Consider the following 140,043-nt stretch of genomic DNA (forward strand, 5'->3'; position numbering starts at 1 on the left):
CATTGGGGCCCAGCAGTACCTCCACTGCCTCATTGCCGACACCTGCCATGTTCCACATGGCCCCTTGGTGGTCAGCGCACATCATAGCGAGCGGTCGAACTCCCGGTTGGACTCCCAGGCGAATGACCACCTGAGGGGTCAATTTGCATATTAGGCTTTTATTATATAGGATGGTGGGACGGATCTTCATTTTGAAATCAAGTTTGTCCTTCTGTAATGAGGTTTGTTTTTTTTTGTTATTTTATTTTGAAAGGAAATGATATCTGCTAAAATGTTACCCATTTGGAAAATATAGACAATATGCCACAGATATCATCTATATAAACACCAGCAAGAGGGATTAATGCAACAACTTTTCCTATTCCGTGTCATTTAGGAGAAGTGTACAATGCAACCATCACCAGTTTTGAATCGGCAAAGTCATCATGTGACAAAATAAGCAAACTTATCCAGGCAGCTTAGATCATTAGGGACTCTTTACGCGCTGTCTTTAAGAACGCATCGATTTTGCCTGCGCACGTGCCAAAGAGTACTTCTTACTCCCTAGAGCACTGGCTCTCAACCTCGGCTGCACATTCGAATCACCTGGGAATCTTCTTAAAATCCTGATGTCTGGGCCTCATCCTCCGGAAATTCTGTTTCTTTGTGATGGGGTGGGGCCACAACATTAGTAACAAAGAAACAGCATTTCCGGAGGATGAGGCCCAGAAATCAGGATTTTAAAAAGATTCCCAGGTGATTCTAAATGTGCAGCCAAGGTTGAGAACCACTGCACTAGAGGAAAGAAATGGGATGAAAGAGAGAGAAAAAAGAGCAGCGAGGAAAACCTGTGGTTGGTGGGAGTGTGAGGAGGAAGCCTGGAGGGGGGCCTGTAGGGAGGGGCCTGTAGGGTGGGAGGGGCCTGGAGGGGGGCCCTGTGGGGAATGCTCAGATCCCTGATAGAGCGGAGTCTGAGTAAAAGACGTCCCCAAACACCGCGGCCACAGGGCGGGTACCAGGGCGCATTTGTGGCGCTTAATTGAGTTGCGTCTGCTACGCTGGAATAGCTGGCTCCTGATGAAAAAAGAGAAAAGCCAGTTAGAAACTGCAGCTGCTGCTGTCCGTCCCCAAGGTGCTGCCATGGAAACCACACTCCACTTTTTCCCTAAATATATATATTTTTTATTATTGATTCCAGAGAGGAAGGGAGAGGGAGAGAGAGAGAGAAACATCCATGATGAGAGAGAATCTTGGATCGGCTGCCTCCTGCACAAACCACACTGGGGATGGAGCCCGCAACCCGGGCCTGTGCCCTGACCGGGGATCGAACCGTGACTTCCTGGTTCATAGGTTGAGGCTCAACCCCTGAGCCACCCTGGCTGGGCCACACTGCTTTTCAGCCAGAAGGAGTGTTCCACGTGCTTGGCCGTTTCAGGTGAAGGTGGGCTCCTCGTCCCCAGACACTACCGCCCGCGCGCTGACCCGGGAAGTCCCTGCTGGATGGTGAGAGCTCACGGAACGCGGAATTCTGCACAGGGAAGGGTCTGGAGCTACAGTGAGAGTCTGCTGGGCAGCGGTGTGTGTGTGTGTGTGTGTGTGTGTGTGTGTGTGTGTGTGTGCACGTGCAGGCGCCCTGCGTGGCTGCGGGAAGCTGGGGTCCAGCCGGAAGCTGGCAAGAGGGGTGGCGCGGAGGTCGGTCCCCCAGGGAGCTTTCCGTCACCCCTAATTTCCAGAAGACGCTGCGTTTCAGAGGATGCGTTCTCGCTCCCTCCTTGCCTGCGGCAGAAGCCTTCATCAGGGGCTCGGACCCTTTGGTGAAACAGAACGTGCTGAAGCAGACGAACACCGTGATCATGGCAATGACACTGACAGTCACTGTTGTGATGCGCTACGTCCTCCTCGAATTCCACCTTTGGGAGCCCTCCCCCCTCTCCCCCCGCACCCCAGAATGTGACTCTTTGGGGATAGGGCCTAGAAAGGGGGAGTAAGTTCACATGAGGCCATTGGGGGACCCATTTAATCTGAGAGAGGACATTGGGGCACAGCAGAGAGACACCAAGCAAGCTCCTGCCCCGAGGGAGACCAGGTGGGGACAGCGGGAGCAGGTGGCCACCTGCTGGCCAGGGAGAGGGGCCTCAGGGTGAGCCCACCTGCCCGCACGGGACCGCAGCCTCCAGCCTGCAGAGGGCAAAACACGCACATCGGTTGTTTAGGTCCTGGTCTGTGGTGCTTTTTAAATATAAATATTTTTATGGATGTCAGAGAGGAAGGGAGAGGGAGCGAGAGATAGACACATCAATGATGAGAGGGGATCATGGACCAGCTGCCTCCTGCACGCCCCACACGGGGGATGGAGCCCACAACCCGGGCCTGTGCCCTGACCGGGTATCTAACTGTGACCTCCTGGCTCCTAGGTCGATGCTCAACCCCTGAGCCGTGCTGGCCGGGCAGATTTCTAAATTCTTTGCCTCAGTTTAGACACGAGCCACCAGCATATGAGGATCCCAGCTGCCCCATGTCCTTGCCGTCTTCTGGTACCGAGAGCCACAGCACAAAGTGTATTGTGCGCTTCATTTGAGCATCGCTCCACTAGATACCAAACACACAAAGACGAGAGGCGAGCACAACCGACAACCGTCTGGGCTGACAGCGTGGGAGACAGACGCGTGGGAAGCTCGGACGTCCGATGAGAATGTTTTTGTGCTGGAAGAGCTGGCTGTTGCCTGCATGGCTCCCTTCCTGACTGGCGCTCACTCCCATTCCTGAATTCAGAGCTAGATGCCTGGCGTGGCTTAGTGGGTAAGCATTGACCTAGGAACCAGGAGGTGACACATGCCTGGGTTGTCGGCTTGATCCCCAGTGTGGGGCATGCGGGAGGTTGATCAGTGATCCTCTCTCATCATTGATGTTTCTATCTCCCTCTCCCTCTCCCTTCCTCCCTTAAATCAACAGACATCCCTGGCTGGTTTGGCTCAGTGGATGGAGCATCGGCCTGTGGACTGAAGGGTCCCGGGTTTGATTCTGGTCAGGGCACATGCTCGGGTTGCAGGCTCAATCCCCAGTAGGGGGCGTGTAGGAGGCAGCCGATCCATGATTCTCTCTCATTGTTCATGTCTCTCTCTGTCCCCTCCTCTCCTTTCCTCTCTGAAATCAATCCTATATAATAAAACCCTAATATGCAAATTGACCGAACGGTAGAATGACTGGTCACTATGAACTGACCACCAGGGGGCAGATGCTCAACATAGGAGCTGCCCCCTGGTGGTCAGTGTGCTCCCACAGGGGGAGCACTGCTCAGCCAGAAGCCAGGCTCACAACTGGAGAGTGCAGCAGCGATGGTGGGAGCCTCCACGGCAGCACTAAGGAGCAGCGAGCCGAGCGGTAAGGAGCAGCAAGCAGGCGGGTGGTAAGGAGTGAGGGGTCCCAAACTGTGAGAGGGCACAGGCCGGGCTGAGGGACCACTCCCCCACCCCCAGTGCACAAATTTTGTGCACCAGGCCTCTAGTAAATATATATTAAAAAATCAGAAATAATAAAGAGCTCATATGCTAATTAGATTGGACGGCAGAACAACCGTCCAGATGACCTTCCAGATGATCTTCTGGAGAAGCCGGGGCTGCGAGGGCCGAGTCCTTTGCACAAATTTGATGCATTGGGCCTCTAGTGTGTGTGTGTGTGTGTGTGTATGTGTGTGTGTGTGTGTGTGTATATAGACAAATATGTCTATAATAATAAAAGCATAATATGCTAATTAGACCGGACATCCTTCCAGATATCTTTCTGGATGACTTTTGAACGAAGCCAGGACTGCGAGGGAAGCCCAGGTCCCAGGTGCCAGAGGGAAGCTGGTGCCAGCAGTTGGGGAAGGAAGGCCTACTCTTGCACAAATTCGTGCATCGGGCCTCTAGTATCCTGTACAATAAAAGCCCAGCAACCAAAACGGTGGAACAACCAGAATGACCAGAGACAAGAATGACCACGGCCCCTCGCCCTGGCTGGCCCTGCCCCTCAGGGAGCAGTTAGGGGTGATCAGGCAGGCAGGCAGGCAGAGTGGTTAGGGATGATAAGGAAGGCAGGCAGAGTGGTTAGGGGCGATCAGGCAGGCAGGTTAGTGGTTAGGGTCGATCAGGAAGGCAGGCAGAATGGTTAGGGCAGGGGTGGGCAAACTTTTTGACTCGAGGGCCACAATGGGTTCTTAAACTGGACCGCAGGGCCAGAACAAAAGCATGGATGGTTTGTGTGAACTAATATAAATTCAAAGTAAACATCTCTACACTAATAAAAGAGAAACATGGTAATTGGCGTACGACCGCTACCCTTCCCATTGGCTAATCAGGGCAATATGCAAATTAACTGTCAGCCAAGATGGCGGCCGGCAGCCAGGCAGCTTGAAACTAACATGAGGCTTGCTTGCTTCAGTGACGGAGGAAACCAACGTTCCCACCTGCCACTGCAGGCCTCTGAGCCTGCAGTTTCAAACATTGTAACAATATAGACGCTAAAAAAAACCCCAAGAAACCAGCTTTCAGCCGGCTGGGATCTCAGAGCTGGAGTTGATACAGAGTTTCAAGAACCGAAACAAACCAGATACCTACTTTCAGGAGCGGAGGCCTCAGAGCTGGAGTCAGAGCTAAAGCTGGCCCAGAATAAAAAAAAAAAAAAAAAAGGAGCAGCTGGGAGCTTCAGTCCCAGCCTGAAAACAGCCCTCAGCCCCTCATCCAGACTGGCCAGGCACCCCAGTGGGGACCCCCACCCTGATCCAGGACACCCTTCAGGGCAAACCAGCCGGCCCCCACCCGTGCACCAGGCCTCTATTCTATATAGTAAAAGGGTAATATGCCTCCCAGCACTGGGATCAGCGGAGCCATGAGGCCTCCTGGCACCGGGATCAGCATGACAGGGGGCAGCGCCCAAACCCCCTGATCGCCCTGCGGCTCTGTGTGTGACAGGGGGTGGGGCCACAACCTCCCTATCTGCCCTGCTCTGTTCGTGACAGGGGAAGGCGCCCCAACCCCCTGATCGGCCCTGCTCTGTGGGTGATAGAGGGCGGTGCCCCAACCCCCCAGCACCCCCCCATGGGCCCTGCTCTGTGTGTGATGGGGTAGAGCCATAACCTCCCCATTGGCCCTGCCCTGAGTGTTACAGTGGCAGCGCCCCAACCCCCTGATCCGCCCTGCTCTGTGTGTGACAGGGGGCGGTGTGCCAACTCCCCTATCAGCCCTACTCTGTGAGTGACAGGGGGGAGCTCCTCAACCCCCTGATGGGCCCTGCTCTATGCGTGACAGGGGGCAGCGCACCAACCCCCTGATTGGCCCTGCTCTGTGCATGACAGGGGGTGGCACCACAACCTCCCCATTGACTCTGCCTTGAGTTTGACAGGGGGCGGTGCCCCAACCCCCCAATCGGCCCTACCCTGAGCGTGACTGAGGGTGGCATCCCAACCTCCCAATCCACCCTGCTCTGTGCATGACAGGGGGCGGCGCCCCAACTCCCCAATTGGCCCTGCTCTGAGCCCAACCAGGGGCTGCACCTAGGGATTGGGCCTGCCCTCTGCCACCCGGGAGCAGGCCTAAGCCAGCAGGTCGTTATCTCCCAAGGGGTCCCAGACTGCGAAAGGGCACAGGCCGGACTGAGGGATGCCCCCCCCCCCAGTGCACAAATTTTTGTGCACCGGGCCTCTAGTCATTACATAAAAGGGTACGGTCTTTTTTTTCAATAGTTTTATTCATTTCAAATGGGCCGGATCCAGCCTGCGGGCCGTAGTTTGCCCATGGCTGGGTTAGGGGCAATCAGGCAGGCAGGCGAGTGGTTAGGAGCCTGTGGTCCCGTATGGCAAGAGGGGATGTCTGACTGCCAGTTTAGGCCCGATCCGCAGGGATTCCTAAGGGATCAGGTCTAAACTGGCAGTCGGACATTTCCTGAAAGGTCCCGGATTGTGAGAGGGTGCAGGCCGGGCTGAGGGACCCCTCCCCCCCCATACCAGTGAATGAATTTCATGCACATGGCCTCTAGTTTGTAAATAAACAAATAAGTAAGGACATAAATAAGGTTTATGCTCATTGCTGCCCCCGAGCTGCTGGGGCCCGTCCGGCATTCCCTCCTTAACCACCAACCTGCTCTGTTGACACACCGTCCCAGGCCCCATCAGGCTCAGGCACCAGCCAATGGACTATGTAGGGGCCATGTGGTGGGAATCAGTTTCTCTGCTTTGAAACTCTTTGGTTATGGAATTAGCGTTTTCAGTTCACCCAGACAGGCGGTATCCCTCTGGGATGGCTGTGTGCTGAGGCGGGTGATGGAGAGGGAGTCACAGGAGGGGACTCCCCCCTGAACGCAGAGGGAGCAGCTGTGTGCAGGGACACCCGACAGCAGCTGCCCCTTTCCAGTTACCTGGAGCCTCCAGCATCCAGCAGGGTGGGACCTGGGAGGTCCCACGTGCCCTGAACACAGCCTCTCCTCCCTCCCGGAGGCCTGGTGCCCCGTGGGCCAGACCAGCCAGAAGCGGAGGGGAGGCAGCCGGACACATGCCACGGAGATCAGCCCCTGCAGAGCAAGATGAGGAATAAGGCCCTGGCTGGCTTGGCTCAGTGGATAGAGCGTCAGCCTGTGGACCGAAGGGTCCCGGGTTCGATTCCAGTCAAGGGCAGGTACCTCGGTTGCAGGCTTCTCCCAGTCCAGGCTCTGGTCAGGGCGTGTGCAGGAGCCAACCAATCGATGTGTTTCTCGCACGTAGATATTTCTCTCAGTCTCTCCCTCTCTCTTCCACTCTCTCTAAAAGTCAATGAAAAGTGTCCTCATGTGAGAATTAAAAAGAAAAAAAGATAAGAAATAAGGATGGAGGGTGAGGGGTGGGGACTCATGAAAGGGGCCCGGATGCAGGCCTTGCACAGGGTGAGCAGCTGCTGCCGGTGCGAGAGGGACGTGAACAAGGGCTGGAGACTCTGAGTGACCATCCGGCCAGTTTCTCTCAGACACTGACCTGCCCACACGTCACTGACTGCCCAGCCCCCGCAGCCCATGCGCTCCGTCCCGTGTCGAATCCATGCATGGGGGTCGCCCCTCCCTCCTCCCAGCTCCTCGCTCAGAGCTGGTTGTCTGAACCCCTTCCCACGGAATCTGGGTCTCAAGATGCAAAAAGAATAAATAAATAAAATCAAAATGCTCTGCTCGGCCGGCATGGCTCAGGGTTGAGTGTCGACCTAGGAACCAGGAGGTCATGGTTGGATTCCCCGTCAGGGCACAGGCCCGGGTTGGGGGCTCGATCCCCAGTGTGGGGCGTGCAGGAGGCAGCAGATCCATGATTCTCTCTCATCATTGATGTTTCTCTCTCTCCCTCTCCCTTCCTCTCTGAAATCAATACAATATATTTTAAAATATGCTCTGACTCCCAAGGTCCCACGGGCTGGTCAACACCCCCACGCAAACTCTTCTAAAGAGCAGCCCTTTCTCTCCGTTGGTGACGGGATCATGTCTGTTCTCTCCCTGAGGCACTGAGCCCGCCTGTTCGTTTTTCCCGGGTTGTGTCATCCAACGTCTACCCTCCCTCGGCGGCCGATACAGCTGTTCTCACAGTAGAACATTCCTGACTGCTTCTTCATGTCCAAGGTCCTGGTTTCCGTCCACAGCTGGAGGGAGCGGTGCCACCCACGTGGCTGTGGGAGGACCAGCTCCTTCCTCTCTCTGTGGCGTTTCTGGGCGGGGTTTGAGCTGAGAGGTGTTGAAACGCCAAGTCCATTTGTGTGGGCACAATCTCACGCACAGATTTCCGAGTTAGACGTGGGCTGTGGATAGGACCTTGGTTTGAGATTCTAAACATGCTGCTGACACTAGAAAACAGTCCCTGAAGTTTTCAGTTTCAGAGAAAGACCCTCCCGGCGGACGCTCTGTGCCCCACTGGGGTTCCCAGCCCGGAAGCAGGACCGCTCGGCGCCGGCAAGAACCCCCTTTTTTTTCTGAATTTGTGTAGGAGAGAATTTAAGGGCTTAACAACTAAATGAGAATTTAAAGAGAACATTTTAAAACTCAGGCCATTCATTTCCTCCTACTTTGGGTCGCGGGGACTTGAGCCTACGAAGAAATAATGGTATTACCCCCGATAAACATCTGGTGGAGTTTGTTTTTTAACATATTTTTATTGATTTCAGAGGTAAAGGGAGAGGGAGACAGAAACACCAATGATGAGAGAGAATCATGGATCGGCTGCCTCCTGCCTGCCCCACACTGGGGATCGAGCCAGCAACCAGGGCACGTGCCCTGACTGGGAATCGAACCCTGACCTCCTGGTTCCTAGGCCGACGCTCAACCACTGAGCCACACCGGCCAAGCTGGTTGAGCTTTGCTATTCTTCCCATGTAAGCATCTCAGCTTTCCTTCCTTGATTAAATGACATTGAAGGGGGATCATTGTCAGTGTCCATACGCCCGTCTCTCACACACGGGCCCTGCATTGCTTGTGGAACCCCAGTATCGTGGGAGCTGGTGATTGTCCTTCAGCTAACTTGCTCTGACACTTTGGGGAGCACCGAGCACCCACAGAAACGGGGTGACTGACATTTGGATGCCTCACCCTCCGTGACTCACTTCTTCACTGGGACGTGTCTGTGGGAGCAGGACCTTCCTCCTGTCGGGTGGGGCACCCCGGGAGGCGGAATGCCAGCGAGCCCAGGGGGAGTCCCAGCAGGAGGGATCCCCCCACCCCCTCAAAGGCTGCGGCTCTGACCCCCGGGGGTGGGGGTGCAGGTGAGGAAGACACTGGGTCTGAGGCTGTGTCACCTGACGAAGGCTCCTCTTGCTTGATTTTGTTACACAAGGATTTGGCTTTTCCGAAGTGGAAACGATGGGAAAAGCCAATGACCCCCGTAGCTGTTTTTACAGGTCTGTTCCCTGCGGAAGATGACTGTGAAATGACGAAGACCCTTTCCTAACGGGCGTCAATGTTCGTGTTCCAGCGAAGGGCCGCTGGAATATTGTTCCTCGGGTAATAGAGCGATGACAGAGACCACTCTGATGATGCCAGTGTTAACTGTAGGAAGAAAGCAGAGAGAACAGTGTAATGAAACCCCATTAGTCACCAAGAAGACACGGAGATTCTGGAAACTTCCTCCTCACGTCCGTAGCAGATGCTCTGAAACCTCTGCAGAGGTCACCTGACTCTCAGGGTTAACCTTTGAGGCTGCAGGGGGGCCGGTGGTTACCCCCTCTTCTCAGAGGCCCTTTCGCCTCTTTCCTACGGGCCCTGGCCCCGAGCCCTACCCCCCACCCCCTGCCCCACCCCACCCAGCACCAGGTCTCTGCGGCCGCTCAGTGGCTTCATAAAGGAATGGGCAGGGAGGGTGTGCAGTATTTTACTCCTACAACCCCCGGGGGCCACGTAGGGCTCCTGCTTTCTCTTTTCATTTAGGCAAATTCTCCTGGTTTTTCTTTTTCTTTTGTGTCTGGGGCTCTGCGGACATTTTCACGTTTCCCTGGTGGTTAATTTCAGGGTGTGATGAGAAGGAATTCCCATGAGGAAGCAGGCGATCGCCGCCTCCTCCGCTCAGCCCTCAGGGAAGAGCGTGGGAGATGCTGGGTGCTGAGCGGGTGGCACTGAAATCCCCGGGAACGTCCCCAGGCCGATGGCGGGGACTCGGCGTTAGTGTGGCCTCCGCGTGGGCCATTCCAACCCGCCTGCCCATGTGTGGTAGGTGCTGTAGAGATAACCCCACTGAGAGGCAAGCCTTTCATCTCTGGGTTCTTTTTTTAAAAAATAAGTCTTTATTGTTCAGATTATTACAGTTGTTCCTCTTTTTCCCCGTATAGCTCCCCTCCACCGGGTTCCCACCCCACCCCATGCCCTTACCTCCCCCCACTGTCCTCATCCATAGGTGTTCGGTTTTTGTCCAGTCTCTTCCCGCACCCCCCACACTCCCTTCCCCCCCCCGAGAATTGTCAGTCCACTCCCTTTCTATGCCCCTGATTCTATTATAATCACCAGTTCATTCTGTTCATATTTTTTATTCACTTGATTTTTAGATTCACTTGTTGACAGATGTGTATTTGTTGTTCATAATTTTTATCTTTACCTTTTTCTTCTTCTTCCTCTTCTTAAAGGATACCTTTCAGCATTTCATATAATCCTGGTTTGGTGGTGATGAACTCCTTTAGCTTTTCCTTATCTGTGAAGCTCTTTATCTGACCTTCAATTCTTAATGATAGCTTTGCTGGATAAAGTAATCTTGGTTGTAGGTTCTTGGTATTCATCACTTTGAGTATTTCTTGCCACTCCCTTCTGGCCTGCAAAGTTTCTGTTGAGAAATCAGCTGACAGTCGTATGGGTACTCCCTTGTAGGTAACTCGGTTTCTTTCTCTTGCTGCTTTTAAGATTCTCTCTTTGTCTTTAGCCCTTGGCATTTTAATTATGATGTGTCTTGGTGTGGGCCTCTTTGGATTCTTTTGTTTGGGGTTCTCTGCATTTCCTGGACTTGTAAGTCTATTTCTTTCACCAGGCAGGGGAAGTTTTCTGTCATTATTTCTTCAAATAGGTTTTCAATATCTTGCTCTCTCTCTTCTTCTGGCACCCCTATAATTCGGATGTTGGTATGCTTGAAGTTGTCTCAGAGGCTCCTTACACTATTTTAATATTTTTGGATTCTTTTTTCTTATTGCTTTTCTGGTTGGGTGTTTTTTGCTTCTTCATATTTCAAATCTTTGACTTGATTCTTGGAGTCCTCTTGTCTGCTGTTGGATCTCTGTATATTCTTTATTTCAGTCAGCGTGTTTGCTTAATTTTTAATTGGTCCTTTTTCATATCCTTGAGGGTCTCACTAAATTTCTCAGAGGTTTCTAGAAGATTCTTGAGTAACCTTATAACTGTGGTTTTGAACTCTATATCCAGTAGTTTGCTTTCCTCCATTTCTTTCATTTGTGACATGTTTCTTTATCTCCACATTTTAACTGCTTCCCTGTGTTGATAGAGTGGCTTTGTGTGCTAGGTGTCCTGTAGGGCCCAGTGGCTCAGCCTCCCCAGTCACCTGCGGTGGACACTCTTGGTGCACCCCTTTGTGGGCTGTGTGCACAGTCTTGTTGTAGTTAAGCCTTGATTGCTGTTGGTATCACTGGGAGGAATTGACCTCCAGACCAATTGGCTGTGAGGACCAGTTGTGCCTACAATGGGAGAACTTCTGTGCTGGAAACACCCTTGTGGCCAGGACTTGCTTCAGTGGGGCTTTGGTGCTCACTGAGTGTGTCTCTTATGGATGTGAAGAGTTGTAATCTGGTGTGGTCTCACTCTGACCACTGGGTACACTGACTGCCTCTTGGATCTCCAAGGAGGTGCAAAGTCAGCCACTTCCTGAGGCCCCCCAGCAGGAGCTACAGAGAGATCTACAGATTCCTCCTCTTTGTTTGGGGTTTGGAGGTGCCCAGATGAGGCGCAGCTGTGAAGCAATGCAGCCTGCTGATGAGCCTTAGGCCTTCTTTTGGAAGCTCTGGGGCTCTCTGACCCAGCTGCAGTTTGTTAGGTTTTAGATTGCAAAAGGCCAGGCCATTCATATGCAAAAGCCTCTGAGCACAGCTTGGGTGGGGTTGTAAATTGGGTGGGGCAGGGTCTCAGGGAATCACCAGGGTGGAGCAAACAGCAATGGCTGCCTGTCAGCCCTGCCTCATAGAGGTCCCTGGGTCTCTGTGTCCCACAGCCCGTGCAGGAACAATGACTGCTGTGAGCACCTCTGAGAGAAAGCCACCCTCGTGTTCCAGCCCGATGCCAGACGGTCCAGTTTCTCCCCGTATGAGTCTGGGTCCCTAGAGTCTCGCCCGGAACTGGAGTTCAGAGCAGTCAGGATTTTGTATCTCCCTACAGATTGAAAAAGATCACAGCGCACCCAGTTGCCAGCCTGTTTTTCGCACCTCTGTACGTCCGCTCTTCCGCGCCTCTGCACCTCCTCCCAGTCTAGATGCGCTTTTCTCTTCCCCTCTGGTTGTCGGACATCCACCCAGCCAGCCTTCCCGTGGTTCTGGGTGATATCCGTTTTGTCTTGTAGTTTTGATGTGGTTGTGCGAGGCAGCAAGTTCAGGTGTTTACCTACGCCACCATCTTGGTTCCTCCGCAACTCTGGGTTCTTTAAAAGTAAAAACATGTTGTTTTGGGTTCTTTCTCTCTTTTTTAAAAAATATATTTTTATTGATTTCAGAGGTAAAGGGAGAGGGAGAGAGAGAGAGAGAGAAACATCAATGATGAGAGAGAATCATCGATTGGCTGCCTCCTGCACGCTCCACACTGGGGATGGAGCCTGCAACCCGGGCCTGTGCCCTGACCGACCGGGAATCAACTGTGACCTCCTGGTTCCTAGGTTGACGCTCAATCACTGAGCCACACTGGCTGGGATCACAGCCTTTTAAGTAAGCACACTCGATGGTGGGCATGAAAGGCACAGGGACGTTCTGCCCGGAAGGGAGAGGAAGGCGATGTTTCTACAGAAGGGAAAGCCATGGCTTAGAACCCGTGCATTGGGCCATTCTGCACCGCCCCCCCCCGCCCCGTGCCCGGCATCACCCACACGCTCTGACTGAGAACCGACACAGGACACGGGCCCCTCACAGCTGCAGCCACGTGTTTGATTCGCTCCTCTCTGAAGAGTGGCCGGGAAGTAAGCTTTATGGAAGGGAATCTGGGCCAAGCAGACATATGGCCGTGGGGTTCCTTTCGGATGAAGTCATTTGAAACTGGGATTCCTCGGAGAATCTTTTCTCCACGGAGTCTGAGAGCGGCGCCCCTAAAATCTGGTCGTGACAAAGGGAAGCAAGTGATCCTTTCCAATCCGAGAGAATCCCAATGGGGTCTCTGAGGGTGGTTCTGGGAAGGGCTCCGTGACATCCGGAGCAGCAGCTGATGGGTCTGCGGGCTTTGCCAGGAGAGAAGCAGTGAGGCCTGTTGTGTAAACACGAAGATCCGCTGTGTCAGCGACTGGCAGACAGGAACACAGGCAGCCTTGCAACCGCCCCCCGTCCCCCGCAACCCCTGTTGCCGGGATGTCCTGCTGTTTATGTCACCACACACATGTCCGCGCTGGTGCAAATGTGTTGTCATTGTGTCTTATTAACTCGTTGGTTAGACCCCGTTTAAAATAAACAGCAGCAACAATAAAACCACACACACCATTACACTGGCTTGGTCGCCCCTAACTGCTCCCCCCACCGGCCTCGTCGCCCCTAACTGCTCCCCCCACCGGCCTGGTTGCCCCTAACTGCTCCCCCCACCGGCCTCGTCGCCCCTAACTGCTCCCCCCACTGGTCTGGTCGCCCCTAACTGCTCCCCCCACTGGTCTGGTCGCCCCATACTGCCCCCCTAAAATGCAGCACTAAGCATTTTAACGCAAACCACACGGCACCGGTGCGCCTGCCCATGCATCACAACTTCCTTTAGGAATTGCATGCACCAATCACATGTGACTTAACCATATAATTATCGCACGTGTCGCACGTGTCTGATGTCAGAAATGCCTCCAGGGGTGCAGCGTGGCACCCCACCCTGCACTGCCGTGTTACCTGCGTGTCTTCCCGCCATTGATCCACGTGTGTGACCGATGTGTCCACAGGGCTGACTGTCCCCAAAGACCAGAAGGAAATGGAATTGAAATGAAGAACCAGCCTCGGGAAGGACGCAGGCTGGCCGGGCTCCGGCCTCGGTAGTGTACACCCCAGAGCATCACTCGCGAATGTTTACGGGTTTTCAGCTGTGACACTGCCGCTCAGGCCCATGTCTAAGAGAATCATAAAAGTGTACAAACACGTGCAAAACAAGGAGGATAAGTGTCAAGTAGAGGCATGACATACAGCTATGTCCATGTGTAGAGACTGGTTCACATCAGGTTGAGAAAGACACCCTGTGCAGAGGAAAGAAGAGAGAAAATCACCAGAAGCTGTGAGTCCTTCCCAGGTTTGGTGTGTCTATACTGATCATCACCCATTTCACTGTCATTTTCTACATTTTTAAAATCTATAATATGTATTACAGGTTGTACAAAATATATCGAGCCCTAGCTGACTCGGTGCAGTGGATAGAGCGTCGGCCTGCGGACTGAAGGTCCCGGGTTTGATTCCCGGGTGGAGTGTGCAGGAGGCAGCCGATCCATGATTCTTTCTCATCATTGATGGCTCTCTTTCTCTCTCTCCCTCTCCCTTCCTCTGTGAAATCAATAAAAGTATATTAAAACAAAACGAAAAACAAACAAAATATACTGAAATACATAGCTATTATAGTATTTATAGTTTATACTGCAGTAAATGTGTATAATCATATTCCTATATTTATCCCTTTATAAACTCAAATGTAAGTATTTGTTTAATCTAACAAAGTATTCCTGAAATATCCTAACTTATTAATATAAGTTTTCTGTGTTATTATTATTCATAACAGTATTATTATTAACCATTAAATGTGAATGAAAGTTATTGCACGAACATCCTTTAGAATGCTTAGGGGTGCACAAAGGCGATAACTTTGAGTCTGGTATGAAGTGAAACCGTTACTCATACTTAGAAAATATTCAGTATCAATTGAGATATTGGTCAAAAATTTATGAAAATGTTCAAAATATCCCAAACTTTCAAGTAAAATAAAATGATTTAATTGTCCTTATGAGGCATTACACTGAAACACGCAACTGTTAATGCAGAACTGGGGCTGAGGTTCCTTAGGTAAATTGAGCAAGACATTTTGAAATATTCAAAAACATGCAAACACCAGTGCATATGCACAGATCTCTAAGGGTGAAACGTGCGATGGAGAAAATGTTATATATTTTTCCAAGACAAGTTTTTAACGACTGTGTTGGGCAATGAAACATCAGATGGACCTGTGTTTACGAAACAGCTTTAGTTATGTGACCTGGAGCCCGACCAGAGCGAGGCCTCCGGGAGGGACTGGGTTAGGAGGGGTGAGTGGAGCTGGATTCAGTACAGAAGGGGTGTGTCCGAGGGCTGCACTGGGGTTTCCGTGGGAGCCGTGGGGCGGGGGGCAGTGCTCTATGCTCTGTCCAGTGGGGGGCCCGTGGAGAGAGGAGTGGGCAGCGGTCAGGCACGTAGGCCCGGGGAGCCCACAGTTCGGGAGACACCCAGCATCACTGAGCGCTTACAGACCGACAGGCAACACTCGGGACAGTGACAACTCAGAGAAAGGTGCCTGTTGGGGAGCCTGATCCTCCTTGAAGACCTGTCGCCTCCATGGTGACGACAGCGATGGTGGGAGGGCGGTGGGGAGCGCGCAGGCCTGGAGGTGCGGGAGTGACCTGTTCTCCATTCTTGTTGTTTGTTCTTGGTTAATCCTCACCCGAGGATATTTTTCCATCGATCTGGAGACCGTGGAAGGGTGAGGGAGAGAAAAGAGACACATGGATTGGCTGCCTCCACACGCGCCCGACCAGGGCCGGGGAGCGAGCCTGCACCCAGGTACAGGCCTTGATCGGAACTGAACCCTGGACCCTTCAGTCTGTAGGCCGACCATGAGCCAAGCCGGCGAGGGCCGAGTCCTCTGGTCTTGCATGACTGACTGGCACAGACAGACGGACAGGTGGCCCGATTGAGTTGGTTCTGAACATCCCCGAGGGCACGAGTGGTTCCATGGGGCCCTCAGACGGCACGCGTTTCTCCAGAGACCAGGGACGCAGGAAGAGCTGTGAGAGGTCGTAGCCCCGTGAATTCCTGTCGTGGGGGGAGCGTGGGGGGAGGGTGGGCTTCCCGGGGCTGCCCACTCGCATCCGGCAGGCTTAGCTGTCAACGTGGCTGTTGGAGGGGGGTGAGGAGAAAGGGCCGGCTCACAGCAGTCATCCCCAGATTCAATTAGGCTCTAGTCATTCAAAGAGCTCACACGTGGTGTGTGCACCGGGCATGGGCACGGGCAATCTCATCCCACAAACACCCCCTGCTGGGTGGAGACAGCGGGCGCTCTGCCTCCGTGGGCCGCCCCGCCGGACACCTACGTCCCAGCTCTCCATGGGCTGTGGCTGTGGTGGGAGCACATCTACCCCCAGGAGGCGCAGCAGGAGCCTACGTCTGTGACCGGATTGGCCTGTCACGGGTTCTGGCTTCTAACCTGCTTGATCTTCCCGTGAACTTGACTCTTGAAATCACAGCGAAGCCTCCTCCTTCTGATGAAAATGCGGCAGCAGGCGAGTCGCTCCGCTTCCGTTTGGTTTCACAGGATGGTGCTTACGGGAGAGCCGGGCTGCTCTGAGCGCGCTGGCCCCACGCGGCTGCTGCTGCTGACCGCGAGGGGAGCAAGTTTGGAACGTACAGCCTGGCGGTGTGGCTCAGTGGGTGAGCATCGACCTATGAACCAGGGTTCGGTTCCTGGTCAGGGCACAGGCCCGGGGTGTGGGCTCCATCCCCAGTCTGGAGCCTGCAGGAGGCAGCCGATCCATGATTCTCTCTCATCACTGATGTTTCTCTCTCTCTCTCCCTCTCCTTTCCTTTCTGAAATCAATAAATATATTGAAAACCAAAACCAAAACAACAACAACAACAAAACAACAAAGTGGTCCCCCACGTCCCGGCCCCCATCTGGTGATCACCACCCACTCCCGCTCCCGTGAAGGGAATTCCCCGGGACCAGGGCTGGGAGTCGGCGAGGGAGTGACACAGGGTCCTGCACGGGTAGAAGCAGGTCGTGTCTTCATCTAAAATGTCGAGATTTTGTTCATGTTTTAAAAAGTAATTTTGATTTTTAGAAAGATTGTAATGTGAAGCTGTTTATCTTGATTGCCAAGCGTCTGCCTTCTCTCCCCTTCGCACCCCTGACATCCGGCAAGCAGGGGGCACAAGGCCAGGAGAGCCGGGCGCCTGGGGGAGGCCTGCCCGGAGCCCAGAGCCCGGAGCCCAGAGCCCGGAGCCCAGAGCCCGGAGCCGGGGAAGGCGCCTGTGTGCGGGGCGAGCCTCCCCGGGGACGCATCCGCTCGCCCTGGAAGACCTCGCCTCGTCTTCGACGTGTTGGAAGGCGTGGTGGTTTCACCCTCCGACCGATGTTTGTTCGACGGACTCAGGCAGGAAACATCCTGGACTTTGTACAAAACCCAGCGTGGCCAAAGCACTAGTTAGAACCGCACTTGGGAGTTTTGTAAAGTGTTCCTTTCAAAACACGTTTGTGCCACAAGCACAAAACCAGCTAAGTGAGGCCCCGCCGCGGCGTCAGGAAAACGCCGATTTGAGTTGCGTGTGCAAACAGACATGGAGACGTGTCAAAGCCACCCACAGGCCTACAGGGACCTGACTCACCTCAGAGTCATGAAGAATCGTGTTGCTGAGATTCCTGGGCTGTTACTCATTGCCCACAGGGCGTGCTGGGGAGGAAGGGAGGTTAAGTTTGAGCTACAGTTTTACAATAAAGGACATATTTGCCGTGAGAGTGAAACGTTGGTCAGAGCAGCGTGGCACCACGGGGTCTTCTGCTCCCAGTGAGAGAAGAACATGCTAGAAGAACGCGCGGCGGGACTATCCCATGAGCGCCTCGTTTACTGGCATCAACACGTCACCTCTGCTTTATATCTAGAAACAGGGCCCTTGGTCATCCATCCAGGGGCTTGAGTGTGGGAGCCCCACGGGGGGCTCTTTATCCCCAATGGCCGCCCCGCTCCGGCCCAGGCCTGGCCCTCTCCCTGCGTCCACTGCCCACCGCCACCCTCCCGGCCACCTGGGCTCCCTCCCTCCTCTTCCTCCTCTCCTGCTGCTCACAGTTCATGATCTCGAACTTTATGTCTGTGAGCCTCAGTTTCCCGTGTGTGCAACTCAAGGGGTGATACTAGAATGCCCTCCGGGGTTTTTATTAAAATGAACCCTGGCCCGGCAGCGTGGATCAGTGGTTGAGCGTCAAACTATGAACCAGGAGGTCACGGTTTGATTCCCGGTCAAGGGCACATGCACGGGTTGCGGGCTCCATCCCCAGTGTGGGGCGTGCAGGAGGCAGCCGATCTCTGATTCTCTCATTATTGGTGTTTCTATCTCTCTCCCTCTCCCTTCCTCTCTGAAATCAATAAAGTATATTTTAAAAGATAAAGTATAGTGAACCCCGACCATGTGTGTGAGGCACCTGGCCCCGTCAAGAGCACCCGTGTCTCAGAGGCGTGCCCTGCATTCGGAGGGTGGGGTGCAAAGGGGGTTCCCCTAAGAGCGTCTATCTGTGCTTCTCCCGCTCGGCGCGCATCCGAGGAGACTGGGCAGGTCGCCGGAGGGCGCAGCCTCGTGTCTGTGTCTGCCCTGAGGGCGCCCCGTCTCCAGCGGCAGCTGATCTTACACCCGTGACGAGGACAGGGACCCGAGGAACCACACATGTGCTGGTGGCTGCTGCGTGTGCAGTGGCGTGGAAGCGGGGAAGCCGTTAGTTACAGGTGTGGTTTCAAACCGAAGCCCCTCCCGCCCACGAGCTGCCTGTGTGTTTTCCCTGCGACCGCGGGGACGTGACGTGTGTCGATTCCCAGTTTCAATGGCAATGCTGGGCTTGCTCTTGGCTGTACCCTCGTTACAAATGCATCTCGCAACGTTTCCCAAATGTCGAACACTGGTTATTGATCATAACTCGTACTCCAAACAAAGAGACAGAGTGTATGTGACCCCCAGGCCGAGGCTCCCGGCGGCTGGCCCCCGCCTTCGTGTCCAGCGAGGGGCTCTGAGTCCCCGGCTGTGGACCCGGGAGGAGAAAACGGGGCAGAATTCACGGGGCTCGTACTGACCTCGAGCCTCTGTGTGCAGCCTGTGCGAGGCGGGTGGCAGCCAAGACCCCCATGTGGCCCTGGCTCCCTGACCCTGGCCCCTCCTCGCAGGCCCTCCCCACACCGCCCCCTCCGGGCCACCCTCACAGCAAGCCCTGGCCCCAAACACCGAGAGGAACCTTCCCATTCCGTCAAAACCGCACCCCCATCCCAGGCCCTGCCTCCTCCGTGTCAAGGGTGGAGCCATGCGGAGGCCTCGGCTGGGGGCAGACCCTCCAGGAGAAGAGAGGGGACTTGGGGGACGCGTCTGCAGGGAGCGTGGGTCTCAGGCCGCGGGGGGATGATCAGGGATGGAGGGCAGGCGAGGCCACGCGGGCAGAAGAGTGTGAGTGTATCTTCCTGTTCCCAGGGCCCCCAGGCAGGAGGGGAAGGCGCTGCTGGCCACGGGGTAACTCGCTTTAAAACACGGCGTTTAAGACGCTTTTCCTCAAGCTCGGCCGCCAGGCCCGAGAGGCCTGACTGACAGGAGGTGGGAGGTCTGGCACTGGGCGCTCCCTCCCTGGCGCTGGGGGGACTCTGGGGGGGGGGGTCTCAGCTGCAGCTCTTTGCTGTGCTCAGTGCTTATGGGGGGCTTCCTTTTCTTGCCCCCCCTCCCCCCCACCGATTTCATGAGGCAGGAAAACAATCTGACTCCTTGTTGGAGGCCAGGCCTCACTACAGCTGGAGATCAGGGGCAGCAGGCCTGTCTGGGGGGCTGGGGGCAGCCCCGGGGCAGGGGAGGGGGCAGAGCTGGGGGAGGGGAGGGGGTGGTGCCGGGGGAACCACAGAACAGGAGGCTGGGCCTCACTCTGGCTTCTCCCCCGTGGGAGGCAGAGAAGCGCTGACAGCTGAGCACAGGGCGTGCGCTCCCACAGGCCTGGGAGCAAAGCCCAGGGCAGAGGCCATGGGGGCCATGAGGGCCACGTCCAGGGGGAAGGCACAGGCCCTCAGGGCGCGGCGGGAGCACAGACATTAACAGACTCTCCCCTGAGTTTGCCCTGAATCCCGACAACTGTCAGGTGGGGCTGCCCGGGGCCCTGGGGGCCAAGGCGATGTTCTCTGTGACCTTCCCCCCGTTTTCCTGGACAAGGTCACAGCCCTGCCCTGGTCTCTGGGGAGCGAGCGGTGCCAGCAGATGAGGCGACATTGGAAGGCTTTTAAGACGCGTCGGGTCATCAGAACCCTTTCTGCCGGAAGCGCTGCTGAGGATGCTGTGAACTTGGGGCCGCCACGTCGGGGGGCTGCCTGGGGAGCCTGGGGGTGGGAGGGGAGAGGCGGTCCCACTCTGAGTCCTTGTCCCCGCCTGAGGCCGCCCCGCTGTGTGGACAGCACAGCTGAGCTCGGAGGCAGCCAGGAGGTGGGATTCCTGGCTGATCCCGTCATCCTGTCCACGGAGTTTCCCGTGAGAACTGGCCGAGGTTACCCCGCCTCGGACAGTGCAGGTGCTGGTTGCCGACCAGGGAAAAGTGCTGGAACCAAACTAAGAATCGAGCGAGTCCCTGAGCTGCCACCCGTTCCCTGGGAGTGAGAAAACGTCGGGGGAGGACACTTTCAGGTTTTAATTTCTTTTTGTGATGATCTGAAAGGAGAGTCCATTTTACATTTATTTTTCCTGTAAAATCATAAGGAAAAGAGGGTCTTCTTCGTGGCGTCTTCCTGTGCCTGGCGTAGTGTCCGAGTGTCCCCAGGGGCGGGGGTTGGCCCCCCGGGAGTGCTGAGCGGTGTGGCCAGGCCACTCGGCCACCCCTGACCGACCGGGCACGCACGGTGCCTCCATCTGGCACGTGTGGGAACCGAAAACAACTGCAGTCACGTCTGTTCTCACATGTTTCTGGGGCAAAAGCGAAACTGCCCCTCTCTTGTCCCAGGAGCATCACAGCCGTAGACTCCAGGGTGTGGGCCTGAGGGGATGAGGACAGGGTTCCACTTCGGAGCTCATCCCCGTGGGGGTCTCGAGCTGGGTCCCGCCCCCCCGCCCCCCCACCCATGGGTGTGGGACACATGACAATCTTCTTCCACGCCAGGGATGATGGGAAATGCAGGCTCCCTTCCAGGTGGGAAAAGAAATCCCAGGATGTTCATTTAACAGCCCGTTCCTCCGGGAATGGGATCCCCCAGCTCTGTGCAGCCCCCTGACGGGCACCCTCTCTCCTGCTTCCACCGGCAGTGTCCGGGAGCAGACAGACCCCTGTCTTAGGGGAAAGGCTGCAAGAGGTCTCCTGGGAAACGCGGCCTGCCCATCGCATTAGGCACTGTGGGCTCGGCAGTGTGGTATGCCAATGTTCCCCAATCGTAGGGCAACCCTTTCTTTTCTTAAAAAATAAAATAAAATAAAATACATACATACATATATATATATAAATCCTATATAATACAAGCCTAATATGCTAACTGTCCAGTTGTCTGGTCATCCATTCAACCAATCCAAGTGTAATATGCTAATGATATGTTAAGGCCACTCAACCAACCGCTCTCTATGATGTGCACTGACCACCAGGGGGCAGAAGCTCCAACTGGTAGGTGAGCTTGCTGCTGGGGTCCGGCTGATCAGGACTGAACAAGATAGTCTGGACCTGCCCTGGAGCCCTCCTGTGGTCCCTCCCCAGCTGGCCAACTTCCTGCGTTCCTCCCCGCCCCCGATTGTGCACTTGTGGGGTCTCTCGGCCTGGCCTGCGCCCTCTCGAAATCCGGGACCCCTCAGGGGGGCACGTGACTGTCAGGTAGTTCCATCTATATCATAAAAGCCTAACTGACCGTTACAGCGGAACGACCAAAACTGCTGGTCACTATGAGCCTCTCCCGCCTCCGTGGCAGCGCTAAGGAGCAGCGAGCTGAGTGGTAAGGAGCGAGCAGGCTGGAGGTAAGGAATGAGGGGTCCCGGACTGCGAGAGGGAGGTCCATCTGCCAGCTTAGGCCCAATCCCCCCGAGGGGTCCCAGACTGTGAGAGGGCAAAGGCCGGGCTGAGTGACTCCCCACACCAGTGCACACATTTCATACACCGGGCCTCTAATATATATATATATATATATATATATATATATATATTATATATATAATTTTTAAAAATCCTCACCCAAGGATATTTTTCCATTAATATTTAGAGAGATGCTCTATCCCAGTGGTCGGCAAACTGCGGCTAGCGAGCCACATGCGGCTCTTTGGTCCCTTGAGTGTGGCTCTTTCACATAAATACTGACTTCTGCACATGGGCCACAAAGTTTCAATCACACTGTACATGCGTGCCCGCACGTGGTATTTTGTGGAAGAGCCATACTCAAGGGCCAAAGAGCCGCATGTGGCTTGCAAGCTGCAATTTGCCGACCACTGCTCTATCCACTGAACAAAACTGGCTAGGGCGCACATATATTTGTATTGATTTCAGAGAGGAAGGGAGAGGGAGAGAGAGAAACATCAATGATGAGAGAGAATCATCGATCGGCTGCTTCCTGCATGCTCCCTACTGGGGATCGAGCCCACAACCCGGGGAATGTGCCCTGACCAGGAATCGAATCGTGACCCCCTGGTTCATAGGTCGGCGCTGAACCACTGAGCTACGCTGGCCGGGCTGGAACTTTTTCTTGTAGTTTGTTTCCTAAATCTCTAACTTTTCCACTGACGCAGGGGAAATTGGAAAAACTCAGTAGTGAAGCCCGTTTCATCATCACAGTGTGACTTACGGCCCGTCTGCTCTTTGCCTTAGTTGAAGACAAGCTCATGAATCAACGTAGATCAAGGCTTTAGGAAGCGGACGGACCAGGTTGGCTTTCTTTCCTGTCAAAATTCCATTTATCAGCCTGGTATTTGGAAGGTGTTCTAAGTACATTTATTTCCGTTTCTTAAATCTTTAGCTAAAATTCAAGAAAAACAAAAATAATAAAATAGTGCCTTCCTGTGTTTGGTGGAGCTGAATACTGGGTGTTCTTTGTTACTAGGGGCTGATTTTTAAGATTTCCTCCCCCACAGGCCCTTGGTTTTCACAGATTTCAGCTGAGGTCACACGCCAGTTGCTCATCTTCGTCTACGAGACCAGAATAGATTGTTCTTCCGCTATTTTTTTACAAATCCATCTGGGATTTTAGTCTTTCAATATGAAAAATAGTTCATGTGCGTGAATATTCTTTGCCATCTCTCTATATAAAAGCCTTAGTGACTGAACGCCCGAATGACTGGTTGACCTGTCGCTATGACACACATTGACCACCAGGGGGCAGACGCTCAATGCAGGAGCTGCCCCTTGGTGGTCAGTGCCCTCCCACAGGGGGAGCGCCGCTCAGCGAGCTTACGGAGTGGTGGTGGTGGCAGGCGAGCGGGGCTGGGATGAGCGGGAGCCGGGTGGCGCCCATCCTGGGCTCGGGCTCCTCCCCGCCGCCTGCCGCTTCGCACACTACCGCACCCCTCGGGGGTGTGGGACTGCCGGGTTCAGGCCTCCTTAGACAGTTGTCTGTTCAGTCACAGGGTGTGGGAAAACTGCTGCCAGCATGGACTCGTGTCACCGTGCTCAAGTCTTTCCTTCTGATTCCAGTGCACCTCTTTCTGTGAGTGCCGGCAAGTGACTCTCTGGTTCATGGTGAGCTGCTGGGCCCAGAGTCGTCCGGGGCAGAAAAATAAACGATTCTACAAGGAAAGCGAGCCCCTCGGGTGCCCCGAGCGTCCGGGATTCTGTCTACGATTCATTGTTTTGTGTTTGGTGCGACTTTTTACTTGGTCTTTCCTCCGATAGCAGTTCTAAATTCTCCGTGAACTGTTCAGCTGACGTGGGCTGAGGGGGAGTTTGCATCTAGTACCTGCTGTTTGCTAGCGGCCCAAGGACAGAACCGTTCATGGAAAGAAATGCTCAGGATGCGTTCTTGGTTTACTCAGACGTTGTCTGGGCTACTGTTCAAATTCCAATTCTCCTCCCTCCCTCCCTCCCTCCCTCCCTCCCTCCCTCCCTCCCTCCCTCCCTCCCTCCCTCCCTTCTTTCTTTCTTTCTTTCTTTCTTTCTTTCTTTCTTTCTTTCTTTCTTTCTTTCTTTCTTTCTTTCTTCCTTCCTTCCTTCCTTCCTTCCTTCCTTCCTTCCTTCCTTCCTTCCTTTCTTTCTTTCTTTCTTTCTTTCTTTCTTTCTTTCTTTCTTTCTTTCTTTCTTTCTTCCTCCCTCCCTCCCTCCCTCCCTCCCTCCCTCCCTCCCTCCTTTCTTTCTTTCTTTCTTTCTTTCTTTCTTTCTTTCTTTCTTTCTTTCTTTCTTTCTTTCTTTCTTTCTTTCTTTCTTTCTTTCTTTCTTTCTTTCTTTCTTTCTTTCTTTCTTCGTTCTTTCTTTCTTCTTTCTTTCTTTCTTTCTTTCTTTCTTTCTTTCTTTCTTTCTTTCTTTCTCTCTGTGAATCCTCATCCAAGAATATTTTTCCATTGATTTTCAGAGAGAGTGGAGGAGAGAGGAAAGGCAGAGAGAAACATCAATGTGAGAGAGACACATCGATTGGCTGCCTCCTGCAGGAGCCCAGGGCAGGGAGAAGCCTGCAACCGAGGTTCATGCCCTTGACCAGAATTGAACCCAGGACCCTTTGGTCTGCAGGCCAACTATCCAGTGAGCCAAACCAGCCAGGGCTCAAATTCCATTTCTACACTCACATTCAACAAATTCAGACAAGTGTACAAGCTTCTGCCTTATTGGACCTTAAACATTTTCCCAACGTGGGAATCGTTTTATCGCCTCATTCTACTCATGATTAATGGAGAAAGTTGAAGTTTGGATGCTGGCCTGCTCTTCCTAAGGACCCCAGTAGAGGGCTAGGTCTGGTTATGGGTGGCTGCAATTCTGAAGATGCGCTGAGCTACCAGGACCGCAGACAACACCAGGCATTTAAGAACCCCCAAGTCATCATGATTTACAGGCAAAGCAGAGAGGGTAAGCCTTTTCTGTAAGTTTTAGCATAAGGTCTAGCGTGTGCTCTACTGTCCCAGGTAAGTCCGGTAGTTCATTGATAGAATGCTCTAGAACGCTCCTCATTACTGTTGGCCCATTCCCCTCGAATATGCAAATAGCACGGTCTTGAAGGGTTGCTTTACATAACCCAGGCGCGTGCACTGCTGAGGAAGATCCCGCCGGAACATAACATCGCAGTTTTGAGGATGAGAAGACTGTATTGCGGGAACCTAGTTTCTCCTAAGTCCTATCGCTGGAGCCACAGTGACGGGGAAGCAGAGATGTGCGGACCGTTACATAATGCAAGGGACTTACATGTCAACACACAGACTGTTCTTTTTTTTTTTTTTTTTTTTAAAGAGATAGATCAGAGAGAGAGAGGAAGAGAGAGCTTTTTTAAAATATATATGTACTAGAGGCCCAATGCATGAAATTCATGCAAGGGGCTCAGTTCTCACAGCCCCAGCTGCCTCGGCCAGCCCTCGAAACCCCAGCTTTGTCCAGAAGGTGGTCCAGAATGTCATCTAGACAGTTGTTCTGCTGTTTGGCCTAATTAGCATATTAGCTCTTTATTATATAGGATATATTTTATTGATTTTTCACAAAGAGGAAGGGAGAGGGATAGAGAATTAGAAACATCCATGAGAGAGAAACATCGATCAGCTGCCTCCTGCACACTCCCTACTGGGGATGTGCCCGCAACCAAGGTACATGCTCTTGGCCGGAATCAAACCCGGGACCCTTGAGTCCACAGGCTGATGCTCTATCCACTGAGCCAAACCGGTCAGGGCCACACAGACTGTTCTGATGACAAACCAGGAGTACCAGGTATGCGGCATGGCTGCGGGCGGGACTGCAGGGGCCCACGTCCAGCACCTGCGAGCAGGCAGGGGAGGCACGGGGCCTGCAGGTGAGCTGGCAGCCAGTGCAGGACAGATGGTGACTTCTGTCGTCCATGTTGCTGCATAATGTGTGGTTTGCTTTGTATTCTTGTGTTGGGAGTTATGCAAGGGGTGCTGCCTTCCATCTCTCCTCTCTCCTCTCTCATCCTCATCCCTGTTTCCCCCAGCACCCGGTGGGCAGTCAGCCCATGCCCAGATCTCCCGGGGCCTCCACCTGCTGCTGGTGCACATCCTCCACTCCCCCCACTCCCCGGGGATGGAACAGAGCGTGGCAGCTCTGCGCCTGCGCGAATGGGACCACCCAGCACCCCTCTGACGTCACCTACCACCCACGTTGAGACTTTCCCTAGGAAAGCAAATACAGAGAAAACTTCTGTTTTCCCTCAAAAACCTCTACTGGGATTTCAGACTTTAAAACATTAAGTACATACAATTTACTGCTAAACTTGTTATTTTTATATTAACTCATCCAAGAGCGTAACATTAAAAAATGTTTCTCTGAATTAAAATTTTCCTCTGTCGGTGTCTTATGTATGTATGTATGTTTCATTTCGATCATGTTTAGGACATGTTTTTCTTACTATTTTATCTTATTTTTACACATAGTATTTTATTTTTTAAAAATTTTTAATGGTTATTGCTGGTGCAGAAAAATGCTAATTGATTTATATCAAGAAAATTTGTTAAATTCTTATTTATTCAAGTAATCGACACATTTTGTTGTTGTGTTTTTCCTGGTAGATAATTATATAATCTGTAAGTGAGAAATTCTCTCTTCCATTCTAGTACTTATACCTTTTTCTTTTCTTTTTTTTTTTCCATTATGGCGTGGACATAGACTTCCAGTGTTGTTAAATATATCAGCAATAATGGGCTACTTTCTCTAGCTCCTGAACTTAAAAGGAGTATGCCACTCTATATTCTCCATAATGTTTATCATTTGCCATGGTTTTTTAAAAAATTGTTTCAGTTTTGAAACCAATCTTTAAAAAAAATACATTTTTTTGATTTTACAGAGAGGAAGGGAGAGGGATAGAGAGTTAGAAACATTGATGAGAGAGAAACATCAATTAGCTGCTTCTTGCACGCCCCCTAGTGGGGATGGAACACGCAACCAAGGTACATGACGTTGACCAGAATCAAACCCAGGACCCTTCAGTTTGTGGGCAGACGCCCTATCCACTGAGCCAAACCCGATGGGGCATCTGTTGGGTTTCTTTTATTTTTAAATGTATTTTTATTGATTTCAGAGAGGAAGGGAGAGGGAAATAGAGATAGAAACATCAATGATGAGAGGGAATCATTGATCAGCTGCTTCCTGCATGCCCCACACTGGGGATTGAGCCAGCAACCCAGGCATGTGTCCTTGGCTGGAGTTGAACCCGGGACCCTTCAGTCCACAGTCCGATGCTCTATCCACTGAGCCTAACCAGCTAGGGCCATCTGCTGGTTTTTTAATATAAACATTTACCAAGTCAAAACTTCCCTTTCTCTCTGGGTTGCCAAGAATTTTCATCACGAATATCAATGTGTTTTCTACGTTGGGTGAGATATTCCTTTGTTTCGGTATTTAGTCTCCGACCGTTGGCTGAGGGGAGTGTTGCCTCTAGCACCTGCTGGTTTGCTAGTCCAAGAACAGAGCTTGCTCTGCGAAGGGCTGGACAGGAACTATCTTAGACTGCAGACCACGGAGCCTCTACCTCACACTCTGTTTTGTCTCGCTGGTTTGTTTACCTTTCATCGTGTAAACACCAGCCTGGGCTCAGGGCTTTCCGTGGATTCTGTTTCTGAACCCAGTCTGGAAGCCTCGGATACTGTATTTTATTTTTGCTCAACATCAGGCAAATCTTCTGGCCATGGTTTCTCCTGTAAAGCCTCAGGCAGGAACAGGCGCTGTGCGGTCTGATCTGGGAGGGAGAAGGCGCGGAGCCTGACAATCGCACAGGCCCCGCCTCCTCGAGGGCACCGTCGCCCGGTTATTATTCCGTAGCATCAGCCTCAGGGGTTGGGGTGTTGCTGCCAACTTCCAGCCAGAAAGAGCAAAGTACATTTTATAAGGATTTTGCTTAATCTCTCTTCTCACTGCCACCTCCATGGCCACCTGTGCCACCTTTTAGCTGCTCCCCATCCCAACTCTGCATCCCAACTCAGGAACTATGCTTTCACCCTTGAATCTAAAAAAATAAATCAGCCCGGCCGGCGTGGCTCAGTGGTTGAGCGTCGACCTATGAACCAGGAGGTCACCGTTCAATTTCCCCGTCAGGGCACAGGCCCCGGTGGTGGGCTCCATCCCCAGTGGGGTGCGTGCTGGAAGCAGCCGATCCATGATTCTCTCTCATCATTGATGTTTCTGTCTCTCCCTCCCTCCCCCTTCCTCTCTGAAATCAATAAAAAAATAAAATAAAGTAAAAAAAATAATAAATAGTTTAGCCCAAGGTAAAAATATTCTTCCTGTTTTCTCCTAGAAACAAAACTTGCATTTGGATCAGTGATTCCCCTTGAGCGAATTTCTGTGTTAGTGAGAAGGTGCGGGTCAAAGTTCATGTTTGCGGGGCGCTGACCGATTGTCCAGCACCATGGCCGAAGGGCTCCCCTCTCCCCATCAAGTCGGCTTCTCACCCGGTCAGACCACGGACCATAGGCGCCTGGTCTGCTCCTGGAATTTTCCGTCTCATTGATGGATTTCTCTCCCGCCTTGCCAGCAGCACGCTGGCTCACTGTTTCCTTACAGTGCATTGTGAAATTAGGTTTTACGTCTTCAAAGTTGTTCCCTTTAAAAATAATTATGGATTTGTAAAAATATATATATTTTTTATTGATTTCAGAGAGGAAGGGAGAGGGAGAGAGAGAGAGAGAGACACATCAATGATGAGAGAGAATCATTGATCAGCTGCCTCCTGCACACCCCCAACTGGGGATCAAGCCTGCAACCCGTGACCTCCGGTTCATAGGTCGTCGCTCAACCACTGAGCCACGCCGACCAGGCACCATGCTTGGCTCTTGCTATGAGCCATGGGATGGGTCCTGTTTTGTGACGTGGGGGGTCCATGGTTTTCTTGTCCTGGGTGGTCTGGGATATCAAAGAAAGACTGACTAACTGGGGTAAGTTTGAAGTACTCTCTCTTCCTACACTTTCTGAAAGAATTTGTGTTCAAAGTGTATTATTTCTTCCTTAAACATGTGACAGAATTCATCCATGAAATCATTTGGGCCCCAAGGTTTCTTTGTGGGAAAGTTTTAATGAGAAATCCGATATCGTTAGTAAACGGGGGGCCGTTCAGTCTAACCACGTCCTCCTGATGAGCTTGGGTCCCTCGTGTCAATGAACTTCACCCAGTTTGTCAAGTGGGTGGCGCTGAGTGGTTGCTGATATTTCTCTGTGGCGCAGCGTCTGGAAGGCCTGGGAGTGGAGGTCTGTCTGCGTCCTCTTGTTCTGATCCGTCTGGCTACACATTGACCCATTTGCTCATCTTGTCAAAGAACCGGCTCTTTTTTTCTCATTGGTTTCCTCTATTGTCTGTCTGTGTCCTATTTCATTGATTTCTGCTAACCTTTTATTTACTGTCCTGTTTACTTTGGATTGAATTTGCTCCTCTTTTTCTAATATTTCATTTTATTATTTTTTTTTATTGATTTCAGAGAGGAAGGAAGAGGGAGATAGAGATAGAAACATCAATGATGAGAGAGAATCATGGATCAGCTGCCTCCTGCACGCCCCACACTGGGGATCGAGCCAGCAACCCGGGCATGTGCCCTGACCGGGAATCAAACCGTGACCTCCTGGTTCATAGGTCGAAGCTCACCCACGGAGCCACACCGGCCGGGCTTTTTCTAATATTTTAAGAAGGAAGCTGAAGTCGTTGGTGTCATACGTCCCTTCCTTCCCGATGCGGCATTGAGTCCTGCAGACCTTCCCTCACCTTTTTGCGTGCCGTGTTCTCATTTTCATGGAAAGACTTTCTAGCTCCCATTTCAGTTTCTTCTATGACCAGCGGGTTGTTTAAAAGTGTGTCCTTTAGTTTCAAATGTTGGAGACTTTCTGGGTCTCTCTCTTTAATTGATAGGTAGGTGGGTCCCATTGCTGTTGCTTTAAGCCACGGAGGGTCTGGGTGCAGACGTGGGAACAGGGTGGGGGGGGTGAGGGAAGGTGGAGACGCAGAGTATGGCACAGCTGCTGGGGAGACACCGTGGGCGCCCGGTGTGGCTGGAGGCCCTGTGTGAGGGCGGGAGGAAGGGGAGCTCAGAGCAGGGGGGGCATTGGGGGCCGGGGGGCTGGGCAGGTCCGGAGGAATCGGGGGCCTTTGCAGGGAGCCCGGCTCTCCCTGTGTGCAGGAGAGGGGGGGCTCCGCCACTTCTGAGAGGGTCCCTCCAGTTGCGGAGTGAGGATGAGCAGGGCTGCAGGAGATGACCATGAGGGAAGGTGGGGAGCACGTGACTACTCAGGGGCGCTGTGCATGGAGGCGGCAAGCAGTGTGTTAGTGTATCTGATAGAGTAAACATGGGCTGCGAGCCCTAGACGGTTTGGCTCAGTGGGTAGAGCATCACCCGAGAACTGAAGGGTCCCGGGTTGGATTCCGGTCAAGGGCTGGCGACCCCTGGCCCTGGTCGGGGTGCATGTGGGAGGCAGCCGATCGATGTGTCTCTCTCACAAGGAAGTTTCTCTCTCTGTGTCTGCCCTTCTCTCTTCCATTCGCTCTACAAACCAAAGGAAAAATATCCGCGGATGAGGATTAAAAGAAAGAAAGAAAGAAAGAAAAAGCAATGTGGGATGCGAGGCAGAGCCAAGCACGAGACTAAGACTTTCTGCCCTGAAGTGGAGGAGAGCGGCAGCTTTGCCCTGAGCTAGGAAGGGGTGTAGGGCTTTAGAGGAGGGGTTGGGGGTCACAGAGCTCAGATCGGCGCCTGCCAGGCCTACATGCTGCTTAAGCGCCGAGAGGAAATGAGGAGCACGCGGCGGCGACGGGGCGGAATTAAGTGGCAACCACGCAGAAGGCATCAGCTATCCCGTGTCCGTGGGGAGCTCTGAGGATGGCAGTGCAATTAAAGTGCATAATAAGCCGAAACCGGTTTGGCTCAGTGGATAGAGCGTCGGCCTGCGGACTGAAAGTTCCCAGGTTCGACTCCGGTCAAGGGCATGTACCTTGGTTGTGGGCACATCCCCAGTGGGGGGTGTGCAGGAGGCAGCTGATCGATGTTTCTCTCTCATCGATGTTTCTAACTCTCTATCGCTCTCCTTTCCTCTCTGTAAAAAATCAATAAAATATATTAAAAAAAATAAAGTGCCTAATAAAATTAGATGTATTCACGGTATTACTCCCTTCATTCCAGAGAGCTTCCAAACGCCCACATAAAAAATGAACGTTGATGTTTTCTCTATGAAAAGGGCTGCGTGGCTTGTGAGAGAAACTTGTATCAGAAATGTGCGAATCAACCCCCGCCAATCATGGCAGTTGAAACTCTCCATTTAAGAAAATAAAACGTGGAAAGTCTTACGTCCCGCCTTGAAACCGTCAGCTCACAGGTTCCTCCAACTCCGTGTTTAAAAACAACACCCCTCGCATAAATGCATGTGCGGCTTTGTGAGTGCCCGCCCCGTGCGCCGGCCAAAGGGAGCCGCCGCCTCAGCAAGGGCTGCCCCGCTTTGGAACGCGTGTAGGATTTTACCTGCAAATTTCCAGAAAGTCCGAGTGCGCTTTGCACAAACCACGGAGGGCAATTCAGGGGAAACACTTTCCTTTTAAACTTGAAAGGACCTTGTGTTGGAACCACCGCTACGTCTGTTCCAAGCGCCGTTCGTGTTTGTAGAAGAGGGAGATCATTTTTTTTCCCCTGAAAAGAAACATGGTAGGATAATTACGGTGATCTGGCTGAGACGTCTTTGCTACTGAAAAGGAGATTTCAGAAAGAAATATCCAGTTGGTGGTCCCTGCACAACTCACTAATAGAGCAGGTCGGAAAGGGTCAGAAGGGCTGGGTGTGAGGGAACAGGGTCTCTCTCTCTCTCTTTTTTTAATATATTGTATTGACTTCAGAGAGGAAGGGAGAGAGAGAGAGAGGGAAACATCAATGATGAGAGAGAATCATGGACCCGCTGCCTCCTGCAGGCCCCACACTGGGGATCGAGCCTGCAACCCGGGCATGTGCCCCGACCAGGAATCAAACCGTGACCTCCCGGTTCCTAGGTTGATGCTCAACCACTCAGCCACGCCGGCCGGGCCATCAACTGCCTGTGAACTGACCTGTGGGGTGTGTGTCATGGTGCGGGAAGGCCCCGGGCTCTTCAGGGCACAGACTGGGCCCCTGGGATCCCCGACGCCCTGGAGGTCTGTCAGAGGTTTCCCGTGAGGCCGAGCACTGGGGTGTCGTCTGGAAGAAGGAGCGTGAACGAAAAGAAGTAGTTTTGTTTCATAATAAAGGGGATTTGGGTAACTGTCCAAAAGCTGCTGAGTGAAACAGCTGCAGGGACAGCAAGGGGTCTGGGTAGAGAACGAGGAGCAGGCCATGATGGTGGGAACACAGCACCTCACGCAGCAGACGGCGCACGGGCGGTGGCCACGCGGGGTGGCTGTGCCGGGGCCACTGGAGGCTGCGAGGAGGCTGGCGTGCGCTGTTGGATGCTCTTGGTGCCGCCTGGTTTGACCTGCCCTGTGCCCCAGAGGACCGCGCACGTGATGCTGCACAAGTGAAGGAGAAACTCAAGCAGCATCTCTGGGAGGAAGAGCTGCAGAGAGAAGATCAGAAGGTACGAGAAGCAACAGCGCTGTTGAGAGTTGAGGTCTGAGAGCAAGAACTTGGGATAGCCCGGCCGGCGTGGCTCAGTGGTGAGCATCGACCTAGGAACCAGGAGGTCCCGGTTCGATTCCCGGTCAGGGCGGGCACAGGCCCGGGTTGCAGGCTCCATCCCCAGTGTGGGGCGTGCAGGAGACAGCCGATCACGATTCTCTCTCATCACTGATGTTTCTCTCTCTCCCTCTCCCTTCCCCTATGACAGAGGTCGGCAAACCGCGGCTCGAGAGCCACATGCGGCTCTTGGGCCCCTTGACTGTGGCTCTTCCACAAAATACCACGTGCTGTTTTCCTTTTTTTAAAATATTCGTATGGTGCGAAGTTGACTTAAAGCTTTACGTAAAGTTTATTAAGTTAATTTTAGGGAACGTTGTGGAGTGAAAGAAGATGTAGTGTTGAGGACTGAGAAAAGTATGTGGAGATGGTTTGGACATATAGAGAGGATGAACGAAAGGAGATGGACGAAACAAGTATACAAGACCAGTGTGGGTGGGAGAGTTGGAAGGAGTCGACCTCAGAGAACATACTCAGTCAGATGGAGGAGGTTTTTAGCAAAGGCCAGCTTAGGAGTCCCCTAATTAAGTTAATAACAATGTACCTACCGATATAGTTTAAGTTTAAAAAATTCGGCTCTCAAAAGAAATTTCAATCGTTGTCCTGTTGATATTTGGCTCTGTTGACGAATGAGTTTGCCGACCACTGGCCTATGAAATCAACAAAAATATATTTAAAAAATGTTTTTAAAGTGATGTTTTCACAGACGAACCTTCTAAAGTTAGTCTCAGGGCTGGATTCCAGGCGGAGGCTTGCTCCGCGGAGGGGATGCGCCCCCTCCCGCCCCTGTGCCCTTCCAGCCACGGGTGGCGGTTGCGAGCATATGCCTAGGAGACAGCGGTGCAGGCCAGGGAGGCCAGGGTCGGGGAGCCTACAGCTTATTGCATCACGAGGACCCCTCACGGGAAACACGGCACACGGCCCGCACCGCACTCCGAGCGGGATCGGAGGGACTCAGTCCAACAGCCTCTGATTTTTCGGTTTGATACGATTTCCATCGTCCTCTTCCGTTTCGCTTCACTAACGCCTGTCATTTTATCCTCAAGCATCATCATTTATTTCAGGGTTTTGGGGGTGGGATTTTTTTTCTCCCAACAGAGGAACAAAACGAAAGGGTCCTCTCAAACTAAAAGTCAGAACAGAGAGGGGCGTTTTGGATAAAATGGATTAATTGCATTTTCAGGGGAAGTGCGTGGCCACGTTTTCACAGACGCCCTCTCTGCGTGGAGCTGGCTCCCTCTGCCGACCACACGGGGGCAGCACAGCCCCGTGGATTTAACTGTCTCCAGACCCCAGGGCAGTTCATGGTCATCAGAGCGAATGGCCATTCTCTCCGCTACCAGGGCCCACCTGTCCAGCGACTGGCCGGCATTTTGCCGAAGGGGATTTAATCTCCTGTTCACGTCACTATAGCTTACAACAGACAGAAGTTTTGAAAGTTTAATTATTTGTTTTCCTACTTATTCATTTATTTATTATTTACTTTTGTTAATCCTCACCCGAGGATATTTTTCCTTGATTTCTAGGGAGAGTGGAAGAGAGAGGGAGAGACAGAGAGAAACATCGATGTGAGAGAAACACATCGATGGGTTGCCTCCTGCACGAGCCCAGACCAGGGCCCAGGGTGGGGAGGAGCCTGCAACCGAGGTACGTGCCCGTGACCGGAATCGAACCCGGGACCCTTTGGTCCGCAGGCCCACGCTCTATCCACTGAGCCACACCGGCTGGGCTGTTTTCTTTTTTTAAATATTGTGTTGTCTTTACGTCCTGGCTCAGGGAAAGCCAGTCGATTAGCACAAAGGCGCTCATTGTACCGGGAACTACGGAGACACACACACACACACACACACACACACACACACACACACACGAATCTTCCTGCCCGGCCCCGCTGCCCGCACTCCGCAGAGCGCCTCCTCACCCAGGGTTGTCTGACCTTCTTCTCAACGGTTCGGAGGAGGAACAGCCTGGGGCTGCTGGGCGGGCGGGAGAGACGCGAACCACACGCAGGAAGATGCTTTCCCGTGTGACTGCCGGCCGCCCCACCCTCGAGTGTCTGGGGTCGGCAGAGATTCCTAGTTTATCAGCGGGATTTGGGTCCCCGCCGCCCGGCGCTCCTTCCCAGAATCCCCTCGTGTTCCCGCACCCCTGGCCGCTCTGGGCTCTGGGCTGTGCCCACCGCACAGACGGAGGGAGGCTGTGCCCACCCCACAGACGGAGGGAGGCTGTGCCCACCGCACAGACGGAGGGAGGCTGTGCCCACCCCACAGACGGAGGGAGGCTGTGCCCACCGCACAGACGGAGGGAGGCTGTGCCCACCGCACAGACGGAGGGAGGCTGTGCCCACCCCACAGACGGAGGGAGGCTGTGCCCACCGCACAGACGGAGGGAGGCTGTGCCCACCCCACAGACGGAGGGAGGCTGTGCCCACCGCACAGACGGAGGGAGGTTGTGCCCACCCCACAGACGGAGGGAGGCTGGTTCCCACCCCACAGACGGAGGGAGGCTGTGCCCACCGCACAGACGGAGGGAGGCTGTGCCCACCCCACAGACGGAGGGAGGCTGTGCCCACCCCACAGACGGAGGGAGGCTGTGCCCACCCCACAGACGGAGGGAGGCTGTGCCCACCCCACAGACGGAGGGAGGCTGTGCCCACCGCACAGATGGAGGGAAGCTGTGCCCACCGCACAGACGGAGGGAGGCTGTGCCCACCCCACAGACGGAGGGAGGCTGTGCCCACCGCACAGATGGAGGGAGGCTGTGCCCAAGTCTCCATTGCCCCCTGCACTGCGCTGTCCCGGGCGTGGCCTCAGCTGAAAGCCACAGGCTGAGCGGAGCCTCAGGGGGAGGTGGGGAGGGAGGGAGGGTGGGAAGTGATCAAACAAAGACCTTGTGTGCACATATGCATGGCCCCTGAATGCAGACAATGGGGTGGTGAGGGCCTGGGGGGGTGGAGGTGGGCTGGAGGGGCTAATGGGGGGGAAGGGGACATAGGTAATACTTTCAACAATAAAGATTAAAAATAAAGTTTAAAAAGCCACAGAGCGGGGCCTGGCGCATACTGGCTCCTTGGTACAAGCATCGTCTCCTCTCCAGAATCTGCTAGTGTCGCCTCATCCCAGCGGATGTCACCTCAGGGCCCAGGGCCCCCCATACTCCGGGGGAGGGGCTGACAGGAGGGGGATGCTGGGGAAGCCCTAGAATTATACCCCCCACTGATTGTGCAAGGGCACCTGCCCCTCCATCGTCCAGAGCGAGTGGCAGCTCCGTCTCGCTCTCTCCTGCCATCAAGCGCTAAGATAAGGCGGCACCCAGGTGCCCCCCTGTCAGGAAGTGCTGTGGTCGCTGCTCAGGGAGCTCCCGTGAGGGGGTCGTGGCATTTTCCTTTTATTTTCTGCTCTTTGTGTTTCATCTCTCCTGCCTCAGCCCCAACCTGTCACCACCTCCTTTCTGCGTCTTATTACTTTCCCTCTGTCTGCTTCTCTGGTGAACATGCTTAATGCTCCTTATTCCCGGAAGGGGAACCAGCGCTCAGTGGTTCGCGAAACCGAGCGGCGTTCATTCTTGTAAAGTCACAGCTTGGCGCTCATGCCACGGATTCCTGTGGATTCGGAAAGAATCGCTGTGGTTTCCAAACGCCTTCGCCGCCGTTTGCATAACGACGCCGGAGGTCTGAGGAAGCTGCACACAGGGACCCTGTTGTCCCCGGAATGTCCTCGCCAGCACTGCCCGGCTGTGGCCGTCACGTGGCCCTGGGGGAGTTCGCAGCCGCATTGCTGCCAGGCCTGCCTGGCGGTGCCCACGGCACGGGTGCAGCTCCCGGGAGACCACGCGCGTGGCCACGGGAAGCCTTTAAAGCTGCTGCTTCAAGGTCATTCCAGCCCGGCCGGCGGGGCTCAGTGGTTCGGCATCGACCTATGAACCGGGAGGTCACGGTTCGATTCCCGGTCGGGGCACATGCCCTGGTTTCGGGCTCCATCCCCTCATGATTCTCTCTCATCGTTGACATTTCTATCTCCCTCTCCCTCTCCCTTCCCCTCTGAAATCAATAAAAATATATTTTTTAAAAAGTTAAAAAACAAAAACAAAGGAATCCCAGATGAAAAGCCCCGATGAGCCATCGGGCCTGAGCCAGTTCCCGGCTCCGTGTCTGGGCAGGAAGGTCAGAGCGGAAGCCTCATTGGTTCTATGTGGACACCCAAACTGCCAGCAGCTGCGTCCACGGGGGAGGCGGGGCGCCAGGACTCCCCCGGCTCATGGGGATTTGATGAGTGAGGCTGACGCAGGTGTGGACGTGGGACGGAGGTGGGCCAGGGCGAGGCCTGGTTCTGTGGATCACGGGTGACCCCGATCACTTCCTGTCATAGACGCGTAGACTTGTCTCCTTGGAGCGACACAAATGACTTAGATTTTCAGATGAAGAGACTTGGGCTGTACCTCGGTCCGACTAGAGGATGCAGAGCCTGAGGTCACCTGCCTCCAGGGACCTTCCCCCTGCTCGGCCGCTCCATCACCCCTGGAAATAGGTTATAGGGTTGCACGTGAACATAGGGTTACACACAAACAGGGATACATGCGAACGTAGGGTTACTGGCGAACATAGGGCTGCATGTGGACATAGGGTTGCACATGAACATAGGGTTACTCACGAACATAGGGCTGCATGTGAACATAAGGCTACACATGAACACAGGGTTACATGTGAACACAGGGTTACATGTGAACACAGGGTTACATGTGAACATAGGGTTGCAAGTGAACATAAGGTTACACGTGAACATAGGGTTGCACGTGAACACAGGGTTACATGTGAACATAGGACACACACGAACATAGGGTCACACGTGAACACAGGGTTACACGTGAACATAGGGTTACATGTGAACATAGGATACACACGAACATAGGGTTGCATTTGAACATAGGGTTTGCTCCTTGGGGCGAAGGCAGCATTTCCAGGGCCTCACGTGACCAGGCTGAGGCTGGCCTGACGCGACCTCCCTCACGATGGCCCGGAGGTCAGTGCCTGGCGGAGGGAGGAGGCGGCGGGGACACTGGGACACAGACCTGTCGCGGCTCCGCTCACTCACTCACTCACTCACCAGACTGAGTAAATCCTCCGTCTGCACGATCCCCCGTACGCCGTGTATCAGGGTCAGGAGAGGATTAAGAACCGCGTAGAGACGGGCAGAGCTATAGCTTTGAAAAGTGGCTTCTCTGTGAATAATTCTAATCGAGAAAGCATTTCTTCTGATCTGGGCATCGGTTCCTTTGAGAGAACGGGGTGTCTGTGAGGCGGCGGCGTCTGTTCTTGGCCGGAATTTGACGTGCCGGGCAGCGCCCTCGCACTCTCCGGGGGAAAATATGGAAACGGGCGCTTCCGCCTTTAGACTCTGAACTTGACAAATGCACTGGGTGTTTGTCTGTTTGTTTGTTTGATTGAACTAAACGTTCCTAGAGTGTGGGGAACATGAGCGTGTGCTAGATGGCGGGTTTGGAGAGGTGCTGTCTGTTCTGTGGTGATACGCAGCATCAGCCTCGGCTACGGAGGCCGGCCTCTCTAGGAATGCACACGCCGTGGGCGTCTGGAGAATGCGCCACTCGCTGCCAGACACCCTCACTGGGATCCCGTTTAAACCATTCTCCAGATTAGCCCGAAGCAGCAGGAGAACAAAGAATTGTAAAGGCGACCCTAGAAATATTTAAGGACAGTGATTGGACCCGGCCGGTGTGGCTCAGTGGGTGAGCATCGACCTAGGAACCAGGAGGTCACGGTTTGATTCCCGGTCAGGGCACAGGCCTGGGTTGCAGGCTCCATCCCCAGTGTGGGGCATGCAGGAGGCCGCCGATCCATGATTCTTTTTCATCATTTATGTTTCTCTCCCTCTCTCCCTCTCCCTTCCTCTCTGAAATCAATTAAAATATATTTTAAAAAAGGAAAAAAAATATGACATGAAAATGAAGCAGTCAGCCTCAGAGTTAAAATCACATCAATTAAATATAGGAGAATATCCTTTAAAATAAAGATTCAAATGATAGCCATTCCCAACCAAAATGCAGCGTGGCTTAAGAGGTACCGTTAAGCCCGACAGGTGTGGCTCAGGGTTGGGCGCCCTCCTGGCACCAAGAGGTTGCAGTTCGATTCCCACCAGGGCACAGGCCCAGGTTGCAGGCTCAATCCCCAGGGTGGGACGTGCAGGAGGCAGCCGACTGATGTTTCTCCCTCTCCCTTGGTCTCTCTCTAACATCAATAAAAACGTGTTTTAAAGAAGAAGACACTGTTAATATCGGGCCCAGCTTTCTCTCCGATGAAGGGAGAGCCGGGCAGCAGGTGGTCGGGGACGAGGGGCGCAATGGCCTCTGGAACACGGTCCCTGAAGCAGCAGCTGCTTAGAGCATCTTCTGAAACCAGGACAAGCCGTTGCCACAGGAGCCAGGAACCCGGGGTGGGGAGAAGGCGCATTGGCTGGGGGGTAGGGGGGAGGCGTGGGGGGATCAGGCGGGGGGAGGGGCTCCCACTCGCCCCCACGCACTTGAACTCCCTCCTGCAGACTGCAGGAGGCCCCGCCTGCTTCCTCTCACTGCCTGTGCCCCTGGGGACTGGCTGCCCGGGGCGCCCCGCTGACCCCTGAGAAATGTCTGCCAGGTGTTGGAGGTCTCACGACACAGCTCACACTTCACACCTGGGAACTGTCACCAGCCACCTCTGCCGCCTAAAGCAGGGAAACCCTTTCTGATGTCTCACGGTATCAAACACCGTTCGCAATGACCTTGACAAAGGACGTTTCCATGTCAATGTTTGCTTTATGAAATCATGCCTCCTTCGCAGCACGAGGTGAGCCGGGAGCCAATTCCAGCAGGTCAGCTGGCTGAATCATCGGGAGGTGGTTGAGGGCATTTCCCCCAACCTGAAAGGGATGCATAAAATGATTGCCGGCTGCCAGACAGCTGAGGGCGTCTCAATCTACATGTTATTGCCTTATTCTGGCCAAACATCTGATCAGCCGTAAGCAATTCTTCCAATCTGACAATGGATTCTGTATACTAAACTCTGGCCTTTGATGTATCTCTACCTCGCCTTAGGACAATTTGTGTTAATAAAAAGCAAGGGGTCCTGAGACAAGGGAGAACTTAGTTCCTTTAGCTAAGTCTTCTCTGACTCCTCAAAATGCCTTTCAAAATTATGTTTCGTCTCTGGACTCTTGATTAATTTACACACAGCCTTTCTCCAGATTCCTGACCCTTCTAGATGCTGGATCAAGACCCCCTGGCAGAGGTGTCCCCCATTTCCCAGACACCCCCCGTGGATACTTGCAGAGTGACACCTGCACCCATCGCAGTCTCCCTGTGGACCACGGGGGCCGGATGGCGGGGGGGCAGCCAGGAGCCCGTGGGCCCCTGTGCACGGTCCTGCTCTCCCTCAGAGGCAGCTTCTGCTGGCCCAGGGGTCCGACACATCCCGCCAAATTAAAGCTCTGGCTGCCAGACTGAAGGGACCACCCGTTGGCCTGTGCTCATAACAGGCCAATCAATGTGAACAGGGGTTTGCAGACAATAAAGTCGGGTTTATTAGTTGAGGACATGGCACCGAGCCCAGAGTCCCAGGTGAGCTGGTGCTCAGGGGCCTGGCCCCCGAGGGGGTGGGGACAGGGAGAAAACTCACTCCTCGCGGGACTAAGGGGGCTGGTGTGGGCTCTACTGACGGGTGGCCAGGGGAGGGGTGGGTGGTCATCGCACAGCCCTGACGTCAGCCGGGCGTCCTTCCGTCTGGTTTCGTGAGCGTGTGGTCCGTAGGGCCCTCCATGTCCCTGGGCCTGGGTCTGAGACACCTGAAGCCACGATGCCTTTCGCTTCACGGGAACTCTGCTTCTGCGTCAGCAGCCCCGGCGTGTCCTGGAGTCGGCGCGGTGCTGACCAATGGAGGTCCGCGGCTCGATGGTTGAGGAGGGACGTGGGTGACAGAGAGGAGAGGGCCGCTCTGCAGACTTGGAGTTCTGTGTGGCTACGCTCCCGCCCAGGTGGGATTCGGAGGAGCCAGAAATCGTCAGAGTTCCCTCAACAGCTTTTGTCCAGAGGACGTGACCTGCGGGCTCCATGTCCAGGACAGCAGGCCTCCTTGGTGACCCGGCTCAGGGCTTTAGCCCGAAGCATCAGCGGGGTGTCTGCCGGGTGGTGGAGGGGCCCCTTGGCCTCCTCCTCCTGAGAACTCGGGGCGCTGAGCGTCTGTCCTTAGTCAGACCCGGTGACGGAAGCAGAGTGCCCCGCGCGGCTTCCCTGGCAAGTCCTAGGGCAAGTCCAAACGCTTCCAATGAACTTGAAATAGACATTTCTATTGAATAGACTCTACGAAATGGCTGGTTACTTATGAATGGCGTCTGGTTGGATGAGAGCTATGAAGTACATTCTACGCTAAAAGGCAGCTTCCGTGTTGAGAAATGGGAGCTATGGACCCTGCATTTTCGTAGGTAACATAAGTACGATTTGGGGGGAAGCTTATAAGTTGCAATGAATGAATCTCCAACATTTCCCTTTGACGGTGCCCCCTCCGCCCCCATGACATTTGTCACAGGACCTGCGGTGTGCCCGTGGGCATGTCAGGTGCTTGCAAGTCATCATCCTACAGCAGGGCACAGAGCCGGGCACGCTGACACCAACAGCTTCCCTTGGGTCTGCTCGAGAACTGAGGTCGCAGGACAGCCGTCACCCCGGGACCGTAAAGACAGGCAGATGTGCTTTCCTGAGCAGAAGGTTCTGGAGCCAGTCACTGGTCGGACCCTCACCCCATAATCTCTACGCGGTCTCTCTCCAATGCTTTGTGAAGTCTGAGGTCCTCATGCCACCTTCAGGGCACCGGGCTTCCTTCCAGTCACTGCAACGTGAGTGTCGGGTGGTGATGCTGCTGTAGGCAGGGATTTCTGCCAGAAGAGGAGGTTGGCACCATTCCCACTGCCAGAGACTTTTGTGCTTTCTCGGGAAGTTGAAGTTCTGCAGCCAAAGACTCGATTTCAAGTGCAGGGAAGACAGATAAGAGGAAGGGCAAATATTCTGCCGACAAGCATTTCATCGGCATCTGCCTTGGCCATGCCCGCCCCCCCTCCCCCTGCCCGAGAAGCCTGCTGGGCCTGCTCCCTCCCGGGGGTGAGGACCCCAGAGCCTCTTCCCTTTTATAAGAAGCTCCGGGTTCTTTTTCTGCAGCCGCAAATGCAGGCACAAGTGGTATTTAGACAATCCTGAGAGGCGGTCCCTCTGCTGCTCAAACCCATGGGAACCACAAGGAATAGCTGTCCGGTGGAGGAGACCCGAGGGAAGTGAACTATCAGGAAGGCTGTGCGGTGATTGGCCTTAGGTCTGTGCTGTCCTACAGGAGTGACAGCGTCACCGAGACGGCTGAGGCGATGGCCCCCACACTGTCTCACCTGCTGGGATGTTAGCATCTCTCGGTGCCAGGAAAGACCCCTTCCTGTCTCTCTAAGGTTTCCCTGCTCTCAGGCATCTCATCATGGGCCAACACACATGCTATTTCCCCCTCTGAAAACGAAGAGCAGAAAGATGCCCAGGCCTCCCTGACCCACTGTCTCCAGCTCCCGCACCACATCTCTGCCAACAGCTGGAGCACGACTCCACCGCCTCTCCATCATCCCCCTGTTGTCTTAAACCACTTCACGGAATTCTTTACTCCTTCACAGAACCCTTCTTACTGAGGTGACAGGAACCCGGCAGGGGAGGAAATATTTTCCTCTACCTGCTTAGGTTCTCAGCTGGGACTCTGTAGTAGAAGACAGATTAACAAGAGAAAAAACACGTTTATGAGGATGTATCATACACGTATCACCTTGGAGTACTCAGAAATGAAGAACTCAAAGAGGCGGCTGAGAACTCAGGCTGACCCGGCCGCTTCAACAGAGACAGTGCATTCGTAGAGAAATGACGGGACACAGGGAAGGCGTTTAAGGCCTCCAGGGCCGGCAAACTGTGGGACGGCAAATGTATGGGACGCTGATGGTGGGAAGAAAAAGGCTGTCAGTCAGGTTTGTTACGAAGACTCCTCTGCACCCTCCCCAGGCTTGGGGTCTGAGGTTGTTTCAGGGCATTAACCTTTGTCCTTCTGGATGGAGAGGAGAGGAAGCCATCTCTGAAAGCGTGTGGCTTGCTTTTAGGTAAATTCGGGGAGGGCTTCTTCTCCCTTGCCTTCAGCTCAAGACAATCCTTATGTCAAGGGGACGTCTCGTGGGTGTCACCTGGTTGCCTCCACCTTCAGTCGCTGAGTTCGAGGTCATCCTCAGGGCTCGGCTCTCCTGCCTGCCAGCACTGGCACCATCTGCTCTTTCCTGTAACGCTTGCTTCGCTGGGCCTCCAGGACACCACGTCCCCCTGGTCTGCCTCCCGGTCCTGTGCCTGGTTTCTCCTTTTTCTTGGCAGCTCAGTGTCGAGGGCGCCTTTCCTCAGTCTTCACTGAGTCATATGCTAATGACACCCAAGTTAACGTCTCCACCGCACCCTGGGCCTCAGGTCACCGCGTGCTCGCCGTCTCCGTCTGAACGCTCCGTAGGCACCTCAGATGTACCAGGTCCACGCTTGGTCCTAATGTTTCCCCACTCTCTCCCTCCTGCGCTCCCCAATCGCAGTGTATGGGAAAACCAGACTTTCAGTCGCAAAGGCTGAAACGCTTGGCGTTATCTTTGCCTCCTCTTTGGCCCTTTCACCCCAAATTGGAGGCAGATTCTGTTGCTTCTTCCATCAGAATAAACCCACAAATCCCCCGCTTTTCCCTGCTTCCCCCCCCCCCCCGCCTCCCCTGCCACGTCTCACGTCCCATTTCTCACCTGCTTCATTCCAGCGGCCTCCTAGCTCACCCGGCCTCCGCCTTTGACCTCACCCACCTTAAAGCCTGTCGTTCATCCTCAAGAAAGCAGCCCGGGAGCCTGGGAAAAGTAAGTTCAATCGTGTCCTTGCAAAGCTGAAGAGTCAGTACCAGCTTGTCCTTTGGCTGGAGTGGAAGCTGACATCTTTGGCATGACCTTCAGGCCCCCAGACACCCCTCCTCCCCCCTGACGCCTCCACTGCTCCCCACTTCTCCTGCTCAGCCTCGCTCTCCTCAACTGAGGCCCATCGCACGCTCCCGGCCCCGTGGAGCCCAGCACAGTGGCCTGGACTCCGTTTGGTTTCGTGTAGCACAGGGATCTGGGCGTCCCCTCTCCATCTTTACGGAGCGAGAATGGGTGCAGCCTCCAGTCACACTGGTTTCCCCGGGAACCTCCACGAAGCTGCATCAGTCAGAAGCCTGAGGCCGACGGGCCTGAGCCGGAAGCGGGAGAACCATCGTGAAGATGCGCCAAGCAGCTCCAGCAGGTGGACTGTCCGAGCAGAATAGTCTACACCAGGCACGTCAGGCTCGCCAGCCTTGCTATGCGGCCCGCCGGCCGCGAGGCTGACACGCTTGGTCTACATTCTGATTCATAACCCTGGTCTGTGAGGAGAAATGGAAGCGTCCCCACAGCCCTGCCTTCTCGGCTTCAGAGAATCCTAGGGGCCAGCGTTCCATCACTTCTTCTCGCGGCTGCAACAAACGGCGAAATCACCCTGACCAGCGACACGCAATCGTCATCTACCAGCTCCGTCGGACAAACTCGGCCCCCCCTCCCGGGCTCAGCCAGGGCATGCAGGGCTGTGCCCCGTCGGAGGCTCAGGGGAGCACCTGGGCCCTGCGCCCAGGGTGGCCGTCAAGGCCAGGAGGGCCAGTTCCTTCTCACACCCCACGCTCCACCTCACGGCCATTGTCAGCTGCTTCCCAACTTGCCTCTTCGGCCGCCTCCTCCCGCTGTTCAGGACCCTGATGGACAGTGGACCTTCCTGGGGAGCCATGGTCACCCCCCTCACAGGCGGCTGCGGCAGCCTTCATCTGTGAGGCAGCACGTCCGTAAGTTAGCACAGGTCCCCGGTTAGGACGTGGTCATCGCCGGCCGACGGTGTTCTGACGATTGCAAACAGCACCTGAGCGAGTCCACTCTGAGTTAATGGACACGCAGATCACACGCAGGAGAGAGAGGAGGCGGCATCCGCGATAAACGAGGTGACATTCTCTGTATTGTTCGGAGGAGGCCGTGCCCAGCTGTGGGAGCCCGTCTGGACTCTGTCCCGTCCGCGGCCTGCCGGCAGCCGTGTGGCTCATGCTCGGTGACTGGACTGTCCCTGGGCGCACATGGCTTATGTCAGCGGCATAAATGCTCTCTGTGGCTGATCTCTGAGAAGCTGTGTGCTGCCTGGCCGGCCTGGCTCAGGGGTTGAGCGTCGACCTATGACCCAGGAAGTCAGGGCTTGATTCGCAGTCAAGGGCACATGCCTGGGTTGCAGGCTCGATCCCCAGTGTGGGGTGTGCAGGAGGCCGCCGATCCATGGTTCTCTCTCATCATTGATGTTTCTCTCTCCCCATCTCCCTTCCTCTCTGAAATCAATAAAAATATATTTTTAAAAAAAAGCTGTGTGCAAGCTGTGTGCTGGCAAACATAGTCACAGCTCCCAGCGCGCTGACGTGGCCGCTGTACACTTCAGTGTGTCGGGTATAATGGGAGCTCTGGGGAGGGAGCACAGTGCATCGGGCCGGTTGTCTGCAGTGAGCGCTCCTGAGGGCCGGGTTCCCTGTGATCGCAGCTCGCGCAGGCGGTGGGGACCTCGCTGGCTGACCTGGAGGAGGCAGGCGCTATGGCATGGTGCCTCCTGCCATGTGCAAGCGAACACAACAGCGTGATGGAGCACAGTTCAGTGAAGAGAATGAAGAACCCCAAAGAACAGGCCGTCAGACCCCAAAGAAATGGTGCTTCTCCGTGGAGCGCCCGGCCCTGCTGGTGGTGATGAGGACATGCGCATCACTGAGGGGAAGTCTGAACAAATGCCAGCCTATTCCCAGCGTCCCAGCGAGCTCTGGCGCTGTGTGTGCGCGCAGGCAGCCTGCACACATGGTGTCTGAACATCGATACCTGGGCGCCGTGCCTGGCGGGGACAGGACTCGCTCAGAGGCGCTGAGGGCCGCCCGCGGAGCAGCCACACCCCGGAGTTCATGCCCCGGGGGCATCAGCACAGGGGGCTCCAGGCTTGTGAGGGGAGTGTGGGCGCCACTGGGGCGGGGCGGGGGGTGGTGGTGGGCAGCTGTGGGCGGGACTTGGAGAACAGTGACAGCTCTGGCGGGATTTACCGCCACCGAAGGCAAAGTCCACGGTTCCTCCAGGAGGCGAGAGGAAACGCAGAGCTCTCTGAAGGGGGAAGGGCCTGTTCCCCAGGGATGGTCAGGGGGGGTCACAGCCAGTCCCTGGATCAGGAGCTGGGGGGGCTGCCCTTCGGCCTCCCTGCCTCGCCCCCAGATCCCTCCCAGGAGACAAGCATCACACTGGGTCCGAGACGGCATAGGCACCGTGTCCACGTGGGTCTCCACCAGCCCAGGACGGCACCGACTCAGAGCCTGCTCTGTCCACTGTGTCCTGGGTGCTCCAGTCCCTCCGACCAGGGGCTCCGTGTGCGGTGCCAGGCCTGGAGAGGAGGGGAGACAGCAGGCCAGTCCCCCTGCCCCCCAGCAGGCTTCTCCCCGCCATGTTCTCCCCCCCTCAGCAGGCTTCTCTCCCCCAGGTTCTCCCCCCCAGCAGGCTTCTCTCCCCTAGGTCTCCCCCCCCCCACCCCAGCAGGCTTCTCTCCCCCAGGTCCCCCGAGGGGCTCAGGGGACTGGAGGGGAAGCCATAGCCCCTGGCTGTGGTACTGAAGTCACCCCCTATCTCACTGCCGTTGGACACAAGGGGGAACGGCGGCCTGTCCGGCTGCTCCATTCTTCCCTCGTCTCCCTGTCCCAGCCTCACAGGCCCCAGGCCCCAGACAGCCCCCCCTTCTCCCACTCCGCACCTTGCTCCTGGCCGGCAGCACGCTCTGTGCGTGGCGTCGGGCGTCCGCTCCGGCCCATTCCCTCTTTCCTCCTCCAGAGAACGTACCAGGAGTCTGGGCCGAGGGGTGTCCGGCCCCAAAGGCATTTCGCTCCACGAGGTGCCTCTCCTGTGTGGGTTCTGTCCTGTAGGTTATAGATGTGCTCCCCCTTCCGCTGGGGAGCCCCCCTGGGCACCCGTCACCACCACACAAGTCCTCATTTCCTGTCTGTGTGCGTTTGCATAATCAAATTCCTTGGAAGCAGAATTTACATACAGCCACTGTAGTCCATCACACATCACTCACTCCCCATTTTCCGAGAAGGTGACTCTGAACCCCAAATACCCCAATGTCCGGGGGCCTTTGCTGCGCCTTCAACCTCTGTTCCTGCGAGGCCCTCCATGGGGGCGTTCCCCTCACGGCCTGTCCTTCCTGCCGTCTGCTCCCCCGACAGGACGGTCGAAGGACTGTGTGTGCTTCTGGCTGCTTTTCCCCCGAGCGGAGCTCCTTGTACTCCACTGGCTGGTTCCGTGTCCTGTCACTCCTCGGGCTGCTAAGGTGACTTGGAGCTGGGAGCCTCGCCAACTACCCACGGAATGAGACTTGCACGTGGACGGAGCCAAGTGCATCACAAGAACCCAGAACGGGAGCGTCATTTCTGCCTGGTAGACCCGGGCAGGCTTCCTGGAGGAGGAGCACTTTGGCCAGAAGGGGTAGGGTTTCTCCGGCCACAGAACCCTGGGCGGCAACACGGCCGTGAGAACGGGCAGGTCCACGGAGGAGCGGGAGTGCCGGGCGCTCAGAGGACACCGACGTCTGTCCGTTTCATATGTGAAAAAGGAGGTTGGAATGGCGGGTGATGGATATTTTATTGTCAGAAGCACAAATATGCCGTTGCATTTTCCCCAGTGCTCGCCTCCAGGAAGAGAATCCGTGCCTGGTTAATGTTGTGAGAGATCCCAGGAGGACTGTGCTCCTTCGCGATGAGTCCCGGCTACTGGCGCCGGGACACACATTGACGCCCGCCTTCCAGAGGGCGCGGGAGCAGAGAACTCCTCGGGGACACCACCGCTCAGCCACTCGGCACCGCTGGGCGGGCCTGGGCGCTCACAGCATCCGCGTCTCCCGCCCTCAGCTGGGGTATCTGGTTTAAGCATCGGAAGACGATTAACAATGAATGACCAGCTCGAGTAGCTCCCCGATCTCGCTGTGATAGCAGCTGCTTGTTTCAGCCGCGTTGCACCAATACGGCCAAATCAAAACAAAGGTTTCTGACCAAGTGGGCGCTTTCAAAAACCTGCCTGCCCAGCGGGCCGCCACGCTCGGGGGGAGGGCGCAGGGCGCAGGGGGAGGAAGTGTTGACCGAGGGGCCAAGTCCAGGTGATCGAGAGGCCGAGTCCAGGTACCGAGAGCAGCGCGGGGACAGCAGACAGGCGTCATGCCAGCTGCGGTGGGAGGTGAGGGTCACGGACCACCTGGCCTAGGGGCCCGCGTCCCGTGTTAGGTGCCCTGCTGAGCTCCCCGACGGTCAGCCCTCCGTCCGGCAGATGCTGGGTGATCGTCTATCACGCGCGTCCTCGTTACTTCTTTTATTACCGAAGGCTCTTAGTGGTGTCTCGTACCTTTGCCGTTTCTGCTCCAATCTCACCACGCGAAGTGGCTACGATGTCAGGAACTTGGACGTTCCTACGTGTCGGCCGTGTGACCTGGGCACGTCGCGTACCCCGAGCCTGAGCCCTCAGGGCAGTAAAATGGGGTGAGTGCCGCAGTCCGGGCAGGTGGTTCCGAGGACCCGTGCGATGCTCCCTGGGAAGGGGTCAGCACAGGAAGTGGCCGGGGCGATGGCTAACTGCGTTGGTTTTTACGGGCTGTTGTGACTAAAGCCCGAGGCCCTCCAGGTGGGCCCCTCAGCCGGCTGGCGGGGTCGCGGCTGCTGTGCCCGCTCTCCGCCCCTCGATGTCACAATCAGTGAGGAGAGAGAAGGAACTAGGTGGTTAGGGATGGGAACACGGGACGGAAGGAAAACAGGGAAGTCCAGAATATCAGGATACAGCTTTCTGGCTAGTTGCTAAGGCAACCGGCTGGGTGAAAACACAGCTAGGAGGAAGCTGCCGGAGCAACCCAACTGGGAAGGGAAGAACCAGCACCCTTAGACAGAGAGCTCCCTCCACCCTATAGACAGAGAGGTCCCTCCACCCTATAGACAGCCAGCTCCCTCTACCCTATAGACAGCCAGCTCCCTCCACCCTATAGACAGAGGCTCCCCCTACCCTATAGACAGCCAGCTCCCTCCACCCTATAGACAGCCAGCTCCCTTCACCCTATAGACAGCCAGCTCCCTCCACCCTATAGACAGAGAGCTCCCTCCACACTATAGACAGAGGCTCCCCCTACCCTATAGACAGCCAACTCCTTCTACCCTATAGACAGAGAGCTCCCTCCACCCTATAGACAGAGAGCTCCCTCCACCCTATAGACAGAGAGCTCCCTCCACCCTATAGACAGCCAGCTCCCTCTACCCTATAGAGAACTTTTAGGGAAGAACCAATCAGAAGCCAGCAGGGCATATATATATCCCTCGACAGAGTGCTTTGGCAGCTACCCACTTGGGTCCCCTCCCTGCTAGCGGGCGTCTGTCTCTCTCTCTCTCAATAAACTTTGCTTTTGCTTACCTCCTTGTCGGTGAACTCAGTCTTTGATTTTGTGAGACAACGGACTTGGACCCGAACACAGCACTTTGGAGTCAGCAGGCCACAGCCCTTACTCAGCGTTATCGTCTCTTTCTCCTGCTCCAGCTCCCGGGACAGTACTGACACCTCCGGCCGGAATCCCCGAACCCCATCTGTATTTCCAGGGGGTTCGGCCGGGAAGAGCGAGGTCCCAGGTCGGTGTGGCGGCTCCTCACACCTAGTCCTGGGCACCTATCTCATCTGGCTGCTGCTGTGACGGCCTCTCACAACCAAGTGGCGACCAGTGAGTCGCCTGTTTCTTTGAGTCCTTTGAGCCCGTCCAGCAAAGTATTCGAACCCAAGGAGAGGGTTGTGGGAACCTCTGGTTATGGCCAGTCGGTCAGAAGTCCAGCTGGCACTGAGCGGGAGGGGCACGGGAACCTCCGTCTGCACCCAGTGGGTCAGCAGCCCAGGCCTGGCCCTGGCGTCGGAAGTGGGTCTTGCAGGACAGCCCTCCCCTGCGGCTCTGACACTGCCTGCGGGTGAGCATGTCAGGACTGAGGGGGTGTTTTGTCCCCCAACTGGTGTCAGAGGGCTGCTTCCAAGCAGCTAGCGGAGGAAGGATGATGCAGAAGGAGACAGGGACTCAGAAGGCTAGACTTGCCTGGCCTGCGACCAGATATCTAAGTGAAATACTGCGCTGGCTTGAACTGAAGCAGGAGTAAAACTGGGAACATTTAGGGAGGAGTTGAGATGACGACAGACAGGCATGCAGGCGTGTGTGTGTGTGTGTGTGTGTGTGTGTGTGTGTGTGTGTGAGAGAGAGAGAGACAGAGAGAGAGAGAGAGAGCGCGAGCGCAGTCATTACGCCCAGAGCTGCACAGTGAGTGTGGAGGACCTGAGGCGGCCTAGATGGGCGAGGACGTAGGAGCAGGAGCGTGCACATGGGAGGGGCAAGATCACACCTCCTCAGTGAGCTTCCACACGCCTGGCCTCCCCGCGCTGCGACGTCACCTGCTGAAGAAATAAGTGACGTGACCAGAAGCAGTGTGGCAAGCGCCAGCTGGCACCCCGAACAAGGACTCCTGCACATGGCGACAGCAGGCAAGAAAAAACAATGATGTTGAAACGGCAAACACCGAAGCCGACACTGCCCGCGTGCCCCGGCTGTGAGGGCGGGGACTCCTGCTCCCACGGTCTGGGCAGGGCTGGGTGCTGTCTCCTTCGCAGGCCGGCTGGTTCAGTAGATGCAGGAGGGTGGCCGGGGGTGGGGCTCGCCTCACTCCTGCGGGCGGCGGCTTCATTTTCCCATCCCGCCGCCAGGTGACGAGGGCATTCTGGAAACACGTCTTGCTTTGGCCCCTGACCTGCTGAGCTGAGCTCCCGTCACGACGACATGACGGCAACCAAGGTGACAGGGAAACCCCTATGAGGACCGGAGAGGGGGCGTCTGCAGTTATAAGTAAGTAGGATTTAACCAAGTGCCGATTCAATGACGAGTCATAAACATGAAATCCACTCCCTCTTCACTCAATAGATGCGCTCAGATGTGTGATGAGATGAATTAGATGTCGTTAAGAAAAATAAATACAATTTCGCAAGGGAAAAATTGCTGACAATAGGTGTGTCTGAACGTAGGGATTCTTTTGATGGTCTCTTCTAAGCATTCGCCCTGGGGGAAACATCACCTGCTGGATAACAACAGGTCCTGCGCTCAGTAGGGTTATTTCTTTTCCATCTTAGAACCGTACTGGTGAGATTTAGGGACATGGCTCACTCGTCAGCCGCATCTGGATTTCAGATGTTTGGGGCTCCACGATGGGAAAGTCGGCCAAGGCACACCTGCTCTGACCACCTGGGCAGGAGCCATCACAGGTGCCAAGCCACCGCTGCTCCTGGAAGCCTATTAGTAAGCTAAGTTACAGTCTGTACTGACATCCCATCCTCCCCTGTGGTTTGTGTTGCGGCGATGCCAGCACCCCTTGAATTCTTGCTTCTCTATAGCAGCATTGGTTATGACTCTATTGCCCTAGAATTCCTGTTTCTCTATTGCCATGTTGGTTATCATGTGGAACTAGAGGCCCGGTGCACGAAATTTGTGCACAGGTAGGGTCCCTAGGCCTGGCCAGCGATCAGGGCCAATCGGGGCTGCCAGCCAGGGCCTTCCTTTGTTCCACACCACCCCCTGGTGGTCAGCGCATGTCATAGTGAGTGATCAGTCTCCCGGTTGTACTCTGGCGGGGACAATTTGCATATTAGGATTTTATATATATAGATTCCTGCTTCTCTATAGTAGCATTGGTTATGACGCCACTGCCCTGGCGTTCTCGCTTCTCTGTAGCAATGTTGGTTAAGTCTGGCCAACAGGCAAAGACTCGCATTCCTCATTCTCAGTGTTCCTCTTCCGCCCTGTAGGAAGACCTGCCCCAGGTATGCATGATTCCCATGATATTTGATGGGAAACGTGTCACGTGAGAGGGGGCGGGTGATGACGCTCCAGTCCGGATGCAGCCCTAGGTGGATGCACACAGCGTGGGTGGCAGCCTCCTCACTGTGGGGAGGGGGAGTGGTCTGTGGTTGTGCTTGCCGTCTCTCTGTCCCATTCTCGTGACAGGGTCATGCCATCTACGGAAAACCCGTTGGAATACGCGATCTGCACCTTTGTCTGCTGAAGAGGTTGCGTGGACGGCTCTTCCTTAGCGGTTTATGGTTCCGGCAGGGACACGGTCCTCGGAGCGCCCTCTTTGTGGGGCCGAGTTTTGGAGAAGGCACAGAGCTGTTCAGACTTGCCGTTTCCTCTTCTGTCAGGTTTGTAACCGGTGCCGTCCAGGCACCTCTTCACTCCACCGAGGTCCCCACACCCATCGGCAAAGCTCTTCACAGGGCCCTGACCTTCCGGGTCTGTGACTGCGGTCTCCACCCACCAGCTCCCATCGGCCCCTCCTTTCCATCCCACTTCCTGACCCGCCCGCCCGGAGACTGCCGGCTTCATTAATCGTTCTCTCTGCTCTCGGGGCCTTCTGCTTCTCTAGCCTCGTCCGATAAAAACGCACCGCATCGCTGTTCCCTGTCTATTGAGGTAAACTCTCTAGAGCATGAAATGGACCACTTTGAAGTGTGCACTTCCGTGGCATTGAGCCCGTCCTGGCTGATGTGTGACCTGCACACCCGCCAAGTTAAACACACTCCCTTCCCTCCCACAGGAATGGGCGCCTACAGGGCGTCACCCCGCTTCCCGGGCTCTGAGGCCTGGCACCAGCCACCTGCTCTGTCCCCGTAGGCCTCCCTCGTCTGGGTGTCCCACGTGAAGAGGATCATACTACCCGCGTGTCCTGTGTGTGTGTCCGGTGTCTTTCACTTAGCCTCACATTTCCCGCACCCACATTCCAGCAGGTGGCACGCGCTGCTTCTTTACGGCTGAGTAATGCTGCATCGTGCGGGCGGCCCGCGTTCCCTTTGCCCGCTCACCGGTGGCTGGACACCTGGCTAGCCTCCACCTTTGAGCTGCTGTGGCGAATGCCGCTGTGGATGGTCAAGTACAGGTGTGTGTGCGTGTGCGTGTGTGTGTGAGTGTGTGTGTGTGTGTGTGTGCGTGTGTGTGTGTGTGTGTGTGTGTGTGTGTGTGTGTGAGTCCTTTTTCAGTCCTTTGTGGTGTTAGCCCGGGCGTGACATTGCCGGGTGGTAGGTCATTCAATGTTTAACTTTTGGAGGAGCCGCCAGGCTGTTTCCTGCAGAGGCGCCCGCTTGCGTTCCCGCTGCCGACGTGCGGGTCCCGCTTCTCCCCGTCCTCACTTGCCTGCTTTCCGGTTTCGCAGTGGCCGTTCCGGGGGTGCGGAGCGCTATCCCACCGAGCTTTAGCTCTGCATCTCCCTGACGACCGAGGACTTGGCTGCTTGGCCACTTGGGTATTTTGGGAGAAATGGCTTTCAGATCCTTCGTCCGCTTTCTACGGGGCTGGCTTTTTGTTGTCGAGTGCCCAGAGTTCTTTATTCTGGGTTCTAGAACAAATCGGGTATGTGGTTGGCAAACATTCTCTTGCACTTGGCAGGCTGCCTTTTCACTTTATTGATAAGATTCTTGGGTCCACAAGTTTCTAATTTTAGTGAAACGCCATTTATCTTAATTTTTTTCTTTTGTTGTTTTTGGTGTCTTATTCGAGATGCCATTGCCAAATCCGAGGTCATAAAGGTTTGCCCTTGTGTTTTTGCCCGGCTGGTGTGGCTCAGGGGTTGAACGTCCACCTATGAACCAGGAGGTCAGGGTTGGATTCCTGGTCAGGGCACATGCCCAGGTTGTGGGCTTGATCCCCAGTGTGGGGCGTGCAAGAGGCAGCCGATCCATGATTCTCTCTCATCATTGATGTTTCTCTCCCTCCCTCCCTCTCCCTTCCTCTCTGAAATCAATAAAAACATGTTTAAAAAACACACAGGCGTATGACTGTGCATAAGGCTTTCACGTGGGGAAGAAAGAATTCAAGTTCATTTCCAAACTCCTTCCCAGTCCTGAAATGACTGTGAATTACACACTGGACAGTAGAAGGGTCAAGGGTCCGAGGCCACATTATCCACCGACCAGGACGCTGGGGCCGTTGCTGTGCAGCACAGCGAGGGGAGAGGAGACCGGGCTGTGGACGGTCCTGGGCGAGAGGCTCAGCTCTCCGGCCGCGCCTGCAGTCACACTGCGCGCAGCGCCCCGGCAGCGGCGGCCCCAGCGGCCGCCTCGTCATCCTCCCTGCGAAGGGAACCACAGGTGCGCCGGCTCAGGCCACTGTCAGGGTAACAAGATGCAAATAAATGCTGACCTCGAATGGCCTGGGATTGCCGTTCTGATTTGAATGAATCTGAGTCAGTATAACCAGGAAGTGTTGTCTGAGAGAGGGGACCTCCTGTGTGTGGATGGAAACAGCAACAGGTGGGAAGCCATACTGAGAACGGCAGGCGGCTAATCCATCTGGGTGTCAGACAATTGACAACAGACGCGTGGGCCCCCATCCACGGTCAAGCGCGGACCCATGAACCAGGGGGTCACAGTTCTATTCCCGGTCAGGGCACAGGCCCAGCATGAGGACTCCATCCCCAGTGTGGGGCATGCAGGAGGCAGCCAATCCATGATTCTCTCTCATCATTGATGTTTCTCTCTCTCTCTCCCTCTCCCTTCCTCTCTGAAATCAATACAAACATATTTAAAATAAATAAACAAGTGGGTCGAAATGTTGAGAGGCCCACGGGATGAGCACGCTGACCAGCGCAGGAGCAGGTCTTCCGGGCCCGGGTGTGGGATGTTGGTGTCACGTCGCACGCCTGCCAGGCCGCCAGGAGAGGCATTGTGACCGCATGCATCACCGAGGCCGGTTTGGGGATCATTGGAGAAGCTGGTTTAAAGGGATGGAAGGTGTTGGCTAACGTCACGGGAAACCCAGAGGGAGCGGCTGTGAGCGGCTGACCTGGCGTCGGAGAAGGTCGCCAGACCCCGGGCCTCTCGTCTCCGCTGTGGCCCCTGCCCTGCCCCCTCTGATGGCCGCCGCTTCCCCGGGCTGGGTGGCTGACAGTGGTGCCTGAAGACGCCGGCGTAGGGTTCGCAGCAAAGGTGAGGGCGAGTGGCTTCCAGCGTGTCCTCCAGCACAGGGAGGAGGAAGCTTCTGGAAGCTCTGCGCACATCACTGCTGCATCTCTGGGCCTCAGGCTGAGGGTGAGGCGGGGCAGCGTCGGAGGGGCTGGTTTCCCTGCAGCGTGTGGGAGGCCCAGACGGTGACTTAGCCCCCTGGACACCCTGTGGGGGAGGAGGGAGGGGCGCGGGCAGGAGCAGGCAGCCGGCGGCAGGAACGCCGAGGCGCGATGCTCATGGGTCCGAGTCTGTGTCCGTGCGTGAGGGGAGGACGGCACCTCCTAGGGCGGCTCCTTGCCATGGTGGACAGGACCCACCAGGTCCCGAGACTGCCTGTCCCTGGCCTTCCTTCCAGGTCACCGCAGGGGGACCGTCAGGCTCACGCGGCCCCCCAGCCGCGCCCCTGCCCCTGCCCCCCTTTCCGTTCTGTTGGACCGTCCGCGGCTGTTCGCTGGGCAGAGCTCTCCCTGAGGCCCAGTGCTCCCACAGGTGACGTGACCGGGTCGTTTGCCCAGGAGGATGCTCTGTCCCCTGCCCTCAAGGCCCCCCGACCCACCCCGGCCACGAAGGACGGGCTTTGCGCTCGGCTGCCACACGGACCTCGTGGCCACAGACGAGCCGCCCGGCCTCCTGTGACCCTGGCCGTTGCTCCGCTGGGCTTCCAGACTCTCAGTAACGTGTACGACGGCGTTTCCATTTTCTCCTCCGTCGGTTCTGCTAAAACGCGGTAGTTCAAGAGCTACGAACCCTCATGTTCTCAAACATGGACTTAAAAACAATGGTTTCCACGGGCAGCACGAAGCCCGTGTCCAGAGCACCTAGGAGTGAGTAACATGGAGGTATTTGCCCTGCGGACATGTCCACCGTAAAGGCGTTCATTGCTCTGAGAGCGTGGCTGGGAGGCTCACCCGTCGCTGGTCCAGTCCCGTCCCGCTGCAGGGCCTTGCCTACGACTCACAACCGAGTTCACATTCGAGGGGGCAGAGAGCCCCGCAGGTGAGCGCACGCGTCCCGACCGCTGCGGGCTCTGGGCCCTGCTCGCTCCCGACGGCAGCGCTGGGTAAGGCGGTAAAGTGCCGCGTAAATGTCCCTCTGGGAGGAGGTGCCCTGAGCGGGTCCATATGAGGCCATTGGGGTGAGTTCACGTGAAAACTACGGCAGAGAGGCCGGGATTGCAGGGCTCCACCAGCACAGCGACGTCCTCTCGTGTGGCCGGTCCCGGGTGGGCGTGGGCAGCTCCCACCGCAGGGGCGTGTCCTCTGCGCGGGCCAGGTGGTCACCGCATGCCCGGAGGAGGAGCAGGAGCCGCAGCTGAGCCCGGCCAGGAGAATGCTGTCCCCTGTGCTCAGTCCCCTGTGCTCAGTCCCCTATGCTTGGTCCCAGCTGAGCCCGGCCAGGAGGGTGCTGTCCCCTGTGCTCAGTCCCCTGTGCTCGGTCCCAGCTGAGCCCGGCCAGGAGGGCGCCGTCCCGTGCTTGGTGCCCAGTGGGAACTGTCCGCGTGCTCACGGTGGCTGCAGGGGCGGCGGGAAGAGCCGTCGGCGGAGTGGCCAGTGGTTTAATCTGTGTTCCTGTGACAGGGGGACGCCGCGTCCGGGGCCCGGGTCTCGGGCACTGTTGCACGCGCGGACATCGGGCATTGGCTGCGTCCGCATCCCAGTGTGGGAAATCCGGGCACCGTGAGCGCGTCCGTCCGAGACAAACGTGAACGAGTGTCGGATTCTTGCCTGTTCACGTGTGGCCGTTCTTGGCTGAGCTGCGATGGATGTGAGTTCTGAGGAAGGCACTACAGTGTTTATCAAGGAGCCATTCACACGTTCCTTTCGGCCGGAGATGGACCCCGCCGGGCGTGGCTGCGGAGTGGGGCGAGCCGTGTTCCAGGCTCGGGGCCCAGCAGCGCCGGTGAGTGTGGGCCGCTCGGCTGTGGGGACAGCCTCTGGGCGAAACCATTCCAGTTTCCGTGTCCCCAGCTCACTGCCGTATGGCTCCCTGCTCCTCCCATATCAGTGAGTTTAGATGTTCAAATTGTTACACCCGTGAACACACGTTTGCTTGAATTTGTGCCTCAAAAGTAAACAGGCGTGTGCTTTTCCGCCACAGGAAAGAGGAAATAAAGGGATGGAATAGGATGAAATAATAAGGAACGTGCTCTGAGTGGAAAACTGAAGTTTTGCTATGATTCACGTGTGACGGGGAGCAGGGACACGTGGGGGTGTCCCGGGTAGAACGCAGTCTCTTTCCGTGGCAGCCGTGGCGGCTGCGGCGCTGGTAGGCGCTCGGCTTCCTCGGGCCGGTCCCCTCCTCCCTGAGCGAGGCTCTGCCCCCCGTCACCGCGTCCCCCTGTGGCCACGCCCACGTCCAAGGTGGCGCGAGGGCCAGAGAACCTAACCTGCCCGGAGGAGCCGCGATTCTCCAGGTGATGTGCTTAGAGGACAGACGCGTTACGACTTTGGACGGGGCCCTGGCGACGGGCTGGGGGCCGGGGGTTGTGCCTGGCCTGGCACGGCTTCTGGAAAGGGAGGACCCGCTGGAGGGCCACCGGGTGCCCAAGGACACGGCCACTGGCCCCCTTGGCACCAAGCCCCTGGTCCCGTGTGCTCCCCCTGAGCAGGAGCCCAGGAAGCCCAGTCCTGAGCCGGTTCCCGGTAGGAACTGCCTGTGGCGTGTTCATGCCCACGGGCCCCACGTCTCCTGCTCAGAGTTAAACCCCGGGCCCCAGGCTCTCAGCTCAGTGCACCCGTCCCGACGGCAGGCGCCTGCCAGGCTCCTGGGTCAGACTGAGAGGAGTGGCCAGCCGGACGGACGGCCAGTGCTAACGCCATTCCTGCTCCGCCCGCTGTGGCTCCTGCGGCCACGGGGCCCTGCTGGGCTCAGCCATCAGCGAGAAACCGGCTTTAGCGCAGGTCCACGGGGAAGACCCACCCAGAGGAGGCCTCGCCACGGCCCTTAGACCCACCCGACGGGCTCTGGTTCCACGGGGGCTGCCTTGACCCTGGTGGGGGAGCCCCGACTTACCGAGGGGTGTCTATCATCGCCCTGTTACATAACTTAAGTACAGGGACACGGGGCCTCCATTCGTCTCTGAAACCTCCTCCTGAAGCTCTGTCCGGAGAGGATGCAGTGGCAAGAGAGAGAGAGAGAGAGAGCGAGAGCCAGCTCACTTGGTAAGTCTGCAGGAAGATCTATGTGGGGCAGGCAGAGGTGAGCTGGGCAGGGCACTGGCTGTGTGATGTCATAACCCAGGTGGGCGGGGCACTGGCTGTGTGACATCATAACCCAGGTGGGCGGGGCACTGGCTGTGTGACATCATAATCCAGTCACCAGAGAAGTGACTGTGTGACGGCACGCTCCAGGTGTGCGCCCGGCCGGGGCCTGCGTGGAGGATGCCCACCTGGCGCCAGGGGAGGGCCCGGGGGCTGCTCGTGAAGGAGGCAGTGGGTGCTTCACCGATTCGACTCGGAGGCAGAAGAAAGCTGCGGGACACGGCCTGTCCGAGGAGGAGGCTGGGGGCAGTGTGCAGCCGGGACGCCACACCACTCCGGGGCAGGTCAGGGGGACGGTGGAGGCAACCACTCTCTGCAGGCAGACGCGGGGGCCAGGGCCCTGGGCATTCCCCACGTCACAGAAGCCACCCTCGGTGAGCCGTGACCTGATGGCTACGGGCGATGTGACCGCCTGTTTCCTGATGCCCCGCGGCCTCTCACAGCCGAGGGAGGGCTCCTCCCAGCGCTCAGGGTGACTCCCGTCGCTGCTGCCGTGCTGCGCGCTGCATAGAGCCGAGGGCATGGGAGCTGGAGGGCGAGGCATCGGGCGATCGGAGGCCAGCGTGCACCTCTGAGCCAGGCCAGCCTCCACCCCCCACTGTGCACAGGACACACGCGAAAGCACCCAAACTCCAGCGTGAAACTGTAGGATTTTAAATGCCTAAAGTTTACATGTCTTGTGAGTTTTATTCTCACCGAGTTTCTAATAACAATCAGGTATTTCTCCTGATACTTCCATTCTCTTCGTCTAAAGCAGTGGTTCTCAACCTTCTGGCCCTTTAAATACAGTTCCTCATGCTGTGACCCAACCATAAAATTACTTTCGTTGCTGCTTCATCACTGTCATGTTGCTACTGTGATGAATCGTCATGTAAACATCTGATATGCAGGATGGTCTTAGGCGACCCCTGTGAAAGGGTCGTTCGACCGCCAAAGGGGTCGCGGCCCACAGGTTGAGAACCGCTGGTCTAAAGAAAGCCAAATACGTGTAGTTTCAAAGCTGAGACGGTGAAGGGATCCTGGAGGCGGTCTGAGTCTGGGGCCCAGTCCCTGCCGGCAGGGAGGGGCATCCCTCGGGGTGAGCCGCGTCCTGCGTCAGGGCCTGGGGGCGTGGAGGAGTGGGGGTCCCGCTCTCTCCTCTCTGCAGAGACGCCCCCTTCCTAGGGGCAGGGAGGGCTTGGGGGCGGGGCAGCTCGGGGTCAGGAGCGCTGGGCCCTGAGGAGGACGTGGGGGACAGCGCCCTCCCCAGGCCAAACCCTGCCCCGTGATGGGGGGGGTGGTGACCGCAGGGGCCAGGGGAGGCGCAGGGATGAATGAGCTGCACATGTTTCACATCACTCGTTCCAAGAGCATCGCTTTCAAAAACACCGTTGAGCCCGGCCAGCGTGGCTCAGTGGTTAGAGCGTCGACCTGTGAACCAGGAGGTCACGGTTGGATTCCCGGGTTGTGCAGGCTCGATCCCCAGTGGGGATCATCACTGATGTTTCTATCTCTCTTTCTCTCCTTCTCCCTTCCTCTCTGAAATCAATAATATATATATTTTAAAAGCTTCCTTTAAAAAAAAAATCACGAACAGAAGCTATTTCCAGGAGAACAGGTGCCATTTGGAACCACTGCACAGTTTCCGCTGGAATTCCTCACCAACAGCCCAGGAGGGGGCCGGTGTGCTGGGCCCCGGCCCCCGGCAGACGCCTCCCTCCCTGGCGGGCCCTGCAGGCCTTCCTCTGTGATGCTGGGAGCCGCGGCCTCTCTGAAGGTCCTGTCAGGTGCGGCGGGCGCGCACTTGGCCCCGGACAAAGGGCCAGCGCTTCCGCCCGCCCAGCTGCTCTGAAGGCCCTTGTGCCGGCGCGTTCCGGGGGACAAAGGCGGGCTCAGGGACGTCGCCTCACAAAGGGGCATTGAGGGCCCGGCCGGGGCCGGACAAACGCACATTTCATCCCAACACAGCCCGATTGTGGCCGCCCTTCTGGGGGCACAGAAGGAGAATGTCACGAGTGGTCACAGCGCTGGCCGGCCCCCCGCCCCCCACCCCGCGGGGCTCGGAGCTCGCCACCCACCTCCTGGGGCCCGGCCCTGCCTCCCTTCAGCCCAGGGCTGAGCCACAGTCATGGAGGGACTGGACGGGGATTTTACGCGTGACTCTCTCCACGGAGTGGTGACCGACACACGTGGCAGGGACGACAGGCAAACGGACGCAGCTCAAGTGAAGAGCCCCGGGAGGGTCCAACCCACTTCTGTGGGGTCGTCGAGGGCTCCGGGTCCTGAGGCCGGAATCAGATCAAGACAGGGGTGTTTCCCCCGGCCGGCAGGCGTGGCTCAGGGGTGGAGCATCGATCTATGAACCAGGAGGTCCTGGGTTCGATTCCTGGTCAGGGCCCAGGCTCGGGTTGCAAGCTGGATCCCCAGTGTGGGGCGTGCAGGAGGCAGCTGATCGATGTGTCCCTCTTATCCATGGTTCTCTCTCTCCGTATCCCCTCCTCTCTGAAATCAAGAAAAGTATCTATTAAAAAAGAAAAAAAGAAAAAGACAGGGGTGCTGTTGGGCTGCAGGGCAGGCGGCGGGAGGACTCTCATTCTCACCAGCGTTGATTTCGGGGTCCCTCCGCGTCTCCGGGAAAGAGGTGTAAGAACTGACACCGAGTATGACACCCGAGTGTGACCACTGAGCTGCAGGGCCGGCGGCTCCTCGGACACCCCCGTCCTGCCACCAACCAGCCCCTAATGTCCTGGAGTCGGGCACCTGGGAGGCCGGGTGCCCGAGGGCTGAGGGCCACACAGGCCGGGCACCCAGAGCCTCGCACGGGCCGCTGTCCTCGGCCCTCGAAGCGTTCTGCCCGTCTCAGTCGCCAGTGCTCGCGGCCCCCCAGTTAAAGCGGCTCTGAGGGCACCCCAGGCTGCCGGCTGTGGCCGGAGACCCTCTTCCCGGGACCCTCCTCCCGGGACGGGCTGGCCTCTGTGGACAGTGACTTCGCCCGCTCAGGCCTCAGCTCCCCACGCAGAGGAATCCGCCCCTTTCTCGCCTCTCCCACCTCCTGCCTCTGCCCTGCCCTCACCTGTACTCCCCTGCCCTTCCCTACCCTTCCCCTCCCCCCCACCCTCCCCTCCCCTCCCCTGCCCTTCCCTACCCTCCCCCTCCCCCCCACCCTCCCCTCCCCTCCCCTGCCCTTCCCTACCCTCCCCCTCCCCCCCACCCTCCCCTCCCTTCCCCTCCTCTCCCCTGCCCTCCCCTGACCTCCCCCACGCTCCCCTGCCCTCCCCTGCCTTCTCCTGCCCTCCCCGCCCCTCCCCTGCCTTGCCCTGCCCTCCCCTGCCCGCACACTGGGCTCCTGTGGCTCCTCCACGCGCCGGGCGTAGCTCGCCTCAGGAACCTTGCGGTGACCTTCCTCCTTCCCAGAATGCTCTGCTGCAGGTCTCCCCCTGCGCACCCCTTATCTCTTCGCGTCCTTGCTGGTCTCTGCTTTCCACTGTCCACACAGCAGCCGGCAAACCACAGCCATGGCCGACCTGGTCCAAGCACAAAGCCTGGCAGAGCGGCCGCGGGCGAGCCCCATGCACCCCCCGTGCCAGGCCAGGGTCCCGGGCAGACGGGGCCCAGCGGCTCCGCACCCTGAGGCGGTGAGTGGGTGGCATTTAGGCCGCGAGGTGCGGGGAGGTCGGGCACAGGAGGGCGGGGCAGGAACTGGCAGGGGGGAGCAGGGAGACCAGCTGCTTAGGGGACGGAGGCTGTTGCCTGCAGTTCTTACTCCAAAACACCTTCCCTGGTTGAGCTCAGCAGACCCTGTCGACCCTGAACTTGACCTTGGCAAGGAGCTCATAGCGGTTTCCAGGCCTTCCTCGGACACTGAGCTGGGGCGATGGGGCAATGGGGTGATGGGGGGATAGGGGGGCAGGGGGACGGGGCGATGGGGCGATCGGGGGACAAGAGGGACAGGGGGGACGGGGCGCCCACCCCTCCTCAGCCCCCACCCTGCCCGCGGGCCTCCTGCAGAGCAGTGACCTGCAGGAGGACACAGACTCCACCAGGGCCCAGGGGGTGGCCAAGCCCAGGTCACGGGCCGCCCGGGCCCACAGGCAGTTAACCAGGCGGTGACGAGGGCATGGGAACTGGCCCATCGCGTGCAAGTGTTGACTCCGTCCCCCGGGTCCAGAGATGAGCCAGGGAGTCCCTTCCTGGAGGGGGTCTGCCCACAGCCTGGGAGCTGGGCCGCCTTCCCAGCTCTCCCCGCTCCACGTGCCTCCTCGCGGAGCCCGAACGTCCTTCCACAGCGTCCCCGGGGTTTCTCCTCAAACACGCCCGTCCGCAGGGTTCGACGGCAGCATTTAGGTGGATTCGGGGCGACCACAGGACAGGGCCGTGCGTGCTGGTCCCCGCGGGAGCCGGAGCCAGAGACGAGGGTGTGTGGGGACGGAGGCGTGGCCCCGGTTCCCCAGCAAGGGCTCTGTCCGGGCTCTGTCCCTTCACAGCCGGACCTCGTCCCCTTGCCACTGCCCTTAGGGCAGAGAGCGTTGGCGCCTGCAAACGGGGCGAGAGAAGGACTTGCAGGTGTAACTCGGGGGCGGCGAAGGGCAGGCTTTCAGGAACGTTAGTTCCCCAGGGTGTCCTCTGCTTCCGTGGGCGGCACCGTCCCCCCACGTGCTGATCCAGGGCTGCTGCTGGGCTGCTCTCCAGCAGCCGTGTGCAGGGCGCGGGGACCCAGGGTGACACGTGACACGGCAGAGCCCTGCGTCCTGAGCCCACGAGACAGGTGACAGGGAGACACGTGTCTGTCTTCCGCCGCCTGCTGAGTTCAGCCCACTTTTGGGCGCACAGGAGGCCACAGTGTCCGTGGAGGGAGGGAGGGGGCGAGGCAGGAGGGGTGCGAGAGGAAGCCAGGGGTCAGGCAGGTCTTCTTGGCCGCGGCGGGAGTTCCTAGCCGTGGAGTGGCGGCCACAGAGAAGGGGCTTCAGGAAAGAGACCAGACAGGAAGTTACCAAGCGACGGGGCGCGTGCCCCGGGGGTGACTGGGGATGGGAAGGGCATGGGGCCACTCAGGGCAGGGCAGGCTCACGGAGATGCTGTCCAGAGCAGCAGCGTCCATCCGGGGGAGGTGGGGGCAGGGAGTGAGCGGAGGACAGCAGGGCAACCTTGGTTGCTGGTGACGAGGGAGGAAGGATGGGTTCGGTTCTGCGCACGTCGCCTGAAAGGCTGAGGTCACGGAAGACATGGGGCTGGCATGTGTGTCTGGGACGCTTGTTGGGATTCTCAGAGCAGAGGGCTCCCCGTTACAGCGGGGGCCCCCAGCCCCCCGGGCTGTAGGGTCCGCTGTGCATCCTGAGGACCCCGAGGGAGACTCGCTGGGATGGTGGCTGAGCAGGAGGCAGACGGGAAGGAAAGGCTTCGGAGCAGCTGCCTCCAGTCGGTCTGAGTCGGTCCGGTCCCCGCGCCCAGCCACGGCCGGGGGGCGGCCTCAGCATTGGGGGAGTCGCGTGGTCCGCTCAGCTCGGTGTTGGCCGGGGTGACGGGAGCCAGCCGCGTGGCAGCAGGCCCTGGGTCCCGGCAGCCGGTCGCTCCCCTCTCGCTGGCTGTCCCGTCTGCGGCCCCCACACCGACCGCGTCCCTGGGCTGCGCCCCGCGCAGGGGGGACTCTGCCTGGAGGTCCGTCCCCTTGTCCCCTTCACCACAGAGCGGGGCAGGCGGTGAGCCGTCGTCCCACCCTCGGTGCCAGCAGCGGCACCTCCCCGGGCCTCCCTCGTCCACAGACCTCCGGCCCCTGAGCACCCCACACCCGGCAGGGATGTGGGTGACCCCCATCCCACCCCACTCCACAGGGTCAGGAACAACAACTAAAGCACAAATACTATGTAACGTGGAGGAGAGGAGAAACAGGGACCAGCCTGTGAGCAGACGAAGGACATTCCCCCAAAACCTTCCTGAGAAGCTTACAAACAAAAGTGGGGGTTCGGCCGGCGTGGCTCAGGGGTTGAGCATCGACCTATGAACTGGGAGGTCACGGTTCCATTCCTGGTCAAGGGCACAAGCCCGGGTTGTGGGCTCGATCCCCCATGTGGGGCGTGCAGGAGGCCGCCGATCCACATTTCTCTCTTATCATCAATGTTTCTCTCTCCCTTCCTCTCTGAAACAAATAAAAGTATATATTTTTAAAATGGGTTTGACATTTTTCCCAGGAAGATCAGGCAGAAGGAGGGGCAGATGGAGGGAGGAAGAGGGAGGAGGAGGGAGGGCAAGAAGGGAGGGCTGGGAGGAGGGAGGGGCAGGGGAGGGAGGGGTAGGAGAGGTTAGGAGGAAGAGGAAGAGGAAGGGACTGGGGAGGGAGAGGGAGGGGAAGGGAGAGGGAGGAACCACAGAGTCATGGGGACCCAGGCGTGGTTTCAGGGAGGTAGAGGTGGGTGGGGGTGGGCGCGGGCAGAGGCTATGGGAGGGCCGGTGCCACCACGGGGAGGGTTTGGAATGACCCAGGCAGTGGCTCTAGGTCAGTGATGGCGAACCTATGACACTCGTGTCAGAGGTGACACGCGAACTCATTTTTTTGGTTGATTTTTCTTTGTTAAATGGCATTTAAAGCACATCCCCGTCACTGGGCCCAGACAGGGGCCCCAGCTGCGCCCAGCGCGCTCGGCGGGTCTCCAGCACGTCATCTGGTGACGCTGCTGCGCTGAGGGTATTTTCCCAGCAGATGCGTCCGCTTGTGTGTTGGCCTGCCCTCGCCGATGAAGCCGGCAACTACTTCTTCAACGGCAACTTCAAGGTGGACAGCCCCAAGAACTTCAACATCGCCGGCACCGTGGTCAAGTACGGGCGGCCCATGGACATCTATGAGACTGGCATCGAGTACATCGTGGCCCAGGGGCCCACCAACCAGGGCCTGAACGTCATGGTGTGGAACCAGAACGGCAAAAGCCTCTCCATCACCTTCGAGTACACGCTGCAGCACCCGCCGCACGCCAGCCTGCGGCCCCTCTACTACAGCTTCCCCGGCTCCGAGAGCGCCGAGAGCCAGGAGCTGGACGGCCCGGGGCTGCTGGGCTTCCTGCAGCACAACGGCTCGCTCTACGGCCAGACCTCCTCCGAGCGCCTGGGCACGGGCCCGGAGCTGGGGCTGAGCCAGGGCCAGGAGACCAGCGAGGTGTGCGAGCAGGCCAGCGGCGGCCGGGCCTGCGAGGGGTCCCTCCGGGGCAAGGGCTCCCGAGATGGCAACGCCACGAAGGCAGCTCCCCCGGCGGACAAGGATGACCAAGAGGCCGACGCCCACCTTCCCTCCCCGGAGTTCATCCCGGCCTTCATCATCCTGGCCCCAGGCTCCGACTCCAAGGATCTCAACTTCACCGAGATGGTCCACAGACTCTTCGGGCAGGGCCTGCCCCGGAGAGCCCCGGCCGAGGGCCTCTATGTGGACTACGACGAGAGCGAGGGGCCCGGCGCTTATCTGCTCAACGGGTCCTACCTGGAGCTGAGCAATGACCGAGTGACCAACAGCTCCTCCGAGGTCCCCTTCCCCAACGGGAGCGCCAGCCTCCCCGCTTCGGCTGGGAACAGGACGCACAAGGCCAGGACCAGGCCCAAGGCCTGCAAGCAAGGCGTGAGCCCGGCGGACATGTACCGGTGGAAGCTCTCATCGTACGAGCCCTGCAGCGCCACCTGCACCACAGGGGTCATGTCCACCTACGCCACGTGCCTGCGCTAGGACGGCATCCAGGTGGAGGACAACTACTGCGACGCCCTGACCCGCCCGGAGCCGGTCCAGGAGTTCTGTGCTGGGAGGGAGTGCCAGCCCAGGTGGGAGACCAGCAGCTGGAGCGAGTGCTCGCGCACCTGCGGCTGCGGTGAGGGCTACCAGTTCCACATCATGCGCTGCTGGAAGATGCTGTCGCCGGGCTTCGACAGCTCCGTGTACAGTGACCTGTGCGAGGCAGCCGACGCTGCCGGGCCGCCGTGGGGCCCGAGGAGCGCAAGATCTGCAAGAACTGGGCCTGCTGGCCGCAGTGGGAGATGTCCGAGTGGTCCGAGTGCCCGGCCAAGTGTGGGGAGCGCGGCGTGGTGACCAGGGACACCCGCTGCTCCGAGGACGAGAAGCTGTGCGACCCCAACACCAGGCCCAAGCGGGAGAAGGAGTGCATGGGACCACCCTGCGACCGCCAGTGGACCGTCTCCGACTGGGGGCCGTGCAGCGGGAGCTGCGGCCCCGGCCGCATGATCAGACACGTGTACTGCAAGACCAGCGACGGGAGGGTGGTGCCCGAGTCGCAGTGCCAGATGGAGACCAAACTGCTGGCCATCCACCCCTGCGGGGACAAGAACTGCCCTGCGCACTGGCTGGCCCAGGACTGGGAGCGGTGCAACACCACCTGTGGCCGAGGCGTGAAGAAGAGGCTGGTCCTGTGCATGGAGCTGACCAATGGGAAGCTGCAGACGCGCAGTGACCCCGAGTGCGGGCTGGCCACGAAGCCGCCCGAGGAGAGCTTTAAGTGGTACACCAGCCCGTGGTCTGAGTGCACCAAGACCTGCGGGATGGGCATGCGGATGCGAGACGTCAAGTGTTACCAGGGCACCGACATCGTCCGAGGCTGCGACCCGCTGGTGAAACCCGTGGGCAGACTGGCCTGTGACCTGCAGCCCTGCCCCACGGAGCGCCTAGATGACAGCTGCCAGGACCAGCCAGGCACCAACTGTGCCCTGGCCATCAAGGTGAACCTGTGTGGCCACTGGTACTACAGCAAGGCGTGCTGCCACTCCTGCCGGCCCCCCCACTCCTAGGCGGCTGCCTGAGACCCCGCGCCCCACCTGGGGCCCCATGGACACTCCCTGCTGGGCGCCAGGGGGCCGTGAAGATGTGAAACTGAGCCTCCGCTCTCACCGGGAAGGAGAGCCGGTGCTGTGGGCCTCCCTGACAGTGCCCCGCGTGGGCTGTTGTTCTTAGGGCCTGAGCACCCAGCCCAGCACCGGGCTGCCCAGGGCCTGGGGCCCAGAGCCCAGAGGTGGAGGGAACTGGCCCTCCTGCCCCCCCTCCCCCCACCCTGAGCCTGCTCAGCCCTGGGAGGGCCCTGCCTGCCTCAGGGCAGGCGGAGGAGAGGGCAGGGCAGGCAGGAGGATGAGGGCCACCTGGGATCCGCTCCTACGTAGGTGACTCCTCCGGAGGCACTTCACCTCCCATCCCAGCACCCGCTGCCTCCCAGCCCAGCCCGCGCTCGGGGGGCCACCGCACTTTACGCCCGGGAAGAGGCACCTCACAGCACACCTGTCCGCCCTCTGCCAGCACCTGCACATTAATAAAGTCTATTTATGGTAGCAAAAAAAAAAAAAGGCATTTAAATATCTACACTAATAAAAGAGAAAAATGGTAATTGGCGTACGACGATACCCTTTTCATTGGCTAATCAGGGCTATATGCAAATTAACTGCCAACAAGATGGTGGTTAATTTGCATATGTAGGCACAATGCAGGGAGGCGAAAGGGAAAGCAAGAAGAAGCCCCTTGCCACTGACAGTGATTGGAAACCCGGCGGGGAGCTAAGAGCTGGGGGGCAGGGCAAAGGCGGCCGGGGCCGCCTTTGCCCTGCCCCCCAGCCATGATCGGAGAATCAGGCGCCTTTGCCGCCCTGGCCAGTGATAGCAGGAAGTAGGGGTGGAGCCAGCGATGGGAGCTGGGCACGGTCGAAGCTGGCAGTCCCAGGAGCTAGGGGCCCCTTGCCTGGGCCTAAAGCGAAGCCCACGATCGTGGGGCCACTGCAGCTGCGGGTCCCCGCTGCCCGGGCTGGACACCTCAGCCAGAGGTGTCCTGCAGGGGCAGGGGCGGAGCCCGCGCAATCGCGGCGCCCCCCGCTGCCACTGCAGGTCCCCGCTGCCCGGGCCGGACGCCTAGGCCAGAGGCATCAGGCCGGGGCAAGGGGCTGATCCTGTGATTGGAGGGTGATGGGGGTCAACGCCTGAGGGCTCCCAGTATGTGAGAGGGGGCAGGCTGGGCTGAGGGACACTCCCCCCCACACACACACCCAGTGCACGAATTTTGTGCACCGGGCCCCTAGTATAAAATAAGTATCAAAAATATAAGTCTCTGTTTTACTATGGTTGCAAATATCAAAAAAATTTCTATAGGTGACACGGCACCAGAGTTCAGTTAGGGTTTTTCAAAATGCGGACACGCCGGGCTCAGAAGGTTCGCCGTCGCTGCGCTAGGGAAATGGTCTGATCTATGAAGGGCTTGGTGAGATGAATGGGAGGTTAAACCAGGAAAGGCGTTGAGCCCCGCGCCCTGAAGCCACCTCTCAGGGCAGTGCTATTTCATCGCCTCCCACGGCAGCAATACGTCTTTAAAGACACTAACTGGTCCGTTGTGCTTTCAGTCCGATGTCACAATACGAGGACACACAGGCTCAGTGCATGTGGGCTTATCTGTGCTCTCGTTTGTCTAATGTAGTTGTCATGACAACTGAAAGAGGGCAGTTCCCGCTCAGCACCCCGACTTCTGGGGGCGCCACTCAGACCTCCAATCACAGGGGCTTTAAAAAAAACTCATGAACTAAATCAGACGGAGAAAGACTGCCAGCGGGATCTGCAGAACAAAGGAGCCGCAAACCCTAGACATGGAGGGCAGGCGGGGGCGGGGGCAGCTGGCACCCGGGATGGGGGAGGGCGAGGCCCGCACACCGGGTATCAGCCGGCTCAGCCGTGGGGACGTCCTTGCAGCGTGGCGACCACAACAGCTCTGCCCTGCGTGTGTGGAGTGGCTAAGAGGGCAGGTCCTCCCAGCTCCCACCAGGAGAGAAAGCCCGCAGTGCCTTCTGCGTGGACCACGGCACAGCACGGACACGCGTGGAGCGTTGTGTGCGCACCTGGAACTGCCCTGTGGGGAGGGCGGTCGGGGACCGGTGATCCCCCCACGCGATAAAAATCCTGCAAACACGAAAACGCGGAGACATTTTCCCTTCACGCCCGGCTCAGGGGCGGCGGCGGCATCAACCTCGTAACTTCACATGCTTCCTAGTCTTTCTAGCCGTGACGTGTGGCCAAGCTCAGGCGGTGGCACGGTGCCCGTGGGTCTGGTGGGGAGAGACGGACGGTCCAGTCCTGGGTGTTAGGGGTGGGCCTCTCGCCACACCTCTCAGAGCCCAAACCCGGAGTGGGAGGTGGGGTCCTGCTCCCGTGAGCTGCACAGGGCAGCCGGTCTGTGTCCGTAGGAGGGAGAGGGTCCCGCCGCTGGATAGCCGCCGGGTGCTGTGTCGGGGGCTCTGCCTGGAGCCCCATGTTGGGCTGGCGGTCATCGTAGAAGTGACACGATTGCTGAGGTCCATGCGCCTGCACCATCCATCGTAGACTCACACCTGACAATTTCTAAGCTTTAAACTTAGTTTTTTAAAGTATATATTTTTGTTGATTTCAGAGAAGAAGGGTGAGGGAGAGAGAAACATCAATGATGAGAGAGAATCATGGACGGGCTGCCTCCTGCACGACCCTCACTGGGGATCCAGCCCGCAACCCCAGCATGTGCCCTGAGCGGGAATCGAACCCAGGACCCTTCAGTCTGCAGGCCGATGCTCTATCCACTGAGCCAAACTTGCTAGGGCCTTAGTTTGTGGTTTGATCATTTATTTCTTGGCTGTGGTTCTATTGTTGTAATTTAGGGAATGTTGACAAGTTGGCGACGTTTCATGCCGGCTGCACGGTGGCGGCTGGAGGGCCGGCCTGTCTGGGCCCCGCCGGCCCCTCCGCAGTGTTTGCACGGCCCAGAGCGGGACAGGGTCACGCAGGAGACAGCGCCCTCGGCCAAACGATGCCCAAGTGCCGCGATGCCCAGCTAAACAAAGCCAACGCCAGGCTTCACCCGCTGACACAGCCCTGGTGGCGGGGGCAGAGGTAAGTTACGGAGACTGAGGACCGGGGGAGGGGGGCAGCGGCCTCGGGACGCTGGGTCTGAACACAGGGGCTCACGGGCCCCTCCTGCAGCTCGGGGGGGTGGGGGACCCACGGGCCGGTGCCCAGGACAGGGGCGGACCAGGGCCCAGAGCTGGGAGCCAGGCAGCAGCCAGGAGAGAGCTAGCTCGGCCTCCAGCGTGCTCACGGGGATGCAGAGTGACAGGGTGTGTGTGTGTGCATGTATGTGCGTGTATGTGCACATGTGTGTGCACGTAGGCATATGTGAATGTGTATGCGCACATACATACGTGTGCACATGTGTGTGGCATGTGTGGAGGGGAGAGAAGCACTGTGAGGCACAGGGCGGGTGGGGGACGGCTGGGGCGGGTGGCTGTCTGCCTTTGCCCCCGCCCCCCCCCCCCCGCCCCATCACGCTGGTGTTTGGTCACTTCGCTGGCGAAGAGTCACCTCCCGGCGATGGGAACACGTTCACGTCTCGAAGCTGTTGTGAGAAGTGAATGAGAACACGGGGGGTTCCGTGGACATGCAGAGACGAGCGTGGCCGCTGTGGCTGGTCGCGTCCTCATTTGCATCAACAGCGAGCGAGGGCCTCCATTCTCGTTGGGTAAAGCGCTCTGGCCTTCTCACATCCCCCGTGGGGTCTGCAGCCCAGGGCGGGATTGGCAGGTGCCGCTGGGGTAGGAGGGGGCTGGCTTAGGAGGAGTGGTTAGGAGGGTGGGTTAGGAGGGTGGGTTAGGAGGGGCTGGGTGAGGAGGGGGCTGGGTGAGGAGGAGTGGTTAGGAGGGTGGGTTAGGAGGGGGGTTAGGAAGGGGGTAGGAGAGGGTGGGTTGGGGGGTTAGGAGGGGGATTAGGAGGGGGGGTTAGGAGGGGGATTAGGAAGGGGGTAGGAGAGGGTGGGTTGGGGGGTTAGGAGGGGGGTTAGGAGGGGGGGTTAGGAGGGGAGTAGGAGGGGGTGGGTTGGGGGGGTTAGGAGGGGGGTAGGAGGGGGTGGGTTGGGGGGTTAGGAGGGGGGTAGGAGGGGGTGGGTTGGGGGGTGGGTTAGGAGCGGGTTCTGATTGCAGAGCGTCAGCTCATTAGCTTCATCTCTCTCCCGTGTGTCCCCGTCCCTGTCCATACTGAGCCGATGGGACTGACAATGACTGGAAGGTGGTGCGAGGCCGGGGGGTGGGGGAGGCGGGGTAAACAGGGACCAGCCCCCCTGCAGGCTCTGAGCCCCTTTTCCCAGGAAGGAAACCGGACACCGAGGAGCCAGGCGGCGGGCAGGCAGGAGGCACCCCGACTCGGTGACATTAACATGAAGACGTGACAAGCACAGGTGTGGCCTGTCAGTGACCACGGGCCATGAACACCCGAGGACGGCACAGGTGACGTCTTCAGGTGGCACCGCCCGGGGTGCGGCCTGCTCGGGAGGGCGAGGCCGTGGCCCCGCTCCTGCCAGCCCCCGGGAGCTCCGTTCCACAGGGTCACTCACTGGGGCCCAGACAGGCCTGAGAGCAGCGGGGAGAGAGCCGTGTGTGACCCCACGCCCGGGTCCTGGCCAGTGGGCATGGGGCACGCGGTGCAGGGCGCCCTGCAGACTCCCTCCTGGACCGGCAGCCCCGGCACATCCAGCGCCCGAGGTCACAGAGCTGGGGAGCTCCTGGCACAGGCTCCTGGCAGAAGGATGACGAGGCAGCCGACGTCTTCGCCTGGTTGCACCGCAGCTTCATGGAGACACAGCATCTTTATGTTGAGTTTTCAGACCTGATGTGTGGCATTGCCGGCCAGGAAGCCGGCGTCTCTCTGTCCAATCCCAGGCCCGCCTTTCAGGTCTTCTCTGAGCAAAGAAGTCACACTTGGTCCTAGACCCGTGGTCGGCAAACCGTGGCTTATGAGCCACATGCGGCTCTTTGGCCCCTTGAGTGCGGCTCTTCCACAAAATACCACATGCGGGCGCGCACGCACGTACAGTGCGATTGAAACTTCATGGCCCATGTGCAGAAGTCGGTATTTTGTGGAAGAGCCACACTCAAGGGGCCAAAGAGCCACATGTAGCTCTCAAGCTGTGGTTTGCCGACCACTGTCCTAGACCATCATTTCTTTCTTTTTAAAATTTTATTTTATTGATTTTTTACAGAGAGGAAGGGAAAGGGATAGAGAGTTAGAAACATCCATGAGAGAGAAACATGGATGAGCTGCCTCCTGCACACCCCTCTCCCCACTGGGGATGTGCCTGCAACCAAGGTACATGCCCTTGACCGGATTCGAACCCAAGGCCCTTCAGTCCACAGGCTGACGCTCTATCCACTGAGCCACACCGGTCAGGGCTAGACCATCATTTCTTTATAAAATGAAGAAATGGCTCAGTGGGTGAGCGTCGACCTCTGAACCAGGCGGTCACGGTTTGATTCCTGGCCAGGACACAGGCCCAGGTTGCGGGCTTGATCCCCAGTGTGGGGTGTGCAGGAGGCACCGACCCATGCTTCTCTCTCATCATTGATGTCTCTCTCTCCCTCTCCCTTCCTCTCTGAAATCAACACAAATATTTAAAAGAAAAGATAAAATGCGTCAATAGCTGTCCTCAGGCCCCACCAAGAGAGACGAGGGTTCCGAAGGCTGCTCTCCGGGGAGGTTAGAACGATGCCGACAACCCTTTTCACTGTGCCTGGAGCTTTCCACGGAGGCACAGAGGAGTTTTACATATAACACTCTGTGCCGAGGGGAACAGACACGTCTACACGGCCGTGGGCTCATGTTGACGTGAGTAACTGGGGAGGGCAGACGTGGGGCCTTCATTTCTGCAGCTGCTGGGCCCCACCCAGAGCTCCGCCACCCGTGAGCCCCGTCCCGCCTCCTCAGGAATCCTCTTTACTTTTATAGCATCTCAGGCGCGTGCCCCCCAAGCACATCAGGGCACGGTGTCAGAATTCTCCCCACAAATGTGTACGTGCACGTCCTGAGTCTACAGGCTCTGGGGTCAGAGACGAGGGGGAAAGCGTAGAGCGAATGTGCACAGCGACGCCGGTCCTCCCGGGGACCTACCTGAACACGCCCGGGCGCGCGCCAGGCAGGTCCTCCCGGGGACCTACCTGAACACGCCCGGGCGCGCGCCAGGCTGTCTAGAGAGGTACCTGCCCGAGAGGGGCCGGACGGGAGGGCGCTCAGGACGGGGCAGGGTGTGCTCCGGACTCTCCGTTATAACATAACTGTGGTGACTCCCCACCCCGTGCGGCCCTGCGTCCAGGCTGGTCTGGTGCATGCTGGTCGGGCTGGATCTGAAGAGCGTGCTGACCTGAGCGGTCAGCCCCTGAGCGGTCAGCCCCTCTCCCTCCACAGCTTCGTGCCGCGGCCCCCGGAGGCGGCTCTAAGCGCGTCTCCTCGCCTCCTGCAGCCGCTGCGGAGTCGGGTCCTGCCGGGGCGGGGGGGGGGGGGGTGGTGGTGGGGGTGGGGGCGGTGGACGCCCGTGTGCCTGCAGAGCTGCTGGAGAAGTGAGGAGTGCGCAGATGGGGCGCAGGTCAGCGTGTGGGGCTGGCTGGCCCCTCGGGCCCAGTGTGCAGGGTTTGGGTCAGATAAACAATGATGCTGCGACTGCCCCGTGTGAGGTCACTATACTCTCTCACCCTTGTCTCTGACCCGGTGTCTCCCACTCACGGACATGCACATAAACATTCGTGGCAGGAACACCTGGGAAACGGAGGGAAGGGGGTTGCGTGGACACGGCCTGCGCTCTGACCTCATGTCTACCTGCCCCTCACGCGCCTTTACCATCGGGTCCGACGGAGACTCCACCAGGCTGCGTAGACATGAGCGCCACACGTGTTCCAGCGCGAAAGGCCCAGGGCCCTGGCACAGACGGGCTAGCTCCGCGTTTTCTGCAACCACCTCCGAACAGGGCTCTGCGTCAAGCTTTGGACATTGTTTTTATTTTTAATCCTCACCCGAGGATATTTTCCCATTGATTTTTAGAGGGAATGGAAGAAAGAGGGAAAGACAGACAGAAACATCGATGTGAGAGACACACATGGATGGGTTGCCTCCTGCAGGTGCTCTGGCCAAGGCCCGGGCCGGGGAGGAGCCTGCAACCCAGGTACATGTCCTTGACTGGAATCGAACCCAGGACCTCAGGCCGACATTCCATCTACCAAGCCAAACCGGCTAGGGTTGGAAGTCATTTTAAAAGATTTAACGTATTGGGTACTGACTAGATTCAGGAGTGAAGTTTCACCAATGACACTTTCTCATCATGAAAAAAGATATTGCTTTAGAACAGCGGTTCTCGACCTGTGGGTCGCGACCCCTCTGGGGGTCGAACGACCCTTTCACAGGGGTCGCCTAGGACCATCGGCAAACACATCTATAATGACATATTGTTTTTGTGATGAATCACTACGCTTTCATTATGTTCAATTTGTAACAATGAAATTGGGGGTCACCACAACATGAGGAGCTGTATTAAAGGGTCGCGGCGTTAGGAAGGTTGAGAACCACTGCTTTAGAATAAGGCACACAGAATAACCTAATATCGACGTAAGAAACGTCCAGACCTGCAGAGCATTTTTGTGAGAGTCTAAGGCAAACTGACAACATATGCCGGGGAGGGGGCCAGGTCTCAAATGCTGGGGAGAGTAACGACTTTGTGGTTTATTTTATGCGTTTGAAGTTGAGGGGGGGCAGGAAGACAGCAGGAAGTGGGAGGAAGCCAGGCGGGGACTGGGTGACAGGATGGTTAACAAGAGGGTGTGCCTTCCTGAGGGTTCATTCCTGCTTCCAGGGGGTCTCACTTCTGGGGTGCAAAGGTGAGCTACCTGCGTGCCACGGGCGATGGGCAGGGCTGGCACACAACCTTTCCCGGAGGAAACCCTGGGCCTGGGGCGGGGCTGCCCACCAGGACCCACCAGGGGTAGGGATTCATGACCAGGTCACCCCGGGAGGCTACTGCCCAGAGAACCCCCTATTTTTTCCCCGTTCACATTAATGATGCCTCCCATCATGCCATCGTATTTGTTAAAAGTATAAAGTTCTTTTATTGTGCAAAGGGAAGTGACACAACTTTTAGACTTTCGTGAGTTAATGTTCTTGCTTAGTTTCTAACGATTATTATTGCTAGAGGCCGATGCACGAAATCCGTGCCAGAGCAGGCCTGCCCTCCCCCGGCTGCGGGCACCTGCTTCCCTCTGGCACCCGGACCCCGGCTTCCCTTGCCGCCCCGGCTTCATCCCGAAGGTCGTCCAGAAGGACGTCCGGTCCAATGCGCATATTATGCCTTTATGATCATAGAGCCTTTTACCAAGAGTTTACATTGGCGTCATCAAAACAATAGCCTGCGATCGCTGGGACCACAGCTTGATGCCTGGCGCTTGAGGGGACAGAGCATTGAAAGTCTGTTTATTACTTTTGGGTGTTTGAAGGCGCTTCTCTAGGAAATGCCAAGGCCCGGGCCTCCCGGGTCAGGCGGAGGCTGGAGCAGCCCCGCGCTCACATCCCACTTTCCTGCCTGGGTGGGGTGTCTCCGGGGCCGCCCGTCTGGTCCCGCACCGATGACCCGCAGCCTCAGCGCCGAGCAGCGGGAGGTGCGCGTCTCCCCCTTCGAGCGTCACGTGGCGCTGCGGACGGACGGACCGCAGGACGTTCCCCTTGGCCCCTGCGCAGAAGCTCCCACCTGTCCCGGCCGTCCCGGTCCCGTCCCCGAGCGGACGGCGGCGGCGGGGACTGCGGCGGCGCGTGCGCAGCGGGACGGCGAGGAGCGAGGAGCAGGGAGCGCGCGGCCGGCCGTCCCCAGCTCCCGAGTCGGTGCCCGGGGCGGGCGGACGGGGCGCCGGAGACAGCCGCGCACGCAGGTGGGTCCGCGCCGCCACCGCCCGCCCTCTCCGCGCGCCCCGGGGGGCCCCCACTCACTTTCCCGGGACCCCAACCCGCCGGGCGGCGCCCCCGCCCCTCCCCGCGCCCCCCCCCCCCGCCCCGCCGCGGCTCCAGTTCAACTTCCCCGCGGGGGCGCCCTGCGCTCGGCGCCGCGTGGTGGCCGGGGGTGGGGGTGGGGGGCGCGCGCGCGCCGGGGGCCGGGGCGCCACCGCGTCCACCCGGAGCCGAGGTCCCGGCCGGAGCCGAGCGCTCGGGCCTGCGGGGCGCGCGGCGGGGCGGGCGCGGGGGCGGGGGAGGCGGAGGGGCCGCGCCGTCGGCAGGGAGCCCGGATTTGCCCCGCGCCCCCGGGGCTCCCCGCCCTGCCTGGCTGCAGGGGCGACACCTGCCGGGGACCCAGAGCCGCGGAGCGAGGCCAGGTGAGCAGGTGCCGGACGGGAGGCGGGGGCGGCCAGGAGCCCGGGCCTCGGCGGCCCTGCCCCCTCCCACCGCGTGGCCGTGCGGGGCCCGGGGTCCTGGGACCCCCTACCCCCACCCCCCACCGCGCCCGCGTTCCGCGTCTCAAGTGAGCGCGGAGGCGGGGCCCGGCCCGGGGAGGAGTGTGCCGGGCCGGCGGGGCTGGGGCGCCAGGTCGGGGCGCAGGGCGGATGGCGCGGGAGGGGCGCCTGCGGGCTGGAGCTCTGGGGGTCCCTGCGGTGTCCCTGTGCCCGGCTCACCCCGGGACGGGCTGGGTTCCTGCCTCCGCACCTGCACAGCCGGGTCGGCACCTCCGGGAGCGGGTGGGTTCCGGTCTCGGGGAGGAGAGAGCGGCTCCCGCGGTGCCCGGACGGCCCGCGGGGTGCGGGGTGCGCAGTGTGAGCAACAGGGCAGCCTTGTTCCAGGGGCGCCGCCCAGCGCGGGGAGGAAACGCGGCCGCCGCCCTCGGGTGCGCTTTCCAGGGTGAGGCCCAGGGAGAGCCGAGTGGCTCTGAACCCCTGATCCCAGGTCGGGCTGGTGCGCGGGGCCTGCCTGCCCTGCCGGGAGCTGGGGTGCAGGGCGCTGCTTCCCGCGAACTGCCCGCGTCCAGGGGGCGCCGCCCTGCTCCCTGGAGGTGAGTATGGCATCCGGACCGCGCGCCAGGACGAGTCCAGGCTGGGGAGCCGAAGCCCATCGTGCATCGGTCGTGCATCGGCCGGGTTCTGTCTGGGTTTCTCCTGGGAGCCCCTCCCTGCAGCTCCAGGCTGGGCTTGGGACCCTCTGTGCAGTGGGTCTGGAGCATTGGGGTTGGGGGGGAGAGAGACTCCCCTGGGAGCTGCAGGCCACCCGGCAGGCAGGGACCTTGGGGTGCCCTGGAAGCGGGTCCAGGCGGCCAGGGAGGGGTCCCCGGGGTGCCAGGAGCTTGGGCACAGCTGGGCGACGCACCCCGGCTTTCCCGGGGTGATAGGACCCCAGCGTCAAACTCCGACATCCAAACTGCACTGAGGCACGCATTAGAACAGGGGAGCCAGCGAGGAGGGTCCAGGTATTTACAACAAAAGTATTTTTTTTTAATCTTTTTTGTGTAGAGATTGACGGCTCACAGTGATTTTCAGTTACTTAGAGCGTCTCGGGGTTCTCGTCCCATAGCCCGCGTGGGCCTGGCCTGTGGACGCTGATGACCGGGAAGGACTCCCCTCCGTTCTCTCTCCCCTCGCTGGTCACTCACAGCCACTCCTTGCTGCTTGATTCCACGAGGAGGGGGAGAACGGATGGACGGACGGACGGACGGACATGGGGTTGCTTTGCAATTTATAAAATATCTCCCTATTCCACATGTCTGGGGTGTTGCCATTTAATGAGCACATTTTCTAACTAGCTGGCCCCTCACCCCAATAATTCCTGAAACTTAGAAAGAAATGGCTGTTCAGCTCGCCCGCCACCTCTGAGCCGTGCACTCCGGTGCTCCTGGCGGCTCCCGGCGGCTCCCGGCTGCTGGTGCCCTGGGTGTCCTTGTGGCCAAGGGTTCACGGAGCTGCAGGAGCGGTTCCCGCGAGACGGCTTTGTCCGCAGCCTGAAACAGGAGAACGGAGGCGGCTCGCTCTTCCTTGTCTGTCCTCCCGGGTCCTCCCTCCGTCACGGCTATCACTTTCCGGGCTGCCAGGTTGCGCCCGGGCCTGCGCCGGGCGTCCTGTCTCCCCCAGGAGCCTGGGCAGCTGGGACGCGGACAGCGGGCTGTTCTCAGGCTTCCTCTCGGGCTGGGCGCGAGCTGCGTGGCCGGGGCCCGGAGCGGGGCCCGTGTGGAAGTGGTGTGAACCTGGTTTTTTATAGAAAATGTTGTATCTGAGATCTCGAGACAGGGTGTGACTTCCAGGCAGTGCAGATTCCCGAAAATCGCTGCTTTTCTGAGACTGGGCAGCCCAAAGTGTTTCCTTTGCCCAGCTGTGGGGGGCTGTGGGGGGCTGTGGGGCTGTGGGGGGCTGTGGGGCTGTGTGTGGGCTGTGTGGACTATGGGCGGGTGTGGGGGGCTGTGTGGATCTGTGAAGGGCTATGAGGGTTGCGTGGACTATGTGGGCTGTGTGGGCTGTGATGACTATGGGGGGTTGTGGGGGGCTGTGTGTGGACTGTGGGGGGCTGTGTGGGTTGTGTGGACTATGGGGAGCTGTGGTGGGTTGTGTGGACTGTGGGGGGCTGTGTGGGTTGTGTGGACTATGTGGGCTGTGGGGGGCTGTGTGGACTATGGGGGGTTGTGGGGGGCTGTGTGTGGGCTGTGGGGGGCTGTGTGGACTATGGGGGGTTGTGGGGGGCTGTGTGTGGACTGTGTGGGGGGCTGTGTGGGTTGTGTGGACTATGGGAGGCTGTGTGGGACTGGGCCTGGCGCTGGGAGGCCCACACCGCTCTCCCCCGCGCTCACTGGCCCGGGAGCTGGGCAGCTGGGAAGCAGTGCGTCCTGTGCAGTGCGCTTACCCGGGTGGGGCAGGCACTGACACTGTGTCGGCCGTGGGAGGGCTTCACACTCATCCCTGTGAACAGTGGCTCAGCTCAGCCTCCAGGCAGCTCACACACAGGCCTCCGCCCTCCGCACAGGCGCCCTGGAGCAGCCTGCATGGGCGCGGGCTCTGCTGTGGGTTCGCAGGCCGTACACCCCCGGGCTCGGGGGGAGTGAGCCCAGGACGGCGGGGGGCGATGTGAGTGCCACGCAGACACGGCCACGCCCTCAGCGGCTGCGCGGGTGGTGGACACAGAGCAGCGCTGTGAGCGCAGACGCCTCCCGCGTCCGGAGGCTGGACCCCAGGCTTTGACCGGCCGCGGCTCAGAAGGGATGGGGCGAGGCCCTTACACAGTGAGGAGGCGGGGGAGGGGGGGACAGGGGTAGGTGGTGGACTCTGGGTCGAGTGGCCGATGGCAGGGGCTGGCCCAGGAGGTCGGACACGGCTGGGGCCTGGACTCGGGATGAGAACGTCAGCAGGTCACCTGGGGAGGAGTGTCGGGGGCCTCATAGGTCTGAGCTGATGGACAGATGGACGGACTTAGTTTCCAGCTCACAAGTGGTTGTCAAAGGGACGGGTACCAAGCGTCAGGGGGAGAGAGGCCGGGGGGGGGGGACCCCCCAGTGTGAGAGTTGGGTGGTGAAGGCACAGAGCCAGAGGCAGGGAGAGTGAGCCAGCGGCTCGTAGCGCCTGAAGGGGGAAGACTCCGGAGCCAGGGGTCGAGGACAGAGCGAGGTCTCAGGCTGCCCCCTCTGCCCCTGAGGAGCTCTGTGACCTTGAACTCAGTTCCTTTCCTCATCTGCACCCCGAGGACCACAGCGCCCGTTTGCTGGGCTCCGGCAACGCCAGAGGGCTGCCAGCCTCGTGCCGGGCGGTCCCTGGTCTGTGGCGGGAGGTGCCGGCTGCTCTGGGCAACGCGGCACCTGCCCTTGGTGACCCTTGGTGACGGGATGTCCACGGGATGCTGCTTCTGGCCGCGCTTGCTCTCAGGGCCCAGGGAGGAGAGTGATGGTGCATTTAGGACAGTGATGGCGAACCTATGACACGCGTGTCAGAGGTGACACGCGAACTCATTTTTTTGGTTGATTTTTCTTTGTTAAATGGCATTTAAATATATAAAATAAATATCAAAAATATGTCTTTGTTTTACTATGGTTGCAAATATCAAAAAATGTCTACATGTGACACGGCACCAGAGTTCAGTTAGGGTTTTTCAAAATGCTGACACGCCGAGCTCGAAAGGTTCGCCGTCACTGATTTAGGATGAAGACGGGATCGTATTTATAGCTTCGGGGGAAGAAGCTGGAGAATAGGGCAATTGAGGTTCCGAAGGGGCGGAGGGAGCCATGGGGGCGGGCCCTGAGGAGAGGGTGGGAGGCGCCCCCTTCCCCAGGCCCAGGGTGGGGGAGAGGGTGTTGTTTTGCAAAGCATCTGGCAGCCAAGTCGTGGACATCTTGAGCGTCTTTCAAATCTTCTTGGTAGCGTGAGCCCAGGTTTTTTAGGTGATCTAACGAGGGCAGAGTTCATCCATTGGAAAATAATGTGAAAACAGAAAGAACAAGACGGATACTAAAACTGGACCCCGTGTAACTTAGTAGTTGGGTGATTCTAGGCCAGCGGTTCTCAACCTGTGGGTCGCGACCCCTCTGGCGGTCGAACGACCCTTTCACAGGGGTCGCCTCAGACCATCCTGCATCTCAGATATTTACATGACGATTCATCACAGCAGCAACATGACAGTGACGAAGCAGCCACGAAAATAATGTTATGGTTGGGCCACACCATGAGGAACTGTATTAAAGGGCCAGAAGGTTGAGAACCGCTGCTCTAGGCGCTTCGTGGTCTTGTGGGGTCGGCACAGCCAGCCCCACGTGACGTGAGGGGTTAGGCAGAGTGCTCGGTCTCTGAGCACCGGGGTGGCGTCCACCATAGTGGACTCCTTCCTTCCTCCGGGTTTTCTCTCTGGCGGGAGTCAGGCTCCGCATTGGAGATAAAGATCCGTAAGTAAGTTACAGGCTAATCTGCGGGGAACTGTTTCACTCTTTGGTTAGCGGGCCTTCTGGGAACACGTTTACCTACGTGCGCTGGTTTGAGAGCGCAGTGCGTGCTGTTGACAGCTGGCGGTGAGGAACGTCGTGATGAATCGGTTCTAATCGTGTGTTGTTCCTTTTAGTTCAGATTAGTGCCTCTGCCTCCTTGCCCGCCACCATTTGCTCCCATAGCTCTTAGGACATAGAGCAGTGGTTCTCAACCTTCCTGACGCCGCGACCCTTTAATACAGCTCCTCATGTGGTGGTGACCCCAATTTCATTGTTACAAATTGAACATAATTAAAGCATAGCGATTAATCACAAAAACAATATGTAATTATATATGTGTTTTCCGATGGTCTTAGGCGACCCCCGTGAAAGGGTCGTTCGACCCCCAAAGGGGTCGCGACCCACAGGTTGAGAACCGCTGACATAGACTTTAGGAGACCCAGTAAATGTTTTTTGTTTGTTTGTTTGTTTGTTTTTAGTAGAATGAGGTTAAGTGTTACATATTTTTATTATTACTATTTTTTGTTAATCCTCACCCGAGGATATTTTCCCATTCATTTTTAGAGAGTGGAAGGGAGGGGGAGAGACAGAAAGAAACATTGATGTGAGCGACCCATCGATTGGCTGCCTCCCACACCAGCCCCGACCGGGATGGGGATGGAGCCTGCAACCGAAGTGCAAGCCCTTGACCTGAATCGAGTCTGAGGGCTGATGCTCTATCCACTGAGCCAAACCAGCCAGGGCAACTGTATTTTTTAAAAAGTTTATTTTATTGATTGTTTTACAGAGAGGAAGGGAGAGGGACAGAGAGTTAGAAACATCAATGAGAGAGAAACATCGACCAGCTGCCTCCTGCACACTCCCTGCTGGGGATGTGCCTGCAACCAAGGTACATGCCCTTGACCGGAATCAAACCCGGGACCCTTGAGTCCGCAGACTGATGCTCTATCCACTGAGCCAAACCAGCCAGGGAAACTGTTCTGTATTTTTAAGGTGAGCTGACGTCCTCCGTGTGTGTCGTGTTTCATCGTTGGCGCTGCTCTTCCCCTGGAATTCCCTGGCCGCGTTCTGTGCTGCGTCTCTACTCCGCGCTGCCTTTGGTGCGAGGAGGGTGGTCCCCTGCGGCAGAGCCCGCAGTCCGTGCGGGAGGCTGTGTGTGGGCGCTGGCAGGTGCAGGCTGGCCTCCAACTCAGGCGCGGACTGCGCACCGCCCACCCCGCACTCCCTTCCGGGGACCAGAGGGCCACCCCAAGGGCCACCCCAAGGGCCACGCCTAGGTCAGCACCCAGGAGCGCCGCCCCAGCCCCAGCCTCTGGGCGTTGGATGGCGGGGCACCTAGGCCCGCCCCCTCTCCCGTGGCCTGGCTGCAAATGTGGGCAAGTGTTAGCCCTTGGATTGGCTGGGAAGCCTGTGGGTCAGGGCGGCCCCGAGCCTGGTCCCTCCGGCTCTGTCCCTGTGTCTGCAGGAGTGGCTGCGTCTGCAGCAGGTTATGTGGGAGGTGTAACAGGTAGCGGGCACTCTCTGAGGAGAGCTGCGTGGTCACCGACCCGGGAACACCTGCCTGGCTCGGAGGACGGTTGTTGCAGAGTGCGTGTGAAATTGTTTTTCACCTTCCATTCTGTCCCGAAGAAACGTAAGAGTTGAAATGTTTTCAGGACACCGAGCCGGGACTGGTCAGCCACCACGTGGCTGCAATTTGCTTTTATACGTGATGGCCACGGGGCTGATCTTCCTCCAAGTGCGACCTTTTCTTTAAATCACACGTTCCCATCAATTAAAAGGGAAGAGAAGGGAGAGTCACGTGTTCAGATAGGCTGCTCATGCTGTGTTCCTCATCCCTAGGAAATTGCATAAGATTTCAGTTTATGTCAATTGAATCATATTTAAACATTTTAAATTGGCAAAACTACCTGAAGGAGAAAGGGAAAGACGTAAACCAGCACAGGGTGTGGGGACGCGGAGGCTGTTAGGGCCGCCTTTAACTTTCTGTGGATCTGAAGCGTTTGACAGGAAGTGTGCAGTGACTGTGCAGACACTGTGTTTCAAATGGACCAGAGACTTGGCTTAAAAAAACATATATATATTTCATTGATTTTTTACAGAGAGGAAGGGAGCGGGACAGAGAGTTAGAAACATTGATGAGAGAGAAACATCCATCAGCTGCCTCCTGCACACTCCCCACTGGGTATGTGCCCGCAACCAAGGTGCATGCCCTTGACCGGAATCGAACCTGGGACCCTTCAGTCCGCAGGCCGACGCTCTATCCACTGAGCCAAACCGGTCAGGGCAAGAGACTTGGCTGTTCAAAGCACAGAGTCTTTCTGTGACCAGGACGTCTTGTTTTGACTAATCTGATTTGCAAATTCAGGCTTTCCTCATCTAGGGAAGCAAACACACTCGGCCACCAGCACACGTGGGCAGCCGTGCCCGTGGGGATGTGGTCACCGCTCCTCTACCCGAGTCTCTGAAACTCGTGCCCCCAGATGTAGGCTCAGTGGGTGCCCCCCCCAACCTGGGGGTGATGCCCGGCATTCAGAAGGGAAGGCTGGGCAGGGAGGGTGCTTTCCGGCTGCGGGGACCCGCGCCCTCCTGCCCTGGACGTGGGCAGTGCCAGGCCCCCGGGTCTTCCTTGGTTTCCGGGTTTGCTTTGGGCCGAGCTCAGGTGCCCGCAGCCCCTGGGACTGGGCTGGGGCCAGAGCTGGTCTGACAGGTTTTCCTGTTCATTCCCGGGAAGCTGTGGGGGAGATGAATGCTAATCAAGGCTCCATTGACTCCCGGTTCTGCAAATACCCCTTCATGGGGCTCACCTGAGAACCGGGGGGGGGGGGGGGGGGCGGGGGGTAGTGTGGGCTTCTGGGGGCTGGGGCTCACCCCAAAACGCAGTGGGTTCAAACACAGGCCTGTGGCCGTCAGCACCCATTTTGGGGGCCACCCCAGCGGCCGGCCTGGGAGGTTTGCTGGGACACTGGGCTGCGGCCAGGGCTCGCTCACGTTGCCATGGAAATCCCCGTGCCCCCCGAGCAGCCGGGAAAGTCACCCTCAGGCAGGTCTCCCGCTGGCACCTTCTCCATTTGGCCGAGCGCTGTCCAGAGGGGGTCACGGCGCGCACACGCGTGACCGGGGACAGAGGACAGTCCGGATCCGGCGTCAGCACCGAACTCGTGTTCGCACCCGCCTGGGCCGGCACCTGCACCTGCTGCAACCTCGGCCATCTTTGGTTTTAGTTGTTTTGAGCGTTTTCATTGCAGCTGATTTCTGACTTCATGCTGTTGTGACTGGGAAAGTGCTCGATAGGATTTCAGCCTCTTGAACGTGTAGAGACTTGGTTGGCGCCCGCCGTGGGGTCTGTCTTTGGAAATGTCCCGTGTGCACTTGAGAGGAATGTCTATTCCGCCGCTGTGGGGTGAAATGTTCTGAAGGCGTCAGTTCCGTCGGATCCAGTGAGTCGTGCAGGAGGGCTGTTGCCTGGCTGACTCTTGTCTGGAAGATGTATCCCGTGACGTCAGTGGGTGTTAAAGTCCCTGCTGCGACTGTACTGCTGTCCGTCTCCCCCTTGATGCCTCCGGAAGTTTCTCGTGCGTCTGGGTGCCCCTGCACTGGGTGCGTGTATGCTTGCCAGGGCCATACCCCCTGCTGTATTGGCCCCTGGCGTGCTGCCAAGTGGTCTCCCTCCCCAGCTTCTTCCCCGTGACCCTGCGGGACCCTCCTCACCGGCCCCTCTGGCTGGGCCGTGCGCCTTTCCCGGTGTCTTTGTCCCCAAACCTGCTCTTCTCTCCTCATTCTCACCCGGCGGCGGTGGCGAGGTGACACAGGCCGTTGCGAGTGGAGGCAGCTCTGCCTTGTCCACACTCTCTCGGGACCTCTGGTTTCCAGCCAAACCGGCCTCGTCCCCCCGGGGCATCACCATCAGGGGACTGGCTGGTGTTGGGAGCCGGCCAGGCCCTCTGCCTGAGCCCAGGGCACCACGTCCCCGTCATGACGACTGCCCACATGCTGGAACTTTCCGTCCACCTGCTGTCGGTCTGTGTCCCTGGCACTTCCTGGCCACGCAGTGCCTCTGCCTCCTGACCTCGGACCCTCTGCTTTCCATCCCCCTGTCGTCCTCACTGCCCAGCCGTTTGCCCCCCTTGAGTGACGCCTGGCTCTGCCACGGTCCACGCAGGAAACCCTGGCCTCCAGGGCTGCTTCTGTCCACCTGGGCCCACCTGCCTCGCTCATTCTTCTCCCCCACCCCCCGCCCAGGTCCCGTCCAGCCCTGGAGGCGTCTGCCAGGTGCCCCCATGGCGTCTGCCGGGTGCCTGCTTTTCCTGGGGACTCTCCGTGCTGGTTCCCCACGCTGTCATCCCCATGCTGTCACCCCAGGGCTGCCTCTGGGCCTCTCATTTCTGTGTCTGGATGATGCTGAGACGTTGAGCCAGCTCTCTCGGAGGAGAGTGTGAGCTCGAGAGGGTGGGGCAAGCTCAGGCTGAGTGTCTGCGCCGCGAGGCAGCCCAGTCCCATGTTCTCTGTGTATTGCAATAGCGCTTTTGTCCTGTTGTTTTTCCTAAAACCGTGTCCTTAAACCCGAGGCGTTTCCTTTGGTTTTAAATGGAATGTTCTGTGGGTGAGGCCTCGGGTCCTCGGTCACGGCCTACACCCGGCAGCCTGCAGGCAGCCACCTGGCAGGCCCCACAGAACTAGAGGCCAGATGCACGACATTCGTGCAAGAGCAGGCCTTTGCAGCCCGGCTGCCTGGATCCCTCCCTTGCAGCTGAGGCGGCTCCTTCTATCCCACGGCTGCAGCCTGGTCTAATTAGCATATTACACTTTCATTATTATAGACAGAGGCCTGGTGCACAAAATTCATGCCCAAGTGCCGTCCGTAGGCCTGGCTGGCGATCAAAGCGCATGGAAGGGCAGGCCCCAGCTGACCTCTGGGCCCTGGGCCCCTGCACACCCCTCCCCACCTGAATCACGGTGCCCGAGCCCCCATGTGGAGATGTGGAGAGCGCAGCCAGACGCGATGGGCCGGGGCGCAGCGTGGGCCTCTGGGCTGCCCAGCAGTGCCACACGGAAGCCGGGCAGGCAGCTCACTCTCTGTGGGCGGCCTCTGCCCTCCCTTCTCTCCTGCACCCGCCTGCCTTCTGAATGGGGGAGGGGGACGTCGCTGCCTTTGGGGGAGACTCAGAGAACGCCCCAGTGATTATAAATTGGGGGGCTGCCCATCACGAGCACGGGGTCTGGTCACGGCGTTCAGGTCGGCCTGCCTGTACCTGGGCCTGCGTGCTCCCGTGTCTCGGCTCCATTCCCGCTGGTCTTTGTGTCTCGCCCGGCTCTGCCCGGAGGTGAAGGGCATGGGGGGGGCGGTTTTGAACCACAGATGAGGTTGCCTAGCCCATGCTGTGTGCACCTGGAGCCCTCAGTAAGAGCCTCAGAGAATTAACGCAGTCGTTGGTTTCAGGAGCAGCTGTCACAGGGCAGAACTCAGCCTTAGAGCCGAAACACAGGCACTGTTTTCGAATCCAGTACAACATTCGTATAAAGGGCCAGAAGGTCATTACTTGGGTTTTCAAAGGCTGCTGTCTGCATTTGCGTCTCCCAGATGTTTAACAGTCCACCTGTTCGCAGTCGTGGGCCAGGCCACTCTGCAGTCTTCACGCCGAGCAGCTGGGAGACGCTGGTGCGGACCCGACCGGGGGTCCCTGCTCTACCCGGGGCCGGGGGGGACTGCATGGTCTGCACGGTTCAGACAGCCCTCCCCCCACCCCCGAAACGCCGGCCCTGCTCCCCAGGCGAGAGGGCGTAAACTCAGTTACGGTTAGTTTTGAAACTGGGACTCTGATTTCGTTTCTATTTTTTTTTTTAATTAAATCTTTATTGTTCAGATTATTACATTTGTTCCTCTTTTTTTTCCCCCCCCCATAACTCCCCTCCTCCCAGTTCCCGCCCCACCCTCCGCCCTCACTCCCCACCCACTGTCCTCATCCATAGGTGCACGATTTTTGTCCAGTCTCTTCCCACATCTCCCACCCCCCTTTCCCCCCCAAGAATAGTCAGTCCATTCCCTTTCTATGTCCCTGATTCTATTATAATCAACAGTTCATTCTGTTCATCAGATTATTTATTCACTTGATTCTTGGATTCACTTGTTGATAGATGCATATTTGTTGTTCATAATTTGTATCTTTACCTTTTTCTTCCTCTTCCTCTTCTTAAAGGATACCTTTCAGCATTTCATATAATCCTGGTTTGGTGGTGATGAACTCCTTTAGCTTTTCCTTATCTGTGAAGCTCTTTATCTGACCTTCCGTTCTGAATGATAGCTTTGCTGGATAAAGTAATCTTGGTTGTAGGTTCTTGGTATTCATCACTTTGAATATTTCCTGCCACTCCCTTCTGGCCTGCAAAGTTTCTGTTGAGAAATCAGCTGACAGTCGTATGGGTATTCCCTTGTAGGTAACTGAGTTTCTTTCTCTTGCTGTTTTTAAGATTCTCTCTTTATCTTTTGCTCTTGGCATTTTAATTATGATGTGTCTTGGTGTGGTCCTCTTTGGATTCCTTTTGTTTGGGGTTCTCCGCGCTTCTTGGACCTGTAAGTCCATTTCTTTCACCAGGTGGGGGAAGTTTTCTGTCATTATTTCTTCAAATAGGTTTTCAATATCTTGGTCTCTCTCATCTTCTGGCACCCCTATAATTCTGATGTTGGTATGCTTGAAGCTGTCCCAGAGGCTCCTTACACTATCCTCGCATTTTTGGATTCTTTTTTCATTTTGCTTTTCCGGTTGGATGTTTTTTGCTTCCTCGCATTTCAAATCATTGACTTGATTCTTGCGCTCCTCTGGTCTGCTGTTGGGCGTCTGTATAATATTCGTTATTTCAGTCCGTGTATGCTTAATTTCTAGTTGGTTCCCCAATATAAGATCGAGGGTCTTATTAGTTTTCGTGTAGATCTCATTAAGTTTATCGGCAGCTTCTAAACAGTTCTTGAGAGACCTTAAAAGTGTGGTTCTGAACTCTATATCTTCCATTGACAATTTTGTCCTGTTTCTTTGTCTCCGCATTTTGTTATGCTTCCTTGGTGCACCCCCTAGTGGTCTTTGTTCGAAGTCTTATAGTTAAATCTTGATTGTTGTAGCTAATCCTAGGGAGGGTTTGACCTCCAGGCTAAGTGGCTATGAGAATCAGCTGTGTCAGCAGTGAGAGAACTTCTGTCCTCTAGGGAGGTGCTAATCTAGCCTTTGCCTGAGGCTATCCGGCAAATGCCTCTGTGCAGGGCTTGGGCAGGGCGGGTCGAACAGGATCAACAGGGTGGGCGGGAGAGAGCAGTTATGGCGGCTCTCAGTCCTGTCCCCAGGGGCTCTGCCTCTCTGAGTCCCAGCACCCGCTGCAAAGCTGGGAGAGAAAGCTGCACTCGCTCTGACCGAAGCCAGACAGTCCCGCTTCTCCCGTTTGAGTCTGGGTCCCTAAAGACTCGCCCGGATCTGGAGCTCAGAGTCTGCGACTCCCTCCCGATTGAAAACGCCAACTGCGCCCTCCGCCGCCAGCCTGCTCCGCGCACTCCGCACCTCAGAATTTGACTTCAGCACTGCGCCTCCTCTGAGTGTCCGTGTGCGTTTCTCTTTCCTCCTAGTTGTAGGACTTCCACTCAGCCAGCGTTCCTGTGGTTCTGGGTGATGTCCCTTCCGTTTTTTGGCTTCACTTTTGAAGTAGTTGTTCAAAGCAGCAAACTCCGGCGTTAACCTATGCCACCATCTTGGTTCTCTTGGTTTTTATTAGGTTGTCTTTCTGATTTCGTTTCTAAATGGAAATGCACATGTAGACATCTCGCTGTCCTTCCGTCACAAGTGCACCAAGTGCCGAGTTTCAGTGTATTTATTTCCGTTACGTTTGCGAGACTCGGGGCAGCGGCCGGTACAGCCCTGGTGCCTGGGAGACGCAGGCTGTGCGGGCGCCTGCAGCGGGCCTCAGAGGGGGCCTGGGCCCCCCCTCACCCCGGGAGTGTGTGTTTGCAGTTCTACCCAGTGCTCCACTGGAACCTTCTGCTGGCGGTTAGGCGGCCCGTAGGAGACGACGCGGGAAGCTTGTCACTTGTTCCCGGTCCAGGACTTCTGAGGAGTCGGGGAGGGAAACGTGTACAAGTTTGCTTTTGATTTTTGCGGCCGGGCATTTCGGTCACATGTGGTTGTTTTGTGACCCTCACTGACGGAGCTGCAGGCGATGCTAAAAGCCCGGGTAAGGGAGGGAGGAGCCGTCATCAGTTAGCAGGAGGCGTGCGTGGCCGCGTGGTCCTGGCACCGTCCCCTGCGATGGTGCCCGGAAGGCCCTTCCTCCCCCGTGTGGGTCTGCCGTGTGGGGAGGGGGGTTCCTCTGTGTTCCCCACGCCCGCCAGTAGAGTCCCAGCAAAGGACAGGACACGCCCTAACAAAACTCTAAAACGTCAGTTTTTTTCCTAAAAACGTTTTTATTGATTTCAGAGAGGAAGGGAGTGGGAGAGGGAGAGAGAGATAGAAGCATCAGTGATGAGAGAGAACCATGGATCGGCTGCCTCACACTGGGGGATGGAGCCCTCAACCTGGGCATGTGTCCCGACCGGGAATCGAACCCTGACCTCCTGGTTCATAGGTTGACGCTCAGCCACTGAGCCACGCTGGCCGGGCTCAAGCACCATTTTTTTTTTTTTGGTTAATCCTCACCTGAGGGTATTTTTCCATTGACTTTTAGGGAGAGCAGTGGAAGGGAGAGGAAGAGACAGAGAGAAACATCGATGTGAGAGAGACACATCGGTTGGTTGCCTCCTGCACGCACCCCGACCAGGGCCCGGGAATCTGCAACCGAGGTACGTGCCCTTGACCAGAATCAAACCCGGGACCCTTCAGTCCATAGGTCGACACTCTATCCACTGAGCCACACCGGCCAGGGATCAAGCATTATCTTTTAAAGAGAGCATATACCTGTCAGAACTTAGAGACTCACACGTGCCCGGCTGTGTGGTTCGTGAAACTGCTCTCCATTCTGTAAGGATGAGGTCAGAGTCCAGGCAAAGACTTTCCTATTGTTTGCGACGGCCAGCCGGTCACGTGAGGCCGGTGCCTGGAGAGACGTGGTACCAGCTGGTCTGGGCGACGGGCAGAAACAAGCCCACACCTTGTTCTCTCCGTGGGTCCGTGGGTCCCTAAGTGTCCGTCTCCACATCCCGTTTGCCGTCTGTATCCTAAATGCACGTCGTAAAGATGGAGAGTGTGTCGTCACCGCCGCTTTCTTTATCGAAGAGCAAAATCGCACTGTTTGACTGAGATGCCTTGATTGCTCTTGGCAGTTCTCAGAACGGTCCCCGGACCAACACATCGGCCTCAGGTGGGAACGCGTTAGAATGCAGGTTCCCCGGCCCCTCCCGGGTCTGTAGGATGAAACTCCGAGGCCGGGCCCAGCCTCCTTTGCAGTCAGAAGCTCTCCCCGTGTCCCGGCACCCGCTGGAGTTGAGATTTCAAAGTGCTTCCTCGTCAGCACTTTCCTGGCTAGGTTTTATTTTTTGGAAAATCTCTATTGATTTCAGAGAGGGAGAGAGAAATAGGAGTATCAGTGATGAGAGAGAATCGTGGATCGGCTGCCTTCTGCACACCCCCCACTGGGGATCGAGTCCGCAACCCGGGTGTGTGCCCTTGACTGGGCATTGAACTGTGACCTCCTGGGTCATAGGTCGACGCTCAACCCCTGAGCCATGCCGGCTGAGCAGGCTTTTCTGTGTCTGACCCCACATGCTTGCAGCCCTGATGGAGGATCTCAGCTGTCTGTCGTAGATGCAGCTTCTGGGGTCCCCAGCACCCCGTTCCCACGAGTGGTGACCTTTGGGCATGAGCACTGAGCGCCTTCCTGTCCGGTGATGGTTTGTGTCGAAGCGCTGACCTGAATCCCACCGTGGGGCCTGGTGTGCGAGGGACCGAGTGCTGCGTCTGCTGGGCTCCCTGGGCCCGGCTCTCCTCTCTCTTCCTGCTTTTATCTCCTCTCCCCCCACATGCGGCTCTTTGGCCCCTTGAGTGTGGCTCTTCGGCCCCTTGAGTGTGGCTCTTCCTAAGCCTTAGGAGGACCCTAATTAAGTTAATAACAATGTACCTACCTATATAGTTTAAGTTTAAAAAATTTGGCTCTCCAAAGAAATTTCAATTGTACCGTTGATATTTGGCTCCGTTGACTAATGAGCTTGCCGACCACGTGCGGGCTCGCATGTACAGTGCGATTGAAACTTCGTGGCCCATGCGCAGAAGTCGGTGTTTTGTGGAAGAGCCACGCTCGAGGGGCCAAAGGCCCGCATGTGGCTCGCGAGCCGCAGTTTGCCGACCACGGGTCTAGGGGGTCTCGGTCAGTGCGCTCGCTCCGTGGCCCCAGGGCGGCATCGAGGGCCACGGATGGACGTTCCGGAGCCTCAGCTCCCGGAGGGGCAGCGTCCGGGCGGGACTGCGCTGCGTGTGCCGCTGACGGTCCCTGTCTGAGTCCTGTGTCCGCGAGGGGACGGGTCATCGCCAGGGCTGGAGCGTCACCGTGGACCATCATGGTCTCTTTCAAGGGGCTTTGCTGGATCAAGAGCCCAGTGTCTAAAAAGGCAGACCTGGCAGCTGTTGTGCTGGAACTCCTGGCGGCTACGGGGGCGCCTGGGTCGGTTGGAGCAGGGTGCCTGGGCGGGCACACAGGCCCTGGGTGCGGGGTCGACGGGCCGGCCAGCCCTCCCTCTGGGCTCCCGGGGGCCTGAAGCCAGACAGAGCAGCCATCTCCCTGTGGGTGGCTGAGTCACCGGCTGGTGGGGGCTGGGGGCCGGGCTCTGGCTCCAGCCGGCCGGCCGGCGTCTTTGTCCGGAGCCTGTCCCTGAGGCGCCCGTGCCGTGGGGTGTTAATCATTACCTCGTCCTCCTTCTCGCCAGCAGGAGGGGGGACCTCCCAGGGCGCCAGGTCGGATCCCGCGCCCCACCTGGGCTTCTGTCCTGGCCACTGACCGGCACTCCCGGGTGTGGCCCAGCCGGGGCCAGAGGCTGGCACGTGGTCCGGGCTTCGGCTGGGGGCCCAGGACCGTGCAGGCTCCGGGCGGGGGAGGGCGGGGAGGGCACGCCCCTCGCCTGGGCGCCTTCGCGTGTGGCCCGGCCGAGGCCGGCTTCCTCCCTGCGACCCGGGAGTGCACCTCGCCGCCCGATGTGGGCTCAGGGAAGGCGAGAGGCCCCCGGACCAGCCCTCCTTCCTGCCCCCGCGTCCAGGGGCGTCGCTGAGCTCACGCCTCCGGTGACGGTTTGGCGAGATCCTGAGCTCGTTTGTTAAAATTAAAGAGGAAAATGAGGCTGGCAGCAGAGGCCAGCTTAGGAGTCCCCTAATTAAGTTAATAACAATGTACCTACCTATAGAGTTCAAGTTTAAAAAAACTTGGCTCTCCATAGAAATTTCAGTTGTTGTACTGTTGATATTGGGCTCTGTTGACTGATGAGTTTGCCGACCACTGGCCTAGAGGAAAATAGAGCTCGTCGTAGAGTCACAGGAAGACCCACTGACCATAACCCCGTTGCAGGCACAGAAGGGCCGCGAGGGAGGTTGTGAGCGCTGGCCTGGAGGCAGGGCCTGAGTGCAGCTGCAGGGGCGAGGACAAGCATGGCTGGCGGTGGGAACAGCATGCACGGAGCTTCTGTGGTAGGAGGCGCTGAGAGGGCAGGCGGGGTGTGCCGGGCGGCTGCCTCCCGGGGGAGGGCAGACCACGCAGCCCCTGTGGGGAGCCCTCATGATGCTCTCGGGGGGGTGGGGGGGGGATGGTGGCAGGAGCTTTGTACCTGCAGAACCAGTGCAGACACTGGATGGCGCTCTGATGTGACGCCCACATTGCTCAGCGGTGGTTTGGGAAGGAAGACATCTTATGGGATATAGTTTCCCATTAAAACAATGCAGGGTTTCGCCCTGGCTGGTGTGGCTCAGTGGCTAGAGCGTCGGCCAGCGGACCAAAGGGTCCCGTGTTCAATTCCGGTCGAGGGCACGTACCTCGGTTGCAGGCTCCTCCCCGGCCTCGGCCCCTAATTGGGGCACATGCAGGAGGCAGCCCATTGGTGTGTTTCTCTCATATCGATGTTCTCTCTGTCTCTCCCCCTCTCTCTCCCACTCTCCCTAAAAATCAGTGGGAAAATATCCTCGGGTGAGGATTAACAACATAATACAGTGTTTCTGCACAGTTTGTGTTATTTCTGGGTTTTCAGGAGAAGGCTTGTCATACTTAGTAGAGAGCAAATATACTTTTAGTTACATTTAAAGGTATTTTATTTACTGTACTAGAGGCCCGGTGCATGAAGTTGGTGCAAGAGTAGGCCTTCCTTCCCCCGGCTGCCGGCACCGGCTTCCCTCTGGCACCCGGGACCCAGGCTTCGTCTGGAAGGTCATCTGGAAGGTCGTCCGGTCTAATTAGCATATTACGCTTTTATTATTATAGATGGCTTTTATTTTTTTAGAGCAGTTTGAGGCTCACAGAAGTACAAAGATGTCCTGTATACCCCCGGCCACACGTGGGCTCCCCTCCCACGTTCAGCGTCCCCACCAGAGGGGACATTTGCCACAGTTGATGAACCCCAGGGGCACGTCCTCATCCCCTAGCGTCCACAGCTCGCATCAGGGCCACTGGCGCTGCACGTGCCGTGGTTTGGACAGACGTGGGACACACGTGCCCGTCGCCACCGGTCACACGGCCGGGTCACTTCCTGGCTCGGATCATCCCCGGGTGCCTCCTGGGCCCTGTCTGGGGCCTTCCCTTTGCCGAGTGGCACGGAGCTGGACTCGCACAGTGCGTGGCCGTGGCCGTGGCCGCTGGCGGCTGCCACTTAGGAACGTGCGTTGAAGCTCCCCCACATCTTCTCACGGCTTCGTAGCTCAGTTCTTTTTAGCTTTGAGTACCACTCCACTGGATGGAGCACAGTTTCTTTTTTAAAAAAATATATTTTTATTGATTTCAGAGAGGAAGGGAGAGGGAGAGACAGAGACATCAATGAGGAAAGAGAATCGTGGATCGGCTACCTCCTGCATGCCCCCTACTGGGGATGGAGCCCACAACCCCGGGCATGTGCCCTGACCGGGAATAGAGCTGTGACCTCCTGGTTCATACGTTGACGCTCAACCACTGAGCCACGCTGGCCGGACACTATGCCCTTTTTTAAACTTTATTCTAGCGCAGCAGCCACCAGCCGCAGGTGGCCACGTTACGTAGGATTTAAATTTCAGTTCCTCAGGCCCCGCAGGTGCAGGCAGCTTCTCAGTAGCCACAGAGGCCCCTCCTGGGACAGCGAGGTCGTGGCCTCTCCCGTCCGTCTGTCCTCCTCCCTCTCAGAAACCAGTTCCAACAAAAGACCGTGCTGAGTGACTTGTTTTCACAGTGTATCCGTGACCGAAAGACAATATGAAACAGAAAAGAAAGAATAGAGTGAGGTTCACAGGGGCCTCTCTTCTGGGCGGCCTGGCCCGTCCCCGGCCTCTCTGACGAGAAATGGGTTTGTTTCCCAGCTGTTTGGGACACAGAGTGAGTGACAGTTTGAAAAGTAGGTGCCTGGACTGGGTGCTCAGCCCCCTTGACACACATGCGTGGGCGCTGCAGGCCACTGGCCCGCCACCCATGTCCGCGTGGGCTTGGGGCCGCGACAGGCCACGGACACGCTGCTGAAAGAATTTTTTTGCATGAATCTCGTTCCGGGAATTCAGAACATGTGGACTTCCGGGCCCTAACGTTTTCTTCCCTGGAAGTGGCCAGACCAGCGGACGGCCTGCGAGGCTGCACCGTGGACCACGGCCCGGGACGTGTCCCTGAGCCTGGCCACACCCTCCCTCCCGCCAGGGCCCTGGGACCAGCGTCACGCACCTCGCCGCTGCGGGAGCAGCGTCCTCTCCGCCTTCCGTGTTTAAAGCTCTCGTGTCCAGTCGAGCAGCATCTGACGTGGCTGATCCACACGTGTGTCACGCGCGGCTTCTGATCAGAATGGCCGTGTGCCCTCGCGCCTCGCCGTCCGTCCTCGGACACACGCTTGGAGGGAGAGGACAGCGCCCCGGTCATGCGCTGTTTCGCCTCTCCCTTGCCTGCTACTGATTCCTTTTTCTTATTTCTTTTTTTTTTAGGTCGCTTGCAGCGTTTGCATGTTGAGAAGGTATCGTTGTTAAACTGTGGGCGGTGGGTTTGTGCAGACGGGTTTGTGGGCGATGAGAGTGAGAGCAGATTCTGGTGGTGACGGCAGGAGTCTGTGTAGGTGATCCTTGAGGTAAAAGTGTCCGGTTTTTGCGAAGTTCCTGCCGGGACCTTTTCTCTGTCCGGGTGCCGGTTGCTTGTATGGCGTCAGTGCCCATGACGGTAGGTAGCACGGGAGATGGCAGTTGGCACCTAGTGGCCCCCCAGGCGGGGTTATCCCTTGTCACGGGGCCAGCGGACGGTTCCCTGTTGCGCCTTGTCTGTCCCCATGGAGGGCAGGAGGTTGGCCAGCCCTGAGCTGGGGCACCCACAGCAGGTGTGGGACAGGCGTCCTGGCTGCCGCCCTCCAGGTCCCGGACACACCAGGCCTGACCTCCTGTTCAGCGTCCGGCCCAGATGAGCCCCGAGTGTGTCTGCAGGGACTCGGGGTGTCCGGACAGATGAGCCCCGAGTGTGTCTGCAGGGACTTGGGGTGTCTGGACAGATGAGCCCCGAGTGAGTCTGCAGGGACTCGGGGTGTCCGGACTAAAGGCGGTCCACACTGTAGGGCGTTTTCCTGGGGAAAGTGTCCCGGGTAGAACTCCGACCTGAGCCGTTGTTTTGTGAGTCAGTGTTTGCCTGGTCGTAGCGGGGAAGGTAGCTGCCGAGATGGAAGGATTAAGTGAGAGACACGCCTCTCGCCCAGCTTCCTGGACGGACTGGTGCTCGGTGAAAAGACGAGCTGAGGGTCCCCAGGTGCCCATGTCTCTCGGGAAGTCTCAGGTCACACTGGAGTGTGTACACAAGGCTCTCTTACCCACGCCGCCTGCATGCTGTGCACGTGAGCTGTCCTCGCTCAGTGACCCTGCAGGGACACAGGTGCTTAGGACGGGGTCCTGGGGCAGAAGCCGGGCAGGTGGCCATGGTGAGGCTGTGCCCACAGCTGTGCCCAGGGCTGTGTGGTGAGGCTGTGCCCAGGGCTGTGCAGTGTGGTTGTGCCCAGGGCTGTGCGGTGAGGCTGCAGGGCTGTGCCCAGGGCTGTGTGGTGAGGCTGTGCCCAGGGCTGTGTGGTGAGGCTGCAGGGCTGTGCCCAGGGCTGTGCGGGGAGGCTGCAGGACTGCGAGGCTGTACTCAGCGGCTCTGTCTTTGCAGCGATGACGTCCTGCCTGCCGTACCTGGTGCTCCTGTGGGGCGCCCTCGGGGTCGCCGACGCCGCCAAGATCATCGTGGTGCCGCCCATCATGTTTGAGAGCCACATGTACATCTTCAAGACGCTGGCCGCCGCCCTGCACGCGCGGGGCCACCGCACCGTGTTCCTGCTGTCGGAGGGCCGCGACCTGGCGCCCTCGCCGCACTACGGGCTGCGGCGCTACCCGGGGCTCTTCAACAGCTCGGCCTCGGACGCCTTCCTGCAGGCCAAGATGCGCAACATCTTCGCGGGGCGGCTGACGGCCGTGGAGCTGTTCGACATCCTGGACCACTACACGCGGAACTGCGACATGATGCTGGGCAACGGCGCGCTGTTGCGGGCGCTGCGGCGGGAGCGCTTCGACCTGCTGCTCGTCGACCCCAACGACATGTGCGGCTTCGTGATCGCGCACCTGCTGGGCGTGCAGTACGCCGTCTTCTCCACCGGCCTCTGGTACCCGGCCGAGGTGGGCGCCCCCGCGCCGCTGGCCTACGTGCCCGAGTTCAACTCGCTGCTCACGGACCGCATGAGCCTGGTGCAGAGGATGAAGAACGCGGGTGTGTACCTGGTGTCGCGGCTGGGGGTGCACCTGCTGGTGCTCCCCAAGTACGAGCGGGTCATGCGGAAGCACGGGCTGCTGCCCGGCCGCTCCCTGTACGACCTGGTGCAGGGTTCCAGCCTCTGGATGCTCTGCACCGACGTGGCGCTGGAGTTCCCGCGGCCCACGCTGCCCAACGTCGTCTACGTGGGCGGCATCCTCACCAAGCCGGCCGGCCCGCTGCCCCAGGTGAGGCCCGCGCGTCCCGGGACCCGTGTCCAGAGGGGCCCCCGGTCGGTCTGGGTTTTCAGGAGCCGTAGGGGTGGTTATCTGAGCAGAAACGCTGCTGAAGGCAGGAGGACAGAGCCCACCCGTCCCCTTATGGGGGCAGGGGGGGTTCGGGGCCAGGGATCGCGCTCCTGCCGGGAGCGAGTCTGTGACGCCCGGGCCACTGGGCCACGTGGTCAGGACACGAGCTGGAGGGGTTCCTGACGCAGCCATCGCTGTGGGGTGTGAGCAGAATGTGGGGAGAGGGACGCCGAGTGGGAGTGGCTTTGCTTTAATGAAACCCAGTCCCCTCCATGAGCAGGCCCCTGTCTGATCCGGGCCCTTAGGTATTAAATGTGAACAAAGGCCCCGGGGGGTGTGGCTCAGTGGTTAGAGTGCCGGCCCTGCACCGAAGGGCCGTGGGTTCGATTCCTGGTCAGGGGCACGTACCTGGGTTGCGGGTTCCAGTCCCGCCCGGTCGGGTGCTTGCAGGAGGCAGCCGGTTGGAAGTGGTAACAGGTAACAGGTGTCCTCCCAGCTGTTAGGGGCTTCGCAGGGGGGATGACAGCAGCGCGAAGGCAACGTGCGTTTACCCCAAAGGAACGCATTTCAGCTGCTGATTCCTCGGTGGGTTCAGGCCCGTGGGCCGCGAGCTTGGCCGCGTCACCTGAATTGTGGGGGGTCAGGAGGTGCGGCCGAACCAGAGTTCCCGTGGCCTCGCTCCTGTGCGGGTGGTGTCACCGGGTAGCCCAGGCCCGGGACCACGGCTCACTCGGGACACGGTCAGTAGTCAATGACCTGCATCAGACAGAACCGCTGCCAACGCGAGGCCCTCGCACAGCCCTGTCTGTCACAGCGTCACCTGTCTGCCCAGGCGTCGGGCACGTCCCAGCTGCAGCCCCAGCGCCGTCCACCTCAGTCACTGCAGTGACTCAGAGCAGCCGCCGCCACCGACTAGACAAGGTCCCCGTCCGCTTCCTCGGGGTGAACTGACCTGGTCTCTCATGTCGGAGCGGGGACTGTGGCTGCCGTGGCCGCAGAGGTGACCTGGGTGCCCTGGCCCTGGTATGCACCCCCACCCCAAGGTCAGCAGGCTCAGGGCGTCGTCCTTCCTGCACCCCGAGGTCAGCAGGCTCAGGGCGTCCTCCCTGCACCCCGAGGTCAGCAGGCTCAGGGCATCCTCCCTGCACCCCGAGGTCAGCAGGCTCAGGGCGTCCTCCCTGCACCCCGAGGTCAGCAGGCTCAGGGTGTCCTCCCTGCATCCCGAGGTCAGCAGGCTCAGGGCGTCCTCCTCCTCCCTGCACCCCGAGGTCAGCAGGCTCAGGGGCGCCCTCCTCCCTGCACCCTGAGGTCAGCAGGCTCAGGGGCGCCCTCCTCCCTGCACCCTGAGGTCAGCAGGCTCAGGGGCGCCCTCCTCCCTGCACCCTGAGGTCAGCAGGCTCAGGGGCGCCCTCCTCCCTGCACCCCGAGGTCAGCAGGCTCAGGGGCATCCTCCTCCTCCCTGCACCCCGAGGTCAGCAGCTCAGGGGCGCCCTCCCTGCACCCCGAGGTCAGCAGGCTCAGGGGCGCCTTCTCCAGCTCTAGAGATGTTTCTAATTCAGGGGAATTTGGTCGTGGGACAGACACGGATGAGGGAGGCAGAGACCGAGGCCGGGTCAGGAGCCCGTCTGTCACTCTGTCCTTCGCCAGGACGGCCGGGGGACACCGAGCAGCCGGTTTCTTGGACGCGCCGCCTGTGAGCAGATCAGGGTGTGGGAAGTGTGAGACCAGGGGCGCAGGGTATGTGCTGTCCCATGTGGCTTCCCCGTGATGCAGGGCGTGTGTCCACGCAGACGCTCGTCCCCACGCAGCCCGTGTGGGGGCCACGCTGCGGAGAGGCTATGCTGACCCACCAGGCGTGCGGCTGCTCAGCACCTGCCTCGAGCTCATGGGTTAGTCTAGGCCGAGCTCGGCGCCCCGGGCTCCTGCGAAATGTGCTCACGGGGTTCCGCGCAGGTGTTGTGGGGTGAGTGCGCATTTTGTCTTCCTTCTGTGAGCACTGGACACGTGTTGAATACTTCCTCTGTTCGCTTAGGGCAGCGGTTCTCAACCTGTGGGCCGCGACCCCTTTGGGGGTCTAACGACCCTTTCACAGGGGTCGCCTAAGACCATTGGAAAACACATATATCCTATCTAATAAAAGAGAAAAATGGTAATTGGCGTACGACGATACCCTTTTCATTGGCTAATCAGGGCTATATGCAAATTAACTGCCAACTAAGATTGGCAGTTAACTGCCAACAAGATGGCGGTTAATTTGCATATGTAGGCACAATGCAGGGAGGCGAAAGGGAAAGCAGGAAGAAGCCCCCTGCCACTGACAGTGATTGGAAACCCAGGGGGGAGCTAAGAGCTGGGGGGGAAGGCAAAGGCGGCCCTGGGGCCGCCTTTGCCCTGCTCCCCAGCCATGATCGGATAATCAGGCGCCTTTGCCGCCCTGGACAGTGATAGCAGGAAGTAGGGGTGGAGCCAGCGATGGGAGCTGGGCACGGTCAAAGCTGGCAGTCCCGGGAGCTAGGGGTCCCTTGCCTGGGCCTAAAGCGGAGCCCACGATCGCGGGGCCGCTGCAGCTGCGGGTCCCCGCTGCCCGGGCCGGACACCTAGGCCAGAGGCGTTAGGCCTGGGCAGGGGCGGAGCCTGCAACCGCGGGGAGCTGGGGGTCCCCTGCCCAGGCCTGACACCTCTGCCGGAGGCCTCAGGCCTGGTCAAGGGGCCGATCCGGCAATTGGTGATCGGAGGGTGATGAGGGTCAACTCCTCTGGCCGAGGCATCAGGCCTGGGCGGGGGGCGGAGCCGGGGATTGGGGGGATATGATGGTCCCCTTGCCCAGGCCTGAAGCCTGGGTCAGAGGCGTCAGGCTTGGGCGGGGGGGTGGAGCAAGCGATCAGAGGGAGATGGGGGTCCCCTGCCCAGGCATGATTCCTGGGCCAGAGGCCTCAGGCCTGGGCAGGGGCCAGAGCCAGTGATCAGGGGGAGATGGGGGTCCCCTGTCCAAGCCTGACACCTCTGGCGGAGGCGTCAGGCCTGGGCAAGGGGCCGATCAGGCGATCGGAGGGTGATGGGGGTCAACGCCTGAGGGCTCCCAGTATGTGAGAGGGGGCAGGCTGGGCTGAGGGACACTCCCCTCCCCACACACACCCAGTGCACGAATTTCGTGCACCGGGCCCCTAGTAATTACATATTGTTTTTGTGATTGATCGCTATGCTTTAATTATGTTCAACTTGTAACAATGAAAATCCATCTTGCATATCAGATATTCACATGATGATTCATAACAGTAGCAACATTACAGTGATGAAGTAGCAACGAAAATAATGTTATGGTTGGGGGTCACCACAACATGAGGAACTGTATTAAAGGGCTGCGGCATTAGGAAGGTTGAGAACCACTGGCTTAGGGCGTGGGGTCTGGGCAGGCAGGTCGGCGCGTCCAGCCGAGCAGGTGTGTGCAGGTGCCTCTCGGGTCGTGCTCAGGGGTGCAGGTGGCGGGGGGCAGCCCGGCAGGTGGAAGGGGGTTCCCGCTTACACAGCGAGCTTGGACTTCCAGCAAATGCTGCGCCGTCATTAGAGATGCTGTTCACGTCGTATTTGACCTCTAAAAAGAGTGATTAAAACTGAAACGTCACTTGGGTTTATTCTGCACGATACATAGGTTTTGTAAAAGACGTTTTTGCTCAAAGGCAAACATTAAATTAGGGAAATGCTTCAAGCCTTTGAGCCCCGGTTTCATTTGGGGGAAGGTCACGCTTCGTTGGGAGGTACAGGGAGCCGCAGGAGGTAGGGAATCTTCCACTCGGCCCGCAGCCGGCTGCCCGGAACTTGGCGCAGTTCCAAACACACATTCCTCGGCCAGGGGTGGGGGGTGGAGGTGGAGAGGGTGGGGCGAGGATCGATGATGGGCAGCGCCTGCCTCTCACCTGTTCTCCGTTCACATGCCCCCTGCAATGCGCTTGCTCTTTTCGCAACTCACAGCTATGTAAGTCTTAAGTAACGTGTTCCATAAACAGGACCTTAAATAAGACTGGTTTGCCGGGACTTCTCGACGGAGAGGGCAGACCCTTTTGCAGACAGGCGTGCTTGGGCCACTTGGCGGTCTAGCTGCTTAGAAGCCCTGGGTGTGCTCGGGGAGGGACGCCCGCCGGGAAGTGACTCACGTGCTGATGACGCTCGCCCGTGCCGTCGGCGGGGCCAAGTCCATTTTCCCAGCAAGGACACGGGCGGCCTGTGGCCACGTCTGACGCGGAGAGTTGAGTGTATCCGCCGGGACCTGCATGGTGACACAGCGAAAGCCTTTTTCCAGGGTGATGCTGGACGGAAGCCGTGCAGAGCAGCTGCCGTGTGAGGTCACCTGACGCGGTTCCCAAGGCTGCTGCCCTTCTGGTCCGGTAGCTCCCCGCAGAGACATGGATGGACACGCGTGTCGCCGCTGCTCACGTGGATAGCTCTGCCCTCTCAGCTGGCAGGGCCCGGGCCCCGGTTCTCAGAGCCGAGGTCTGCGGTCACTGCCAGCGGGGGCCACAGCTGTGCCCGCGTCTCCTCGTGCGCGGGCTCGGCAATGAGGGCCCGGGCTGGACACAGTGCGCTTTGTGTGAGAAGCACAGAGAGACCCGCACACGCAGAGGCTGCGGTGAGAGCAGCGGTGCCGAGCGCGGCGCCGGCGACCTTTAAGGAAGTGCTTTCGTTTAACTGTGGAGGAGGGATCCTTCAATGCCGTCCCTTAAGGGGACCCCGCCCGGGCCTACTGCCAGGCTCACGCGTGGCCTTTCCACGGTCTCTCCTTTCCCTCCTGCTCCCCTTTAGCCCCCAACACGACCCCCCGAACCCAGAGCCCCCCTACGCCCTGCCCTGCGCCCGCCGCCTCGCCCCGAGGACCGTCCTTCCTCTCCCTGAGCCTCGGCACCGAGCCGAGAGCTGAGCCCGCGGAGCTGCGGCGCTGACCGGCCCGCGCCCGGTTACCTTTCCGGGTCCTGAATATTTTATAGGGAAACCGGAGGCCGGGAGGCAGGAAGCCACGGGTCAGAAGGATCGATACCAGCGGCCGGCTGCTCCGCGAAGGGCAGAGGTGCAGTGCAGGCGCCCGGGCGCATGGCACGTCCCCAGCCCTGGGCCTCACTGCCCACGCACACGCGTGACCATGGCTGAGGGCCGAGCGCTGGGTGGGCCTCCCTGCACTCCGGGGGGGAGTGGGCGGCACCCCCTGCCGAGACGCTGGGGAGCAGGAGACAGCGCCGTGCACGTGACATGTTCAGGCCGCAGTTCTGTCCCACACGCGTCCTCCTTCAGAACTGAGCACGGGGTCCGGGTGATGGTGGACCCGGGCGAGCCACACTCCCCGTCGGTGTTGCCTCGGCCTCGGGGACCTGCTCGCTCCTCCTCCCGGGTAGCAAGCCCACCTCCCACCACAGCGCGGGCAGCACGCCAGCCCCACGTGAGAGCTGCGCCCCTCCTGCCGCCCTGGCGCCGTCTCAGGCCGCGTGTGTGTGCATGTTAAGGGGAGAAGGTGTTTGGCATCAGAGGCTCCCGGAAGGCGGGTGGCAGTCACACCCGTGCGTCTGGAGCGTGTTGTAAAGCATGGAGACGCCCGTGCGTCTGGAGCGTGTTGTAAAGCATGGAGACGCCCGTGCGTCTGGAGCGTGTTGTAAAGCATGTAGGCACCCGTGCATCTGGAGCGTGTTGTAAAGCATGGAGACGCCCGTGCGTCTGGAGCGTGTTGTAAAGCATGTAGACGCCCGTGCGTCTGGAGCGTGTTGTAAAGCATGGAGACGCCCGTGCGTCTGGAGCGTGTTGTAAAGCATGTAGATGCCTGTGCATCTAGAGCGTGTTGTAAAGCATGTAGACGCCTGTGCGTCTGGAGCGTGTTGTAAAGCATGGAGATGCCCGTGCGTCTGGAGCGTGTTGTAAAGCATGTAGGCGCCCGTGCGTCTGGGGCGTGTTGTAAAGCATGTAGACAACCGTGTGTCTGGAGTGTGTTGTAAAGCATGGAGACGCCCGTGCGTCTGGAGCGTGTTGTAAAGCATGTAGGCGCCCGTGCGTCTGGAGCGTGTTGTAAAGCATGTAGGCGACCGTGCGTCTGGAGCGTGTTGTAAAGCATGTAGGCGCCCGTGCGTCTGGAGCGTGTTGTAAAGCATGTAGGCGCCCGTGCGTCTGGAGCGTGTTGTAAAGCATGTAGACGCCCGTGCGTCTGGAGCGTGTTGTAAAGCATGTAGACGCCTGTGCGTCTGGAGCGTGTTGTAAAGCATGGAGACGCCCGTGCGTCTGGAGCGTGTTGTAAAGCATGGAGACGCCCGTGAGTCTGGAGCGTGTTGTAAAGCATGTAGGCGCCCGTGCGTCTGGAGCGTGTTGTAAAGCATGGAGATGCCCGTGCGTCTGGAGCGTGTTGTAAAGCATGTAGACGCCCGTGCGTCTGGAGCGTGTTGTAAAGCATGTAGATGCCTGTGCGTCTGGAGCGTGTTGTAAAGCATGTAGGCGCCCATGCGTCTGGAGCGTGTTGTAAAGCATGTAGGCGCCCGTGCGTCTGGAGCGTGTTGTAAAGCATGTAGGCGCCCGTGCGTCTGGAGCGTGTTGTAAAGCATGTAGGCGCCCGTGCGTCTGGAGCGTGTTGTAAAGCATGTAGGCGCCCGTGCGTCTGGAGCGTGTTGTAAAGCATGTAGGCGCCCGTGCGTCTGGAGCGTGTTGTAAAGCATGTAGGCGCCCGTGCGTCTGGAGCGTGTTGTAAAGCATGTAGGCGCCCGTGCGTCTGGAGCGTGTTGTAAAGCATGTAGACGCCCGTGCGTCTGGAGCGTGTTATAAAGCATGTAGGCGCCCGTGCGTCTGGAGCGTGTTGTAAAGCATGGAGACGCCCGTGCGTCTGGAGCGTGTTGTAAAGCATGTAGATGCCTGTGCGTCCGAAGCGTGTTGTAAAGCATGTAGGCGCCCGTGCGTCTGGAGCATGTTATAAAGCATGTAGGCGCCCGTGCGTCTGGAGCGTGTTGTAAAGCATGTAGGCGCCCGTGCGTCTGGAGCGTGTTGTAAAGCATGTAGGCGCCCGTGCGTCTGGAGCGTGTTATAAAGCATGTAGGCGCCCGTGCGTCTGGAGCGTGTTGTAAAGCATGGAGACGCCCGTGCGTCTGGAGTGTGTTGTAAAGCATGGAGACGCCCGTGCGTCTGGAGCGTGTTGTAAAGCATGTAGGCGCCCGTGCGTCTGGAGCGTGTTGTAAAGCATGTAGGCGACCGTGCGTCTGGAGCGTGTTGTAAAGCATGTAGGCGCCCGTGCGTCTGGAGCGTGTTGTAAAGCATGTAGGTGCCCGTGCGTCTGGAGCGTGTTGTAAAGCATGTAGGCGCCCGTGCGTCTGGAGCGTGTTGTAAAGCATGTAGGCGCCCGTGCATCTGGAGCGTGTTGTAAAGCATGTAGGCGCCCGTGCGTCTGGAGCGTGTTGTAAAGCATGTAGGCGCCCGTGCGTCTGGAGCGTGTTGTAAAGCATGTAGGCGCCCGTGCGTCTGGAGCGTGTTGTAAAGCATGTAGGCGCCCGTGCGTCTGGAGCGTGTTGTAAAGCATGGAGACGCCCGTGCGTCTGGAGCGTGTTGTAAAGCATGGAGACGCCCGTGCGTCTGGAGCGTGTTGTAAAGCATGTAGACGCCCGTGCGTCTGGAGCGTGTTGTAAAGCATGTAGATGCCTGTGCGTCTGGAGCGTGTTGTAAAGCATGGAGACGCCCGTGCGTCTGGAGCGTGTTGTAAAGCATGTAGGCGCCCGTGCATCTGGAGCGTGTTGTAAAGCATGTAGGCGCCCGTGCGTCTGGAGCGTGTTGTAAAGCATGGAGGGTGTGCGCACACGGGAGCTGCAGGTCAGTCACACGTTCGCGTGAAGGGGTGGGTGTGCGAAGTGCCTCCATTGCCGAGCTGCGCAATGGAGATGGGGTTTCCGTGCCGGTTCTCCCGGGAACGCCAGGCCACGGGCTCTTTCCGGCCTCTCCCTTCCCGGGACTCCGACCAGGAGCGAGAGCAAGGTGAGCGGCATTTGAGAAGCCGCAGCACATGCCCAGGTTCCGGACCAGCTCGTGCCCTTGACTCACCGTGGGTCCCGTGAGGCCGCTCCCGGCGCTGACTCCCTGCGGCCGCGTCTCAGCAGCGGCGTGTCCTCCCCGCCAGGCGCCAGGCGGATGGGAAACAGCACACACGTGTCCGAGGTCGGCGTGCCGGCTCCATGAGGAGTGACCGTGCGAGCCCAGGACAGGAAGAGGTCTCAGAACAACTTCATGTGAAAGAGCCACTTGGTGCCGCGGCCCGAGGCCGGCCCGGCTCTGCTCGCGCTGGGACCAGGGAGGCGGCCGAGGGGCCTTTCCCAAGGGCTTCCTGCCTGAGTCCACCCGTCACGTGATCCATCTGTCACGTGATCCACCTGGACTTGGGTTCGGCCTCCACAGCTCCTCCATCACTTTGGCCTGGGCCTCGTACCTCGTGCTGGTTCCTTCACTCAGTGACCAGTGTTTGCTGTGTGCCTGCCGCACAGCTGTCACCCAGGCTGGGGCAGGTGCCGTGTGCAGGTGTGGTCCGTGCTCTCACGTTACCATCTGGCAGTGTCATGGATTTGCATCTTATATTTCGGCCTGTGATCCATTTTGACCTAATATCGGTGAAGGGCGTGCGGTCTGTGCCCAGCTTCATGTTCCACATGTGGCTGCCCAGTGGCGCCAGCACCGTGGGCTGAGTGCACGGTCTCTGCTCCTGTGTCCAAGCTGGGGTGGCCGTGGTTATGGGTCTGTTTCTGGCTCTGTTCGTCCCGTTTGTTATGGGTTCGCTCAGCGAGATAGACCACCGACTCAGAATTTAGATTTAAGAGCCTTTATTAAGCTGGCCAGCTGAGCACAGTCCCAGCACCCTGCCGAAGCAGAGGCTGAACTGCAGCGACGACTACAGGAGTTACATTTTATTATTAAATTCTGTGGAGGCCCAGAGAAAAATGTGTCTTTCAAATTCTGGGCCCCCAGTATGGAGGAAACTCTCTTTATTTATACTTTTTCCAGTCCTTTGTCTCCCAAATTTGGAATGAGACTTCCGGGCCTTCTGAGAAAGAAGGCCTGCGTGTTGGGAAGGGGCCATGAGACCATATCTCAAGGCCTGGCCTGATGTCAGTACCTTCCTATCTATGTGTTTTAGGAACAGACAGCACAGCATGACCCGTCTGGCCAAAGCGCCAGATATGCTGCCCAGTACACGTTGATCTGCGGTCTGTTCTCGCATCAGTGCCCCTGTCCCCTTCCTGTAGCTTCGGCCAGCAGTGAGGCTGGTCAGCCCTCGGCCTGTCCCGTCAGTGCCCCTGTCCCCTTCCTGTAGCTTCGGCCAGCAGTGAGGCTGGTCAGCCCTCGGCCCTGCCCCATCACGTGAGGCTCTGTTTGTGGGGTCGCAGCGTGACTCGCGGGGGTTTGCTTCCTGTGTGTTGTACCTGTCGGTGGAGATGGAGGCACTGGCTCCGACAGCGTCGCCTCCTCCTGCCCCCGGACGCGGACGCTCTCCTTCCGGGCCTGCTTCTCCCTCCGCGTCCCGCGTCAGGGGCGTGTGTTCTGTTAGATGCCACCCGAGCGTCTCACCCTTGGAGACGCCAGTGCAGCTGGGCCTGTGTTCCATGCCAGGCCCGCTGTCCGTGCCGGCACCGGGAAAGGGGCTGCCCTGTCGTGCGACCCCCGCAGCCTGCGACCTCGCCACCATCGCTTCTGTGTTCCAGGAGGTTTTGGCCAATTCTTTTCCACTTTCTACAGAGACGATCATTCCACCTGGAGCAAGGACAGTGACGCGTGCCTCTCTCTTCGCAGTCGGTGCATTTCTCATCTCCTTTTCTTGTCCTGTTGCCTTGGTGAGGCCTGCGTGGTGCTGAGCGCAGTGGTGTCAGGGCGTCTGCCTGTCCCTGATCGGAACGGGGACCCTCCTGCTCCTCCCACTTGGCACCAGGTCGGCTGTAGGTGTTGTAGGTGGTCCTTACCGCGTCCAGGAGCTGGGCTCTCCCTGGTTGGCTGAGCTTTCGTTGTGGTTGGGGGTTGGGTTTTGTCAGATGCTCCTGCTGAGCGTATTGATTGGATCACGAGATGGTTGGGGTTTACCTGCTGATTAATTATATTGATTTGCTTTTCAACCAACAGTGAAACAGCCTTGCCTGCGTGGGTTTTGTTAGGTTTTGAGACGGTAAAACACATGCAGTTAAGCTTGAAGGACTCCTAGGGTCGAAATGACTCCGTTTCCTGACTTAGTCTTCTCTTCGTTTGCAGACGGATAGGAAAACGAAAGTGAACAGTCCTATTTCTCCATCCACCTGCGTGCCCTGGCATCCCCCCAGGACCGGTCACTTTAAAAGTGAGGCCCTGGCTGGTTTGGCTCAGTGGATAGAGCGTCGGCCTGCGGACTGAAGGGTCCCGGGTTCGATTCTGGTCAAGGGCACCTGCCTGGGCGGTGGGCTTGATCCCCAGGCAGGCGGGGCCAGAGCCACCCACACGCTCAGGCGTGTCTCCTCCGTTAGAGTCGCCACCGCGGCCGGGATGAATATGCCCTGACTGACGCCCGGTGCACACGTGGCTGGAGGGCGCCGGCCTCTTCGCCGTCATTAACCCCGTGGAATGTGTTTCCATTTGTGCCTGAGCTCCTGGGGCCTGGAGCTGCGGCGCGTCCGCGTGACGGGTCTCCGCCCGCGGTGGTGGTGGCGGGTGCACAGGACGGGCGAGCAGAGCGCTGTTCAGCGCCCGGCCCAGCACGGGCCAGGCCACGGCTCAGGGGCCGCAGGGATCGCAGGGCGGACGTTCTGTTGTCATTTACTCAGTTAGGACTTGATCGATGTGTCTTTTCAATACGAGGTTCTTTGGCTAATCCTGCTTTTTGCTGTTTTTGACCCACCCTGGGGCTGGGGGGGCGTTGCTTCCTGAGTTCCTCTCGTGAGTCCCCCTCGCTGAGCTGCCGTGTGACCAGCTCATCGCCCGCAGGGGGCAGGTGGGTGACCTGGGCTCGCAGTTCAACCAATGAGGCGTCACCTTCCCTCCGAGGTCACCTCTCTCGCGGCTTCTTGGGGTTGTAAGCAAACGGATTTATGTTTGCTGTTCGGTTTTCTCTTGGTGCCTGAGAAACACATATTTATTTAAAGAGCCGTGTCGTGCCCTGGCCGGTGGCTCAATGGTCAGAGCACCGGTGTCTGGGGTCTGATGCCCAGCACCTACCTGGGCTGCAGGTTCCCCGCCCCAGTTGGGGTGCGTGTGGCAGGCAGCCAATCGATGTGTCTCTCTCACATCCATGTTTCTCTCTCTCCCTCTCTCTGTCCCCCTCCCACCTCCCTTCCACTCTCTCCCGGAATGAATGGAAAAATATCGTACGGTGAGAATGGGGTGAGGACGAAGAACAAACAAACAGCGGCGTGACTCCCTGCGGCCCCACGGGGGTGGGGGGTGTGTGTGTCCTGCCGCCGGCTCTGCCCCTAGAGCAGCCGTGGGCAAACTACGGCCCTCGGGCTGGATCCGGCCCGTTTGAAATGAATAAAACTAAAAAAAAAAAGACCGTACCCTTTTATGTAATGATGTTTACTTTGAATTTATATTAGTTCACACAAACACTCCATCCGTGCTTTTGTTCCGGCCTCCGGTCCAGTTTAAGAACCCACTGTGGCCCTCGAGTCAGAAAGTTGCCCACCCCTGCCCTAGAGGCACGGGGGTCACGGAGGGAGAGTCAGAGCCACCGGTTCAGACGGCGGGGACAGTCGCTTGGGTGTCACTGCCCTGGACTGGCCCCAGGGTGACCGGCTGAGCCCGGGGGGTGAGCGGCTGAGCCCGGGGTGACCCCGTCAGGGCCGCAGGGCCCTCTGCGCAGCGACTGGGCTCCTGCCGTGACTGGGGGTGACTCACACGGCTCCTGTGGGGCCGCAGTTGCAGGTTAGCTGGGCACTGGCCACAGGGGCCCACGACTGTCCAGGTGAAGGCTACCCCTGGCGTGTGTGGCACCGTGACTGTGGGCGTCACTGCGGACTGTCCCTTTCCCTGGGCCCTGCTGTCGCCCACGACCTGGTGCCTGGTGTCCGTTTGCTTGGAGGACTCAGTGTGTGAGACTCGCCTTCAGGTGACAGGAGCCCGGGAGGAAGTTGCCGTAAACTCAGGTCTTTTTCTGCTTCTCCTGCTGCCCCGGGCCCTGCCCTGACCTCCCTGGCCGTGTCCTGCGCTCGCTTCCTGGCGGGTCCTCTTTGTGGGCGGCGGGTTCTCTGCTGGCACCCGCCCCTCTGCCCTGAGGGCTCCTCACGCTGCCACCCCTTCTGTCTCTGAGGCCAGGACCTTCCCCACCTGCCATCACCCAGGTCCCGGCTGGTCCCAGCTCGGCCTCGCCAAGTGCGCCGCCCTCAGCGCCAGCTCCCTGTGGGCCTGGTGGGTGAAGCTCTCAGAGCGGCAGGGGTCCCAAGTCCTCGCCAGCTGATCCCCAGGGAGTCACCCCTCCGCACCTCGCTATCCTGGGGGGGCACCCGTTTCCTCAGAGCCACACAGCCACCAAGCCACCAGGGCCGGGGGGCGTGAGCCAGCGAGAGTGCCCAACGCCTCTTCTCGCCCCCTCCGTCTCCTCTGCCCCCACAGCCCTGTCCTCTCTGACCTCACAGCCCTGTCCCTTCCACCCCCACAGCTCTGGTGCCAGGCGTTCCCCTGGGCCCAGTCTATGGGGGTTTCCATTGTCTTTGTGGGGGGCCCGAGTGTGTCAGCAAGACCCACCCTGGACTCTCCCACGCACACAGGGCTCATGCTCCCGCCGCCCCTTCTCTGGGTGCTTCCTGGTCCCCACTCCTCAGGACCCTCCGGCAGACGCTGCCTGGTGTTCAGGAAGGATGCGCCATTGGGCGGGGCTGCTGGGGGCTCCCTCTGGCTCCGGATCCCGGGCCAGGCTGCCGGCTCCTCCTGAAGGCACCCCCTTCCGGGCGGGGGACCCGCACCTCTCGCCTCCTGTCCCGTGACTGACTGGGGCGACGTGTCATCAGGGGGGACTGGAAGCTGTCGCTGTCCCCAGGCCCCGTCGTGGGAACAGGCAGGTCCCTGCATCCACAGCACCTGACGGGGTCACGCGTGTGAGCCCCGTGTTCCGGAGGCCCTCAGGCAGGCCGGCCTCTCCCTGCCAGTGGGGGAGGGCGTCTGCGGGGGGCGCGGGTCTGCTCAGAAGCCGCCTGTGAAAAGCACTTCAGAGCCGGGCCGGCGGGGCGTGGAGTGGGGTGGCTGTGGGCTCCTGCTCCCCATGTGACTGTGATGGTGACACGGGCGCCCCGGCCGGTGGCAGGCACAGCCTGAGCAGAGCTGCGGTTGGTGGGGGGTCAGCGGGCGAGGCTGTGGCCCCGCGGGCGCTCCGCAGGGCAGAGAGCGGTTCTCGTCACGTGTGTGCGGGAGGCATGTGCTCTGCACGTGTGCACGCTTTTCCGGGCACATGGAGGGAGCCGCCCTGCCGTAAAGAAGCCGAGCGCAGGCACCGGGGGCGGTGAGGGACGCCAACGCCGCTGCTGAGAGCGTGAGGGCGGCAGGGAGCGGACCTGCCCTGGTGCGGGGGTGCGGGGGGGTGGTGGGGAGCGGCTGCATCCTGCAGAGCGGGACCCGGGCTGCCTGGCGACCACTGTGCTGGGCGGGTGTCACTACCTGTTATTTTACCGGTTACCACCTGCCTCCGTCCTCCTCCAGCAGACACAGAGTTAGAGGGGATGCTGGTCTGGAGTCTTCACTCCGATTGTTAGAAAAAACCCCGGAGGCATTTCCACGGGGTGGAGGGGTGGGGGGTGGGGGGGGGAAACCGAGGGGCGGACACGGACAGGAGCTTGTTGCCTGTCACATTCTCGGCTGCGTTGCTTCCCAGGACCTGCAGAGCTGGGTGGACGGCGCCAGCGAGCACGGCTTCGTCCTCGTGTCCTTCGGCGCTGGTGTGAAGTTCCTGTCGGAGGACATCGCCCACAAGCTGGCCGGGGCGCTGGGGCGGCTGCCGCAGAAGGTGATCTGGAGGTACGGCCGGCCCGCACCCCGTTTCTCCCGCTCCGCTCGCCGCAGGCCGGGGACGGGCGCGGAGGCCCCGGCAGGCCCGGCGCAGGGAGGTGCAGGCGGGACTGTCAGGAGAGGTGGGGTGCGGGGCGGCCCCCCTCGTCCACTGTCCTCCACTGTCATTTCTCTGTGCCTCGCATCAGGGCGGGAAGGGATGGTGGGTGGGTGATAAGTGGGTAGAACATCCCACGGCCTCTGGGTCCCCCCTGAGACCCGGCCCTTAGAGCGCAGCAGCGCGCAGTGGCCAGTGGCCATGATGCTGGGACGGGGCCCAGAGGCGGCCCCGCCCTGTGGTGCTGCCCTGCACCGGCCCTGCAGCCGACCCCATGCAGGTGTTTGCTGGGCTGTGCCCCGCCTCCTCCCTCCTCCCTTCCCCTCCCCTCGGACCCTAGTGGCCCAACGGTGAACTGGCGCCCTGGCAGCTGGCTCTGGGGGTGCAGCGTGCCCTCTGACAGCTCCTGGCCGACGGGAAGTGGCTGGGTTGAGCCCTCAGACCCGTCCTGTGGGGTTTCCTCTTGGGCTCCTGGGAGAGGCCTGTGCTTCATGTAGGACACTTTCACGTCCGTTCAGAGGCCGAGGCAGAGCCAGCCAATATGGCCTCCCCCAACCCTGTCCCGGGCGGAGCGGGGGGACAGCGCATCCTTGCCTCCCAGCCCATGTCCAGCGCGGAGCTGGCGGTCACCCCCCTGGCCCCCCGGCTCCCCCCGGGTTTACCGCTGGGTCCTCGGGGTTGGGTTCCCAGCACAGGTTCCTTGGGGCTCTTCCCGCCTCGCCTACAGGTAAGAGAGGAGGGGCAGGGCCTCAGGGTGACCCGGTGTCGCCCGCGAATCATGGACACGTGGAAAGGAAACTGAGCAAGCGCTGCTGTGGTGAAAGGCGGCTCCTTGCCCAGCGTCCACAGCGGCCGTGGCAGCTCCGTGGTCACCCGACGCTGCAGCCGGAGTCCGTGCGAGGGAGCTGGTGTCTGAGGGGCCGGTCTGTGCACCCGCAGGTTTTCTGGAGCCAGACCCCGCAATCTGGGCAACAACACGAAGCTCCTGGAGTGGCTGCCGCAGAACGACCTGCTGGGTGAGTAGCCGGCTCAGACGCCCTGTGCTCACCTGACCCTGACCAGGCTCAGAGGCTCACCTGACCTTCACCAGGCTCAGAGGCTCACGTGACCTTGACCAGGCTCAGATGCTGCTGTGCTCACGTGACCCTGACCCAGGCTCTCAGACACTAATGTGCTCACCTGACCCTGACCCAGGCTCTCAGACACTAATGTGCTCACATAACCCTGACCCAGGCTCTCAGACACTAATGTGCCATGTGACCCTGACCCAGGCTCTCAGACACTAATGTGCCATGTGACCCTGACCCAGGTTCTCAGACACTAATGTGCTCACCTGACCCTGACCCAGGCTCTCAGACACTAATGTGCCATGTGACCCTGACCCAGGCTCTCAGACACTAATGTGCCATGTGACCCTGACCCAGGTTCTCAGACACTAATGTGCTCACGTGACCTTGACCCAGGCTCTCATTCACTAATGAGCCATGTGACCCTGACCCAGGCTCTCAGACACTAATGTGCTCACATAACCCTGACCCCGGCTCTCAGACACTAATGTGCCATGTGACCCTGACCCAGGCTCTCAGACACTAATGTGCTCACATGACCCTGACCCAGGCTCTCAGACACTAATGTGCTCACATGACCCTGACCCAGGCTCTCAGACACTAATGAGCCATGTGACCCTGACCCCGGCTCTCATTCACTAATGAGCCATGTGACCCTGACCCAGGCTCTCATTCACTAATGAGCCATGTGACCCTGACCCCGGCTCTCATTCACTAATGAGCCATGTGACCCTGACCCAGGCTCTCAGACACTAATGTGCTCACATGACCCTGACCCAGGCTGTCAGACACTAATGTGCTCACCTGACCCTGACCCAGGCTCTCATTCACTAATGAGCCATGTGACCCTGACCCCGGCTCTCAGACACTAATGTGCTCACATAACCCTGACCCAGGCTCTCAGACACTAATGTGCCATGTGACCCTGACCCAGGCTCTCAGACACTAATGTGCTCACGTGACCTTGACCCAGGCTCTCATTCACTAATGAGCCATGTGACCCTGACCCAGGCTCTCAGACACTAATGTGCTCACATAACCCTGACCCAGGCTCTCAGACACTAATGTGCCATGTGACCCTGACCCAGGCTCTCAGACACTAATGTGCTCACATGACCCTGACCCCGGCTCTCAGACACTAATGTGCTCACATAACCCTGACCCAGGCTCTCAGACACTAATGTGCTCACATAACCCTGACCCAGGCTCTCAGACACTAATGTGCTCACATGACCCTGACCCAGGATCTCAGACACTAATGTGCTCACATGACCCTGACCCAGGCTCTCAGACACTAATGAGCCATGTGACCCTGACCCCGGCTCTCATTCACTAATGAGCCATGTGACCCTGACCCAGGCTCTCAGACACTAATGAGCCATGTGACCCTGACCCCGGCTCTCATTCACTAATGAGCCATGTGACCCTGACCCAGGCTCTCAGACACTAATGTGCTCACATGACCCTGACCCAGGCTGTCAGACACTAATGTGCTCACGTGACCTTGACCCAGGCTCTCATTCACTAATGAGCCATGTGACCCTGACCCCGGCTCTCAGACACTAATGTGCTCACATAACCCTGACCCAGGCTCTCAGACACTGATGTGCCATGTGACCCTGACCCAGGCTCTCAGACACTAATGTGCCATGTGACCCTGACCCAGGCTCTCAGACACTAATGTGCTCACATGACCCTGACCCAGGATCTCAGACACTAATGTGCTCACATAACCCTGACCCAGGCTCTCAGACACTAATGAACCATGTGACCCTGACCCCGGCTCTCAGACACTAATGAGCCATGTGACCCTGACCCCGGCTCTCAGACACTAATGAGCCATGTGACCCTGACCCCGGCTCTCAGACACTAATGAACCATGTGACCCTGACCCCGGCTCTCGGGCACTAATTTGTGCCTGTGGCTGCTCCAGGAGATGGCAGTGACGTCGTCTGGTATCTCAGCTCCCAGTGGCCACAGCAAGGCTGATCCTCATTTGTTGGAAAGTACTTTGCAGAGGCCAGTCATTTGGGCCTATAACTGCGAAGTTCTAGACCAGTCACTCATGTTGATTTCCTGGAAAATACACTTAAACAATCACAAAGTCTATACGACTAAGCAGATTAGCAGGGAGTGAAGTTACACCTCATCAGACTAATGCCTACAGTCGTAGTTAACACAGGGAGAATGTAGGTTTGCATCACAGTTTTATTCCAGAGACAGTCAAGGTTACTCATCAGCTGACAACCAAGGACAAGCAGAGGCCACGGACACAGTCCGCTTATCTTGACTTCATTCGGATCATCTGTCTAAATCCCCCTAACCCACCAGGCATCTTTGAAACACTGTTCCTGGCCGTGGTCAGAGGGTGCTCGGGGTAAGCAGGGGGACCCCGAGATGTCCCCCCTGTGCACCCAGCGCCACCTGCTCTCCAGGCTGGGCCTGGGGCGACGCTCCCTTCAGGGAGAGAGTGTGGGTCCCCCAGGGGGGCAAGTCCTGTGGTTGAGGGACAGACCCTGCAGGACCACTCGCTGGGTGCTGGGGGCTGCGCGGGGATGGGCCCCTCGAGTCCAAGGCCACAGGGGCCGGTGTGCATGCCAACGTGGCCAGAGGAGGGGGAGGGGTGCCCACGTAGCCTGTGTGGGGGAGGGGTGCCCACGTGGCCTGTGTGGGGGTGCACAGGCCGGTCAGTGTCCTGGGAGCATGGGCTCCTCGAGCACCGGGCCCCAGCCCGCGTCCCCACAGCGGCTCTCACAGACGGGCTGGCTCCCGCGTGGGCAGCGCTGGCGCAGCCAGGACGCGCGTCTGCCCTCAGGAGCACGAGCTGCCGTTCTTGCTCCCGCGGACTCCTGTGCAGCGCGGCTCACTTCGTGGGGGTGGTCGGGGTGCTGGTGTTGGGGAGGACGTTGGGGTAAACTTCTCAGAGCTCCCAACCTTGGCTGCTTGAAAGGCCTTCCTAACTGACGGGCTCAGGCGTCGCCCACCACGGTCACGTGTGTGTTCGTCAGGAAATTGCTAGAGAAAGAGGAAAGCCTCCTGGCCACCGTGTCGGCGTGAAGGGCCTCCCAGGGCGGTCAGTACGGGGTCCCGGGGCCGAGGGGCTGTGGTGGCCGCGCACAGGGGCACCGACGGGGCGGCCGCTTACCGGGTGTCGGCGCCGCAGAGGTTTCTCAGAGTCTCTGCCCGCGGGCGTGACGCAGCGTTGGCGCTCTCTCTGCCGCCGCTCCGCAGGGCACCCCCACGCCAAGGCCTTCCTCAGCCACGGCGGCCTGAACAGCATCTTCGAGACCATGTACCACGGCGTCCCGGTGGTGGGCATCCCGCTCTTTGGCGACCACTACGACACGATGACCCGCGTGCAGGCCAAGGGCATGGGCCTCCTGCTGGAGTGGAAGACCCTGACGGAGGCCGAGCTGCACGCCGCCCTGGTGCAGGTCATCAACGACCCCAGGTGAGCTGCCCGCTGGCTCGGGGGCGGGGGGGGGGACGCAGCCACCGGGCGCAGCCCTCGCTGTGGGCACCGGCAGGTCGCCTCCTGCAGGTCCTCCGCGAGTTGGGAGTGAAAACAGCCCTGCGCCCCCCGTTCCCGGTGGGGGGCAGTGCGCAGGGGCCGCGGGGCCTCAGTGACACCGGCACCGCTCCGGCCAGGCGGAGTCAGAGCCCATTTTATGTTGCTGAACCTCCAGTGTGCTGAGCTGGCCACTCTCACCATTGGGTCTCAGCACAGTGGCCTCGGGGGTGGTAACGGAGCAGCCCCCCTTTAAAAAACACACATGTATTTTTATTGATTTCAGAGAGGGAGGGAGAGAGAGAGAAACATCAATGATGAGAGAGAATCATGGATCTGCCGCTTCCTGCACGCCCCCCACTGGAGATGGAGCCCGCCACCCAGGCATGTGCCCTGACTGGGAATCGAACCATGACCTCCTGGTTCATAGGTGGACGCTCACCACTGAGCCACGCCAGCTGGGCAGGTTGCACTGTTAAAACCAGGTGGCTCCCACATGCCGGGTGCCGGACGGCAGAGCATTTGTGCAGTGAGCGAGTTCCTGCCCCACAGTGAGGGGAGGGGAGCAGAGAGACCGGAGGGCTCCTGTGCCATCAGGCGCTGGCCAGGTGTCCCGTTGCTGCTGACCAGCACTGCCCGGGGCTGGGAGGGACTGACACGTGGCCGTTGCTGAAGAGCCCGGCTGGCGTCAGCAGCACCCTGAGCGGGGAGCTCCAGTTAAGGGGGTCGCAAGGTGCCAAGGCGGTTCCCCCACTTCCTCACCCCGTGATGGGGGTCGTGGCACCTCCCTCCTCTCAGGCTGGCCGCCTGGGTTCCTGAGAGCCGCGCTCTGAGCTGGCGATTCTTCTGCATCTGGAGGTTCATTATGTGAAGCAAGTTGGCGGGGGGGAAGGGGGGAGTGAGTCCTCACAGCCCAGCCTGGGGCCTGGACTCCCCAGGAGGCACTTTCTGTCCAGGAAATGCCATGTGAGTCACGTGGGCCTCGTACCAAGAGAAGGGCTCGCGGAGGGTCCTGGCGGGAGTGGGGACACGGGAGCGAGGATGCGGGTTTGCATCAGAACTGCCGAGCCGCACCAGCCGTGCCCACAGCCAGACCCCTGGTGTCCATGCGCCTCAGCTGCTGCAGGGGCACCTGTCGTGTTGACCTGAGCCAGTGCTCAGAGCGGGGGGAGCACCTGGCGGGGACCGGGCGGTGCACACGGGTCGCCCTCCCGCTCGGGCCACGGTGGCGCGAGCGCCTGGTCACTCACGTTCCTCCCGCAGCTTCCGCAGGCGGGCCCGACAGCTGTCTGAGATCCACCGGGACCAGCCCGGGCACCCCGTGGAGCGGACCGTGTACTGGATCGAGTACATCCTGCGCCACCGCGGCGCCCGCCACCTGCAGGCCGCCGTCTACCAGCTGTCCTTCTGGCAGTACTTCCTGCTGGACGTGGCTGCCGTGCTGCTGCTCGCCGCCGCCCTGCTCGGCGCCCTGCTGGCCTGGGCCGCGCCGCTCGCCTGCCGGCTGGCCCGCCACTGCTGGGCCCGGCGCAGCCCCGGCGCCGCCAACGGACATCACGCCAACGGGGTCCTGAACGGCAGGTGCAAGAGGAATGGCCACGTCCCGCACGACAAGAAGTCCAAGTGAGCCGTGGCCCGTGGCCCCCTGGTGGCCCCCCGTGGCCCGCGTTGCTGCTGCCCGTAGTCTAACCCTGAGAGCCGTCAGCGAGCAGTTCTAACCCCCTCTCTGATCCACTAATGCGACCCGGTGCGTCGGCGGCTGCGGAAGCACCGACCTAACATACAGAACATGTTTTACTCCCACACCCACGCCGCCCGCGTGGCTCCGGACCCGCGAGGAGCCTTAATGATCGAAGTCCAGTGCCCAGTGCCCGTGTCGGTTGTAGTTCTGAGCCCTGACACGCGTGTGCTTCCCCAACCCGTGTGCGTGCGTGTGAGCGTGTGTTCCCCGAGGGCAGTGCGGTCCGCTGCGTCCACGTTCGTTCAGGGCGCAGCGCATTCAGGAATGAAGCAGAGGGGCCGTCCGCATCGGCCGTTCCCCTCCCGGAATTTAATCCGCAAACTCAGGACACTCGCCAACAGCCTGTCCCTCCACCCGACGCCGAGGAAGAAACGGGAAGACGAGGGCCCGGCTTTTGGACTCTGTTGTGTTTTGCTTGTTTTAGGTTTTTGGTTTCTCATCTTCCTCTTCCCAGGGACTGTGGACGTCTCTGGGGGAAAGCAGACATTTAAGCAAACGTATGGATGGTCGTCGCGCTCGGTTTGCCCGCCCGGGAACCGGCTGGGGGAACTTTATGCTGTTTCCACGCTGGCGGCCCGTTGCCCGTGGTGATGGAGCAGCGGGGCCCGGAGCGGGTCGGCCCGGGAGCGTTAGAGGGGGCGTGCCGGCGTCCTGGCGCCTCGTCCCTCCTGCCGGGTGCCTTGTTCAGGGGTGACCGCTCCAGAACGTTAACCTCACAACCCCACTCGTCGCCCCTCGCCGTCCGGGCCACCGTCTATGCTACGGAGGTGCCAACGTGTGGTTCTCACCTGGGGCCCGTGCGGGTCCCATCCTGTCCTCGCTCCGTGTGACCGTGGCACGTGGAGGCAACGGACATCACACCTGCTGCGACACCGAGTTTGGGGATGAGTTCCTGTTCCCCTCCTGCCCCCGCCCACCCCCAGCACCGGGTTCTGGCCACGGCGGCCGGCGGGACAGTGACGGCGACGGTGACCTCCTCGTCCGGAACTGGGGTGACTCAGGACCCCCAGGCCCGACACGCCGCGGCCACTCCCGGCCATTCGAGGTCGTTCTGTTTACTTGGCATTTGCACTTGGCGGCTTTATTTATTGACGCTTTGGCCCCCGTGTCTGACAGCTGAGCGTGGAGACGCACCGGCCACCTGATGACGTGCACGGACGCGGGAAGACGGTGACACCCTGACCGCGGTCGCCTCCGCGTGGCCATGACGGGACCTCACGCCCCGCTGGGAGCCGCCGAGCTGCGCGCAGAAACACGCGGCTTCCTCGCCCACCCGCGTCGCGCTCTGTGTCCCGGAGGAAGCGGCGTGATGCCCGCAGCCCACGGGCCCCCAATCGCCGTCTCCCCGCGAAGCTGCCGTGAGCAGGGAGGACACAGGCCGTGAGCGGCGGGCGTGACGGGCTTTGAGCCGCGAGGAGCTGGGATGACGCCGTCAGTGAGCGCCCCTGGGGACGAGCAACACCTCCCTTCGACACGCTTACCAATACACGCGACTCGCCATGGAGAAAGGCGTCGGGTACAAATCTCTGCAGGGTTCGTTTTACAGTCATTTCTGTTCAGGTTTTGTTTCGCCGCAGCATGTCCGTGACCAGCGCGTTTGAGACAGGTCCCCAGGTTAACGTGTGTGTGTGCGCGGGAAGCGGTTTGTCACGCGTGGGAATGTTTACTGCCGCGGGGCCCTGTTCTGCTGAGAGGCCCCGAGTGGACCCTGACCTCGCCCCGGAGTTGGAGCTGTTAAGTGTCGCTGTGGGCCGATGGCTGCTGGTTTCCTGGTCGGCGGGCTGTTAGCCAGTGTTGGCAGACAGACTGGGTTCAGGTTTCCCACACGTGCACGAGATTCGCTAATAAAGAAAGTTTTCAGGAAGGTTTTCGCTCATTTGCTTTTAAAAGGAGCCGGCGCGGATATCCCACGGCTCTTCATGGTCACGCCACACGGGAGCAGGACGCCAACGCGGGGACGGGGCGGGCGGGGCGGGCAGGGCGTCGGGCCTGGGGGGGCGGGGTCACTCCGGGGACCACAGTGGTGTTTTTTTAAAATCTATTTTAATTGACTTCAGAGAGGAAGGGAGAGGGAGAGAGAGAGAGAAACATCAACGATGAGAGAGAATCATGGATCGGCTGCCTCCTGCACGCCCCACACTGGGGATCGAGCTCACAACCCGGGCCTGTGCCCTGACCGGGAATCGAACCCCGACCTCCTGGTTCCTAGGTCGAGGCTCAACCACCGAGCACACCGGCCAGGCCGCAGTGGTTCTGCCTGAAGTGGGGGGAGCTGGGGGCTCTGGGGGAGAGGGACTGCTTTACGATGGGGCCGTCCTCAAGCCGGAGCCTCAGGGACCGTGCTCTGGGACAGTCTCTAGTGTTTACCAGCTCAGCCTGGGTGTGACCCCAGGAATCTGCTCTGCACGCCCCACCCTCCTGGCCCCCACATTTGCACCTGCAGCAGGTGGGGACACACGGCACCCTGTCCAGCAGGCCGGCCCCGGCGCTGGACCTCCAGGCCACGTGTGGGATGGATGAGACACCTGCCCTGCCCCCTCCGCCCGGACAGGGTGGGGCGGCTGGGGAACCAGGTGGGCACCTCGGCCCTTCATCTGCTCCTGTCGAGACCGTGCTGTGCTCAGACCCGACAGTCTGGCCTGCCCGTGCCCGCCTGCCACAGGCTGAGTGGCCACAGGCCGGTCCGACCGCCAGTCAGACATCCTGGGGCAGAGAGCAGCCCTGGGGTCACCGGGAGGAAGGGGGTGGTTGTGAGACTGTGTGTGGGCCTCACGTTTATAAACGGTGGGCGCCTTGTTTGACATCCACATCTGGAGGGAAGTGAAGAGGAATTTATCCCCCCGACCAGGGGACTGCTGGGGGTGCTTCTGGGGGGGGCTGCTGGGGGGGGGCCGCTGGACAGCAGGGTGGCCTGTGACCTGCTAGGCACTTGCCAGACACCGGGGTCTCTCCGTGGAGGAGCCACGATGTACATCAAGCACGTCAAACTCATGGCCCGTGGGCCGCATGCCTTGTTTATTTGGCCCGTGTTAGCCTTAGAGTTTGACATGCTTGATGGACGTGGTCACCGGCAGGTGCTGGGAGCCGGGCTATACCTGGGGGCTTGCGCTCACGGCCGCTGGTCTGTGTCTGAACCTTGCCTCCCACAATCCCCTGCATCCACCTGCCTCTTCTTGTAATTCAGCAAAACAACCACAGGAGACAGGTTCCCTCATGCCCTGTGCTCAGAGAGCAGCTGTCCACCCTGCCCACACCCTCCGCCCCCGGATGCTCCCTGGGTGCCCCTGTGACACGGGCGTGGCCTCTCCACCTGCCCCCCCTTCCCCCACCCTCCCATCCCCCGCCCCCCCACACACAGCGCCCAGCCCTGCAGCACAGAAACGACCTCGGTTGTGTTTTAACGCAGGTGGTGCTTAGGGCAGGGGCTCGGGATGGCGAGAGGACAGACGAAGGGCTGAGGCTGTCAGTGAAGACACATTTGATCACGTGTGAGTGGAGGCAGCTTTGCAGGTGACCCCCAGGTTAACATGGAGGGGAGACGCGGCAATGTCTGCCCAACAGGAGGCAGGGAGTGAACGCTGAAGGGCGTCTGCGGGGTCTGGGGCAGAAAAGACATCACACGCCGGTCAGAGGGACGTTTTAGCGACCACATCGGGGAGAAAGCCCGCTGGACACCCCAAACCCCGGTTCCCATGGCCCAGAGCACCCGTCCCGGCTGGCGACGCGGAGGCAGGCGGGGAACAGCAGGACGTGGGTGTGGGTTTGGCTGTAGGAGCACCACAGACGCAGATGACGGGGTAGGCATCGGAGCGAGCGGTCAGGTCATTCAGAGACGGGCCGGGTGGACCCGCTGAGGATGCGCAGCCAAGCCAGGAGGGGGCACAACCCTGTCCCGGGGACAGCAGGTACCGAGCCGATGTGCACATCGGAGCCGGAACAGCGAAGCTTTGGCTTCCACGGGCCTCGCGGTGCCGGGAACAACACTGCTGGGCACGTCACTGAGGGCGACATGGGAGGTGACCGATCAATGTCACTTTCTCTAAGATCAATGGGAAATATCCTTGGGTGGGGATTACAACAAAAATCCGGTTTTCTTGCTGACTAGAGGCCCAGTGCACGAAATTTGTGCATTTGAGTGGGGGGGTCCCTCGGCCCGGATTGCGAGAGGGCGCACGCCAGGCCAAGGGACCCCACTGGTTCACGATCGGGGCCGGGGAGGGATGCTGGAGGTTGACCAGCTGGGGAGGGACCGTGGGAGGGCTCCAGGGTCTGTCCGGCCCGTCTTGCTCAGACCCGATCGGCTGGACCCCAGCAGCAAGCTAACCTACCGGTCGGAGCATCTTCCCCCTGGTGGTCAGTGCATGTCATAGCGACTGTTTGGCCAGTCGACTGTCTGCCCCCTGGTGGTCAGTGCACATCATAGCGTGCAGTTGAGCATCCTTAGCATATCATTAGCATATTACGCTTTGATTGTTTGAATGGCCGACTGGACAACCGGACACTTAGCATATTAGGCTTTTATTAGATAGGATGTGTTTGCTCCATCCTGCCCAGCCTGTGTGGCTCAGTGGTTGAGCGTTGCCCTGTGCACCAGGAGGTCACAGTTGGATTCCCGGCCAGGGCCCATGCCCGGGTTGTGTGCTCAATGCCCAGCAGGGGGCGGGCAGGAGGCGCGAGCATGAGTGTGACCTTGAGTGATGGGTACGTCGTTTAAAGGTGTCGTTGCCTGTGGTGGCACATCACTGAAGCATTGAGGGTTTGATTCTGCGAGGAGCACGCGCCCAGGTGATGGCTTCCTGGCCGCGCTGAGAATCAGCAGAGCCCGGTGGCTGAGGCTGAGTCAGGGCGGCCGACGTTATGAGAGAGTCTTTGGTGCCATCTGGTGGTGACATAGAGATTTGCTGGTCTCCTAGAGGCTGCGATAAATTGGAGATTAGGACAAAAGGGAGAAACTTAGTAAACTGCTTTTCCCCAGAACATAAAATACTGTGAAAGTGGCTGAGAACAAAGGGGGAAGGCAGAGAAGGGAAAAAGCAACTCTTACTGCAGATTTTTATATTTTACTAGCGGCCAGGTGCACGAATTCGTGCACAGGTGGGGTCCGGCCGGCCCATCCTGATCGGGGCCAATCATGGTGAGCTGGCCAGGGTTAGGGCTTCGGGCTGTTGTCCAGCCACCTCTGCCCGCTGGTCGAACTCCCAGTCAAGGGGACAGTTTGCATATTAGCTTTTATTAGATAGGACGAGAGGCCCGATGCACAAAATACGTGCAAGAGTAGGCCTTGCTTTCCCCAGCTGCCAGCACCAGCTTCCCTCTGGCACCCGGGCTTTCCTCGCAGCCCTGGCTTCGTCTGGAAGGTCGTCCGGTCTAATTAGCATATTATGCTTTTATTATTATAGACTAGAGGCCAGGTGCATGAAATTCATGCAGGGGGGGGGGTCCCTCAGCCCGGCCTGCACCCTCTCGCAGTCCGGGACCCCTCGCTCCTTACTGCCCACCTGCTCACTGCTCCTTAGCGCTGCCGGAGGTGGGAGAGGCTCCCGCCACCACTGCTGCACTCACCAGCCATGAGCCCGGCTTCTGGCTGAACAGTGCTCCCCCTGTGGGAGCTCACTGACCACCAGCGGGCAGCTCCTGCGTCGAGCATCTGCCCCCTGGTGGTCAGTGCACGTCATAGCGACCCATTGTTCTGCCGTTCAGTCGATTTGCTTATCAGGCAATAGGATTGTGAGAAATGGGTGTGGAGAATGAAAGGGAGAGCCCTGGCCAGTTTTGCTCAGTGGATAGAGCGTCGGCCTGCGGACTGAAAGATCCCAGGTTCGATTCCGGTCAAGGGCATGTACCTTGGTTGTGGGCACATCCCCAGTAGGGGGTGTGCAGGAGGCAGCTGATCGATGTTTCTCTCTCATCGATGTTTCTAACTCTCTATCCCTCTCCCTTCCTCTCTGTAAAAAAAATCAATAAAATATGTTTAAAAAAAAAAGGGAGAGCGGTTTGCTCATCGGCGAAGCGTGTGCTTTCTGCCGTGATGTTGGGATGTGGGTCCGCTCCAGGTCTGGGCAGCCCTCCACGCCAGCAGGCGGTCCGGACCTGGGCTCAGGGTCTCCTGTTTCCCACAGCCTCCCTCCGTCATTATATTTCAGTGCCATTACAATCCGTTGGGGGCGATGGGCTAGAGACATAATCGGGGCAGCAGATGTTCTCAGTCTAGGTTTCCATTTTATGTTATTTGAGGAAAATAACTCGTCAACTAGCAGAGTCTCTGGTTTTTGGTAAGCTGTGAGGGACAAGATTATCTACATTTTTAATGAATGAGCCCACGGAGAGCTGAGTCTGTAGCAGAAACAGGTGCTGGAGACGGCAGAACCTGTCCGCAGATGTGAGTCTAACAGAAATTGGGGTGCGCTGTTTAGTACCGTTGAACCTCAACCTTACCTTTAAAATAAAAATATTCGTGTAGCCCGAGCGGTGGGGCTCAGTGGTTGAGCATCAGCCTATGAACCAGGAGGTCACGGTTCGGTTCCCATCAGGCCACAGGCCTGGGTTGTGGCCTCGATCCCCAGTGTGGGGCGTGCAGGAGGCAGCCGAGCAATGAGTCACTCTCATCATTGATGTTCCTATCTCTCCCCTCCCTTCCTCTGTGAAATCGACATAAATACATTTAACAAAACATTGGCCCTACCACCAGCACGGATGGACCTGGAGAGCATTATGCTACGTGAAATAAATCAGTCGGAGAAAGATAAATCCCAGGTGACCTCACTCATTTGTGGAATTGAATGAACAAAAGATAGATCCGGAGTCACAGAAGCATGGAACAGACCGTCCAGCCGCAGACGGAAGGCAGGGGAGAGGCTGTGGGGTGGGGCGGGGAGGGGGTAAGAGAGCAACCAAAGGACTTGGATGCATGCGTTTGAGCATAAGCCATGGACACAGACAGTAGGGGGGTGCGGTGAGGGCCTGTGCTGGGGGTGGGAGTGGCTGGGGAGAGGTCAATGGGGGACACGGAGACATAGGTAATACTTTAAATAATAAAGAGTTTAAATTAAAAAAAAAAATTGGCTCAGACAAACTCCAAGCTCCCTCCGAGTCCCAGCCTTCTTTGAGTTTTAAGACCATGTATTGGTCTTATTTATTCTTTGGAACAAAACCCTACAAGAGTAGGAGAACGTTGCAGTCACGCGTCTGAAGGGCGTGCTCACGTATGGCCAGAGGGAGTGGAGTTTTGCGAATTGGCCAGTTGGCGTCATGGCTTCAGGCGTTTAAAATCCAAACTCGATTCTCCCAGCGGCATCTGCACTGTGGACGTGTCTGTGTCAATAGAATCAGGTGAGGTCTGCCCTTGGCTGTGGATTCGCCTGTGCCTCACGGGGTGGAAGAGAGGGTGTCACATATGACTTCGGCTTCTCAGGAAATGTGTTTTCTTTTAATCATAATTTTAAAAATGTATTAATTTATTTAGAGACAGCGTGGGAGAGACAGAGAAGCATCCATGTGAGAGAGACACACTGATGGGTCGCCTCCCGCACGTGGCCCTGGGCGGGGGACGGAGCCTGCCACCGAGGCATGCGCCCTGGACTGGAATCGAACCCAGGACCCTTTAATCCGAGGGCGGCACTCTATCCACGGAGCCACGCCAGCCAGGGCTGTCTCTTTTCTTCGTATCAGATGAGCATGGATGAGCAATAACTATTTGAAATCCATGGTCAGAATTTCAGGGTCAGCTATCGTTTTTATCGATTCATGCAAAGGCATTTCCCTAGCGCGAAGTGTCACCCACTGTGTGCAGGGAGGCGGCGGCTCACAGCCAGGCCCCTGCCCCGTGCGAGGCTGTGGGGCGCGGGGACCCCGGAGCTTATACTGTGTGTCACAGGGCGGTTTTACCCATGTGCCTGGCGCCTCCTGAAGGTTTTCCAGCCATGGCCGTCTGTCCCTGTGGGAAGGGACGGGGAGAGCTCCCTCCAGGAGAGCGGAGACCCTGGGGCCCTCGGTGTCCCTGGGGTGGGGGGCGCTCGGGGGGGAGGGGGCAGGACTGCAGTGGACGGCCAGGGCTGGAGGACATGTCCGCCCACGCCCCCCTCGGGTTTCCGGCCCCTCTGTCCTGCTTCCCTCCTCTCTGCTCGTCCTCTGTGGTTCTTGGGCCTCTCCCTTTGCCAGGAGATGGTGAGTTCATGTCTCTTTTTTAAAATCTATTTTTATTGATTTCAGAGAGGAAGGGAGAGGGAGGGAGAGAGAAACATCAATGGTGAGAGAAGATCATGGATTGGCTGCCTCCTACACGCCCCACACTGGGGATCGAGCCTGCAGCCCGGGCCTGTGCCCTGACCGGGAATTGAACCCAGGACCCTTCAGTCCACAGGCCGACGCTCTATCCACTGAGCCACACTGGCCAGGGCGGTGTTTGTCTTCTTGAAGCTGCCGGCACCCTCAGTAGCGGGTCCTTCCCCATAGCGCTTGTGAGGCAGGTGCCCACGCACAGGCTGGCAGGGGCTGGAGTGGAAGGCGGGGTGCACAGCTAACAGCTGGAGAAATGAAGACAGAGCAACACCATCCCGCAGAGCTGCCAGAAAAAGGCCGTAGTGTTCAGAGCACATGTTCTCGTCTTGTCAAAGTGTCGACACCGTTTTCCTCCACGTAGCTCGCGGCTCTGCACGCATGCAATTTCCCTGATTGTCTAGGCAGCCATGGGCAAACTACGGCCCGCGGGCCGGATCCGGCCCGTTTGAAATGAATAAAACTAAAAAAAAAAAAGACCGTACCCTTCTATGTAATGATGTTTACTTTGAATTTATATTAGTTCACACAAACACTCCATCCATGCTTTTGTTCCGGCCCTCCGGTCCAGTGTAAGAACCCATTGTGGCCCTCGAGTCAAAAAGTTTGCCCACCCCTGGGCTAGCGTTTCCCACCGGGCACTGTCTGCACACGCTCTCCACGCGGCGGAGGCTGCGTCTCCAGCTCTGGCCCCTCCCAGGGTCCGTGTCAGGGTGACCGAGCCGCTGCATGTGTCTGGCGACAGGAGGAGGTGCACGGTGCTGTTGTGTCTCTTTCCCGCTCACTGTTACGGAGATGTTCTTAGGAGCAGGTTTGTGTGTGTGCTTGTGGGACGTTGGCGTGATTGACCCGGACAGCTGCCTGCACCACGGCTGGTCAGTCAGGGGGAGGGCCGTGGCCGCGGCTGGTGAGTCAGGGAGAGGGCCGTGGCCGCGGCTGGCGAGTCGGGGAGAGGGCCGTGGCCGCGGCTGGCGAGTCGGGGAGAGGGCCGTGGCTGCGGCTGGCGAGTCGGGGAGAGGGCCGTGGCCGCGGCTGGCGAGTCGGGGAGAGGGCCGTGGCCGCGGCTGGCGAGTCGGGGAGAGGGCCGTGGCCGCGGCTGGTGAGTCGGGGAGAGGGCCGTGGCCGCGGCTGGTGAGTCGGGGAGAGGGCTGTGGCTGCGGCTGGTCCGTGAGGAGGGCTGTGGCTCCGGGTGTGGCCGGTGCCCAGGCCTCAGGGTTCCCGGGGTGGCAGCGCCGGCGCCCCCTGCGCAGCGTGAGGACGGGACCTCGCTTTCCCCTCTTCGGCTCCTTGGCCAGGGGCTTCCGTTTCCTTCTGATGTCCATTCTTCACCAGCGAGGCCTCTGGTCACCGTTTCCGTGTGTCCGTCAGGATTTACACGTTTCTAGGACGGCCATCAGCTTGCCCGCGTGTCGGCAAACGCATCGCCCCCGTGTCACTGGCCTTCAGGCGCGTGCATCACAGTTTGACGTTTCCTTCCTGTCGTGTCCATGTCCTCCCGCGGTCGCCGACCCCGTCTCCCGTCCCCTCCGAGGGTGGGGCGCGTCAGCGCTCACCTCTCAGCGTTCACACTGCCCATGTTCCCTTTTCCTGAACCCGCTCATTCCCGGGTGTGGTGTGAGGGTCCCTGAGCCACCGCCCCCTCTGGGAAGGGGGGCTCCTGACTGAGGGCTCCCCTCCCCCCGGGACCAGCGCCCGGGCTGCTTAGGGCCTGTTCCCCTTCCTTCCTCTCTGCTTTGTGCTAGGGTGGCTTTGCCCGCGCGACCTTGGGGAATGACCTTGGGGAATGACCTTGGGGGACGACCTTGGGGACTGCTGGTGGGGAGAAGGGCTGTGATTTTTAACCATTTAGTCTCCTGAGACGCTAATGGGCCCCCGGCCGGACGCCAGGACTCAGCTCCGCCCTTTACGCCCTCCCTGTGCCCGTCGGGCGGCTCTGTGCAGATGTCTCCTGCGTGTGTTGGGTCTCGGCTGTGCCATTCGGCCTTCCGACGCCCCTGCTGGTTCCTGGCAGCCTTTCCCGAGGGCGGCTTTGGCCCCAGGAGTCACTGCATCCCACCCCCCGGCCGTGAGACACGCACAGAAACGCGGGAGAGAGAGCCCTGCAGACAGCGGGGGGCAGATGACCCATGGGGAGCAGGCACCCTCTCCTCGTGCAGCGCTGACCTTCTGCTGGCGGCGGGCACGCAGCGGGCAGGGCCTGAAGGCACCTGTGCCGTCAGGGAGCTGGCTGTGGGCCCGGCGGGCACAGGCCAGCATCCAGGAGGCGGCTCTGCCATCTACACCCTCAGGAACGGGGCGGGGGTGCCCCTGCCACTTCCCCCCGAGGAGCGGAGGGGGTGCCTGGCTTGGACCCCTGGCACCACCTCTCCAACCCGAACCTGCTGTTCGCAGTCCTGGTCTCAATGTCACCGACAGCCAAGGGGTCCGGGTGCCTGTCACCACCTGAGCCAACTCAGCAGAGAGAGGGCTGGATGCTCTGTGAGCGTTTCTCCCAGTCCTGCCGGCAGCAGGGGGAGCAGCAGGTCGCCCACAGACATCTGCTCTGCCCCCCACACGCCAGCTGCTTCTATGGGGAGGAGGAGTCACAGGCATGGGAAGCGGACAGGGGTAATCGCACAGGTTACAGGTCATGTGGGCTGGGAGGGGGGTCACAGAGGGGGGACCTCCGGGCGCCCGGGACCAGATCACAGGCAGGAGGGGCTGGGGTGGAAAGAGCAGGTGCCCCCGGGACGAGGTCGTCTCGGCCACGAGGTGGTGAATCTCCATCGTGACGGGCGGTTCCGGAAGGAGGATGGGCCGCGTTCCCAGGGGGGCTCCCGGGCCCAGGCGGCGGCTCCCAGCCGGGCGAGGCGGTGCTTGTACCCGGAGCAGAGCCGTCACGGTGACGGAGCAGGACCCCCAGTCCGATCGCTGCAGCGGGTCCCCATGTTCTCTTCGCCCCGAACGTGAATAGACACCTGAAAAGGGAAGGCACAGCCCTGGCCGGTGGATCAGTGGTTAGAGCAGCCGCCTGCTCGCGGGAGGGTCAAGGGTTCGATTCCCATCAAGGGCACGTGCCTGGGCGGCAGGTTCCATCGCGGCCCTGGTGGGAGCCCGTTCAGGAGGCAACTGATGGATGTGTCTCTCTCACACCCACGTTTCTCTCTCTCTCCCCGCCCTCCCTGCCTTCCTTCTTCCACTCTCTAAAAAAAAAAATAAATAAATAAAATCAATGCAAAAACTACCCTCAGGTGAGGATTCAGACACAAAAAACAATGCAGGGGAGGGGGAGAGACGGGGTAAAGCCGCGGGCGTCCAGCCTCTCGCACAATTGGAGTCTGTTTGGGGACCCTGCGGCCAGGAGCAGGGTGATGCTGGGGGGGGGAGGTGGGACCCGCCCCCTCCTCACCCAGCAGCTCTTCACGCGCATGAACCCGAGGCCGGGAGCGCGTCTCCTCCCCGGGCTGGCGGCCGCGTGGTCCTCGGTGAACATACGATCCGTGCTCCGGGCTCCACGCACTTTCAGAAACCGCCGTGCAGCTTCCCGCCGGCCCCACGCGGCAGACGGGCCGTGGCACCAGGGCGCCTCACCGCGTCCCTTTAACACGGAACCACCGTCCTTTCATCCTTCAAAAACGAGTGGCCTCGCTGCAGCCACCCAGACGGAGCCCGGCCTCCTCCCGGCTCTGAGGGTCATTCCGAGGGGCGAGGACACTCGCGAGTGTCTCCAGGGTCTGCGTCTGAACCCGGGATCCTGGGGCCGAGGAGAGAGGGCCCCTGAGGCCAGGCCTGCAAGGTACTGCGGGGCGGGGGGGGGGGGGGGGAGGCGCGCGCGTCCTGCAGCCAGAGGTTGGAGTCTTAGTTCTTTTGCAGCCGGTCAAGGTGCTGGGAGGTCTTCGTGGTGCGATGCTGCCATCAGCCCAGAGACACACGAACCCCGTGTGCCCTTGAAGGGGGAGGGGCCTGTGCTGCTCCCCAAGGGACAGTCCCAGGAGGACTCACTCACGGCAGGTCCCAGCTCCATGTGGCCCCTTAAAGGCAGCCTGACAGTCACCAGCATCAGTCCCGTGGCTGCTGGGAGGAGCTGCACCCCGGCCGGCCGTGCGTCGCTGAGAACCCTGCCCTGGCCCTGGCCCCGCCCTGCCTGGCTCACCAGGAGCTCAGGTGAGCAGCCCAGGCTCAGGGTCCCCTTCCAGGAGGCTCACCTTCACCAGGCACCGTTGCCCACTCCCCGCAGAACTGTGTGGGGCTCTGACCTCCAGGGGACAGCTCTGTGCGCCAGGCTTCCCAGGGTGTGACCTTGACCCTGCCCTCCCGTCCCTCAGGGTCATGACCTCTGGGGGACAGCTCTGTGTGCCAGGCTTCCCAGGGTGTGGCTGCCCTCCTGTCCCTCCTGTCCCTCGGAGGGTGGACACACAGCTGGGAGGAGCAGCTCCCGTGAAGGACGGCCGGGAGCTCCCTCCATCCGGGCCCGTGACCCGAGCATTTTTAGAGCAGAAAACCGCGGTCAAGCGGGACCTGCACGCAGCGGTGAGTGACATGGACGGGAGCGGAGCCCGCCCACCAGGCTCCCGTGGCCGGCGGAGGCCCATGTGTCCGTGGAGCCCGCAGCTGGGTGAGCGGCTCAGCAACCAGTTCTCGTCTGGGGTCCGAGCCCGAAGGCCAGGTGAGTGCGTGTCCGAGTCTCAGACTCTGGGGCAGAAGGTTCCCCCCACCCCCCGCCAGCCTGGTCGCCCCCAACTACACCCCCGCCAGCCTGGTCGCCCCCAACTGCCCCCCCCCGCCAACCTGGTTGCCCCCAACTGCCCCCCCCGCCAGCCTGGTTGCCCCCAACTGCCCCCCCCCCCCGCCAGCCTGGTTGCCCCCAACTGCCCTCCCCTGCAGGCCATTTTGTGGTGGCCATCTTGTGATGACATGAGGGCGTTGCACAATGGTGCAAGGGCCACCTAGGCTTTTATTAGTATAGATTTTCAAAATAAATTTAAGTTTTATTTTTCAATGACAATTTACAGTCGATACTATTTTGTATTAGTTTCAGGTGCACACTTAGTGGTTCTGTTAGAGGATTCCAGGGCAGGAGGAATAGGGAAACTGAGGCAGGAAAGTGAAAAAAAGGCAAGTTGCAGCCAGCTTGTAACTAACGAGCCACTATCTTCCCAGCCAAGGCAGGGAGAGCAAATGGTTAAAAACCTCCTGAGGAGAGACTGCAGAGAGGGAGGGGAGGGGAGGGAAAAGGGCCGTTTCACTCCCTTAGCAGAGGAGCGGGCAGCCTGGGCTTGGGCTTGGCAGGGCAGAGTGGCAGGTGCTTCTCAGGAATTCTGGGTAAACGGGCCTTGGGGATTAATCTGCACCAAGACAGCCAGCGGGGAACTTTGAAGCCTATAGACAGGAGGGTGCATAACGCACCCCCTGCCCCCCACCTGCTCTTGGGATGAGCCGGGAGCCATCTGTGTTCCTGAGCCAGATGCGAAGGTCTGCTGGCTTCACTTTTGCTTTTTCTCAATAAAGGTGCAGCTTTAATTGCTTTGATGATTGGCTTTCACACCGCAGCCCAGGTCTCTTCTATAAATTCATTCACATGAGAAGACAAGGCTCGAGGTTGGGGACAGCCTCTCCCGCTGTCCGGGGCTGTATTGTCCGGGAACCCCTCCCTGGTGTCGGTGAGAGGGGCCTATAAGAGTCAGACAATCACACACTTTACAAAGTCTCCCCCGCCAGTACCCTCCCAGCCCCATAGGTGGTTATGACAACACTAGAGGCTTGGTGCATGAAAATTCATGCACTGGAGGGGGATCTCCCAGCCCGGCCTGCCCCCTCTCACAGTCCAGGAGCCCTCAGGGGCGGGAGGTGACCCAGTGATCAGGGGAAGGTGATGCCCCATCACACCTCTGCTGCTGCCACTGCCGGCGGCGCAAGCCTCTGCCGGCCCTGGTTACCTGAGCCTCGGGTGGCCCTGGGCTGCTGGGCAGCCAACATTAATGCTTGCCTGCACCTCGGGCTGGTCCTGGGGGGCTAAGGGGACTGGGCACCACCATCTTGTGGCTGTGGGCACCACCATCTTTGAGGGTGGGATGGTCAATTAGCATATTCCCTTCTTATTGGCTGTGGGTGCTTCCATCTTTGAGGACAGGGCAGTCAATTAGCATATTCCCTCCTTATTGGCTATGGACGCCACCATCTTTGTGATGGCGTGAGGGTCAATTAGCATATTCACTCTTTATCAGATAGGATTACTGACTATTTCCTGTGTGGAACGTTACATCCGGTGATTATTCTGTAGCCGTCAGTGTGTACTTAATCCCTTCACTTCTTTTTTTAAAAAAATATCTTTATTGGTTAAGGTATTACAAATGTGTCCTCATCCCCCCATTAACCCCCAACCTCCCCCAGCTCCGCACTCATACTCTCATCCCCCTGTTGTCCGTGTCCATTGGTTTGGCTTATATGCATGCATACAAGTCTTAATCCCTTCACTTCTTCACCCCGTCCCCCAACTGCTCCCCTGTGGCAACTGCCAGTCTGCTCGCTGTGTCTGCTTCAATTTTGTTCATTAATTTTGATTCCACAAATAAGTGAAGTCATACGGTATCTGTCTTTCTGTGTCTGACTTATTTCACTGAGCATAACCCACTCTAAGTCCATCCATGTTGTTGCAGATGCGACATTTTATTCTTTTTTAATGGCGGAGTCATCTTCCATCCTATATAATAAAAGGGTAATATGCAAATTGTCCCCTCAGCCAGGAGGTTGATGGGGGGGGGGGCGGGCGGCCCACCAACTGCCTGTGGCCCCTCCTTCCGGCCAGCTGGACCCCACCCGTGCACGAATTCGTGCACCAGGCCTCTAGTTATATATAAATGTCCCACAGCTTTTTCATCCACTCACCTACTGATGGGCACTTTGGCTGCTTCCAAATCTTGGCTATTGTAAACGACACTGCAGTGAACGGAGGGGTGCATACACTCTTTCGAATTAGTGTTTCCGGTTTCTTAGGATAAATTCCCAGAAGTAGAATCTCGAGGAGTTCCATATTTACTTTTTTGAGGAGTCTCCATCCTGTTCTCCACAGTGGCTGCACCGTCTGCACTCCCACCAGCAGTGCACGAGGGGTCCCTTTTCTCTGCATCCTTGCCAGCACTTGTCATTTGTTGATTTGTTGATGGCGGCCGTTCTGACAGGTGTGAGGTGGGACCTCATTGTCGTTTTAATTTGCGTCTCTCAGATGGTCAGTGACTTTGAGCATCTTTGCATATGTCTCTCGGCTGTCTGTAGGTCCTCTTTGGAGATGTGACTATTCAGGTCCTTTCCACCTTCTCTAATTGGACTTTTGTTTTCTGGTGTTGAGTTGTATGAGGTCTGTGAATCGTGGATATTGACCCCTTATCAGATGCATCATTGGCGAATATCTTCTGCTCAGTGGGTTGTCTTCTCATGTTGTGAGTGGGTTCCTTGGCTGTGCAAAAGCTTCAGTTTGGTGTAGTCCCACTGTTGATTTCTACTTTTGTTTCTCTAGCACGAGGTGATAGATAAGAGAAAAACATTGCTACAAGAGATGTCTGAGATCTTACTGCCTATGTTTTCTTTTAGGATTTTGATGGTTTTAAGTCTAACATCTAAGTCTTTAATCCAGTTTGATTTTATTATTGTACTAGTGGCTCGGTGCATGAAATTCATGCATGGGGGGGTGTCCCTCAGCCCAGCTTGCACCCTCTCCAATCTGGGACCCCTCAGGAGATGTCTGACTGTCGGTTTAGTCCCAATCCCCCAGGATGACTGGCAGTCGGACATCCCTGTCACGATCCGGGACTGCTGGCTCCTAACCTCTCACCTGCCTGCCAGCCTGATCACCCCAAACCACTCTGCCTGCTGGCCTGATCACCCCCAACTGCCCTCCTGCTGGCCTGCTTCCCCCCAACTGCTCTCCTCTCCTGGCCTGATCACCCCTAACCACCTCTGCCTCAGCCCCACCACTATGACTTTGTCTGGAAGGACATCCAGAAGGTCTCCTGGAAGGTCTCCCAGTCTAATTAGCATATTATCCTTTTATTAGTATAGATATGGTGTAAGAAGGTGGTCTAGTTTCAGTTTTTCCCCAAGTTTCCCGGCACCGTTTATTGAGCAGGCTGTCTTACCCCATTGCATGTACTCGCCTCCTTGGTCAGATATCCATTGGCCATATGAGCATGTGCTACAGGGCGCTCTGTTCTGTTCCATTGGCCGGTATCCCTGCTTTTACGCCAGTACCGTGAGCTTTGATCCCTATGACCTTGTCGTGTAGTTTGATATCCGGTAGTGTGATTCCTCCAACTTTGTTCTTCTTTCTCAAGGCTTTGCAGTTGTTTTAATCCAAAGTACATCCAAACAAAAGGACATTCGGGCCCCCACGGTCAGCAGTGGGCAGTTCCCAAAACACACACACTCAGACACACCCATGTACAGTCACACACACACTCACACACACTCATGTACAGTCACACGCACACTCACACCCATGCACACACACACACACACACACAAGAAACACACACACCCACATGCACTCAAACACACACACACTCAAACACAATCATGCAACCAGAAACACACACACACTCACACACACACCTACATGCACTCACACACACACACACACACACACACTCAAACACACATGCACACACACATTGCTGGCAAGTGGAGTAATCTTGAATCAGTCACCTGCTCTATTTCAGTCCCCCCCCCCCAAGAGAATGGGGGTTCGTCTCTCTCTGACAGTCTTAAGAACTGATAATACGTGAAAGTGTCATTTCAAGTTGTGTTAAGGTTGTTAAAACTAGAAACCTCGTGCAGTTCAGTAGCCCGTGTTTCTAACACTCTCCACACCCCATGCATCAGGCACACACAGCTGGGAGCTCTCATGGCGCAGCGCGTCCCTGAGTGTGTCAGTCACACTGGCGGCAGCGTGCTGTCCACTCGTGTGCACGCCCCTCGCCCCTCGTGCGGAGGAGCTGGGCCTTGCAGACCCTGGGCAACGCCCTCATGTTACGCCATCGCCACTGCGCGGGCCGCCTGCTTTCTCCCGTGTCTCAGGACGAGTGAGCGTGCTCCCTGTGCGAGTGACCTTCTGAGTCTTGTTCTCTTTCTGACCATAAGGTGTGTGGGTCCCGGCGTCGCTGCTCCGGAGAAAGGCGTCGCCCCGGAAGCCACGTGGTGACTGCACAGCAGCTACTCACGCGTCTGTGGACCATCAGTTGGAAAAACGCGCCTGGGATGTCGGCTGGGCGGGCTGTCTCAGCTCAGGGTGTGGGTGGCCTCTGCAACGCCCTCGCCTCGGAGCCCCAGGCCGGGTAACCCCCTGCCTCCCTGCGTGTGTGACCGTGTGGCCACCGCCTGGGTCTGGATGGACTCCCCCTCATGGGGTTCCCCGAAGATGGTAATAAACAAGGGTTCCTTTCGCAGCCGGTCTCTAATCGCCAACATCGATGCCATTGATTTCACCTGATCAGGTTGTTCATCTTCATCACTGTAGACCCGAATTCCCCGTCTCATGCGGAGCGATCAGGCCTCACACCCTGGCTCATCCTGGGGATTTGAGTAGCCCAAGGATAAGGCGTGTTAGTCAAAGCACATTTTTTGTATCCTCTCGTTCTGAAAAACAGTTTCAAAATCATCTCACTGTCCGTGTTTTTCTTCTGATGGCATCTTTTGACATTGCCAGTGAGCAGACGGGTGGAACAGTTACCACCAAGAAGAACAGATGGAGCCTGAACTCAGAGAATCGACTCAGTAGACGAGGGCAGACCCCGCAGGTGAGGGCAGACCCCGCAGGTGGGAACAGACCCCGCAGGTGGGGGCAGACCCCGCAGGCGAGGGCAGACCCGGCAGGTGAGAACAGACCCCGCAGGTGGGGGCAGACTCCGCAGGTGGGAACAGACCCCGCAGGTGGGAACAGACCCCGCAGGTGGGGGCAGACCCCGCAGGTGGGAACAGACCCCGCAGGTGAGGGCAGACCCAGCAGGTGGGGGCAGACCCCGCAGGTGGGGGCAGACCCAGCAGGTGGGGGCAGACCCAGCAGGTGGGGGCAGACCCGGCAGGTGGGAACAGACCCCGCAGGTGAGGGCAGACCCAGCAGGTGGGGGCAGACCCCGCAGGTGGGGGCAGACCCAGCAGGTGGGGGCAGACCCCGCAGGTAGGGGCAGACCCTGCAGGTGGGGGCACACCCAGCAGGTGGGGGCAGACCCCGCAGGTGGGGGCAGACCCCGCAGGTGGGGGCAGACCCCGCAGGTAGGGGCAGACCCCGCAGGTGGGGGCAGACCCCGCAGGTAGGGGCAGACCCCGCAGGTGGGGGCAGACCCCGCAGGTAGGGGCAGACCCTGCAGGTGGCGGCACACCCAGCAGGTGGGGGCAGACCCCGCAGGTAGGGGCAGACCCTGCAGGTGGCGGCACACCCAGCAGGTGGGGGCAGACCCCGCAGGTGGGGGCAGACCCTGCAGGTGGGGGCACACCCAGCAGGTGGGGGAAGACCCCGCAGGTGGGGGCAGACCCTGCAGGTGGGGGCAGACTCAGCAGGTGGGAACAGACCCCGCAGGTGAGGGCAGACCCCGCAGGTGGGGGCAGACCCGGCAGGTGGGAACAGACCCAGCAGGTGGGGTCAGACCCCTGTTCCCAGCCCCGCCTGCATTGGGAGCAGCAGGAGAGAGGGGATTCAGGAGAAGGGGTTTCGTTTCAAAGTCGGGGTCAGGCAGCCGGGGGTGACTGAGCTGGCGACGGGCACACAGCTCCTCACCTCGTGTGGGAGGACCTGCTGGCACGTTTCAGTTCATTTTCCCCTCAACCCTCTCCTCCTGCTGGGCTTCTGTTGGCAAAAGAGGCATTTCTCTCCTTCTGTGGTGATGCTTTTTTCATTTAAAAAATATATATTTTTGTTAATTTCACAGAGAAAGAGAGAGGGAGGGAGGGAGGGAGAGAGAGAGAAACATCAATGATGAGGGAGTCATGGATCGGCTGCCTCCTGCACGCCCCCCACTGGGGATCGAGCCCGAAACCCGGGCATGTGCCCTTCACTGGAATCGAACCCGGAGACCCTTCAGTCCGCAGGTGGGCGCTCTGTCCACTGAGCAGCACCAGCCAGGGCCTCTGGTGGACCTGATGGGCCTGGACCCTGTGATTCGCACGCCCCGCCTCTCGCCGGGCTGGCACCAACCTCGCTCTCAGATGCCATTGTCTCAGGGCCGCGTGCTGGTCTGCCCGTCGCAGCTAAAGGCTGGCATGTGGCTCCCTTCTGGCGTGAGGCCCGGAGCACAGGGACATGCTCTGGCGCTGAGGGCCGGCCTTTCAGTTGCTCAGGAAGGATTACATCATGTCATTGGAACATCATGATCGAGTCACGAATGCCCTTCTCTCTGGGGGTGTGACTCCCCGACTTCGACCCGCAGCCCCTGTGGGGGGTTAGAGTCCCCGCGGCCTCAGCGTTACCCAGGAGGCATTTGAGTGACACCGTCGGCACCGCCGGCCGCACGCTGGGGTCAGCTGCTCAGGGTGGCCCTTCCCCCAGCTCCCGGGTGGGGACCGCTTCCCCTGCAGCAGGACTGATGGCAGCCGCGCCCCCTGACCGCTGGCTGAGTGTCCGGGAAAGGCCAGTGCAGGGGACTGTGGCCTGGCTCCACTGAGGCCACTGTCCTGACTCCCTGCGACCCAGAGGATGGGGGCGGGTGGCGGGTCGTCCGGGAAAACTGAGCCAAGGTTGGGACTGCGATGCGTCGTCAGCATGAGAGAAGCCGCCAGCGAGGCTCCAGCTAGGCTCCTCACGGACTCACAGCGTTTCAGCGCCTCCCTCACTGCAGTGGCTAAAGCCACGCGTCCCACAGGCCCTCACGGAGCTGCGAGGGTAACAGTTCTGAGCCCCGTCCATCCATGTGGGCCCGTCCATCCATGTGGGTCTGTCCATCCGTGTGGGTCTGTCCATCGTGTGGGCCCATCCATCCGTGTGGGCCCGTCCATCCGTGTGGGTCTGTCCATCGTGTGGGCCCATCCATCCGTGTGACCCCCGTCCATCTGTGTGACCCTGTCCATCCGTGTGAGCCCCGTCCATCCGTGTGACCCCGTCCATCCGTGTGGGACTCATCCATCCGTGTGAGCCCCGTCCATCCGTGTGGGCCCCGTCCAACCGTGTGGGCCCCATCCATCCGTGTGGGCCCGTCTATCCGTGTGGGCCCGTCCATCCGTGTGGGCCCGTCCATCGTGTGGGCCCGTCCATCCGTGTGGGCCCGTCCAACCGTGTGGGCCCGTCCAACCGTGTGGGTCCGTCCATCCGTGTGGGCCCGTCCATCCGTGTGGGTCCGTCCATCCGTGTGGGCCCGTCCATCCGTGTGAGCCCCGTCCATCTGTGTGGGCCCGTCCATCCGTGTGAGCCCGTCCATCCGTGTGAGCCCCGTCCATCCGTGTGGGCCCGTCCATCCGTGTGGGCCCGTCCATCCGTGTGAGCCCCGTCCATCCGTGTGAGCCCCGTCCATCCGTGTGGGCCCGTCCAACCGTGTGGGCCCGTCCAACCGTGTGGGTCCGTCCATCCGTGTGGGTCCGTCCATCCGTGTGGGCCCGTCCATCCGTGTGGGTCCGTCCATCCGTGTGAGCCCCGTCCATCCGTGTGGGCCCGTCCATCCGTGTGGGCCGGTCCATCCGTGTGGGCATGTCTGTGACGAGGCCTTGGCGTCCCCTGCCCAGCACTGCCCAGCGATGGTCTCGTTGAGTCACTGAGAGCTCCCAGCACAGGCAGGAAACATGACAGCGCAGGGTCCCGGGCGGGGCCGGGGCTCATACAACAGCCACACGTACAACACACAACAGCAGCAACCAGCCGAGTCAGAAAACCTCTCTGTCCTGAAAGAGAGACATCCTGAGTGTTTTAAGATGAAAATTCTCCTTGTGAGTGAATGTGTCACCACCTAATAAGATGGTATTTTGTCTTGGAAACAGGGTAGAAGATTGTCCGAGAGCTCGGGGGTCAGCACCCCCGTCTGCGGGGCCCTGGTCCTGCTCGGCCTGACCATAGCCGTGGCCCCCTGACCTCTGGCTGAGCGTCTAGGAAAGGCCAGTGCCAGTGACTGTGGGTCTTGGTGTTTCCCAGCTGGTGGAGCCAATGGGGGTGGGGGGTGGGAAGGTGTCACAGTGACAGGCCAGGGAACCAGGAAAGATGAGAATCGCGTTCTTGCTGGGGCCACTCCTCCCGCCGGGCGCTAACTTACACCATCACCTGAGCCTGGGGCCCTCTTCCACCAGAGTCCTCTGTCCACAGTCACCTGGTTTCACTGACCAGTGCCACCGCGGCCTGGCTCCGGCCTGGCTCCAGTCTCTGCCGAGTCACAAGGAGCCACAGGACCACGATGGCGTCTCATTCCTGCTGCCCGGAGTGGGTGATGCTGGGTCCCAGCCCCTGTCACCCCAGCCCCCTGTGCACATGTGTGGCTGGGAGAGTGTGGCTGGGAGAGTGAGTCGGGCAGACGCCAGCGATCAGGGAGAGAAACTTCTTTCCAAGGCAGCTGAGCGCGGGAGCATTTCCCTCCCTCCCTCTGTACGAACAAGCACTTTGTGTGTGTGAAACCCTGAAGCTGCTGGGCTGACCCTCTGCTGGGTCCGGGGCTGCGGCAGCTCCGCCCAAGACCAGAGGAGGAAGGTGGGAGTGCTTTTTCCTCAGGGACACAGGCCCGCGCGCAGGGCCACACACAGGGCCACGCAAAGGCCCACACGCAGGCCCACACATAGGCCCATGCACAGGGCCACGCGCAGGGCCACACGCAGGCCCACACGCAGGGCCACGCACAGGGCCACGCACAGGGCCACTCACAGGGCCAAGCACAGGGCCACGCACAGGGCCACGCACAGGGCCACCCACAGGGCCGCCCACAGGGCCACGCACAGGGCCACGCGCAGGGCCACCCACAGGGCCAAGCACAGGTCCGCCCACAGGGCCACCCACAGGGCCACGCACAGGGCCACGCACAGGGCCACCCACAGGGCCACCCACAGGGCCAAGCACAGGGCCACACACAGGGCCACCCACAGGCCCACTCACAGGGCCATGCACAGGGTCACCCACAGGCCCACACACAGGGCCACACACAGGCCCACACACAGGCCCACACATAGGGCCATGCACAGGGCCACACACAGGCCCACACACAGGGCCATGCACAGGGCCACACACAGGCCCACACACAGGGCCATGCACAGGGCCACACACAGGCCCACACACAGGGCCATGCACAGGGCCACACACAGGCCCACACACAGGGCCATGCACAGGGCCACACACAGGCCCACTCACAGGGCCATGCACAGGGCCACCCACAGGCCCACACACAGGGCCACACACAGGCCCACACACAGGCTCACGCACAGGGCCACCCACCGGGCCACACACAGGCCCACACACAGGCCCACACACAGGGCCACACACAAGGCCACGCACAGGGCCACCCACAGGCTCACATGCAGGGCCACCCATGCCACATGCAGGGCAACCCACAGGGCCACCTGCAGGGCCATGGGGGCTAAGCCGCCCACGGGACAGGTCTGCTGAACGTCTGCACAGGTCGGCCTCAGGCACACGATTAAACTCAAACTCCCACAAAAAGTGCCCTGCTGCCCTAGCTGGTGTGGCTCAGTGGATAGAGCGTCGGCCTGCAGATCTAAGGGTCCCAGGATCGATTCCGGCCAAGGACACATACCTCGGTTTCAGGTTCCTCCCCAGCCTAGGCCTTGGTCAGGGCTCCTGCAGGAGGCAACCAATTAATGTGTCTCTCTCACATCGATGTTTCTCTCTGTC

At 58.8% G+C, this 140,043-nt stretch overlaps 2 protein-coding genes across 6 annotated transcripts; both read left to right on the forward strand.

Annotated features, from left to right (window-relative positions):
• Positions 1-64,441: 64,441 nt before the first annotated feature.
• LOC132234382 (ADAMTS-like protein 2) lies at positions 64,442-67,065 on the forward strand. Its single transcript, XM_059695386.1, is given in 2 exon segments — positions 64,442-65,683; positions 65,686-67,065. Coding segments are annotated over 2 exon segments (2,076 nt in total). The 3' UTR covers positions 66,520-67,065.
• An 8,244-nt stretch (positions 67,066-75,309) lies between these two features.
• On the forward strand, positions 75,310-118,854 carry UGT8 (UDP glycosyltransferase 8). Of its 5 annotated transcripts, none has more exons than XM_059695558.1 (7): positions 75,310-75,452; positions 94,549-94,577; positions 95,747-96,570; positions 110,444-110,586; positions 111,614-111,690; positions 114,973-115,192; positions 116,513-118,854. In XM_059695558.1, exons 3-7 carry the CDS (start codon positions 95,749-95,751, stop codon positions 116,874-116,876), a joined length of 1,626 nt encoding a protein of 541 aa, XP_059551541.1. In that variant the 5' UTR covers positions 75,310-75,452; positions 94,549-94,577; positions 95,747-95,748; the 3' UTR covers positions 116,877-118,854. The 5 variants fall into 5 exon arrangements, with proteins under 5 accessions (XP_059551541.1, XP_059551545.1, XP_059551543.1 ...); XM_059695560.1 differs by lacking the exon at positions 75,310-75,452 and adding an exon at positions 75,815-75,890; XM_059695561.1 differs by lacking the exon at positions 75,310-75,452 and adding an exon at positions 76,332-76,410.
• The last annotated feature ends 21,189 nt before the right edge of the window (positions 118,855-140,043 follow it).

This window comes from Myotis daubentonii, chromosome 5 (genome assembly GCF_963259705.1).
Source record: "Myotis daubentonii chromosome 5, mMyoDau2.1, whole genome shotgun sequence".
Classification (NCBI taxonomy): Eukaryota; Metazoa; Chordata; class Mammalia; order Chiroptera; family Vespertilionidae; genus Myotis; species Myotis daubentonii.

Excerpts from the sequence above, each read along its gene's own strand:
- UGT8 (XM_059695558.1), top strand. The coding sequence starts at position 95,749 with ATGACGTCCTGCCTGCCGTACCTGGTGCTCCTGTGGGGCGCCCTCGGG. Across the intron at positions 96,571-110,443 it reads CGGCCGGCCCGCTGCCCCAG|GACCTGCAGAGCTGGGTGGA; the intron begins GTGAGGCCCGCG and ends GTTGCTTCCCAG. Across the intron at positions 111,691-114,972 it reads GCCGCAGAACGACCTGCTGG|GGCACCCCCACGCCAAGGCC; the intron begins GTGAGTAGCCGG and ends GCCGCTCCGCAG.